The sequence below is a fragment of the Macaca fascicularis genome, chromosome 17, assembly GCF_037993035.2.
Source record: "Macaca fascicularis isolate 582-1 chromosome 17, T2T-MFA8v1.1".
Taxonomy (NCBI): domain Eukaryota; kingdom Metazoa; phylum Chordata; class Mammalia; order Primates; family Cercopithecidae; genus Macaca; species Macaca fascicularis.
In genome coordinates this window covers 74,998,649-75,142,827 of record NC_088391.1, presented here as the reverse complement: position 1 = coordinate 75,142,827, position 144,179 = coordinate 74,998,649, and the positions used below count along the sequence as shown (strand labels likewise).

Here is a 144,179-nt window from a genome sequence, read left to right as displayed (position 1 = left end):
CTTTTCCTCAGTAGTCATGTTAATCCAGGAAATACCGATCTAAATGATTTGATATTTAATGTAAGAGTAATTCTGAATAACTTGAGGAGAAAGTTTATGATAGGAGATTACTCAACATGTACAGAAATAAGAATGAGACAAGAGGATAAAAAGAAAATAATCCACAGGCTTAAAGTTACCAAAGAAGAAATTATTAAAAATCAGATAGTAAATGTTATCATTACATTAAAAGTCATGAGGTCATGAAGAGAGTATTTTAAAAGGGGAGTTAAGCAACACCATTAGAAATACATAGCAAAATGGAATATTTTCAACAGCAGGTAGTTGTATATTAATGCATAACAATGAAATAATTCAATTAATTTGAATATCTACTTAGTGAATATCTATCATATAAATCAATCTGCAGTAATGAAGATGTATAAAACACATTATTCTCTAGGTACTTATAGTCTAAAAGGAAAAATACATGCATGCATGTGAAACAGTGGAAATGAGTAATCTAGACAATATGTAGATAAGGAATCCAGAGGTAAAAGAGAGCAATTAGGTTCAATAATATTCCACAAAAGAGATGGAGGATTAATTATACTTTGGTATAATAAGTAGGAGATTGCTAGAGAAAAAGTAAAAGATAAAGATAATGAGCCCAAGGTATGGATGTGAAAAAAAAACTGTCATCAAGAAAGCTGGGTTGACTGCAAGCAGGATTTACATTAGGGAGTATGAGAAGATAATGTTTCACTGATAAAGCCTGGATTATATTATAGGATTCTTGAAAACAAGTGAGATCCCAGACCGACACATCAAACTAGGTGAGATGGCAGGCACACACTTATTTTAGTTCTTCCATTCTGTGAGATACTGTGAGTTGGCACTCGCCAGGCATAAATGATGATGTTTTTAATCTATAAAATTCTTTGTCCAATTTTAACCGAAGAACTTTTCATTTCTGCAGTTATATTTTCACAGTATCCCAAACAATCCCTGAACACATAGAATGTGGGTGTAACTGATAAAACTGCGTGTACATATACGGCTAAATTGCTGTGTAATCAGGGTCTGATTGGGTCTGATTATGAAAGCACTCCTTAATGAATACAAATGTTTGCTAGACTGTTAAAATTCCTTCTTATATTATTATGTATTCACTACATAATAATTGCAAAGCACTGAAGAACAACTATTCTCTTTTTATAATTTTTATTTTATTTTTGACTGACACACAGTAAGTGTACGTATTTATGGGGCACACTGTGCTGTTTTGATACCTGTACATATTGTGTAATGATCAAATCAGGATGACCGGGATATTCATCACGTTAAATATTTCTTATTTCTTTGTAATGCAGACATTCAAAGTTCTCTGTTTTAGTTATTTTTAAATATACATTTTTGTTAACTCTAGTTTCTCTAATATAAAATAAAACACTAGAACTTTTTCCTTCTAGGTAACTGTAACATCATATCATTAATGAATCTCTCCTCTATCTCCTCTCCTCTACACTTCATAGCCTCGGGCAACTATTCTACTGTCAACAGCTATCATTTCAATTTTTAAAGATTCCACATATAAGTAAGATATTGTTCTATTTGTCTTTCTGTGCTTGGCTTAAAAATAAAAAAAACCTGAAGGCATCACAGTACCTAACTTCCAACTATACTACAAAAATATAGTAACCAAAAAAGCATGGTACTGGCATAAAAACAGACACATAGACTGATGTATCAGAATAAAATGCCCAGAAATATATCCACACACGTACAGCCTACAGGTTGTTGACAGTGGAGCCAGGAACACACATTGAGAAAAGGACAGTCTCTTCAATAAATGATGTTGGGAAAACTGGATATCCACATGTAGAGGAATAAAATAAGACCCTTATCTCTCACCATATGAAAAAATCAGCTCAAGATGGATTGAAGACTTAAATATAATACCTGAAACTACGAAACTACTAGAAGAAAACATAAGGCAAAAGTTTCATGACAGTGGTCTGGGCAAAGATGTTTTGGATAAGACCACAAAAGCAGAAGCAAGAGAAGCAAACTAGACAAACGAGATTACAGCAAATTAAAAATCTTTTGCACAGCAAAGGAAACAATCAATAGAATGAGACAGCCTAAAAGTGGGAGAAAATATTTGCATATTTGCGAACTATACATCTGTTAAGGGTTTAATATCCAAAATATATAAGGAACTCAATCAACTCAATAGAGAAAAAACAACCTGTTTAAAAAGGGGGCAAAAATTCCTAAATAGATATTTCTCAAAGACGACGTACAGATGCTTAACAGGTATATAAAAAAAATGCTCAGCATCACTAATAATTAGGAAAATGCAAATCAAAACCTTCTAACTCTTGTTAGAATGACTAATATTTTTAAAAAAGATAATTTGAGGCAGGAATGTGGAGAAATGGGAGCCCTTCCAAAGATTGCTTGGAATGTAAATTAGCACAGCCACAATGGAAAATATTATAAAGATCCGCAAAACATTAAAATTAGACTTGCCAAACAATTCAACAATCTTCCTATTGGGTATATATTCAAAAGACATGAAATCAGTATGTCGAAGAGACACTGATAGTAGCAGGTGTGTGTAACTGATAAAATTGCTTATGCAGATACTGATAAATTGCTGTGTAATTGAAGAGTATGTTGGAGAGACATCTGTACTCTTATGTGTATTGTATGATTATTCACAATAGCCAAGACATAGCATCCACCTAAGTGCCTATCAGTGGATGAATGTATAGAGAAATTGTGGTATATAAAATGGAATACTACACAGCCATAACAAATATGAAATTTCTGTCATTTACAACATCTTGGATGAACCTGGAGGACATCTATTCTCTTTTGAGTCTCACGTGCTTAAAGTTTTACTTTTATAAAATGTCAAAAATAAATAACATTATTGACTTTTTAATATTATCTTTAAAAATGCTAGTATGCTAGTAAACTAGTAAGCCAGGTCATCCTTACACAAACAATTAGTCATAGCCATGTAGTATCAAGTATCCTCTTAGAAAATGACATGTGGAACTTATTTATACATATATAGGTCAAATAATGTTCAACAAACAAAAAGTGGGAGTATTAACACTGTTAAATTTCTTTTTAATTGAAACAGAAATATGTTTTTTAGTTAGAGTCATCTTTCTAGTTGATAAACTATAGGTTTGTAACACAACATATGAGATAAATCAAATAAAGATACATACACCTATATGGTCATTAGAGTTGTAATCTGGGGGTTTAAATTGATATTGCTCAGCAAAAGAGGCAGCTAAGGAAGCTAGGCTCTTTTTAACAAGTACAGAGAAAGGTCATTAATATAAACCTTTACTATCGCTTACTTCAAATTTACCAGGTTAACATACTGTCTTTTCTGTAAAGCTTATCCATCCCATTCCTCTATTACCAGAAGAATTACCATCTCTTCTGGACTTTTGAGAAGTTTCCTCTCAAATGTTAAACCTGTCCTTGCTAGTAAGTCTCTCCCTAGGGTGCATTCATCTTTGTCTTCAAGTTTACGTATATTCTGGGTCTTGATTCTATCACCTATGGTGTGTCAAATTTGTAAATTATGTTATAATAGTCATCCTCCAAACAACTGCTTTAAACTTTAACTGTTTTCTATAATTAATAAAATAATATGTAGGATATAAATTGTTCACATAGTAAATAGGCTAGCGTATACTTAGAGCACTTAACCTAGTCACTGACAAGTAGGAAGAGATCATGGCACGTTATTTTCCTCCTTTCTCTTACCTTTTTTTCATGTCCATACTTCACAAATAAATGTCTGGAGCTATTCCATTTTTTCATCATCAGATTTAAATTTGCTTCACCATTGCATGCTCTACAAAATTGTTTTTAAAAAAATCACCACTGATCTGCAATTAGTCTCAATCCATCTGTTATAATTCTTCCCTCTCTGAGCTTTCACGTGCATTTCACACTTTTAATTATTGCCTCTTTCCTGAAACCCTCTTCTCCTTTGGTTTCCATGACCCTTATTTTCCTTTCCTTACTCCACATTATCCTCTTCTTACCTCTAGAGAATTTAGTGGCTGGTTAAGCATATTTTTGCAAAGTTGTATGAGGATTCTAAAGCACTGACAGTAATGAGCTATGCAGTTTTGTTGGACTACTTCACTTCTGTAACTTACCTTTATGAATCTATAAAATGGGTTGGTTTAATATTATTAATATCTAAGATTTTATCAAAAGTAGAGATTGTGGAATACAAGATTATTTTTCATTTTAATTTGAAAAGTATAATTCAAGTGACATATAATTTATATAACAAAATAGATCATGCCATAGAAAGTTGATCCAAGAATGTGAGGAGTAAATAAAGTGTTAAACTAGTGATATAGTAGAGTAAGTGATATAAATTTGTTGCCAGAGTTGTATATATTTTCCTATAAGACTCTTCCATGATTCCAAAAGATTCGATGGATCTTTTGAACATCACTAGGATGGCAGTAACTTTTCACAAAATTACAGGTCAACTAAAGAGCCCCCTGTTAACTTTTCCTCGTCTCAAATTTCTCATTTCAATTTTAGTATCATTAGTATAAGTCTCCTAGAGTCAAAAATGAAATATGAATTTATTCATTGTAGACATAACAAACCCCATTTGCTTTTAAATATTTTTATTCAAAATACTCCATAACAAATTTTAATATAGATACAATTTATTGATTGATTCAATCCTACTTAATACTAGTGTGAGCTATTCTAAGTTTTAGAATACATATGTGAAATTTCTGCAGTATTTATTAAGAGTACAGATATATTCATGCTCTTCAGATATGAAGCTCCCAAACATATTTGTGTGCTTGTCCTGGTTTTTATCAAACATCTGAGGGTCACCTTTTACACTATATTAAGTTATGTTTGTGATACAAGCATGAATCAAAGACACTGCCTTGAACATGAACGATACAGAATTAGAGACACATACAAACAACTAACCCAAATAAAAAAAATCAGAGATAAGGGCAAGCACAATGGGAGTACAGGGTTAAAGTGTAGGCTGGAGACTATGGCATCAAATGATAGGAACTTGGAATAAGACTTGGGGAAACTTCAGGAAGAGTTACGAAACAGATATTAGACTTTAGATCAACCTAAAAAGCAGCTCATAGTAAGGGAACCATGATGAATGTATACAGATGGTTCACTGTGGTTGGAGTAACTGTAACACCTTGTAGTTCCTTCTTATTGTTTGTTCCCTTCTTTCAGCAATATCCAATCCTCAATGAAAATGACATTGATAATGGTCCATATTGTGATAGGTTTTATTTGTATATTCTTATTTAACCATTTCCGAAACCTTATTAAATACCTTTGCTATTCCCATTTTGTCAGAGTGGTTGAAAAACCACGATTCAAATTGTGATTTCTGATCACCAAAGATCATGCTAATTGCCTTATTTTCATTATGCAAATAATAAATATACACACGTTTATTTAGTTAGTTAGTTAGCTAATCCCCCTCCACTTTAGTGTTAACCACTTATCATAAAAATATGAGTATTTTTATCTTGATTTTCATAAATCTCTGCTTCTACTGATAGAATTTTAGATCTGGCTAATGCTGGAACAACCCATTTTATAAAGGTAAGTTAGAGAGGTGAATTTATTTAACAAAATTGCATAGTTAGATACTGTCAAGAACCATAGCCAGAAGCAGAAGCTTTTACATCTCTTGCCATGTTACTTTCTATTTTACTATCCAATTTATTTTTTCTCTGTCAAATGCAGCAGCCAAGAATGTTCCTTAAATAGTGCTTTTATCATGTTAGTCTGTGACTAAATGCTATATTAAAGCCCCATTTTTTGTTAAAAGAGGGGGAAAAAACTCTTTAATGCATACTGTGAGCCATCTCTGTCTTCATATCTGGTTCTGTGCAGTATATTCTAAGAAGCACCATTTCAACAACTCATTATTTCATGGCAACAATTGAATGTATCAGATGGAAAGGAACTGTGGTTTGCACACAAACACAAATGTGCTTTTGTCTGCCCCCAACCTTTGTTCTTTCTAAGTCTAATGACCAGGAAAATATCCTCCTAATGTATAATCTGGCTTCCACTTGTGTTCTTAGTCCTACACTCCACCATTTGGTCTATTACAGTCTTTCCTGTAGCCAGTCCCTTCCTTCCTTTCTTCCTTCCTTCCTCCCTCCCTCCCTCTCTTCCTTCCTTCCTCTCTCTCTCTCTATCTCCCCTTCTTGCTTTTGTCAGTGATTTAAACAACTTCAAATCTCACCTAGTTGTGGCAAGAATATTGGAGAAAGTTTACTTCTTTTTTACTAAGATCATTAAAAACTGTAGTGCTTTTTAAAAAAAAAAATCAGAATGTTTATCTTCCATCCTCTTGCCTTATTAGAATAACAATTAATGATTATACTTGTAAAGACTAGTCTATTTATGTGCATATACTCCTTTTTTTTTTTTTTTTGGAGACAGAGTTTTGCTCTTCTTGCCCAGGCTGGACTGCAATGGCGTGATCTCAGCTCACTGCAACCTCTGCCTCCCGGGTTCAAGCAATTCTCCTGTTTCTTCCTCCCAAGTAGCTGGGATTACAGGTGCATGCCACCACGAGCAGCTAATTTTTGTATTTTTTGTAGAGACGGGGTTTCATCATATTGGTCAGGCTGGTCTCAAACTCCTGTCAGGTGTTCTGACCATCTTGGCCTCCCAAAGTGCTGAGATTACAGGTGTGAGCCATCGCACCCAGCCTATATTCCCTACAAACAAAATTGCATGTAAGATATTTATCATGTGTGCTTTAGTAAACCAATAAATACAAGTTGAACTACAGGTTATAGTTAGTTGTTCAAATAATCTGTAGTTTTTATTGTTGTTGTTGTTGTTGTTTTGGTTGCGTTTTGGTTCAAAGAGACTTAGAAACAATTTGGTTCAATTCCTCTACTATTTCACCATGTATTTCTTTTAGAACTTTCTTTATACAAGTGAAAAAACTGAAACCCAGTAAGGAAATGTAACTTGCTGGTCAAGGTCAATGACTAAATCAGTCACAGAAGCAGTAGAGAAAGCTAAGGTACACTGAACTACTGTGTACTAGAGTCTACAAAATGACTGATATGCAGGTATTCTTCAGTTTTTGCAGCAAATCTGTAAAGTAACTAAGTACAGTTATCCTCATTTGACAAATTAGAGACCAACAGTGAGGAGCTGGGGAACTGGAATCAAGCTTATCTAGAAGGTATGTCACAGGAATTGGTACTCGGCTCTGTTTGAACGCAAGTTGTAGTAATGTACACTAAAGCAGAATTCACAGGTGATGCACCTTTAAAAAACTGATTAGGAAACAAAAGAAAAAAAAAGAAAAAAACTTACATGTATATGCTTTACTGTAAACTCATTCATATCTATTACATAAGTAAATTTCCACTACAGAATAGTCAATGAACAGCATATCATTATCTTCCTACTCCTCCTTTTTCTGATGCTACTACTGCTGCTACCATTACTACTACTATTAATGCTGCTACCACTATTACCACCCATATCACTAGTAGAACCATACTGTAATAGTTTCTAAAATATTTTCCAGGCAGTTGTCGAAGTTATTTTTGTTTAAAATGTACAACCACTGTATGAGATACGTATTGTTCTTATCTTCCTTTTGCAGGAAGAGGCAAAACACACACACACACACATAGAGGTTAAATAATTTTCTTGAGGAAATGAGTAAAGGATACTGGATAGATGTTATAGCCACCACGTCAAATGGAGGCAGAATGAGTATAGATCCTGCAATAGAAATGATCACATTCTAGAACCAAAATTGTCCTCAGGCATGTAGGCAGATAAATATAGAATTATATTCTTGATTAAATTGTGTTTATGTTCTTTATTATTTTATACATTTGGCCAAACTGTGTATGAACTCTTGTACAAACTAAAGATAGTACTGACTTTACAGGATTACAGTTAAAATTAAGTTGAATATTAAGCATTTAATTGGCACTATATCCATTGTAGATATTTAAAAGACACTTACTTTTTGTGTGTGTGTTAAACACCGTTGTCTAAATTTATGAGAATATAAAAATTAGTAGTATAATTTATTAGGATGTATGTATTTGTATTCATGCATATTAAAAAACCTGAGTTTGACCGGGCGAGGTGGCTCACACTTGTAATCCCAGCACTTTGGGAGTCCGAGGCAGGCAGATCACGAGGTCAGGAGATGGAGACCATCCTGGCTAAAACAGTGAAACCCCATCTCTACTAAAAACACAAAAAATTAGCCGGGTGTGGTGGCAGGCGCCTGTAGTCCCAGCTACTTAGGAGGCTGAGGCAGGAGAATGGTGTGAACCTGGTAGGTGGAGCTTGCAGTGAGCCGAGATCACACCACTGCACTCCAGCCTGGGCAACAGAGCATGACTCCGTCTCAAAAAAAAACAACAACAACAACAACAACAAAAACAAACCAGAGTTTATATGTGTAAGAAACTGATCCTTCTAGAAAAGCTTTAGTGTGTGTGTATGTGTATTCCTCATGCCACATTTTAAATAAATATACTAAGGTCTGAATCAAGAAATAGAATGACTAGCAAAAGTAAAAGTAACAAATTATTACCATAAAAAATTGTCAGAAAAAAATATGCTAAGGACTACAGGGCATGCCACCCAAACTACTACCTCTAAAATGAGCTATGGAAGTTCAGAATACAGTTCAAAGACCACATGACAAACACAAATGAACAGTTTTCCTATCACAAAGCCAACTTCTTTGGAACTGTAAAATTATTCATGAGAAAATTTTAAATCCTTTTAGACATACTTCCAAAAACGTCATGTCATTTCAAGAAAAGTTAAAAAAAATCAGCCAACTACTACTTCCTACCCTTCTTTGTTTATAAAATATTTTTTACCTGAAGTGCCTTGCAATAGAATAACCAGATTCATAGCAACTTACAAGTCAATTCACTATAATAGGCTGGAAACCAGGATGATTAATGTGTAGCTCTTAATATATTCAAAATGTTGTGTCTACATGCAAAATATTCTTTCTCAGTTCTGCATATAATATATGCCACAACACCTTGCCAAGCACAAAGATTGAATTCTAATAAAGAATAGAATTTATCAGAGTAATATAAGGTAGCATAGCTTTTCATAATAAGGACCCTCAAGGAACATGAACTTCAACTATGAAATATTGTTTCTTTTTTTCATTCAAACATATGTCACAAAAACTTGTGTAACAATGTGATATCTTCTTATTAAATATAATTTTCTAGAACTGAAGTATAATTTTTCCAGCGATTTTATGTATAGTTGCCTTATTTTGTTACATTCTGTACAATTTCAATAACATATTTTTAAAGCCCCTAAATTAGAAAGAGAGAGAAGTAAAGAGAAATTTATGGACTACTACCTAGTATGGAGAATAAGTTTTAATTCATGTTAATGTATTTCTAAATGTCTTCATGAACTACAGTGAAAATGAATAATTACAAAGCGTTTATAAATTAATTGTTTTTGTGGTTCTAATCAATAATATATTAATATATCAATTATGTATAATTTTTAATCAAATCAAAAACATACTCTTTCATTATTGCTACTCAGTATTATTATTTTTCCATAGCATACACAAAAGGCCAATTTGCCACAACCAAGTTTAGGGGGTACACTAAATAATTAATTGAATACCTTTGAAAAAAATAAAATGTTCAGAGTTGGGGACACTTTCACTTCTTTCCTAGGTTCTTCTGAAAATATATCATGATTCTTTACTCTTTGCTTCTCAAATTACAGCCCCATTAGCAAACTGAACTTTATTCTCGATATGAAACTGACATAGATTCTGTTTAAGACTAATGAATTTTCCTTTAATAGAAATCATACCAGTTGTAGTCTCATCCAGTGGGTGGGGAGTACCAACAGAGAGAGAGCAGGAGAGAATGTTTTGGGGCAATGGAACTATTCTGTGTCTAGACTGGAGTAGAGGGTAAACAAGTATATACATTTGTCAAGCCTCATCAGACTGTACACTTTAAATGAATACATTTTATTGTAAGTTATACATTAAAAACTCCAAAAGAATTTGAGTGCCTCTTATGTACCAAAATAAAGTATAATTCATAAATTCTAAATTTAGTTATAATTTTGAAAAATGGCTTTGTGAAACAAATGCCTTTGTGTTGTTTAGCACATTTCAAAACGTGGGTATCTTTTTCAGAGTTGCATAACTTTAGTGAGAAGTTGAGTCTCTCAGGTTGCCTTCAGTTTAGTTCTTCATTGCTCATATGGCCAGAACATTCTACTAAGCTCTGGGGGAGGGTGTAAAACCAATAAAATCTGGGATACCTGTCTTCAAAGAGTTGACAATTGAGTGGGAGATTTAAAATATTTCGCCACCTTTAAAAAGTAACAGATAAAGGAGAGCCAATGAAAACTGCACAGTCACAGTGCAAGTTATGAGGTGTAGTATATGAGAAAGGCGATCAGAGTGAGTCCGAGTTAATCAGGAGAAGTGCAGAAATGATTTGTGTTTTCAGCCAGGCAATGAAGGAGAGGGAAGACAGGTTGGAGGGAAAAAGGAGGGAGGTCAGTTTTAAACAGATATGCACACTGAAAGCAGTTTCTAATGAAGAAAGATTGTCTTTGCAGCATCCAGTTGGGATTACTGAGGGTCTCTACCTCATACCATCACTATTCCTCCATTAGAATGCCATCCACAAAGGTGCAGAATGAAAGGAGACTTGTGACCTCCTGAGGCTTTTCTATCCTCTTGCTACTCGGAAGCAAAGCATTTCTATCTTTTCTTTCATTACAGCTCGGTCAGCTAACATTTTAAATAGATTATTAGCTTTAAAAAAATCTATGAGAAATAAAACAACAAGTTCCAAAGTATATTTATTTTTTCTGAGTATATGACAATTTCCATTCAGTTACTGAATAATTTATTGATATAATAGATTGAATAATACACAAGGTCTTATTTATTTTCTCCATCAATTTGGAAAATCCACAACCTAAATTATTTTTGAGTTTGGCTGGCATTCTGACAAATTCATTAAGATTCATAGTCTTTCCAAATATTAAGAGTCTAATCCTCTCCCTGATTATAATTTCCACAGATATGTCCTAGGTACCCACTACAGCTTTCTTCCCAATATTGTCTTTTTTCTTCACCCTGTATTTTTAGCTACATCTCTTTGAGTGCAAGGAATAGAGAGATACTCAAATTTTCCCAAGCACAGAAGAGAGGTGTTTATCATACTGATGTGTAAAATACAAAATGCATGGCACATATATTTACGTATATGTGTATCCATTTTATACACACACATACACACACAGAGGTTATATTGCATATTACAGCAGTAATCTGTAACCAGAAAAATGTCTGCTTCTCTGTGAAACAATGTGCTACAGGGAACTCAAATAAGGGTGTACTGGATTGTGTTAGATGTCAGAGAATCAGCAGTGAGCAAGACAGACATGATCTTTGAATTCATGAGATGTGAAGTCTAAAGGGCAGACAGGCATTGAGCAAAGCACTATTCAGGCAAGTGTAGACGCTATAAAAGTATATAACCAGAACTCCTAAACACTGTAATACAGGCTTTCTATGGAAAATTAAGGTAAAACTATGGGCTGAAAATTATTGAAGTCAGCTATCTTAAAAGTAGGCGGAGAGAATTTTATGGGTTCCACAAGTTTTTGCATACTTGTGGAGCTCTTAAAATTCTCTGCACCTACTTTTTCATGGCTCTTCTGAAACCAGTAACGTATTTGTTTTCTTTGTGTACTGCTTTCAGAGGAGCCATGAAAATTCTCCAGTCATCCAAAACACAAGTTGATACCAGAAAATCCACCTCCGTTGTTACAAAACTTAATACTTTAAAAAATTATTGTTGAACTTAACATTTAAATTCAAGTTCAAATTCATTGCTTCATTCATTCAATAAATAGTTATTAAGCATATACCATGTACCCACCCTTATTCTAAGTAAAAGGCAAGGAACAGTGAACAACCAAGGTGACCAAACATTCTGGTTTGCCATGGGCCATCCCAGTGACAGCACTGAAAGTGCCACATCCTGAGAACCTCCCTACTCCCCTTCCCCAGTCTCACACCAACCAGAACATTTGGCCACCCTACAAAAGACACAACTCATCCTTAACTCTGTAAGGTTTAAATTCCAGGTGGAGGAACAAAACATAAACATACACTTCTATGTGTATGAGGCATTAATGAATGCAAAGAAGAAAAGTTAAGCCAGGCAGTGGAAAAAGGAATAAGGAGCTAGAGTTTTTGACATGTTATTCAGAAAAGGCTTCTCTAAGGAAGTGATATTTAAGCAGAATCTCAAATAAAATGAAGAAGCCAGCCATGAAAATATCTGGGGAAGTTTCATAAAGAGAATAAAAGGGCAAACTTTCTGAAGAACAGAAGGCTTAGTAGGCTCAAGACAGTTCAATGAGATTAGAGAGGTAATTGGGGACCAGCTCAGGCCAAACGTTGGTTAGATATTGATTTAATTTTCAGTGTGATAGGACACCATTGAAGAATCTAAACAACAACTGATTTGTGAACTAATAACATACTACTTTTGAAAGCTTAGTTGTCTCAAAAAAAGTGCTGGAGAGTTAGTTGTTTTCTTATTTTGGCTCACATTTTTGTTATACTTTTTTTGTGATATTTTAACTGGAAAATCAGGACTTCAAGATTTCTAGTTAAAATATTCAATCCTTTTTTTGGCATAAAATAACTTCTCCTTTTTTGTTACTGTTTTGATAAACATACTATATATACTTAAAAATAATATGTATTCTACAATCTAGTGCACATAAAAAGCCATATGTGTGATCACGTGCACTGAGAAAGATATAAAAATACATATTAAGAAATAAATAAGATTACCTCAAGGCAAGGAAGTAAAAGATTACAATAATAAGAAAATAGTATCTCGATTTTTGTATAATTAAAAATATAGGACAAGCACAGTGGCTCATGCCTGTCATCCCAACACTTTGGGAGGCTGAGGCAGGCAGATGGCTTGAGTCCAAGAGTTCAAGACGAGCCTGGGCAACATGGTGAAACCTCTCTCAACAAGAAATACAAAAAGTTGTCTTGGTATGCTGTGTGTGCTTGTAGTCCCAGATACTTGGGAGGCTGAGGTGAAAGGATGACTTGAGCCCAGGAGGTGGAGGTGGCAGTGAGCCAAGTTCACGCCACTGCATTCCAGCCAGGGTGACAGAGTCAGATCATGTCTCAAAATAAAATAAAGTAAAATAAATATAATTTTATATCCTGCATTTTTAAATTACTAAATACTTATATTTCTGTTTTGATATAGAATCTTTTAAATTAGTTGTCATCATCTTTATCCCTATTCTCCTTTCTCACATCATGGCAGATATTGACAACGGTATCAACAAAAAGAAAAACCAAAAAGTAAACAAACTAAAAAACTATAGCTGTGGAGGTCAAAAATCACCTAATAAAATTAATGTGTTTTGAAATTGCCCACACAAATACTTAATTCTTATATAACTAGAAATTTAATGTGATACTCTACATAGTTACTTAATTTTATATGCATTTTTCAAATTTTATGTATGATTTCAAAAATATGCATTATTTGTGTGGGCAACATTAAATATATTAATTTTATTAAGTGAATTTTGTCTTGAACCTTATTGTTTGAAGATTGTTTTGAAATAATAAAAAAAAACCCTCTAAACAATGGTTATTTTCTCTTAGTAAGGTACAATGTAAATAAATGTCAATTTTAATATAATTTTTATAATTGCTATTTTAATTTGTCTTTATCAGTAGTTTCTCAGACAATACTTCCATTACCTGACTGGAAATGTGTCCCCATAATATTTGCTAAATAATGAATGAAGATAAACAGTTTACCTATCTGCACTGTTTTCTATAAAATATCATTGAATTATTTCTTGAACACTAAATGGATTTTTTTGTATCTCTGACATTCTTACCAAAAGTTTTGTTTCTTTTTTCTGTTTTTGACACAGGGTCTTGTTCTGTCACCCAGACTGGAGTGGAGTGGTGCAATCACAGCTCCTTTTGGCCACCAACTCCCGGACCCAAACAATCCTACCACCTCAGCCTCCTGAGTATTTGGGACTACAGGCATGATTCACTATACCTAACTCTCAACCAAAAGTTCAAGATCATTAAGCAATGCTTTACAAGGTTTGAAATATCCTACTCTTTTGAGGCATTATAGTTCTATGTTGCTATTATTAATAGCAATTAACATAAACAAATATATGAATAACTATGAATATCTTTAAGAAATTTATTATACAATGTCACTAACCTCAGAGATGGAAAAAATAATTTAGTAAATTATGCTTTTTGGAGAAATTTCTCATATACTTTATCTCCATTTAGAAAAGATATGTTTTTAATTTGCAATGCAAAATATGGCTTTGATTGGACTATAGCTTATTTTCAACATTTTCATTACATTCTTTGGTGCTAAACCATGGCAGTTTCTAAAGGATTTGAAAGATGGTGAAATAGGTTTAATAAATAAAGGATTAAGAAAGTACTTCTCCGTATCATTGTTATTTTAAAATCTGAAACTAAAGGCTGAGGTAAAACCTAGAACTAAATGCTGAGAGGTATAATCAGCTAAAGACTGATTATAGCCTTCAAATATACTGAAGAATAGTTTTTACATTGAAGTTTACAGCTTTATTTCCTAGAAAAAGCAGACTACAAAAACTCAGTGGATTTGGGTAACAGAACGATGAATTCAAGTATCCATTATTTTTAAGTTGTGGAATATTTGAGTTGTTGTGTGCTCAACCTTGAACATTTTTTAAGAAGGAAAAATAAATCCAAGGTTTTTTGTTTTCAATAAATTAAGTGCAAATAAGAAAGTAAACAGTAAATTACAAAGTCCTTTTTTATTTCAGTGTTCAATCTTTTCTACTTAAATTTTTTAAATTATGGCTATAAAGATATTTATTTACAGAAGATTTCAAGAAGTTTTTCCTTATTTTTCTAAAATGTCACATGTGCCAAATGAAATGTCTGTGTGTATATGACATCACAGTATTTTAACCAGCATTTATTTATGATTGTGCATTCTTTAATTATATGGAATAGCCAGAAGCTAATGTGGATAACAGTATTTTTCTACACATACATAAACAAACACATACACACACTTTAAGTAGAATGTGATCTCCATTATGTATAAATAGGTTGTATGTTTACTTAAGCAGAAATTACCTCCAAGAGTCTATAACAATAGACTATCATACATATTTTTACACTTTAAGGTAGCCAGGTATTATATAGAAGTTTTATAATGTATAAATTTAAATTATAAATAATGCATCATCCCACAATAATTTTCATATTCTATACATTTCTATAAAATATATTATTTTATTCACTGAATGTTTCAATGTAACCTCTTCAAAAATAAATAAATTTTTCAGTGAATCATTATCATTGCTAAGGTAAGTGGAGGGTTTAGCAATTCTTTTCTCAATTCCATTATAGTGAAAGCTTGAGGATTTTGTATGGTTATTGGGTACACAATGCCATTTTTCCTTATTAAACTGTCACCAAATTTTTCATGTAGCTCATATTATTCTCCACGAAAGAATAATTATGGGATAACAAGGTATACAATTTTACATTTGAGCCAGGCTGCTCTGAAGATTTGGAGTTTTTGTTTTGTTTTGTTCTGTTTAATGTCTTTGTGAATATAAAGATAACAAAAAGTCCATCCTGATAAACATGCACACATACACATACATACTCACAAACACAGAGAGAAAGAGGCAGAGATTTGGGGGGAGAGAATGGATAGTACAAAGTACTGATGCATGGAGACTGTGAAAAGAAGGAATTTAAAAAAATCCATCAGCCAAGAACGCAACAAAAATACAAATTTTAGTAGAAGGTAAGAAATAAGCAAATAAGCAAATTTCCTCTAACTTGAAAGACACCTACAGATGATTTAAAGAAATGAAACAGATATTAATGTGCAAACAAACTTGAACAGATTTAAATTTAGTTAATTTGATTTATTCAGCTCTTTTATATCTCTAAATTCTAATGAATGCATACCTAAAGCTATGAGTGATCATAAGAATATAAGCTAATTTCATTCAGTCTCATTATTCTAAATTACAAAATGGCAGTAACATCTATTCCTTTATGTTGTTAGGTTGAACCTTAATTGACATAATGCATTTAAAACACACTTCATAAAATATAAAGTGACACAGACATGAAAGTGTTCACATTAGGTTGCCCTCCAACATTTTGTGACAATGCAACAGTTTTCTTTAAAAGCAACATACGGGACAGTTTTTCATGGAAAAAATACAGCTACATTAGTACACACTTGGAAATAACATTCTGATCTGGTTATTAAGGAAGCTAATCTTATGTCAGTTTCAAAACCCAGTAAATGATAAACTGGCTGCTGCAGCAGTTAATAGTTGAAAAATTGTAGTTGTGGATATAAGTAAAATACAAAAGCTCTATTCTTTTCTATCTCTTTGGCTATATAAGAAAAGACGTGGGAATAGGGCTTCAGAAGCTTAAAAGTGAATACATCCTTCACTGAGGAAGCCATAAGCTCCTACGAAAAAGCCAGAATAAAATACATTTTACGTACAATGTATAACAAGCATTTGATTTGCAGCAATATGCTATGCATATATGCAAACAACGAAGAGGCATTTGATGAAATTTAAACCTCAGAGTGGTATTTCCATTCAGTAATATCAAGGGAAAGGTCTATTTGTAACAAAGAATTATAAGGCTAAATTTAGTTCATTAAATTCAAATACAAGGCATTTTAAAATCTGACCCTAATTTATCTTTTCAAGCCTGCCTGTCATTTCTGAACCGTATATACATTGTGAATGAAGATTCTGTGTTCTATAGCTATAAATTTATTTTTGCTAATTATTCTATTCAGGGACTTTTTCTATTCAAGTACTTTTTATTGCTATATAATAGTTGTATCTTTACAAGGCACATGAGTTTTTTGGATACATGCATACAATACATAATTATCAAATAAGGATAACTGAGATATCCATATCATTTGTTTGTGTTGAGAACATTTCCAATATCCCCTTCTATTTTGAAATATATAAAAAATTCCTATTAACAATAATTGTCCTAGTATGCTATTGAACACTAGAACTTCTATCTATTTGTATTTTTGAACCTATTGACCAGTCTCTCTTCAATGCCCACCACCCTCTTCCCTTCCCTGACTCTGGTAACCACCATCCTACTATCTGCCTCCATGGGATAATTTTGTTTCAGCTCCTGCATATGAATGAGAACGTATTATATACTTCTTTGCCTCCCTCATTTTAATTAACCTCTAGTTTCATTTATCTTGCTGCAAATGGCAGAATTTTATTCTCTTTATGGATGAATAATATTACATCGTGTATGTGTACCACATTTTCTTTATCCATTCATTTGTTAATGGACACTTAGGTTGATTCCATATCTTGGCTATTGTGAATATCGCTGCAATGAACACGGGAGTGCAGCTATCGCTTCAATATACTGATTTCCTTTAGGAAAAAGTGCTTTTTTAGGAAAACTTGCCTTCACAAAATTAATGTCTTAGAAGAATTTATCTTTTAAGTATAGAAACTTTATTAGGGGAAGTAATATTAAAGTATGACTAGTCAAATTTATTAATAAAAATTAAGTAGCCATTCTATAACCCTAGAGAAGTAAACAACATGGACAAAACAGCATTCTTAGTGCAAAAGCTATTTCAGACGTATCATATTTGTTATTTTTGTTCCCACAGAAACTCTTTGCAAAGTATGCATTTTATTGATGACAAATTATGTACCTACATATAGATTAAATGAGCAAAGATCTCGGACATCTAGTAAACTGCATATATAATCTGGTTAAAATTGATCAATCTGATACAAATCAAGTTCTAATTGAGCTTTATTAACTATAAGATCTAGATTCAGAATCAGAGCCTTTTCCTAAATAGAAATATTCTGAACATCTTTTTCTTTATAGCTTATCTCAGCTAAGAATTCATAATAGGCAAGAGAAGAAGTTGAGAAAACAGAAGCTGAGATAAGAAGTGGAAAACAAGAACTAGCACACAAGCTATATGGCTGTCTACTCAGTGTTAAAGTCAAAGGTCAAAAAAAAAAAAAGGAATTAATTTTCAACTGATGGCAACATTCAGGAATTCTGACCCAGAGGATTAGGAGTACATACAAATGGTTATTCATAAATAGCTTGGGAATATTTTGGAATAACAGAACAGGGGGTCTTTCTATCGTTCATTCCATCAATATACATTACTAAAGCAATTGGGAAGGAGGTATTATATTGCTCAGCTACACAGGACACTAGGATGTGATGAACACATCATTACTCCAGTAATAGCTGGAATTGCTGAATGCTGAATATATAACTGGGGAAAACATCCACTAATGTAAAGTTGAAAAGATAAACTGTTAATGGAACCTCTTTGGCCTAATATATTTACAGGTGTTTGGATCTACCCCCAGGTACAATCACTACAAGGTCTATAACAATGATGGATATCAGAGATCATCTTCTTGTGGGAATCAGTCATGGCTGACTTGGGAACTGAGGACCGCTGAGCCTAGAGCTTCCAGTTATCAGTGCATGATGGATGCATGGATGGACTTTATTTACTTAGAACAATTCCTAGCATTGAGGCACCGCATATTAAATATTTGTGAAATGAAAAAAAAAGTTTGAATAAATGAATGAATGATTGAATGAATGGACTGAACAAAGTAGAATTATTTTTATTTAGTATTTGCTTCTGTTTTGAGACTATGAACAAATATTCCCTAAATATTAGTTGAGAAAAGAGAATGCCATAGGATTAAAAAAAGAAGGCACTGGTAAGTGAAATGATTGCATTTTATATGAATGACATTTCTGAAGAACACAATAGTGTGGTTAAGTGATTTGAAATAGCTGGGAATCATATTGCTAAATAATGCCATTGAAATTTCTGAGAACTTTCAGGAATAACTTATTTTTTAATGTCCAAGACAGCATCCACTCATAATTGTCATTGAAGAAACAAAAAATACTGATAGGGCTTGGCTGTGTCCCCACCCAAATCTCAAATTGAATTGTGGTTCCCATAATCCCCATGTGTCATGGGAGTGACCCAGTGGGAGGTAATTAAATCATGGGGGCAATTTCCCCCATGCTATTCTCATGATAGTAAGTTAGTTCTCACGAGATCTGATGGTTTTATAAGGGGCTTCCCCCTTAGCTCGGTTTTCATTCTCCTCTTTCCACCATGATTGTAAGTTTCCTGAGGCCACCTAGTTGCAGAACTGTGAGTCTATTAAACCTCTTTCTTTTATAAATTACCCAGTCTCAGGTTTGTCCTTATAGCAACATGGGAATGGACTAATACAGATATGTAATATTAAGTACTGTGTCTTAGTAGATCAGTTTGGTTAGATATCTAAGAATTAAATTTAAGTCTTGAACTCTCAGTTTACTATACAAATTAAAAATAAAAATCACTGAGGATTTTAATTATAGCTGACGTAATAGTTTCCGCCATTGTACAGAATTGAATTGCTATGTCACCAACTCTACTTGATTAAAAAAAAAAAAAATTCAATTTATTATCTTGGGTATCTTAAACAGTTGAAACATAAATGTTTTTTGTAGTCAATATATCTGAATAAATGAAAAATGAATATGACTCTTAAAAAGCAATTCTATTGTAAGAAACTAAAAAGTTTCTTACAATAACCATGAAATCCATTAGCTATTTCAGAGAGAGAAAAAAAAAAAAAACACTGGCTTTAGATCACCTAAGAAGCAGCTTAGGAGGGAGGAAATTACTTATGTTTTGTGAACTATTTATCGTGACACTTCCTGGTGAAAACCACAACACAAATCTCAAACCAACTTACACAACACAGATGGGTTTTCTCAGAGTTCCAGGTTCATATATAAAACAAATCCTTTGTTTCATTCATCACTATACTCAAAGATTTGGAAAAAAAAACAGACAAACGTACTAATTGTTTTCAAAGAGGACATATGCTTGAAATGCAGTAGTTTTTAGGATGCTAACTGTCAAGAATATCTTAAAAAAGAAAAGATACTACACTATTTTCATATAGAATTATTTGTTAGTTCAATAACTATAAGGATTGGAAGCTATCTTGGAAATCTATTGTTTGTTTCGAATATCAAGAAATTAATGTCAGGGTTTACATAGCTCAAAAAAACTTGTATAGATAAATAGTAGCTACATTGGGATTAAGACTCAGGTTTTCTGATTCATGGCCTATATGAATATTAACTTGCTATAATATCTGCTTATTCAATTGAGTTTTATGATAGCATATTAGTTATTGCCTTCATAAAATAAATAAAATTGAATTATAAATGTCATTTGGAGTTGGGAAGTGGATACAAAGCAAAGAGAATTGAGTAGGACAAAGATGATACTTGGGATAGAAACCATGCCAATTAGTCCTTTTTTCATTTGGAAAAAGAAGCCTGGGACATCTCAGAAAAAGAGATACCTTCACAAGGAATTACTTAAGATGCTAAGAGTGCAGATTAGAGGTGAAATATGGTTAGATGTGGAATATGCCCTGGGGTGTGTGTGTGTGTGTATATATATATACACATACATATATATATACACACACACACATATATATGTATATATATGTTTCAGTAAAGCCTTTGAAATATCCAAACATACCCAAAACATAGCACTCTTGTCTCATGCTGATGTGGTTTATGACAGTTACAAGATGTGGTATATATATACACACACACATATATATACACACACACACATATATATATATATTTGTGAAATACCATGATTGCTGTTTTCTCACTAGGAAGGGTTTTGCTTATTTAGAGATCTTCCATGTAGATATTTTGACTTTTCTTCTGAATCTGCCTACTTTTCACAGAATGTTAGTGAAATTTTAAGCCTGTGATATTTTTAGGAATATGTTTTCTGTTATGTAGGAAAACATCAAGATATTTCTTTTTCATTACAAACTCATGATCACTTATTAAGGTCATTATCAATATTTTTTCTTTTAAACATCATATACATGTACTAAGTTATATGATGTCAGATAGCTTCTAACTTTTACAGAGGTGGATCCAATAAGGTAACTTTTGAAATCAACATTTTGTCTATAGCTTAAAAATTAATTGGTTCATTGAGTTGATTTCTATGACAACTACTTCGTATTAAGCTTTGTCAGCATTCTGCGAGCTACTGGGTTAATGATAACTAGCTAATATAATGGATTAGTTAATGAGATTCTTAGTCACCCCTATCTGACTTATGGATATATGGCTTTGTTATTTGGAATTACAATTAAACATCTCACATAATTACTCTTTGACATACAAAATAAACAGAGTAAAATATAATGTGTACTTACTATATTATTTCAATGACACTGTTGTCCTTGGTAGGCATATTTTCATTATTCATTTTACGAAATACACTTTACCTGGCACCAAATCATGAAGTATGGAAAGAGAAGGAAGGCATTTTAGCACACATATTATTACAATTATCAACAAAGTACAAGTACGTAAAGCAAGCATATGAGGCTGCAGTTTCCAGGAGGCACCAGGTTTCAGTAAAGCCTTTGAAATATCCAAACATAACCAAAACATAGCACTCTTGTCTCATGCTGATGTGGTTTATGACAGTTACAAGATGTGGTATATATATATATACACACACACACACACACATATATACACACATATATATATACACACACATATATATATATGTGAAATACCATGATTGCTGTTTTCTCACTAGGGTTTTGCTTATTCAGAGATCTTCTATGTAGATATTTTGACTTTTCTTCTGAATCTGCCTACTTTTACATATATATAATATATATTATATATATAATTATATATTATATGTATTTCAGTTTAGTTATATAATTGTTGTATTAGTCCATTCTCACACTGCTATAAAGAAATAACAGACTGGGTAATTTTTAAAGAAAAGAGGTTTAGTCGGCTCACGGTTCTGCTGGCTGTACAGAAAGCACAGCACCAGTATCTTCCTGAAGAGACCTCATGGAGCTTTTACTCATGGTGAGAGGCAAAGAAGGAGCAAGTACATCACATGGCAAAAGCAGGAAAAAGGCAGAGAGAGAAGAGAGGTGCCTACTTATATATATATATATATATATATACACACACACATACACACACACACTTATTTTATATATATATAGAGAGAGAGAGAGAGAGAGAAAGCATCTGTAAAAATTCTGCTATACGTATAGTGTTGGGTATTAGATACTCTGAAAATATATGACCTAATTTAAAGACACAGGACAACTTTCTATAATACTATCATTACACTATTTACATATTTTCACTTAACAAATCTTATTGCATTAAATATGTGTAACTAAAGTTAAGATATAAAATGTCTATCTGAGTGCTATGATGAAAATTCTCACAAAATAATTATACAAAAAAGGAGTTTTGATTCTAAAATTTAGCAAACTACTAATAAGAAGGCTTAGAAGATATCTGTTTTCTCACATTTGAGGTCTCCTTCAATGTTACTGTTAGGAAGAAACACTTAATAGCTCTTTAGAGTCAAAAGGCTCCTGTTTCTGGAATTTACACAGACCACTTTCCTGCACATCTTTTCCAATATCACAACCCTTCCTTTAATCTGCTGTAGTCATTGAGGCTTTCAGATCCTTAATTTTAATCTCATAGCTTCCTCAGTTACCCCTGCTTTAAAAGAAAAGTCTGATATTCCATATTTGAATCTTAATATCCTTCTTGAGGCACTTGTTTCTCTTAAACACTTAATTGTTGGAAACAGGTACTCTCACCTGTTTCCAGGGTGGAAATCCAAGGTCATGAGCCAAGCTCCAAATATCTGCCTCGCTAAATAGATAATTTGATATCAAATACAAAAAAATGATAAATGGAGATATTATTACACTTTGAAAACAAAAAGGGAAAACAAGAAGAGGCAGATAATTGAAAAGCAATAATGAGAACATACTACATTTAATATAGGAAGACAAACTATTAAGCCATAGCTGGACAATTCTTCAAAAATTGCATTTCAGTTTAGTTACATCATTGTTGTATTAGTCCATTCTCACATTGCTATAAAGAAATAACAGACTGGGTAATTTTTAAAGAAAAGAGGTTTAGTTGGCTCACGATTCTGCTGACTGTGCAGAAAGCACAGCACCAGTATCTTCCCGAGGAGACCTCATGAAGCTTTTACTCATGGTGAGAGGCAAAGAAGGAGCAAGTACATCACATGGCAAAAGCAGGAAAAAGAGAGAGAGAGAGAAGAGAGTTGCTACACACTTTTAAATAACCAGATCTCGTGATAACTCACTATTGTGAAGACAGTATCAAGATGTTGCTAAAACACTCATGAGAAGGCCACTCTCCTGATCTGGTCAACTCTCACCTATCCCCACCTCCAATACCGGGGATTACAATTCAACATTAGATCTGAGTGGGGACACATCCATACTGTATCAACTGTTATCAGAGAAAGTCGTCCAGTATTGTCCAGGAGACAATGCGATACTATATGATACGATGCAATACGATATGATACAATACGATACGATACAATACAATCTCACTCCAGTTGAACGATGTCTGGAGGCTATTTGTACATTTACATAAATGTCCTCTATGTGGACCATATCAGTCTGGGCATAAAAATGAGACTGTTTTATTTGAAATGATTTTTTCCTTAGTAATCCCTCAGTTTCTATAAAAGGAATTTCAGAAAATATGTCCAAATTATTTCTGCAAACTGCCAGAGGATGTTTCTCATTTGGTCACATACAAGTTTTCTCAACCACATTACTGTCTATGAATTTTACTAATATTATATTTAACTTCTCCTTTGTGATGCTTCGTTTTGGTAATATCTCTTGACTAGTGCATTAAGCTTACTCACCTGCACAAGGTTTTCAGTCCTGTCATCACCAAGTTTCCTTCTCCGCTCTAAACATCAGCAAGAAATTAGTACTCTCTTATTGAAGTACTGGATAGGCAAAGACTAAACTCTGTTTACAGCAACCTTATTTTTAAAGAAAGGCCTCTGTAATTTAAGAAAAAGTTTTTTTCTTCCATTTTTGTTACCTGTCATTAGATAGGTGCCAAACCATATTTTTTCGCCCACCAGTGTCCTCAGAGTAAAATTTTTAAGCATGCTGTGAGACTTGCACCCAAAAGGATGACAGATATGGCCTTGCATTTGAACTCTGAAGTTCCTCATACATCCATGATTAGTATATAAACTTCATAAACTTACAAGAAGGAAGATCATAGAACTTTTAGTTAGGCTTTGAGTGTGGAGATCCTCTCCAGTGTTCGGTGGATGACAAAGAAAATAGTTGAGCAAAAGTCAAAAAAGCAGCAAAATTTCACTGTATCATTCAAAGATTTACAAAAATCTTTTAAATTAAATAAAAGGAAAATCTGCAATATGAATATACGATAAAAAGGGAAAAATAAAGGTACCGTGTCTAAATTTACAAAGTCAAAAATATCAACAGAATAAGAAATTACAATTTGAATTTACATAGAGGTAAATAGATTGACACATTTAATTACTTTAACCTCTATATAACCTTGAAACAATTTCTCAACTGAGATAAGCTATAAAAGTTGCATACAGAAATAGAGGCAAAGTGCATCTTAGCGCTATTCAACTATCTGAAAACAGCTTTTAAATAATTAAAACAGAAAGTCAATGTAATTATGGTTTCTCCTTGTGCAAAGGATCTCAAAATTTAGCTAACATCAGAATGATCTGAAGGCTTTTTAAACTACACATTTCTAAGCCCCTCCCCTAATTCTGATTCATTATGTCTGCAGTGAAACAAAACAATTTGTGTGTCTAACAAGTTCCTATATTATTAATCCAGGGGTTATGCTTTCTTCATCCAATATAAAATCACAGAAAGTTGCCAAAAAAAAAAAATGCTTGAAGGATTAGTGGAGTGAAAAATCTTTCTTGCATGGCAAGTTCAAGGTTTCTGAGAAATCAGTCAGAAAACATACAGTGGCAAATTTATATCTAATATAACTTAGTGGATGCTTTGCCTTGAAATACTATGTGGAAGTCTATAAAAAGTAATTATTAACTTTATAGAAAAAAATACTTCAGGAATGAACTTGTCAAAGAAAGCTAAGGTCTCATCTGAAAGATACAATGATCAATGTTACTATTATCACAAGGAAGGCAGCACATTTTTCTTTGTTGCTCTGGTAGATTGGAGATAGGGTGATGTTAAAGATTTAAAGTTTGTACTTCACTATTTTATGAGTACAAATATATGTTACTAATGAGGCATCCATACTGATAAATTTACATGAAATAATATAGAGAAAACATATGTAAACAAAATTGTGTGAACAAAATTATGAAGGGCTTTATATTTCTGTTTAAAAGCAATAGCAGCATCATTATAAAGAAATAAAACAAATTATAAAGAAATACTTTTATGGAAATAAATTAAAGGAAGGCCATTTACATGCATAATTTCCACTGCATTATTCTTTTCATATGTCTAGTAAATCTTAAGGGTTGCAGCCTCCTTTATTTATTTCCTGAGGATTTTTTTCTGCAGTAGAAAACTACAATATAATATCAAGACACTATCATACCTCACAACCATAATGGGTGATAGAAGGGAGTTCATGTCACTTTGAAGAACTATAGGACATCTGTTACTATACAAATATAATTACAACCCTGTATGTAAGTGAATGATTTGTTTTAAAATAAAAATAGATTTTAAATATAACATACTGTTCGAAGTTTCAGAGTTGGTTGCTTTTCTTCATTTTCCACATTGCCTGCAAAATAATAGAAGATAACCAAAAATTGTAGAGGACCAACAAAAGCAAAATTTCAAATTAAGGTCTAGTGAAACTAATCATCTTTTTTATGTGACATTGATATAAATGATACAAATGATATTGCATATGTACAAAGTTCTCTGAGAGCAGAAAATTTATCATACCCATTTTTGCTATTCTTTATAATGCCATTCAACAATTTTTCAAAAAATAGTAAAACTATTGCTCACAAGGTTTTCACTTATCTTTCCATTTCTTTCTTCCCTTTATTGCAAAACTGAAATATTTGCCTATACAGTTTTTCGTGTTCTCGTTTGATGCATTCCTTCATTCACAATAATTAGGTTTTCATTTCTACTTCTCCAAAGAAATTGTCCTTACCAAGTTCATAACAACTTCACTAAGCCAAAGCCAGTGGCAAATTCTAAGCCCTCAACTGATTAGACTCTCAGCAGTATTTGACATTACTAATGACTCCTTTCTTCCTATAATACTTACTTCACTTGGTGTAAGGGACAGCATTACACTCTTGCCTCCCAATGTCATCCCCTTTGCTGGCCCCTGTGCTTTCTACCTATAATTTTAGAAACTCCACAGATTGACTCTGATGTTTATTTGTCAGAACTAACCATTTTCTTGAACTTGAAATTCATTTATCAAACTGTCCAGTTTGCCACATGGCTTTGGTAGGTAACAGCATCACAAATGGATTGTGCTTATAACAGAACTCTTGATTTCTCCCTTCAAACTCTAGAAGAAGGTATGCTCTCTTAGGACACAATCTTGTTAGATATCATATGTAAAGGATGGACAGTAGGACCTGAAACACAGTGTTCAAGGAACGAAAACTAAAACAAATCAAAATAAACAAATATGTAAATGGCCATTTAAATGCAGAAACATGGTATTTGAAACAGCATGAGACTTCTACAGGTAGCTTCATATGATGCAGAGCTAGGATTCAGAAAAAGGAAATGATTAATTAAGATAGTCTCAGAGACTTTTCTCAAAGATAGAATGATGTATTTGGCTGAGTTTCAGGAAATCCTTGAGTGGAAATTTATAGAATATTTGAAAAAAAATGATTTAAATAATTTCTATATTTGGTTATAGATGTCTCTATATATGTAAGTTTCTCAAAGTGATTTCAATGATTATTTAATTTTTAAGGTGTTTATAATAGAAAACTTTCAGATATTATTAATAACTACGGACAGCATGGGTTCTACTACACGTATGATTATGCTACCCACTTTAGACAAAGCAGGTAAACAACATCGCTTTCACAAGGCAGACTGCAAAGACTGATTCCAAAGTGTCTTTTGAACAGGTCTGTTACAAGAGTGAGGCCATCTGAAAGGTAACAATCAGTTCTCAGAAGATACGTATCCAAGTGGGCTACTCCAATTTCTATGAGAGGTACCTGCACTTAAGAGTTCCTATTGCCTTACCGAAGTTTCAGCTTCTAGACAAGATCCTAGTAGAGACTAAAGGAAAGCACACATCCACATACCTCCAAACACACAACACGATGAAGCTCTATCTAAAAATAAGTAAGATGCTGGTTAATCTAGATTTGATATTGGATCTCTTCTAACTTCAATGCATCAGAGATTTAATCAGACATGGTTGTTTTACTGTGAATATTGAGAAAAGTGTTTTAATTTTCTGAGTTATTAAATGAGAAGCATGAATGAAGAAGAAAAATTCAAGAAAATAAAAAAGCTAAACGAATCTGCTTCTATTTTTACTCACCTCAATTACCCGTAAAAAATTATCATTCAATTTGAAACATGTTGCTCTTTACCAGCATGTTACACTGCTCCCCCTTGTTAAGCTGAGGAAAAATATATGAGGTCCTGGGCTTGTGGATAAGAAGCAATAAGAAGCAACAGCTATTCTTCAATCAAGGGGAGAAGCAGCTGCATCCCCAATATCCATGCCCTTTAGAATATACATAACACCCTGGAATCCCCAGTGGCAGCTGTGCACCATAGTATCCTGGCTATTGCACTTTCTACACTATTTCATGAAGCTTAAGATGCTAATTTCAGGATGTGGAATGTTTAGCCTTGCAGCTTTGAGGATGTTGGCACTGAAGCTGATAGAAATGTGTTCTCTCAAGTTTGAATATGTCTTTATGCATCAGCATCTCTGGTAAATCATTCCTTACATTTATTTTCAAGCCCCTGTGTGCATTTGATAGAGTGAGACCAAGGGATTATTGCAATGACACACTGCACATCTTTGTTATTTTGGGGAGCAGTTTTCCATTCTGAAATATCAAACATATTTTGGGTTTATTATCCCAAACCATTTCAGTTTTGTAATTTTTGTCATCCTCAGCAAATTAATCCCACACATGCCTTTGTCTGTCGTGTGACCCATGCAGAAACTTTGAATTATGTCACCTCTATAAATGGGAATCTTGGAAGAAGGATTAAATGCTAAGGGTGATCAGTCAGAGAAAGTGGCAACTCGTCTGGTTCAATGATTAAAGTCTGGACATGAAAATAAGAATTACTAGATTCTATTTGTGGCTTTGCTATCAATTTGCTATATGACTTTTAGTATGACTTTTCACCAGGAATTAGTTTTCAGATATGGGCTAAAGGAAAAAAATGTAGACCTTCAAAACCTAAAGGACAAATTTGTTTTATTTCTTAGAAATATTACACAGTTTATTAGGAGGGCGTTTCACAGAGTTTGGTTAAATCTCAGCCAAATACATGTTTTATGTCAGCTAAACTAATAACCAAACCATTAATTGGAGAAAAATTTGTAGGATGTTGAATTATCTCACATAGGCAGTTCAAGTAGGCATCTGGCTATGTTTCTGTTTAGACAGAGTCGTAAACAGTAGGAATTTCTAAGGTATGTAAATAACTTACAAAATCAGGATAGTATTTAGAAACCTTAGGGGAAAAAACCTACTAATCTCCGAATTTAGAGTGATTTTTTTTTCCCACTGATTCTCTATGTTTAGCCTGTTTGGAACATGACACAGCTAAACCCTTCCTTTCCTGGCAATTTACTGTCAGTTATGACTCCACTGTATGTAATTGTGCCTCCAAATTCATATAACATAGGTTTTTCTGATGCTTTGTTGTCCTTATTGTTTACTTTGTTGGTTTTTAAATATTTTTTTAAATATTTTTTTAAATGTTTAAATATTTTAAAGACTTTTCCTTTCAAACTACAAAAGCTTTATATGCTTATTGCATCAAATTAGGTCATACAGATGTGTACAAAATACAATGCCTGAATGTAATTTTTCATTATTCCACTTTATATTCATCTTTCTACATTTTTTTCTATGAATAAGAAACAGATATATGTATAAACACCTAATTTCTTATTACAAAATGTTATTATAAAAATGTTTGCCAATTTACATTTTTTCTTCTTGATTAAAAAGAAACCTAATTAGGGCGTTTTCATCATGGTTTTCCAGAGCAACAGAACCAACAGAGTATATATTTCTGTATATATATCTTACATATATATATATGGACATATGTATATATACGTATGTATATATTTCATGTATTATATATTATATTATTATGTATTATATATAATTATACACACACACACAGAGAAGGTGGAAGAGAGATCAATGTTAAGGAGTAGACTCATATGATTATGGAGGAGGTTCATAAGTCTAAAATCTGCAAAGTAGGCTGGCCAGCTGAAAACCCAGGGAAGAGTCGCTATTTGAGTCTGCTGGCAGAATTACCTCTACCTCCTGAAAAGTCCATTTTTTTTTTTTTATTTCCCTTAAGTCCTTCAACTAATTTAATAAGCCCCATCCATATAATGGAGAGCAATCTGCTATATTCGAAGTCTACTAATTTAAGTGTTAATCTCATGTAAAAATTAACCTCACAGAAACAAATGGAATAATATTTGACCAAATGACTGGGCACCATGGCATCTAGCAAAGATGACTGATAAAATTGAACATCACATAGGCCTATGACTTTCTAATCTGTTCTAAGCACTTTTCATGTATTATCTCATTTAATAATCAAAACCACCCTATGATATAGGTATTATCATTTCAGTTCCTGAATGCAAACAATGCCACGACCTTAAGCACATTGCTGTCTTCCTATGCTTTAATTTCCTCATCTATAGAATAAAAAATAATTGTATCTACAAAATGTTGATATGAGTAACAAATATACAATATATGCAAAGTGTTTAATCCACTATCAGGTACATGGTAAGCACATTAACACTTTTGTTATCATTTCATCAGACTATATTCAAACATTCCTTGTAGATGGTTATTTATGTTGCTTGCCATGACAAATACTTGGATATAAGCCTTTTTAATTTATTTGCTGGTAGCTTTATTTCTGTAGAATATGGTCACAAATAAGGGTAATTGACCCTTTTAATAGGTTCAAATCAATGATTTTTTATACTGTTCACAAGATTTTGCAATCATCACCATTAATTCCAGAGTAGTTCATTATTCCAAAGGAAACCCCATACCTATTAGCAATCACTCCCTGTATCTCCTCCTGACAAAGTCCTGATAACCACTGGCACAGTTTCAATGTGTGTCCCTGCCCTGAATTTCATGCTGAAATCTAACCCCGAATGTTGGAGGTGAGGTCTGGATGGAGGTGGTTGGATCATAGGGGCAAATTTCTTGTGAATGATTCAATGCCATACCCTTGGTGCTATCCTAGGCACAGTGAATAAGTTCTCATGAGATCTGGTCATTTTCAAGTGCTTAGCACCTCCCCATTCTCTCTCTCTCACTCCTGCTCCCTCCATGTGAGACACCTACTCCCCCTTCACACTCTGCCATGCCTGGAAGCTCCCTGAGCCCTCCCTACAAGCAGATGCTGACGTTATGCTTCCTGTAACGCTTGCACAGTGAACCAATTAAATGTTTTTTCTTATAAATTACTCAGTCTGAGGTACAGCAATACAAGAACAGCCTAATACAACCACAAACTAATGTTTTGTCTATTTGTCTATGTTGGACATTTAATAAAAAAAAGAATCATATATAATATATTGCCTTTGTGTCTCACTTCTTTTACATGGTATGTTTTCAAGATTCACCCATGGTATAGCGTATGTCAATACTTCACTCTTTTTCAAGGATAAATAATATTCTCTTATATAGATGTATACCTCTTTTGTATATCCATTTATCACTTGATGAGTATTTGAGTTGTTTACAGATTGAGATATTATGCATAGCACTGCTGTGAATAAGTATGTATTAATACAAGATTTTGTGTGAACACGTTTTTATTTATCTTGGGTATACACGTAGAATGGAATTGCTATATTGTTTTCCTAATTATAAAAATTTACACTCCCATCAGCAATATGTGCCAATAATTGGGTTTTTTGTTTTGTTTTGATTTATGACATAATCACCACAAAAGAGTCATTTAGTATTTTCTCAAATTTTTGTCTTAGAGGAGGATATAATTAACAGGGACAGAGATTAACTAACATTTGTTAAAGCAGGCACAAATGTGGATACTTTACATATATTATCAAATTTTATGTTCACAATATCCTTGGAAGATTTTATCAGATATACTTGCTGTATGGTGAATATTCATTATCACAATTTTAATATGAGGAAGTTAAGGCCTGGGATTAATGTATTCAATCTCACTCAGCTAATGAAAAATAACATCAGTCTTTGAGAATACTATAACTAACCCATGTGTTTCAAGTTGCCTTATGAATTTTAAACATATTTTGGCAACTTGTCCAAAGCAACACAGCAACAAAGCAACTGTAATTTGGTAGAAAAAGGATTCAACATTAGTGCCTTCTGATTCCAAAGTTTCTTTGCCTGAAAAGTGTGTGAATTTCCCAAGAAAATCTCTTTTCTCCGTCTCTGTGTAGAAATGGTAGCCTTACCTCCCACGTTTCTTTTTACAGGATTGCATAGCATAAAAGGTTAAGCCTTTTATCCTCTGGGAAGAACCCTGTGTTCGTTTCTGCTGGGTCCCGCCATTGTAGTATCACACATCAGCACATTTTGTTCACTGTGTTCGTTTCTGCTGGGTCCCGCCATTGTAGTATCACACATCAGCACAGTTTGTTCACTGTGTTCGTTTCTGCTGGGTCCCGCCATTGTAGTATCACACATCAGCACATTTTGTTCACTGTGTTCGTTTCTGCTGGGTCCCGCCATTGTAGTATCACACATCAGCACAGTTTGTTCACTGTGTTCGTTTCTGCTGGGTCCCGCCATTGTAGTATCACACATCAGCACAGTTTGTTATGTTGTTCTTGTTTGCCAGGTCTTGATTGCAAAGCTTCCTTTATCTGATACTGTCAGAGAAAACCTCCGATGCATTTTGATGAACAGACTTGCAGTTGTCTGTCCTCATTTTTAAAAATCATCTCTTAATTTTACCTCTACTATGCTTACCTGAGCTGATGTGTGGTGCTTTTACATGATAACCGAATGGGCTGTGAAATAATACAGTTTAAGTATAGCAATTTAAATTTGACCACAATTAAACTCTGCACTAAATATAAGTACTTGGTTATTACATGCTCTTTAAGCTGAATATGGTCTTTTCTTATTAAGCTATTTAAAACATTGTTGACCATATGTTGTTTTCATTGTTTTATTTAAAAAAAAAAAAAATCCTCAGAAACTATTTACATGCTTCCACATTTCATTTAGTGTCAATTTTTAATTTAAAATAAAATGAAAAAATAACAAATATAGTCTTAAGAGATTCATGCTGTTATTCCTAGTTCTAAAGGGGGTTTCAGCTCTATTTACTTTCTGGTACCCAGTGCTTCCTTTAGGAAGAATTGTAGTTGGCCTATTCTGTGGACCCAGCATCTGTTGCGTAATACGTCATTGAATTTGGGAGCAGAAATATTGCATATGAAAGCAGTAAGCAGTCTCCATTTAGGATCTCTGCTGGTACTGGTCTGTCTGTGCTCAGATATGATGAAGGTACCTTGACCTTTCATTCTGCTTGAGGTGAGAAGTTCAGGCAAGACTGGCCTTTGAGGGCATGTGAAGTTCTCCTTTCCCACTGTTCGTACTTTCCCATTTTCAGTTGAGAATGATGGAAAATTAAGGTAAGCCCCTATTTGTCTCCAATTCAAGTAAGAAAGATTTGTAGGCCTATGTTGGACTGAAGTCCTTGTCTCGTTGTTAATTCATTTTACAGGGAACCCTGCACTTTGAGTAATAATAGGAACACCTGACTCTTATGTTTATCCTCACTCTCAATAACAAGCCTGAAAAGGAACAATGCATAAAACCCTATCTCTCTAATAGAATCCCTGATCAATCCACTTCAACCTCTAATCCATACAAATTTAGGAAAGAAATAACATATCAAGTACAAAAATGGGGATTTTTAATTATGCATATTTCTGCTCTCTTTTACTATGCATATATATAACCACATTTATATAAAGCTACATAAATCAAATCACAAGATAATTATTCGTTCAGCTTTACTTTTATATATGCAATAATAAAAAGTTTAACAATATAACAGTTTATTCTAAAAATTAACTTTATTATTTAAAAATTTATACCTAATAAATTTAGAGGTTTTGGCAAAAAGCTAATAAATATCTGCGTCAACGGCTTTAATTGACATTCTGTATATATCCATTTTTAGAATGACATATGAAGTAACTCTTCACAGAAAAGTTGTAATTTCACAGTTTATTAATGACACTAATAAACTGCATATTGTGAGAGATGCTCAAGCAGGCAATTACTATTACTTTTCCTGTTTCCTATGTTAAGGAACTAATTTAAGAATGAAGGTTTGAGAAACCTTCATTTTTAGCTACTTAGTTTTAGCTGCTTAGTTTAGCTACTTTTAACTACTTAGCTACTTAGTTTTCCAGTCTGCCTCTTACTCAAAAACCTGATTTGCAATCAAAAGTTATGTAAACTTTTATCAGATTAGACTTTCAGAACTAAATTTCAATAACATACATAACAATTATTTCAGTAAAATTGACAAAATGTCAGAGTGTGGGACAAGGTTGAGTAATTAGCAGAATGGTGGGAATCTGCAAACAATTCAAATAGAGAAAGTTTTTATTTTCCTGAAGGTTGTAATTTCCCAGAGGATAAGCAAAGAACAAAATTTTTATGGACAATTTTATTACTCAAGTTAGGATGTAGAGAATCTATATATCATCTAATTTTAAAATTCCTGATAACTTACAATTTGAGTATTATTATATAATAATATTTTTACCTATAATTTATATCACAATAAAATTTTGTGCCATTTCTAGGTAACTTGTTGTGGGTATTATAATATGCAAATAATTATATAAAGGCTCTAATCTTTGCTTTTACTAAACAAATCACCTTTTATAGATTTCAGGATGCTAATTTTATTTCATCCTGACTTATACCCTACTAAGTTGACAACAAAATGCCATTGATGTCAAGATTTTCTCATTGTGCTAAACCTTCAATATACAACATTTACAAACTCAAAAGCAAGACCAGCAGAATCTGAGAGTGGTGCATTCTAAAGTGAAATGTTTACCAATTTTAGTTTTGTAAATAAAGTTGACTTATATGCAAGTAGTTTATGTCTAATTATAAAACACAGAGGTAAAATTGTTAGTACATATGTTATTTAAGCTTAAGTAAACTCTTTTTATTAAGAATTCTTTGCATATTTGAGAGAATATTACCTTGATTAAGCTTATTTGCAACAAAAATGCATAGTTCCTTTTCTTAAATTTGATCCTTTTTTTGCTTCTAGCTTAAGTAAGAGAAAAATGTATATAAAGAAACAAAAATCTGTTTAATCTTGGAACATTGCTACTTCTATTTCCAATATATATCATATGGGGGAATAATTTCTTAATTTTCACTGTTGGAAATTTTAAAACAATTTAGGTTTTTCTTATAATTATTTGTCTTTTCATAGTCTTATCCCGCCTGCCCAGTGACAACATGTCACCAACATTTTCCAAAATATTGTACTACGATTTGCATTACTTTCTTTTATTATTGTCTCAAACCTCAATAGAAAAGATTTAAGAAAGGTCTTTATACTAAAGTAATAGTTTATACCTTATAACTCTAAATGGGCAATGTTAGTTTCAACAAGAGTTCTTTAACACAAAGAAATTAGTCAACAATGTTGGGGTTTTCATCATCTGCAGAAGATTTGTAGAAAAAGAAACAGACCTTTTGGACAGAAAAACGTCCTCTCAAATTGTATCCTATAATTGCACATAAAAATATTAGAAACAGAAACTTTTAAAAGTAGACATTTAGTATAGTACTTATTCTTTAAAAGTGTTTACATATACTATTCCAATTAACCTTTACAACAGCTCTATGAAATTTGTTTTATTATTATAAGTCAATTTACAAATTTACTGATGAGAAGATTGAATAGATAGTTGCATCAGGCCTGCTATAATGATAAAACACCAGATATAAATGGGCTATATTTTCTGAGACTTCCTGGACCAAATAGCTGTAACTCCCCTCCTTTCCCAATAATATTCACCACATTGTTGTGTCATGATCTTCCACTTAAGAAAATTTCTCCTGTGTTATATCTTCCTAAAATATTTTTATTAAAAAAAATACTCCATATGTTCAGATCACGTTTCTACCCACATTTTAACTGATGCCTTATATTCTTGCTTCATATCTCAAACCCTGGGTTTGTTAATGTCTCCCAAAATGTTGAATATCTTTACCACAAAGCAGATTAATACAATAGCATATACATTAGGTAATATACAGCATAGAGTACAGATAAGCTTTCCTCTCAAAACTCTGGTCTTTGCACCTTTAACTACTTTCCTGAATGAGCTATCATGAGACTAGTGATTCCTTCATGTGTTTTACTGTCACAGACTTCTCACAGTCTGGCTTTGCTCTCAAAATAGCAATTTCATTGACCTGTTGTCATGACACCAATAATTATGATCATCTCATTGAAAATTTCTTCTAAAGGTACCTCTGGGCCATTGATAAATTTGAATATTTAACAAATTTAATTTCCATAAACTGTCCTTAAAAGAGAAAGGTGATATAATGTATTTCCGTGGAGTAGTAGTCACTTCTCCTTTGTTATTACATTTAGGCAAAAACACCCATAATTTTCTAAAAGGTCATTAACAATATAGATAATTCATTCATCATGAACTTATTTTGTACTGATGTTATTCAAGGGCACAGCTACAGATTTAAGAATTTTATCATTGATAAATATAGATAAACAAACAACCATCCCAACAAATACACACTCCCAGACTATCCTTAGTGTCAATCTTAACAAACATTGGTAGGACAAGAAGAAGTGCATGAAAAAGCTTTAAAAAATATATCTGATGGAAGGCAGTATCAACCCTCACTAAGCCGCAATTCCTACACTAAGACTTCTATACGTTTTCCATCTTGACCATCTACTAATTAATTAAAATTATTCATTATGTTCCCATGAGGTGTTACTAAACTTTATCTCCAAAAACTACAGCCTCAGTTTAGTTGCATAAATGACAATATAGATTTTGCTAATATCTGTGGAATTTTAAAAATCATGCTGAGATCTTCATTACTATGCACATTTATCAATTTGAAGTTTTTGTTTTCCATTCTATAGTGTGTATACATTAATTCAACAGTCTAGACAAGTTTAAAATAAAGAAAAACTACAATGTTGATTATCTTAGGGAAAACAGAATTTCTGATAGAAGTTCCTTGTTTTGCAGTCGTTTTTCTAGTCATGGCATTTATTTACATATACCTTTGGGCATTGATCTCATGAAAATCACAGCTATATCCTCAGTTCTCCAGAAAATATCCAAAAACTAAGTAATGTTAATTCAGTATTTGATGAATAAATATTATGTTCACCAACTGTACAAATAACCATGAGATTTCTTCTCAAGGGACCTCTAGGCCATTGGTAAGTTTGAATATTTAACAAACTTAATTCCCATAAACTGTTTTAAGACGATTTACATAAACTGTTCTTAAGAGAGAAAGACAATATAATGCATTTTCATGGAGTAGTAGTAATTTCCTTTTTGTTATTACATTCAGGCAAAAACACAAAATTTCCTAAAACAAAAGTCATACACAAGCCTTACAAACATAGACACATTGGGAACACAAAACATATTAATAAATATAAAATAATTGTCAGGATACAATCAAATGTGAAAGTGAGGAAGAAGCTGAGAACAGGGTCAAAAATGTTAAACTCCCTGGTGTATGGAATACAATCCTTCACAATAAAGAAATTTCCCACTAAAAAATGCAGAAAGTGTCTTCATTTAGAAACACTGGTATTAGAAGATTTAGTATTTACTAGTGAATCATTACTGATAGATCAGTGACAGTAGGAAATCAATTTTTGCTGTGTTTTGATATTATAATGGTTTACTCATATTTAATCTGAAATAATATTCAGAACCACTTGGAAGTAAGAACACATGAAAAAGCTATGAATACAGAAGGCCACATGGCCAAATTAGAAAGAAGAACATTGGCTCGAATAGTCTTCCACCTGCTTGAGATGTATCATACATAAAACAAACTGCATCAACTCCAAAAGATTTCTAAACAAGACTTAGTCCAAGGCGTATGACTGGGTCTTATAAAACAGAGATTCAACAACCAAGTAAGTTTCCAACGTTCTGTGTTTCACATAATAAACAATTTATATACACATCTCAACAGCTTTAATATACTAATGTGGTTTATAATTTTCAAAAATAGAAATAATTACATAACACATATTAATATAATCAAATTGCTTTTTCTGCAAATGGTATTTTTAGAAACAAAAATCCTATATACGCTGCTTCTACCAAAATGTATGAAAGACACATCCTTTATCCATTGGTTAGAAAATGAGGCTTAGTATGATTTCTCTTTTTAATGTTTGCTCTATAAGCATTGATGGCAAAAAGTGTGTTTAATTATCCATATGCAATTAAACACTTAAGGGATTAATTAATTAGTTGGCATTTGTAACACTCTTTAAGATGAAAATCACTGTTTAAGAATTATCATTATTAATATGAACAGATGCAACGGATGAAAGCATCATTTATGCATGCATATGGCACACCCATCAACTCTTAGCTTACACTTGATTATGAAGATGGATAAATACGCTCTTTGCTTTATCATAAATGTCAACTTTGTTAGGGCCCTATTCAAAGACGTGATTGCTCTTTGAGCCAACATGAGCACCAATTTCCAAATAGCAAACCAATGTGTCTTCAGAAAAATTATGCCTCAAATCATTCTCAGTAATGCCTGTTTTCACTTATAGAAAAACTACATGTTTTGTGAAAGCATATTTAAACTACTTAAGTAAATTATGTCACCATTATATATATGTACTTGTTGTCCAATGCTATTGGAAATGACACTACAAAATTAACTATCAGACAGAAAGTATTATTTATTTAAAAGAAGTAATAGAATTTGAGCCATTCTCTACTGCAACATCTAACAGTACATCATGTCCAACTGCAGATTTCTCATTTAATTTAAGCCTTGTAAAGTTAAATTTGGATATTTACTATCATTGTTATGATATAATTATCTCCCTTTATAAGATAAAGGATATTCATTTAATGGAAGGGCAAATCTATACGAAAGCTTATTTTTGTATTTTATCTTTGGCATGTTGATTTAATAAAATAAGGCTATTTTGGTGCTACATTGATGTAAAGCCAAAACTCATTGAAAGCAATAAAAATCCATACAAACTGTTGACTAACGCTTTCATTTTAACCTAAGTTATCATATTAAAACTTACAACGTGATAAGTGATGTCCTCACACAATATCATAGCAAGTAATGAAGAAATAATATGGAGTTTACAGAGCCATTTATATCAACTTCTTAAATGGCCAAAACCTGTTATCTTAGCTCTGCAGGCCATAAATTCAAATATATAATAGAAAGATGTTTTCCTTGAGAACATTTTTGATGCTTGGTAAAGCTTTATATTGGCATTTTTATTAAAACAATGTGTAGGTTGCTATAGTTATACGGAAATGGTATTTCAGCTTCCAACCACTGTTTTCATAAAGTGAAAATATAAGCAAAACACTCATCAGAATAAAGCCTTAAGTACTTACTTTCAGTATAACACTTAATTGTGTTTCTAAATTTAATGAATAAATGTTAAATTGACATGAAAGCCAAGGCTTAAGCATGCAGAGAGTAACGCAAAGGAGGCTACAAAATTTGATAATTTAATGGAAACAATTTTTGGAATACATTCAGTGTCTTAGCACAACAGATATTCTTCTTTTAAAATGATTTTATTAAGATTTATATATTTTTAACTCTAGGTCACTTAATGTTTGTAGCTAGAGAAGATGAAGAAAGTCCTTTGTAATGAACTAAAACATTATATCTCTCTTTGTTACAGATTTTCAAACTTGTTGCCAATATATATAATTTGTTCAAGCATAGAATGTTTTATATTCTCATTATTATTTCTTTATCTTAACCTTCAACAGCAATGATGATCCTATCTTTATCTTAACGATAGCATATCTAATTTATATTTTCTTAGAAAATAAGCCGTCAGTAAATAGAAAGAATTATGTGCATTAAAGTAAGTAAAATCTATGTTGAAAATATCCAGAGATGAAATCCACATTTTCATTGTTGTTATAGATTACCCAACTCCTAAGGGTCTTTCCAAAATTACGCCTAAGCAATTCCATTAATATTTCAAAAGATTAGTTACTACATTCTGGGAAATAACTCTTCACATAATTGAAGGAAGGTTTAAAATTAACTTTCAGCTTTCTTTTTTTATATACCAAGTTTAACATGTTAAAATAGAGGATTTAGAAGTGACATGGCTATCAACAATGACAGAGACCAGAGATTTAGGAGTAGATGACTGAAGTGGAGTGGCAGGTTAGACCATTCAAAATGTAGAGCATGGAAATATTTAAACCAATAAAAATAACATGAACATTAGAGGATAAAAGACAGCAACTTGGCTATTAAAATATATAATTACTTGGATTATAAATCATTCTACTACAAAGACACACGCACACATATATTTATTGTAGCAATATTTACAATAGCAAAGACTTAGAACCCAAATGCCCATTAATGACAGACTGGACAAAGAAAATGTGGCACATATATACCATGGAATACTACGCAGTGATAAAAACGAATGAAATCATGTCATGTTCAGGGACATGGATGAAGCTGGAGACCATCATTCTCAGCAAACTAACACAGGAACAGAAAACCAAACACCGCATGTTCTGGCAAATGTATCCCAGAACTTAAAGTAAATTTAAAATTAAAACAAACAAACAAAAAAAGAAATAAAGGAATCAAAAAAAAAAGGTAAATTAAAAAAAGGGAAAAAAACCCATGTCATTAGTGAGGAATAGTAGGAAGCATGTGGTCAAGGAGAAGCATCTAGGGTAGTAACAGGTGCTTCAAAATTCTTTGCTTTTCTAGGGAGGAAGATAAAACAGTGACATAAAAGTGGTAATGAAAGTTTAGTGAAGGACCTAGTTCACCTTCTCTGCAGTACACAGACGAAAAGGGAGAGAACACAGTATCTTCAACTGACATTCAGGCTTTTGCATTAGTTAGGAAAGTTCTGAAAAAAATGATGACTATTTAATGGATTTTGTTGATGACAGATTTTGAGTTCACATGAACATCAAAGGAGAGTTTGTGTTGACAGGAGTTAGGAAGGGGTGCACACTGTATTCATATTGGGGGATACACTGAACATTTCGTAGATGAACCTAAATGCTGACAGATAACCTGGGAGGTTGTGAATTGCTCTAGATACCAGCTAAGAAAATGGGACACGATTGAAATTATCTGGATGGTTTCTTAGAAAGAGCTAATCAAAGACACTTGAGACTCTGCCTGTGCTCTTAGGCAGTCTATATTGCTAGTGTCCAAAATGTTGGCAGATACGAAGTAAGATTTTTTGTTTGTTTTTTGAGACAGAGTCTCCCTTTGTCATGAGGCTGGAGTGCAACGGCATGATCTCAGCTCACTGCAACCTCCGCCTCCCGGGTTCAATCAATTCTCCTGCCTCAGCCTGCCAAGTAGCTGAGATTACAGGCCCCTGCCACCGCTCCTGGCTAATTTTTTGTATTTTTAGTAGAGACGGGGTTTTGCCATGTTGACCAGGCTGGTCTCAAACTCCTGACCTCAAGTGATCCACCACCTCGGCCTCCCAAAGTGCTGGATTACAGGCATGAGCCACCGTACCTGGCCTGAAGTAAGTTTTTTTATTCGATCCTGCAATGGGTGACACAGAGAGCATGGGAGAACATTTTGAGCAGAGTTATCTGGGTAATCCTAGTGTTCTGAAATTTTAAATTGATGTGCTTCATGTGAGAACTCTCATTACATGTCATAAAAAACAGCTATACTATGTGAATTAGAAAATGCTTTTGCTTTTAGTTCTGAAATCACATTGTTTCATTCATCTAATTACTAGTCCAGTTATTCCTTTTTCAGTTTTCTCTTTCTGAACGTTTGGGCATTCAACTTAGATTTAGCCTATAAATTTCTCATGTATTTTTTGTTACTTTTTAATCACTTTGTCTTTTTGTTCTACTCACTAGAGCAATCTTCAATTTTACCTAAAATGAGTATTCTGTCATTCAATTTTTTTTTTATTTCCAAGTGCATTTCTTATTTAAGAAACATGCCTTTTAAAACACGTTCTCATTTTATGGACTTAATAAACTTTGTGGTATTTCTGACAACATCAGCTATATTGACTTAAATTTCTATCTAATCTCGGCATCACCTGTTTCTTTAAATTCCTTTTTTAAGTTTCTTGGTTTTGTTTTCTCTCGTTGATGCAAAAGTCTTTCTTCAAAGTGTGGATCACAATTTGCTATCATATTTAAGAGTCTGTCAATGTACCTGTTGGCTATATAAATATCTATTTGAGAAATGTCTATTCAGCTCTAATTTTACAGTATATACATGTATCAAAACATCACATTGTACCCCATAAATATGTATAATAAAAAAGAGTAAGACATTTTAACAGCACGGGATCTCTGTTTCAAGTGAGAGATTGGATAGCAATCCATCCTTTTTATGGAAATAACCCCCAAACAGCACAGGACATCTTTTGTTTGGGATTATGTAGTTTATTCAGAGAAGAGTATCTCATTCTCCTGATTTAGGGAGGATGAGAGGAGAATGTCCCTGTGTTCTTGGTCTTGGAGCTTATCTACATAGTTTGTCACTATTTTTTTCAGTAATTTAAGTTATTCTTATTGCTCTTGCTTTTAGTGTGAGATCATTTTCTGGTAATCCCATATCTGGACAACCTTTGGTTAATTTTTTCATAGATTAAATTTTCTGTTCACTTTGTAGAGAGATGTAATCAACTGGTTTCCCTGATGCGAACTGCAAATTGAGTTTTAACTTCTTCTTATTCATATTTTTTAATATTCTTACATTTTTAGTCCCATACCTTACTCTCATTTAAAGAAATTCCTCCTTTCTCCAATTCTGGATTTGCCTATTGCACTTGAAACAAATCAGCTTTATGATTCCACGGGCAGATGCCAGTTTTCTCTTTGAGGATACTATCTAAACCGATGTTCATCCACTTTTCACCTTTTAAAGCTTAGTTTAGTTTCTGCTTCTCAGCTTGTATCACCTATACATCCACTTTCCTTGACATTCTTATTCCTTTACGACCAACTTAGTGTTAATGCAGGAAAGAGCAAAAACAAATAACTTCACACAATATGCCGTGTTTTGGTCATAATTATATTTTATTCTTATTACTTTCACTATTTTTGTTATTTTTCTTTTTTGCATTTTTTTTTTTTTTTTTTTGAGACGGAGTCTCGCTCTGTCACCCAGGCTGGAGTGCGGTGGCCAGATCTCTGCTCACTGCAAGCTCCGCCTCCCGGGTTTACGCCATTCTCCTGGCTCAGCCTCCCGAGTAGCTGGGACTACAGGCGCTCGCCACCTCGCCCGGCTAGTTTTTTTTTTTTTTGTACTTTTTAGTAGAGACGGGGTTTCACCGTGTTAGCCAGGATGGTCTCGATCTCCTGACCTCGTGATCCGCCCGTCTCGGCCTCCCAAAGTGCTGGGATTACAGGCTTGAGCCACCGCGCCCGGCCTCTTTTTTGCATTTTTAAGCTAAGAAGTTGATGATATGTTTTAGTCAAAAATTCTTTCGGCCGGGCATGGTGACTCACGCCTGTAATCCCAGCACTTTGGGAGGTCGAGGCAGGTGGATCACGAGGTCAGGAGTTGGAGACCAGCCTGACCAACACGGTGAAACCCGGTCTCTACTAAAAATACAAAAATTATCCAGGCATAGTGGCATGCGCCTGTAATCCCAGCTATTCAGGAGGCTGAAGCAGGAGAATCACTTGAGCCCGGGAGGTGGATGTTGCAGTGAGCCAAGATCGTGTCACTGCACTCCAGCCTGGGTGACAAGAGCAAGACACTGTCTCAAAAAAAAATAAAATAAAATAAAAAGAAAAGAGGAAAAACAATTCTTTCAAGTAAAATTAAAATTGAGATAAATATAACAACACCAACATGTCACATTGTGTTATTTATGAATAATTATTTCAGTGCAAAACTCTACATAATAGGCTAAGTTAAATATAATAGGTAATTATATCACAGTGAACTTAACATAGTTATTGACATTAAGATTTAATACTTACATGGAATATATACAGTGAGTCCTATGTAACAAAAAACAACTTTGTGCAAAACAAATTAGTTTTCCCAAAAATATACAAAAGAATTGCTTGTCATACATAGATTTGAAGGAAACCATGTAAAAACATAAAACAGATTTACTCCAAATTTTTTATGTTTAGATGGAGGATCAATTTTTTACATAAATTTTCAAAGTTTAGAAGCAATTTTGTTTTTCTTTGTGATAAGCTTCATTTGGTGCTTTATTATAGTGGAAAAATACTGTCATGTAAAAGTCTTGTAGCTTTTGATAATATCCCTCAGGTTCATCTTAAACTGCCTGGAATTTACAATCAAGTCGCAAAACTCATTCAAAATTTTTGGCAATACGAGCAGATTGAAGGTTACGATTGTATAATATTTTGGTACAATTACCTGTGACCTTGTAAAAGTAAACTGCAAACATCTGCTGAAAAACTGATCATCCTCATCTCCATACATGTGAGAAGTTCTGAAATATTCTTTTATGCAGTAGCCAGAAAATAAGAAGAAATAAATTAAGAAATAAATTGCTCAGTAAAATATAAACAATGCAAAATCCATTTGTGTCTAAAAATTTTACCATAGAGAATGATCTCACTAAAAAAATTATTTTCTTAAGATGTAACAAGAGAATCAAGCTTTTAAAAAAAATTCAATGTACTTAGAAAGTAATAAAAGGTATATAAAGAATGAACTGTGTGATCAAGTTGTTATTCTAATACATATGAGACAATTTTGCTCCTAGAAGTTATTAAAAATGGGGAAAACTATTATAGCGGTAACTTAACTATTTTTATTTCTTTTAAAATTAGTATCAATTTTTCTCAAGTAGATTTTGTTAACATGCAAAATATAAAAATAAACATTTAATTCATTTTAATTGCAGATACTGTTTGCACCGTCCCCCACCCCCACCAAAACAAAACAAAACAAAACAAAACAAAAAAACAAGGACTGGCTTCTCTAGTGCTTGCCACCTTTGTCAAAGCACCTGACAACACTGTCAAAGCACTCACAGCCAGCAGAGCTACCTCACCTGACAGTTATCACCCTAGGGCCTGAGAAATGGCCTACCTGGTGGCCCCCAAGCTCACTGAACTAGGCCAATGACTCCACAAACACCCACAGTCTAAGCCACTGAGCTACATGCAGACATCATTGAGATTGATTTTTTTTAAATATCACAGATTAAAAAGGCATTCCATTCTAATTAAAACCAAAATCAAGCAGGAGTAGCTATACTTAGATAAAATAGACTTAAGTAAAACACTGTAAAAAGAGTCAAAGAAGGTCATTATAAAATAATAAAGGAATCAATTTAGCAAGAAGATATAGCAATTATATTCTCACACAACACTGGTGCACTTAGATATATAAAGCAATATTAGTAATCCTAAAGGAAAAATAGACACAATAAAAGCTGGGGACTTCAACAACACACTTCTAGCATTAGATCACCTAGACAGAAAATCGACAAACATCAGATATAATGTACACTGTAGAACAAATGAATCTAACATATTTACAGAATATTTCATCCAACAGATACATAAAACACATTTTCCTCATCAGTACATGAAACTCTCTCCAAGATAGACCATATGTTAGAACACAAAAAAGTTCTTAACAAATTTTTAAAAATCAAAACTATATCAAGTATCTTCTCAGGCCACAACAGAATAAATCTAGAAATTTATAACAAGAAGCCGGGCAAGGTAGCTCACGCCTGTAATTCCAGCACTTTGGGAGGCCACGGTGGGCGGATCACGAGGTCAGGAGATCTAGACCATCCTGGCTAACACAGTGAAACCCTGTCTCTACTAAAAATACAACAAACTAGTCAGGCGTAGTGGCAGGCCTGTAGTCCCAGATACTCAGGAAGCTGAGGCAGGAGAATTGCTTGAACCTGGAGGCGGAGGTTGCAGTGAGCCGAGATCATACCACTGCACTCCAGCCTGGGCCACAGAGCAAGACTCAGTCACAAAAAAAAAAAAAAAAAGAAATTGATAACAAGAGGAACTTTGGAAACTATATATACACAATGTGGAAATTAAACAATGTGGTCCTCAATGACCATTGGATCAAGGGAGAAATAAAGAATAAAATTTTAAATATTTCTTGTAATAAATAAAAATTAAAATATAACGTACTAAAATCTAGGAGATACAGTAAAAACACTGCTAAGAGGGAATTTTATAGCAACAAGTGCCTACACCAGAAAAGTAGAAAGATTTTAAATAAATAATCTAGTAATGCATCTTAGAGAACTGGAAAAGCACCAACAAATCAAGCCCAAGATCAGTAGAAGAAATGAATAAAAATCAGAGCAGAACTAAACAAACTAGAGACCAAAAAACAATAGAAAAGACCAACCAAAAAATGATTTCTTGAAAAGATAAGCAATATCAATAAACCACTTGCTAAGCTAAGCAAGAAAAAACAAAAGGAGATCCAATAAACAACACCAAAATGAAAAAGAATATATTAATATTACAATTGACATAGAAATGCGAAAGATTATCAATGATTTTTATGAACAACTCTACGCTAAGGAACTGGAAAACCTATACGAAATAGATAAATTTCTGGACACATGCAACCTACCAAGTTTGAATCAGAACAAATACAAAAACTGAACAGAACAATAGTAAGTAAAAGATCAAAGCAAGAATCAAAGTCTCTGATATGGTTTGGCTCTGTTTCCTCACCCAAATCTCATGTTGAATTGTGTTGGGGAGGGGCCTGGTGGGAAGTGATTGACTCATGGGGGCAGACTTCCCCTTTCTTCTTCTCATGATAGTGAATGAGTTCTCATGAGATCTGGTTATTTAAAAGTGTGTAGCACTCCCCATAGGTTTGCTGCACCTATCAAGCCGTCATCTAGGTTTTAAGTCCTGCATGCATTAGGTATTTGTCCTAATGCTCTCCTTCCCCTTTCCCTCCCAACTCCCGACAGTTCCCAGTGTGTGATGTTCCCCTCCCAGTGTCCATGTGTTCTCATTGTTCAACTCCCACTTACGCCTAAGAAAATGCAGTGTTTGGTTTTCTGTTCCTGTGTTCGTTTGCTGAGAATGATAGCTTCCAGTTTCATCCACGTCCCTCCAAAGGACATGAACTCATTCTTTTTTATGGCTGCATAGTTAGAATAGTTATTACTAAGAAGATTAAAAAAATCACAGATGCTGGCAAGGATACGGCAATGTAACTTCATATAGCCATTATGAGAACCAGTATGGAGGTCCCCACAACAACAACAACAACAACAACAGCAACAACAACAGCAGCAACAACAACAAAGTGTATTTTTGCAAATGAATAGATATCGGTGGATCAAAGGGATACCTGCACTCACATTTTATTGCAACACTATTTGCAATAGCAAATATATGAAATCAACCTAAATGTCCATGAATGAACAAATGAATTTTTGAAAATGTGGTTTGTATATAATGGAATACTATTTGGCCACAAAAGAGAAAGCAAACATGACATTTGCAGCAACATTGTAGGAGCTAGAGGTCATTTGTTAAGTGAAGTAAGACAGGCACAAAAAGACAGATATTGCAGGTTCTCACCCATATTCAGGAGCTAAAATAATTGATCTCATAAAGATAGAATAGAGAGTGAAATGATGGATATCAGAGGACAAGGAGGATGAGATAGCAGGAGAAGAGAGGTAAATGGGTATAAGCATACAATTAGATAGAAGTTATAAGTTTGATTTTTGATAGCAGAGTGGGGTGACTATAGTTAGCAACAATGTGTTGTACATTTCAGAGTTGCTGGAAAAGACAAATTGTTCACAAAACATTTAAATGAGAAATGCTCAATGTGATGGATCTTCCAAATTTCCTAACTTAATCATCATACATTCTATGTAACAAACACTTACTTGTAGTCCATAAATATGTAAAATATCATGCATCAATAAAAAGATTCAAAAATTTCAAAAATTAAAAAGAGAAATTAGAACATCATAATTTACTAAAAAATCATTTCATTCAAAGTTGTTGCAATTTTACCATTTTATTACATGTCCTACCTATGTACCCTGATGGATACTTTCTGGGGAGGTTTCAATTAAGGTTTTAGGAAAAGTTTTTTAAATTTATTTCAAAACTTTACTAAACATCTCTTCTGTCAAGGCACTGAGCTGTGTTCTATGGGTTGTATTGAATGGTTTCAGGATACAGATCACACCCTGAAAATAAAGCTGAGGATGTTATGTGCTGTCATATCACATGGAAGTCAATTGACAAGGAAATTGGAAGAAAATAATGACAAGCTCGATGATATGCATGTTCCTAATTTGAGGTTTGAATATATGGGAGCTGCTTGTAAACAATTCCTATATCTCTGCTTCAGATGCATATTTAATGCCAAAATGCTTGTGCAGAAAACAAGTCAATAGGGAATCCATACAAAAAGCGCCATCCAAGGATTATTATCCATGTTAGGAGTTTATCTGCTACATGATTTATTTATACTAAGCTTTATTAATATAGAAAGTAAGTGGAAGGTATTGCCTTAAAAATACTTACTCTATCATTTGAGAGTCAAGAGATACAGTCATAATTGTATTAATATTATAATGAGGTATGAAAATGAATGGGTATAAAAGTAATAATAGCAACACTTAATGGATGATTCTAAAACTTCTGCCAGTGATTGTTCCAAAACTTTCATACTGCATTAACTCAAGTAATCATGATAATAGCATAATGAAATGAATTCTATTTTTATAAACATTTGCAAATGAAGAAGCTGAGCAAAAGTCTAAGGCCATTTGCCAGAGAGTGGAGAAGCCAGGATATCCACATTCAGTTCCATTCTCAGTTCTTAAGGATATGTTATATCAATTCAGTAATAAGCCTTTTAGAATTTCACTGGAAATGTGTGTGTAGAATTTGTAGTCACTGGGATGCTGAGGGAAGATTTCATGAGAAGATGGTTCCTTAAATGCATGCATAAGTATGAATGGATTTAGTAGTATAGTACATGGGTCAGTAAAGATAAATTCACTAATGCAGTAGAGTGGTGTTTGCACTTTAGTGGGTTAAAATCATCAGAGATTATTGTTAAAAATACAGATTCCTGAACTCTATGCCTGGAGGTGTTGGTTTTCAGAAGGCCTTGAGTACACCAGGGAAATTACTTTTTAATAAGATCTCTAGATGATTTTGAAGCCAGGACTATAGAGGATGCTATGAAGTATACTCCACAAGTATTTTGTATTCAAATTGAATTTCTATTACAATGAAGTTATGTGGATGGGAGCATTTTAAAAAGCATGCAACAATGTATCTCACTAAACAAACACATCTACACAGAAAATAATACCAAATAGAAGAGAAACTAGTTCTTATTTCATAGATTTTTGCACTCATTAAAATGTAAACTCACAATGTAAACTTATACAATAATGGTTATGCCATTGCCACATTCTTAGTATCTAATATTGTCTTACAAATTGCATTTATCTTTATTTCCAACCCATGCTTTGACTATTTATTTCAATTCTCCAAGAAGAATCTTAGTTCTTAGCATAGACATACCAGCATTCCAGGAGAGGATGTATGATTTTAAAAAGGCATAAGCTTTTTTTTTTCCACCTAGCATAATTACTTTGAAATGTGCCCATACTGTTGTCTGTATCAATAGTTTATTCCTTTGATCTCTGAGTGTCATTCCATTGTGTGTAAATGCCATAATTTGCTTATTCATTTGCCTGTTGAGGGTCATTTGGATTGTTTTCTGTGTTGGGCCTTTACCATAAAGCCGTTATGAACGTTTGTATACGTGTTGACCGGACTCAGGAAGGGGAACATCACACATCGGGGCCTATTATAGGGAGGGGGGATGGCATTGGGAGTTATACCTGATGTAAATGACAAGTTGATGGGTGCTGATGAGTTGATGGGTGCAACACACCAACATGGCACAAGTATACACATGTAACAAACCTGTACGTTGTGCACATGTACCCTAGAACTTAAAGTATAATAATAATAAAAGAAAAAAGAAAAGAAAACATGGCACATACACACCATGGAATACTATGCAGTCATAAAAAAGGATGAGTTCATGTCCTTTGTAGGGACATGGATGAAGCTGGACACCATCATTCTCAGCAAACTATTGCAAGGACAAAATACCAAACCCTGCATGTTCTCACTCATAGGTGAGAATCGAACAATGAGAACACTTGGAGACAGGAAGGGGAACGTCACACAAACCGGATTCAGCAACACATCAAAAAGCTTATCCACCATGATCAAGTGGGCTTCATCCCTGGGATGCAAGGCTGGTTCAACATTCGCAAATCAATAAACATAATCCAGCATATAAACAGAACCAAAGACAAACACCACATGATTATCTCAATAGATGCAGAAAAGGCCTTTGACAAAATTCAACAGCCTTTCATGCTAAAAATGCTCAATAAATTCGGTATTGATGGAACGTATCTCAAAATAAGAGCTATTTATGACAAACCCACAGCCAATATCATACTGAATCGGCAAAAACTGGAAGCATTCCCTTTGAAAACTGGCACAAGATAGGGATGCCCTCTCTCACCACTCCTATTCAACATAGTGCTGGAAGTTCTGGCTAGGGCAATCAGGCAAGAGAAAGAAATCAAGGGTATTCAGTTAGGAAAAGAAGAAGTCAAATTGTCCCTGTTTGCAGATGACATGATTGTATATTTAGAAAACCCCATCATCTCAGCCCAAAATCTCCTTAAGCTGATAAGCAACTTCAGCAAAGTCTCAGGATACAAAATCAAAGTGCAAAAATCACAAGCATTCTTATGCACCAGTAACAGACAAACAGAGAGCCAAATCAGGAATGAACTTCCATTCACAATTGCTTCAAAGAGAAAAAAAGCCAGAGTTGACAAATGGGATCTAATTAAACTAAAGAACTTCTGCACAGCAAAAGAAACTACCATCAGAGTGAACAGGCAACCTACAGAATGGGAGAAAATTTTTGCAATCTACTCATCTGACAAAGGGCTAATATCCAGAACCTACAAAGAACTCAATCAAATTTACAAAAAATAAACAACCCCATCAAAAAGTGGGCAAGGGATATGAACAGACAAAAGAAGACATGCATACAGCCAACAGACACATGAAAAAATGCTCATCATCACTTGCCATCAGGGAAATGCAAATCAAAACCACAACGAGATACCATCTCACACCAGTTAGAATGGCAATCATTAAAAAGTCAGGAAACAACAGCTGCTGGAGAGGATGTGGAGAAATAGGAACACTTTTGCACTGTTGGTGGATTGTAAACTAGTTCAACCATTATGGAAAACAGTATGGCGATTCCTCAAGGATCTAGAACTAGAAGTACCATATGACCCAGCCATCCCATTACTGGGTATATACCCAAAGGATTATAAATCATTCTGCTATAAAGACACATGCACACATACGTTCATTACAGCACTATTCACAATAGCAAAGACTTGGAATCAACCCAAATGTCCATCAGCAACAGACTGGATTAAGAAAATGTGGCACATATACACCATGGAATACTATGCAGCCATAAAAAAGGATGAGTTTGTGTCCTTTGTAGGGACATCAGCCGGAAACCATCATTCTCAGCAAACTATTGCAAGAACAGAAAACCAAACACTGCATGTTCTCACTTATAGGTGAGAACTGAACAATGAGATCACTTGGACTCAGGAAGGGGAATATCACACACCGGGGCCTATCATGGGGAGGGGGGAGGAGGGAGGGATTGCATTGGGAGTTATACCTGATGTAAATGACGAGTTGATGGGTGCTGACGAGTTGATGGGTGCAGCATACTAACATGGCACAAGTATACATATGTAACAAACCTGCACGTTATGCACATGTACCCTAGAACTTAAAGTATAATAATAAAAAAATAAATGAATAAATAAATAAAAAGAGCATTTATCAATCCTTAACTTTTTCAAAGATCTCTCTGAGCAGACAGCTTAAATCATTCAATGAGATCATACATCAAAACCAATTCTTTCTACTTCAAAATACAACTTGTCCCAGAGGTTTGGTTTCATGCATATACTTCTCATGAAAGATTATAGTCAGGTCAAAAAAGGCAACAGTGTAATGTGGCTTTCAAACCGTAAGATCATGTTTTGATTAACAATGGTAATAATTGCAAGTTGGAATAAGTTAGACTTTATTGAAGTCATTGTGCCCTGTGCTCAGTGCCCCAGCAGAATTGGTTTCAATCTCATTCTGCCCAGGAACTTGGTAATTGTGTCTGTCCTACCAGTCATCACATTGTGATTTTTACTTAGTGTCTGTCTTGAACCATACTTTACGGAAACACATGGAGCTCATATCAAGGTAATGTTATATTTAAAGAATAATTCACAAAGACAACTTGAATGTAAATAATGATAGAAATTTATTGTTTATAATTTCTTGTGCATTGTTATTCAATGTGATTTGACATCTTGCCAATTTCCTAAGAACGATGCACCAATTTGCAGCATTTCTGAAATATGAGAGCATCATAATAAGAAAAATATAAGTAGTACCTTTTATATGTGTGAGACGTACAAAGGTTAATGACTAACATTATTAGCTTTATAATTTAAAACCATTATATTCTGAAACTACTATATAAGAGTTGATGTAGATTACAACAGTCCTTAAGATAAATGTGTGAGTTGAAAAAAATAAAAAGACTTGTTTTTGGCAATATTAGGTTCACAGTAAAACTGAGCAGAGGATACAGAGAGGTTATTTATACTCCTTGTTTCTTCACGTGCATATACTTCCTCATTATTACATCCCCCAGCAGAGCAGTAGCTTTGTGTACAACTGATGAACCTACTGACACATCATTATCACCCAGAGTCCATAGTTTACATATGGTTCACTATTGGTATATTCTATGGGTTTCAACAAATGTAAAATGATATGTATCCATCACCATACTACCATACAGAGTAGCTTCCCTACCCAAAAAATTCTTTGAGTAGGCAGTTACAACATTTTGAAAAAAAAATTTTTTAAGTATAATCTTCCTTATCAAAGAAATAAATGAAGACACTATCTGAAAAAGAAAATCATGTTATAATGAATTATAATGCCCTTGATTGTCATTTTAAGTGAATTTATTCATAAACTAATATTTTACACCAAAGATAAGGTGGTCACAAATTCAATTTCTAGAAGAAAATATAAATTTATTTAATTTTGAGAGTTAAACCTCATTAAGATTTCTTTGAATTATTTTGCTCACTGATGTGTTTCTTAATGAAGATTGAAAATGATATTTCGTGAGGCAACATTACTCATTTTCTGAGACAGAGGATTATGAACTGTCTTATATTCAATAACATTTTTAAAAAATCGATAGCATTGATATATCATTATATTAAAGACTCATTTATTTATTTAGATATCAACTAAAATTGGGTTAATGGGCCTAACTAGAGAACTCCTTCCATTATATCCATTAGGGTCCTGATTTTAGTTCATTGTAAATAGAGATATTTAATAAATGTAAGTAAGACTTGGGTTTATTTTATGTTTAAATATTAATGAAAATGATGTCAGATAAAATACATTTTAAAATTCCATATGATCATAAGAACACTTTTTTATCAAAGATTATCAGTACTGACTGCATTAAAAAAAGAAGACCCTAGTTTAAACAATAGCAGCCGACAAATGAAAATTGATAACAAATTTTTTTTTTTTTGAGACACAGAGTCTTGCTCTATCACCCAGGCTGAAGTGCAGTGGCTCACTTCAACCTCTGCCTCCAGGGTTCAAGTAGTTCTCCTGCCTCAGCTTCCCAAGTAGCTGGGACTACAGGTGTGTACCACCACGCCCACCCAATTTTTGTATTTTTTTTTAGTAGAGAAGGGGTTTCACCATGTTGGCCAGGCTGGTCTCAAACTCCTGACCTCAGGTGATCCACCTACCTTGGCCTCCCAAAGTGTTGGGATTACAGGAGTGAGCCATCGCTCCAGGCCAATAACAAATATTCTTAATCGTTTGATTTGCCAAGACTTGTATCTAGTTTATAGATACCTTCGTTCTTCTGTACCTTTTATTAGCACAAAAGCACATGTAAATCCTACATATAAGATTTACCTTATTGTACTGGAAAAGTAAAAAAAAATAAGATGGTCATTTTCATTTATATAAGAAGATACTAAGTTTTCTGCACCAATTTATATTTAAAAATTCAGTGGAATTCTTTTTAATACCTGTCAGAAGTACATCACTCCCTCAGAGCAAAATAGAAAATGCCTTTATAATTGAATGGAACAAAGGCTCCTATAATATGATTTTTACTAAAAACAACCTAAAGCTATTCATCAATTTGCATTAAATTAATTCAGTCCAGATGAGAAATCATATAAAAGCTGATGTCTTTACTTCATAGCCCATTACCTCTGAGAGGTAAAGATAGGTCTATATTATTATGTAACGGTGTAAAACATTTGAAACTCGAAAACCTATGCTGTATTTCGATTTTTAATGAGATAAGTTATAGTATTTACATGTGTAAACGACCATAGTCTATTTTTTCTTATTTTCATGTGATAAAGCAGCTCTCCCTCTGCTTCATTTTAAATGCACACTATCTCTTCAATCTTACAACTCAGTGTATCTACCAAGGCAGATAAACATGGTAAAATGTTATTTACAGGTAATACACTAAAAGGGCATGGACTGCCTGTATTGAGCACTCATGATGTGCTGTGTTCTACGCTGGGCACTTGGTATTCAAGTCTCAGAGCAATCTTAGGTCGGAGGTATGATTATTGTAACTTTACAGATGAGAAAATTTAACAGACTCAGTACTGTTGAACAAGTTATTCAGGATAACATGGCCAGTAAGTGCCTGACAGGCTTCTGTTTTTGTAATTCTGTAAGTTCCTAGTATTACAGAAAAGATGTTTTCTGTAATTTCTTTTTAGCATTGATTTAGTAGAAATGTCATTTCTTCTTAGATGATGTTTTATTGCTTGTACCCCATATGACTCACCTCTCCCTTTACCCTTATTAATCTCCTCATTTGGTGGTAGTATGTTCTATGCAGAAAAAGCACCTTGACATTTGAGTGTACAAAATTAAGGGCTTTCCTACATACCCTTGTGCCAATCTCCAACCACATCATAGGAGTAACATTTGGCTCTAGTAAAACTGGAAGCACCTTGAAGGCAGATGCAACACTGCAGACATAGTGGGAACTGAAGGAGTTAGGGTCATGCCACCTCAAAATATGCCACTGTGGCATTTTTACTATTTTAAGTAAAAGTACTTGAAAAACAGCAGGTACAAGATTATCATTCTGACCTTCCTTCTGTTTCTTAAAAGCTGCAGACAAAATTTCCATGTAACAGATTTCCTCTCTGTTCCAAAAGGAAAGCATCATTCTCACCATCAAAGATGGAAATGTAAGGCTGGGGGAATCTGTATAAATAAACTTTGTTTAATTACTCCTTATCTTCCCAGGCACTTCTACACCCAAATAACCACCTTAGCCAAAGCTTTTTATTTTTATTTTTATTTTTTTGCCTTTTCACAATTTACTTCTTGTCTAATTCAGTATATAAGTGTTCAACTCTGGGTCTTTGGCTCTACATTTTTTCATAAGGCTCCCATGCCACACATAACTTTTATTAAATAAATTTGTATTTTTTTCTAGCTGATCTATCCTATGTTTATTTAATTCTCAGACCCAGCCATAAGAAAAAATATCTTGAAAAGATAAAGATAAAATTGTTTCCCCTATAAGTACCTTATGAAGCAAAACTGCATTTTTAAAATGCTTAATAAATACAAATCAATGCAGCATTTAGGCCAAAATTTTTGTATTAATCACTCACCATAGTTTGAACAGGGCTGAGTTAAAACTTTACGCTCAGAAAAAAATATATGTATTTACTTCTTTCCACAGCAAAATGGTTCTTTCAGAATTATTTTTGACCTTTATGAACTTCTTCAATTTTTAAGAAACCATTTTAAGTTGTAAATGTTGGATCCACATTTCTCTGAGGTCGCAACACCATTTTTGACAACGTGTATGAAATTAGAAATTAAGAATGGTATTTTACCAGATACAATTATTTAAATAACATTAGGTGAGAGATATTTTGTTTGTAAGACTATTAATTATTATAAGACAGACCTATACAACAACAAAGTCATACACAGTAAAATTGGAAAGTTATTCAGAATCTTTTTAAATGAAGGATTTAATGGAAAATATAATCAGAAAGTCAGTGACCAGAAATCTATTTTAATTTTATACTTAAAATCACCAAACAATATAAATCTAATCCACAAAATAAATAAAAACATAACCTGGAAAACATAAAATAATAAAGATTTATGAAACAAAATTTTAATTACAGATTGATAATTTTCTTCAAATTTTCACTTACTCTTTCTCCCTTTGTTTAAATTCAGCTTCTAGTATTCTTACACTAGAAGTTATCTTGTCATCAAAAAACCCTCCAGAATTATCTAAAAAATAATCAAGAGAATAATTGTCTTCAAACTTATCAGCGGTCAATGCTCAGTAGTAGCTAGCTTTGTTAATGCCAGACGATGGTTTTTATGCTTGATTCAGTTCTACTAGAATGGTTCTCTGAACAAACACTCCTGTTGAGGTGGTTAATGTACAGTTAGCTAAGGCTTCAATAAGGGTCATCTTTTTTCTTTATTTTTAAATCATTCCCAAATAAAGGTCATATTAGAAATTAAGAAAAGAAAAGAATAGAAAGAAAGTAAATGATACTCTACTTCTGGTCTAACAATTCAGGATCTTTGTATCAATGAAAAAATAATTATCTAGATAACTGCAGTATGGGAAGAATAAATAATTATCTAGAAGCCGGGCGCGGTGGCTCAAGCCTGTAATCCCAGCACTTTGGGAGGCTGAGGCGGGCGGATCACGAGGTCAGGAGATCGAGGCCATCCTGGCTAACACGGTGAAACCCCGTCTCTACTAAAAAAAATACAAAAAACTAGCCGGGCGAGGTGGCGGGCGCCTGTAGTCCCAGCTACTCGGGAGGCTGAGGCAGAAGAATGGCAGGAACCGGGAGGCGGAGCTTGCAGTGAGCTGAGATCCGGCCACTGCACTCCAGCCTGGGCGGCAGAGCGAGACTCCGTCTCAAAAAAAAAATAATAATAATAATTATCTAGATAACTGCAATGGGGAAAAATAAATATATCAACATATATATGTGTGTATGTACACAACTGTGATATAGGAAGAATAAATAATTATCAAGATAACTGCAATAAGGGAAGAATAAATCTATCATATATGAGTATATATGAGATATATATATATACTCACATATATATGCACATATTTATTTATATATATATAGGTTTGTACCCCAACTGAGGCTAGGATTTAAGAGAGGGTTTAAATAATCTTTAGAAGAAAATAACCATTGGGTGCCATCTATTCAAGTTGAACAGTTTGATGAACATTTAAATAATTTTTTAAGGAAATTTCCAGAATTAACAGTAAAGTTATTTGTAACTTTTATCTTCATTGCTAAGTCTTTGAGAATAGTAATATTGATGATAAAAGTGTGTGAAAAGGAAAAACATATTAATAAAGACATAAAAATAGCAAAGTTAACATAGCAAGCTGTGTGTGTGTCGATGGTTTCAATTATTAGAGTGATCATAACAGGAAAATGATTAGATCTTTTGAAATGTAGTAATAAAATATATGGACATGTTTATTAAATCTCAAAACAAACAAATTAACATCCCATAGAGTATCCTTGGCTCTATTTCCTAAGACAGAACATTGAGTTTATGCATTGTAATACAGTTCAATTTGAGTAATTTTTAGGTTTTCATACTTCCAAAAAGGTGTGGCCTCAAAGTTACGTAACTTACTAACAAATGTGGAGAAGCTGTAGTTAGAAATGACTGTTGTATCCAAAATTATTTTGTCAGTGCTTAACATAATAATTTTTCTATTTCAAAAACCATATTGAAATGGCTTTTTGTCATTATATTACTGACAAACACATACACATACACACACAAAAAAATCCTTTTTTTGCGGGGGGGAGGGCAAGTATCCTTTGGTAAAGCATGCAAAAGAAAACTGTAACAGAGTGATTCTATCTCTAATTGCACATATATTAGAATTTTTAACTATAGAGAACATGTAATGATGTTGGAATTAACCTACCTTTGGTGAGAGTTAGAATGAAAAGTAGAGAATTAGCCTAGAAAAGGTTGCAAAAACTAATTTCTGGAATCCCAAGAATGGAGCTAGCTCAGGATATAACAATCAGGTAATAGCTAATTCAGCAGATTTTATTTTTCAAAATCATAGGGAAATAAATGTGATGGGAATGTTCAATATCAAACAATTTTTAAATATTCTAGTAAATGTATCTGCCCTCTGGTTCCAAGTTGTACACCTTAATTCTTATCTAGATAATAAGAGGAAGGCTGTACACAGAGTGTTTAAAGTACAGGGCTTAGAATTAAGCAGACCTGGAATGATTAAATTCTAGCTTCAAGTTGCTCAGTCTTTTGCAGGAACCAGATTATCTTTTCTATAAATGAAGATATTAATACCTACCTCATAGGCTTTCTGGGAATATGAAATGAAATGATTTATGTAAAGCACTCAGCAACACTTGGCACAAGATAGAAGTTTAAAATAAAAATATAGCCTTATATTTTTTTCTCCTCCTTAAAGATGAATGTATTCTAGATTAAATTTTTTCCACAAGGAGATAGCACCTCCCTTAAAGCTTTTCATATATCTGGTGAAATGTAGTTTTCAAGCAGTCTCCAGAATACTGGATTTATAATTTTTCTCTCTGAACTTAATCAAGTTATTTAGCCTCTCTGAGCTGTATTTTCCTTTCTGTACATTCAGCATACTAACGTCACTCTCATATGGTAATTATGGGAATCAAGGGATGCAAAATTTACAGTTATATCTGACAAATATATAGTATATAGAAGCATTATTATTTTATTTTTAAATAGCAAAAAATGAAAGGCCTCTTCTTTTTGTCATCTGAGTTCCTTCTACCTCCCGCTGCCTCCGACAAGGATGTAAGCCCTGCCCGGTATTTGGTTTCTAGTTTGAAGGCCAGTATGAACATACACACATTCTTCCAGTTTATAAATACTAGTTACCTTAATCATATAAGGTCATTTGCCTGCTATTCTAATATTTCCCAACCTTTTTTCCTCATTTTATCTGACAGGCAGTAAAGAATACACAAAACCTGATCATCCTAACTTCCAAACCTGATCATCCTAACTTCCTTTGGTAAGTGATTTATGATTCAAACATTCACTGAAATCAAACCTTACATTTGCAGGCCATATATGATTGACTTTCACATAAACACTCATATTTAGTGACTTCGTTGACTGTGATTCCTACACAAGGCTTCTAATAACTTCAGGGGTGGTGGAGGTACATTTATCGTCTTGGTTAAAACATCTGCAAGTTTGTGTCTCCAAGAATTAACTTACGGTTTGAATTATCAAGTGGTCCTTACGCGGGAAGGTGTGCCTTATCATCAAACTCAGGAACTTTCCCTGAGTACTTGCACACACCACTCACAAAAATTTTATCTTCATTCCTAGCTACGCCAAAGGGATGCAGAGATTGGAAGATGAATTTGAGAGGAAGAGTGGAACTGTTACACAGTTTACTCACTTAGCAGAAAACTTAAAGCCAATACTTTACAAATCTATTTCTCCAAGTCTTTTCTACTACCCTCCAATGCAAAAAATGAGTGTACCAGCAACTTGCTATTTTAATGTTTCTTCTTTCTTCTCCCTCTAGAATGCAGAGACAATTTTAGCTCCAAGCTCATTTTTTGTGTGTGACCTAAACTTATTAAGATGTTCAGTTAAACAAAAATATACATCTACTCCTTTAAAAAGAGCCTGCTTACTTAGAAGACTTTTTTCTTTTAAATGTGAATTTATTTCATTTATTATTTCATTGACTATTCCAGTGCCATTATTCTTGTAAAATAGTGTTTCCTGATTTGGAATCCAACTGTTAAGTACTCTATATTTTAATAATAATGTATAGACTGTGTTGTAGTGATGTGTATTGTGAGAGATAACTGTATTTTAGATGAAAGTGTTTCTCTAAAATTAGAATATATTAATAAATTGGCTTCTTGAACAGTGAACACAAAGTAATTCCTTCACTAAGCTTTCCCTTTAGTCGGTTTCTGAGGGCTTGAAGGATAGGACAGCATGATGAATGGTGATTAAACTGAGCCTGAGCAAAATGATGAAAAAAATACAAAATTTTTCATTCTTGACAACAGGCATTAACATAGAACTTAGGCCATTATGTTCAGCAGAATTGAAGCCAAGATCCTTTTATAAGTTCTTACAGTGGCACACAGGGAGTAAAGGAAGGAAGCCAAAGGACAGGCCATTTTATTTATAAGCTAAAAAAAAAGTCAACAGTGGGAATTTTGAGTCTTTCGTTCTTCCCAAGTAGGAAATATTTACTATAGTACATTTTCTTTGTTATGAGAAATGTTAAGTGCACATTTGGATATAACAATCATTTAATTGCTAAAAGTATGACAACCTATGATTCAAATATTTTATAATTTTAGGTCTTATTATTACCTTCAGTAACAGCAAATAAAAAACAAGCAGTATATACTATAATAATAATTGCTAACACAAAGCATTTATTATATGATAATGTTATATTTTACAAACGTTAAGTATTAACTCCTTTATTACACATTCGCATTTTATGAGTTATGCAAGATTTTTGTTCATTTCAATGAATGGATAAACTAAAGGTAATTTTCTTAGACTTTCTGGCTTCTACATCCATGTTTATCAGCTTTGATATTCTGAACCTCACCACTCAGAAAAGAGGCCATATGGAAGAGAGATGTCGGTCATTTTAATTCAAGTGGTAGCAGTAGAAGTACAAGAGTTTTTTTCTACAGGTAGAGCTAGCACGTTTGCTGGGGAATAGATATGGTGTATGAGAGAATGAGAAAGTCAATAAGGGCTCCAAGGTCTTCTCCGATACAACTGAAATTTTGGAATTCCAATGAATTGACATGGATAAGACTGTAGATGGAGTAACTTTTAGAGGGATCATAGCATTTTTTTTTGGATAATATTTATTTAGCATGTTTCTTAGGCAGTTAGATGGCAAGATCTAGCAGACAGTTGGCTCTAAGTATCTATAGTTCATAATAGATGTAGAAATTCAATTTGGGATGTTTCATCTTATAAATTATAAAGTATAGCATATCTTATAAGTATAATATACTTATAAAGTAAAGTATATCTTATCTTTAAGTATATCTTAAAGTATAATATACTTATAAAGTATATCTTATAAATTATACTTATAAAGTATGTTTCTGATATGAATGAACAAGTTAACTTGATCAACTTCATGGCTAAAGGCAACTAGTATATCTGATTCAGGTGCTTAAAAATTTGCTTGAAGTTACTAAAAAGTTAACATCATAATGAAATGTTGCCAGGCAAATATATCAGGGACAGATAGGAAAGTAAGCTTCGTATTTGAGAACAATTTTTCTTTAGGGCTGTTCACCTATTCTGAAGAAGGGCTGAAGGCACAAAAAAAAAAAGCATCATTTTGTTGATAACCTTTTAGAAGCTAAGGGACAAAGTCCAGGGTCTCCCAAGAGGAAACAGCTGATAATTTCCCCACACTTTGAGTTAAAACCCAAGAGAGCTATAGTCTAGCAGTTAGGGTGCATCTGGAGACCTGCCCTCCTAGAGCTTGAAGCCAAATCTTCAGTAATATTAATGCCAGAAATGAGTTAAATGCCAGATTGGTGGCCTCCTCATTTGACTTCCACAAGTTAAAGTAAAATTTCTCAGAAGACAACTTTACCTTAAACTTCAAATTACATTTATGCTATCAAATGTTACACAACTCCTGACATTCAATAAAAAAAAAAAATCAAGCACATACAGAAGTTAAAACACAGAAAGAAGAAACGAGAAAAATTGATAATAAAAACAAAAGTAATCCTGGACATGAAATTACAATATTTTTAAATAACTTTTAATATTAAATGTACAGAGATATAAGAGAATGTTCAGATTTTTGGAAGAAAAAAATGAAAATAATTTAAAAGACCCAAATGATAATTTTAAAACTGAAGTATAAAATAACCTAAAATAAGAAGTCAACAGGGAAACTTTGAATGTTCTAATTTTGAAAATGTTTGGCAAGATGATTGGCAAGAAAGCTACATGTAGTTATGTGATTAAACTACTGAATATTGAAGGAAGAAAAATAGAAATTTTTAAAAGATCAAGAAATATACATGACAATTTACCTTCAAAGCAATAACATAGACTTATGGATATTTTCTCATCACAAATAATGACAGCAAAAGCAGTGATGAAAATTGTGTATTTAAAATGCTGAAAGAAAATGTTAAAACTAGAGTTTTCTCCCGAGGAAGAATATTATTCAAAAATGAAGGGGTAATCTAGGGTAATCTAGATATCTTTAGACAACCAAATTTGAGAGAACTTATCACCCATCAGGTTATATTAAAAAGTATTTTTAGGGTGGTTTTCAGGCCAAAAGTAAACTATCCCAAAGGAAATTAGGATATGTAGAAAAAAGAGCAGTGAAAATAGTAAATATGAAGGTTGATATAAATGAATAGTGGCTGTATAAAACAATTTTGGCAGTACTGTATCAGATACATATCTAACACTTATTTACATATCCATATTAATATTCATTATATTTATTGGAGAATATGGAAGAGAAAAGGTCCTTCATTGACTTCAGCCCTGGCCTTGTGTGTTTATGGTTGTGTCTGCTGCTACCAGTGAGTCTTGGAAATAAAATAAATATTAATAAGTTTTTACATATGTTTCATATATATTATCTGAGAAGTATTATATAAAATAAAAATTTTTATTACCTGAATAAGTCCTTAACGTTGCCACTCTGGTATATATTTCTGTGAGTACTATTAACCTTGCTAAAAAGTATGAATGTTACATGATTAGATACTACTCAGCAGTGCTCACCGGCATTTTCACTGCATGAATATTCACTATAGACTATGGTTCTTTGTACATACTCTTAAACTTCATGTATATCGAAATTTTATTATATTCATAATTAAGGGTATAAAAATAGCTTAAAGTATTTAAACATTTTAATTTCAGGAATTCCAATTCTTTGTGTGTGAATCCTGAAGATTCATATTTGTCAAGAGTTTAAAAACATTACACAGGATATTAATAACTGAGACATCCCTGTGGGAAAGAAAAGTAAAGAAACCATAGTAATTATTACCAAAACAGACTTACCTATATGTAGTGAAGTGATTTACGTATATTATTTACATGAGGCATATTATTTAGCATGAATATAATAAACATAAGAGGTCAAGTGAGCATGAAAGTATTTCTGAGAAAGTATAGAAAAGGAACAAAGCAGAGTGTAAAAAACATTATCAATTCCATGTAATTTTCATCTGTCAAATGAGCCAAAGGTACAAACACAAACTTTATTGAGCCCTTACTCTTATTTGTACCATAAGGACAGTAAAGGATAGTTAGAGCAATAAATCACTGACGTTAAGGAATGTCAGAATATTTGTATTTAGCCCCCAATAGGAGGAAGTGTTCTGGGGATGATATTCACTTGTAAACAGTAATCATTAGCAGCAGGGTCATATAGATACCTGCTTTCCCTGATGGTAATCCTCAAGAGTCCTTTTGGGTATAATTGATACCTTTGAGATTATAATTTATCTGGTAAATAATCTTAATGAACTGGGTCTTTGGGGAAATTTACACAATACAAGAATTATTATTCCTCTGAAAATCATAGAAAGAAAACACATTTGCACCATGTAGTCCAGATGCCAGAGGTTAACATATTTCCCTTTCCTAGAAAAAAGTTGTACAGAATAGTCACTTTAACTCTCTCTCTTCTGTTTATTTATTTTTCTTAATTCCATGTATTTTATCACTTAATAAGCCTTAATTGTGCATTTGTAATATAGCAAATATTGTACAAATAATTAAAACATAATTCCATCATCTAAGAAGCCCAGGTCATTAAACTGTCAACAAATGATTCAGTCATCATTATTTTATCACCATTTGTTAGCTACCATCTAATGTCTACTATTTCCTAGATACTACATATATGTTAAGTATTTAGCTAAATATTTTGAAAAGATCATCTTAATTAAAACCTCTGCTGCAACTAATGTGACAGTAAGCTTGGATATCAAAATACTGAGCTCAGAGTAATTAGGCAACTTTTTCACAGCTGAAGAGTCAGAGACTGATGAATGAAGGGGTAAGCCCAGGGCTGATTTCAGTGTTTGGAGTCTCAAGCACTACGATAAACTTCCTATGTACCAAAGCAATGCAATAGCTGCTTTGGACACACAGAATTGGGGTGGTACACTCTGCCTGAAATGAGAGGCCCTAGGACGACTGCACAAGGATATGATATTTAACCTACACTTTGAACGTACAGCAGATAAGCATTCACCCATTGTACATATTGGAATAATACATTCAAAACAGATGATCCTATATGAATAAAGAATCAAGTCTCATTATATCTTATCGTAAATTTTCAATATGATGATATGTATTATTGCACTTAAGAAAAAATTTATAGGTCATTGGGCATTAAATACGTATGCTGTAATCATAGAACATTTATTAATCTATATTGGACTTTGCACACTGCATTTCATCTCAATGCTGATTAATAAACATTTGAATGATTTGTCTGATTTTACAATATTTATAATACTGTTTATCTTTTCCATTTAAAATTACCTACTGTTTTCATTTCATTTTTAGATCAACACATTTTGGTTAACAGCCCTAATCATGCAAATAAAGCTATTTTACTGTGGGAGCCAGACACATAAGAGCAAGTGAAATAAATTCTGAGTAGCCTTCAATGTAATCACACTAATGGCAATTCTCATCTTCTTTGATCTATTTTAGTACCAACTCCTTTAACAGTGATGGACAATATCATAGAGTAATGATGACATGATAGTTAATAAATTGCCGACTCTTATTTCACTGTATTTTTTTCTGTTAACTTCCTGTGACTGTAGATGAGAAGATGCACTATTTTAAAACTGTCGTTTCTACTATTGGTTGACCTGTGTATTTGATGCAAATTTAAACTATCACAATGTGACTTTTTTGGATTAGAAGAAATTTATTCTGAGGTTTATTTGGAAGAAGAAAGTTACAAGGATAGGTAACAAAATATGCTTTGCAAAAGAGAAAGAGCAAGGAGGATTATTGATACCTTGTCATATGTACAAATATGCCATCAATCCTTATAATTTAAAGAATATGCTACTGAGTATCCTTAAATGCAGAAAAAATAAATTAAAAATAGAAATATATGGAAATGTAATATATATTCAATTATTTGAACTGAGTTTTGTCTCCCATGTTTTCTTATTTATCAGATGACTGTTATTACAGCACAAACAAGCCAATGAAATATATGGTAACATTGAAATTTCAAATTCGCTGTGGGGGGAAGGTTGATTATCATTAGCTAAAAAGTAGTAGGAAAAATAAACTTAGATTATCACAAAGCACGCACACACACAGACAGAATTTAATTGTGTCATATAACCTACAAGAAAGCGATAAACTATTACAAGAAGAAAATTTAGAAGAGCTTTCTAGATATCTTGTAGTAACAAAATCCATTCAAATATCACATGACACCAACATTTTTAAAAGAAAAGGACTATTTTATGTTAATGGACATTGTTAAGTTTAAAGAAAAAAAAACAAGATAAAAACATAGTGGCAACAGATATTGTAAACACATCACTGAATATCAAAAAATACAGATGTATTGATTATGTATTGCTGTATAAGAAATCACCCCAAAACTAAGGAGCTCGAAACAGGATAAAAGAGACACCGGTCATGAATTCAAGAGCAGCCTTTCCAAGTGGTCTCTGGCTTAGAGTCTTTCATGAGATTGTAGTCAGACTGCAATCTGACTAGGGCCATCCAAAGTCTCCTTCCTTCCTATTCTAGTGCTTAGGCTATATAGTCCAGAGTAGAGGATAGAGCAGCCTAGGACCTTCAGGCACCATTCTCTTTCTCTAGCTAAACAGCCTCTCCAGCTTACTAGCATCACCGTAACACGATTTCTCATGTGGATGCTCAGAGTTCCAAAGGCACGATCCCTGAGACAGCAAGCCAGATGAAACTCTACCAGTTTTATTCTCTGACCTTGAAAATCACAGCATCACTCCTACTGCTGTAGTTGCTCAGAGAAGACAGAAGCCCTTACCCAGATTGAAGAGTAGGAAACATAAGCCCCACCCGTTAATGAGAAGAGTGTGAGTCACATGGCAAGAATAATATGTGGAAAATTCATTTTGCCACAGTATGGTGACTTTACAAATAATGAAGAACATAATGCCTAGGCATAGAAAGACTTAGATTTCCATAGGTGAATGGGAGAGGAATACAAAGGCAGAGGGATTCAGGCAGAGGTTTCTGCACCCCCTGTCCCCACCATCATCCAGTGGAGGTATTAACAGGAATTTCAGGAGCATAAAGTCATGAGGCAGAGGGAAGCCTCATGAGAAGATCCTCTTCATGCTTATGTGGTATGGAAAAAATCCAGAAATTCACTGAATCCCGGAATGTCGAGTGATACATTCAGATAGACACACCTGATAATATGGAACCAAGTAACTATGTGTCCCATAAAAGAAACAAAGGCACTGAAGACCCTCCTCAATTTCTTCTTTTCTATATGTGAAAATGGAGGTCTCCAGACATGAAAACACATCAAAATAGAATTAGTTTATGGAAAATATCCAACACCTGGAACAAGTAGATATGTGAAGGACTTGGAAGCTTCTCTGTGGATACTCCTGAACTCAGATTCTTGACTATGACATAGCAGTTTTCAATATGCAGACTTCTTTAGGGAAACAAGAGAAACCACAGCAGTGGTGACACATCCGAGATTCTCAGCACAAATACTCTACAATTTAGATATTTTTGAATAAATGAAAAAATAATAAAGCCCTTTTAACTTATGCATCACTTATGTATAATTATTCACAAAAGGGCTGGGCAAAAATTTCCAATAATTGCAAAAAATGTTATTAAATAAAATTTACCTACTTAGGAAGACAAATTTTTCACTATGGTGGTATATATTCCTCTGTACTTTGCATTATGTTTATATAATTAAACTAGATGTGAATGTAGTTAAAGGCTAAACCTAAAAGCTACAAAAAGTATTTTTGCAAAGATTCAAAGTGTGATAAATTAACTAACATTCATGATGTATTTAGAAATCAACGTAGATTCAAAAACATCCCGACTCTAAGTAACCTTGCATCCATCTTTTCTCATTCATTGTTTTTCTCAGATTTCTCTTACAAAGGTCATTAATTGTATCTCATTATCAGATCCTACTATTAGTTCTCATCCTACTTCACATTACTTGAATTTATCTTCCTTTGCCTTCTAGGTCACTGCACTCCTGCTTCTCTGATTATTTCCTTTCTGAGTAATTTTCATGATTCTGGTTCTTAAAAATACTGTCAGTTCACAATAAAGTTGGTATTAAATGATTAAATAAATAAAACCTTTGTGCTCACAGGGACGAAACACATGTAACAGGAAATGTTATGCTATCTTAATTGTATTCCTGTTTTCAGTTTATATTCCAATTGGAAAATTACTATTCACTTAAAAAAAAAAAAAAGCAAACATAAGCAATCCATAGCACACCACAAACAAAAACGTGAAGTATAAAACCAGCTCATGTGTAACACAGAAAATGCAGACAAAGTGAACAGAAAGTACAGCAAAATGCTTCAAGGGACAGAAAAAGAAACAGAATCTATTCATATGGATAAACTAACCAGCAGTTGACATTCTGCAGACAATACTGGAGGTAATGAAAATATCTTAGAGATACTATAATTTTAAAAGTACTTATTAATTACTATTTAGCATATACAAACCCCAAATCTGGGAATTTTATATTTTTTCACAACTAAACTAGTTTAGGACAAAGATACTGGAATGTTATCACCAGGAAAAAATTAATGGAGAGCTTAGAATAGAAGAAATTATCTTTATTAAACATTCCTAAAAGTTTTTACTATTATATGTATAAATAAAATGTTGATAATTAATACCAGAATCTCTCTTTAGGTATGATTTGGGATTTGGGTATGCGCTCATGCTGTCTAAATTTAGGTTGACTGTATATGTATGTTTTTCTTCGAGAATGTGGGCCCAGTCATTCTAATGGAAAATCGTTCTTGTCTACATCAAACCTAAGATAAAGAGCCTCTTAAAGTGGATAATATCTGACATTACTGAGTGAACATCTTTAGGTAAATAGGCCACCTTCCTGAATGCCAGCCTAAAGAGTCTTACTTGACTTGCACATTGCCATTCATTATCCCTCTATCCTCAAATACTTCTTTATTTCTCTTTTGAAAAGTCTCTGCAACCCAAGAATTTCTTGTCTGCTATGCAAATGACTTCCTAATGTCTAGCTGAAACCTGCCTAATGAGCTTTAGATTGATACTTCCAATTACTTGATCAGCAGCATCATCACCTGGATTTCCAACTGATACTTTAAACTCAGTAAACACAAACCAGGATACGTCAACTTTCCCAGGAGATCTGTCACTTTGCTTTTCTAAATTTCTCTTGGTTCAAAACGATTCTCACAGTTACCTAAGCACAGTCATCCAAAACTAACACAGAAGGCACATCTCCTATGCAGATTTCTCTGATTCTTACAGTAAAACAACAACAACAAAATGACAACAAAAACTCTTCTTCTGATGAAAGTATAACTGAAAGTTGCCTATGACACATCTCATTTTTTATCATGGATTAGTCTGTCTCATGACATACTTCATGACTCATGAAAGCATGCCTCAGGACTTGCTTTATTACGACGATATGAATCTCAGGCACTTGCGAATTGCAATCTTTTCTGAATATATTTCGAATGAGTAGTAAATGAATGAATTTCATATGTATAAAAGAAAAATATTTCTAATACCTCAAAAAATGTATTACACTACACACACACACATACACACACACATTCAAGCCCTCTTTAGCTTTTATGTAGTTTTAGTTTTTTAAAACCTTATGGGAAACTAAATTTGACCTATGTCAAATTATATGTCTAGGAATTAGAATTAGATAGGCAGATACTTGTTTACCTAATTAATGCCTCTGCAATTGTAGAGATTCCAATTTTATCACATTGCTTTCATCTTCCAGATCAGAGAGCCATTATTAAGATATTTTACACAAACTGATACCATCTCTTCATGTTTAATCATTTAATGCACTCTTCCTTAGATCTTTTCTATCTACTCCATATAAAATAATTTGATGTTCTATATTAAACTTAGCATTATCATTTCACTGTCATTGTGATTTTTTTATATTGTGAATTTTTGTGATTTTTGCTTCCAAAGATTTTCACATGATGGCTATGATTTTCCGATTTATTAGAACATAGTTTCTACTGTAGTTACTATTCTAATTCAGGAATATATCCCTCAGGGAAGCAGGATACAGTAGCTCTAAATTCCTTTCACAGATCAGATACATATATACATACCTATATTGAAATGTATATACATCATGCATAAATGTGTGTAAATGGAGATTATAAAACATGTATGATAGAACTATTGAGAAGTGTAAATAAACAAACATAAGTGAAGTATTTGAAACAATGGCTGGCACACAATCACATAATAAATCTCAGCTTTGATTATTATGAATGAATCTCCCAGGATCTTTTACAGTGATAAAACAGTAACTGTTGAAGTTTTAGATCCATAAAAATCATTCTGCTGAAATCTGAAATAGAAACTCTCAAAAATTTATAACTGCATGGAGATTAACATATTACCTAACTTAACCCTCCTACTTGTGTTAGATATAATGGTAGAATAAGAAATGTGTAGTGACTTGCCCAAGGTCAGACAGTTAGTTTGATTGCAGAACTGGTGGCTAGAATATGAATCCTACGAGTCAGTGTACTTTCTAACTCAGTATGTTTCTTGCAGTTTAGTTTGTTTGTTGCTACTCCTTTTTTATTGAGATCTTGTCAAAGAGATACTGAACATAAGTATGAATGCTAATATTTGGCTTCCTTTCTTATATATTAAAAAATAATTGTAAAACTGTGACTAATTCTTACAGAACCCATATTTCTTACACTCTTACATTCCTAGAATTTGATAATCACATATTTCTTTTTTTTTTTTTTTTTTTGAGACAGAGTCTTGCTCTGTCACCCAGGCTGGAGTGCAGTGACCGAATCTCAGCTCACTGCAAGCTCTGCCTCCTGGGTTTATGCCATTCTCCTGCCTCAGCCTCCCGAGTAGCTAGGACTACAGGCGCCCGCCACCTCACCTGGCTAGTTTTTTGTATTTTTAGTAGAGACGGGGTTTCACCATGTTAGCCAAGATGGTCTCGATCACCTGACCTCGTGATCCGCCCATCTCGGCCTCCCAAAGTGCTGTGATTACAGGCTTGAGTCACCGTGCCCGGCCAATAATCACATATTTCTTATTTAAGCACTTTGTTATACACACCTGTGACAGATAAAAGCATAAGGAACTAAGATTTTGGTGCCTAGGAGTCTACCAAAATCTGTGCTCTACCCTCCATAGTCTGGAGCTCTCATTGGGCTTTCAGTGGTCAACTGGGGGACAATATTTTCTTTGTTTCTTTTTTTTTTTTTTTTTTTTGAGACCGAGTCTCACTCTGTTGCCAGGCTGGAGTGCAGTGGCAGGATCTTGGCTCACTGAAACCTCTGTCTCCCGGGTTCAAGCGATTCTCCTGCCTCAGCCTCCCGAGTAGCTGGGACCACAGGAGTGCCTCATCACACCCGGCTAATTTTTGTATTTTTAGTAAAGACGGGGTTTCACCATGTTGGCCAGGCTGGTCTCAAACTCTTGACCTCACGTGATCTGTTCACATAGGTCTCCCAAAGTGCTGGGATTACAGGTGTGAGCTGCAGGGACAATATTTTCTAATATCACCACTCCATCTTGCCTACAACTCTGGACACATGACTAATTTTCACCAGCAGTATATCAGTAGCAATGATGCTTTTATGAAGTGTGTGAATATCTTCATTCTCTATTTGTCATTTCTCTAGGTACAAGACTGTCAAGCCTAAGGAACAGCAAACTTGAAAGGGTATGTAATCTTAAATCAGTAAATTGCATGAAGCTGCCTGGCAGACAGGACACCATATTGTATTGTCATGTAAGTGAGAAATAAACTCCTATTGTCTTACATCACTAAAATTTTGAGGTTCTTTGTTTCCTCAATACAATCCAAAGTAAAATTTGCCTGTCTCCTTCGTGTTTCTATAAATGATTCAATATTTGAAGTTAATAAAACTAATCTCTTAAAATTTTCCTATATCGTGGACTTTCTACTAATTCAGAGAGGCACCCTGCAAACCTAGTCTGATTCAATATCATTAATATATGTACTTCATTCATATATAGCATTTGTGGCAAATAGAGATTTACAAACTCTCTATGAACCTTTTTGTCACTAGGATTCACTTTTATTTCCACATCATTCACTCCAACCCACTCTGTTCAGCAAAGGTCTAAGTAGTATCAAGTGAATTGAAAAGTTCAGCAGGGGGTTGGGATGCTTGAATGAAAAATAAATACAATAACATACGTCTGTTTTCTCAATACAAACAGTAGAAAAATGAAAATTCAGATAATTTGTGAGTATTATTACTTAGAAGTAATGAAGATTTAATTTTCACCAATAATATAGATCAATTGCTCTTTAATGTCTTTTAAAACTTTCTGAGATGTTGAGTTTTATACTGATCTTGATTTTTTTTTTCCCTTTTGTTTTCACTTCCTGCAGCTGTAGCTTCCCTGTGACACAGTTAAGCCACATCCTGCCCACCTCCTTTATAGTGCCTCTTCTGTGACTTACTGGAAATAGGCTCCCAATCGTTTTTTAATTGCCATGCATGGGAAATGTTTTTCGACAGCACAGCTGGCTCCAGGATATATCTCTGGTATTGGAGCAACTATTTTCTAATTGCTTCTCTACCTTTCCGATTAAACTGAAAAGAGCTCAGCTGGGGGCAAACTCTTCAAATGGATAACCAGCCCTACTATGTCAGCTCCTAGTTGCTCTGATGTGATAATCAGGAAAAAAGAAGTGCTCCTTTTGATAACTGAACTTCAGTAGTATTGAGAACAAAGGAACTTCAGCAGGAAGGAAATGGGACTTTAGTCCAGTATTTCAGCCTCATGGGAAAAACCAGAAACACTGAGATCTTGCCTATTAAACAATACATGACTAAATTCTCCTGTATTTGCTATGTTAATTTTTCTTTCTTGCCCATGTCAAAAACCTTCTTAGTGGAAAAATTCTTCCTACTACTCTATTGTCAACTTTCTCTATATAATACAAGTTCCCATCTGTGGGTTAACTGTATCCTAATCATGAACATTCAACTGATGTTTGGTCTGTATGTTAGTTTGTGGTGTCAGTGAAAATTGTGTACAATTACAACTACATAATCTCAGAAGCAACATTTTCCTCACTAGGTAGGCAGACATATTTTTCTAATTCTAACCAGAAGATAATATATTCATTCAAGTAAGAACACCTTTAGACTGAGGTCCTTAAGCCTTTTTGTTGATGTGAAAGGAAAATAAATCTTGGGGCCCCCAAGTCCCTAAGCTAAAGGGAAAAGTCAAGCTGGGAACTGCTTAGGGCCAACCTGCCTCCCATTCTATTCAAAGTCACCCCTCTGCTCACTGACATAGATGCATACCTGAGTGCCTCCTTTGGAAAGGCTAATCAGAAACTTAAAAGAATGCAACCATTTGTCTCTGACCTACCTGTGACCTGGAAGCCTCTCCCCTCTTAGTTCTTCCCACTTTTGCTTCAAGTTGTCCTGCCTTTCCAGAGCAAACCAATGTACTTCTTACATATATTGATTGATGTGTCATGTCTCCCTAAAATGTATAAAACTAAGCTGTTTTATACAGTTTTTTTTAATAAATGTTCATGTTTTATACATTTCATCACCTTGGGCACATGTCTTCAGGACTTCCTGAGGCTGCGTCTTGGCAAAATAAACTTGCCAAATTAACGGAGACCTGACTCAAATTTTGGGAGTTCACAGTGGAAAAAAACATGAAAGAAAAATATCTGTAAGTTTCTGTTACTTTCATTTTAGTCTGGTGAAACAGACAATAAATAAAGCTCAAATTTTTAAAATGATAAATTATTCACAGCACCTCAAATTTAAATGATGAAAACTTTTCAAAATGAATTTGATAAAGGGACATTATATTTTTCATTAAAATGATTTTAAAGACTATTTTGTTATCATACAATAGATGGTACCTTGTAAACAGACCTACACAGTGTAAGGACATGGTTCTGTTACAGTGGGTAGTTAGGTCACCCAACCACGACAGTCAGGTGACCAGCATGTGATGATGGTCAGGCAGCTGTTACATGGTCTCTCTAAAATAATAATTGGTCGCAACCAACACCAAGGAAAGGCAGTATCCCAATAGATTGAAAAAATCTGGAACTGGTGATCGGCAGCTCCCCGATAAGATCTTAGGAGCTGGGTGAGTGGGCTCAAGCATGCAAACTAACAGGCAAAATGGCAGAGTTTAACTGGTATGTGACCTTCTAGGAAAGCCTCAAGTGAGCATGCCTACAACTTCAGTAAACGCACTAAACATGTGGCCCCTCCCAAGTGTTAGCAGGCCACTGCACATACGGACAGCCTGCCCCAAAGGAAGAATCGGGGAAGAAGGCAACAAGACCCCAGAGGCATGCCAATGTATAAACCCCAAGTCAAAGGTCAAGCTGTGCACTTGAATCTCTCAAGTTACTCTCTTGGCACTCTTCCAATTGTACTTTACTTCCTTTCGTTCCTGTTCTAAAACATTTTAATAATTTTTTGCTCCTGTTCCTACACTTGCCTCGGTCTCCCACTCTGTCTTATGCCCCTCAGTGGAATTCTTTCTTCTGAGGATGCAAGAACTGAGGTTGCTACAGACCTATATTTATTCACTGCTGCTAACAGTTCCATCTTTGCAACTACATAAAGGCAGATTTTGGGGAATTTGATGAATTATTCACTTGGTAAAATAAAGACATTGAGCTCTGTGATTAGTATTTTGTAATTAGTTCAGTTTCAGTAACAGACATGTATTTTTTACTTTCTTCACCTTTGTATATTCTAAATATTATTTCAGTTAAGGACAAAGAGCTCTTTTATGTATTATCTTCAGCAGTCAGATATTTGCTTCAAAGCTTCCTCAAATCTGTAAGTTCTATTAATATCCTTTAACCAAAAAAATCAAAACCAATTAAAATAACACACTCACAATTATTTAAATGTAGAATGAAAGACTAGATCAAAGTCTCAGCAGAGATTAGCTTAAATTGACATTCTCACACTTATGACTGCTAGAGAGATTAAAAAGTATGCCTCATGACTCAGATTCAGTTCTTCAATGCCTTGATAGAAATATTCTGATTGATTCATATGTTTAAAGCTTTCTAGAGCCATCAAGCACAGGTGATATTCAATTTTTAGGATAATAATCATGAGTATATATCTGCTAATGAGAAAATACACAGTATATTGACGGTAAAATTTGAAACTATATTATCCACATTTAATAAATGCTGGTTGTAGAACTGAAAGCACAATTGTCAACAACAACAAAAAACTATGTCTTTTAAAAAATAAGAAAAAATTTATCAAACTGACCTGCAAATTTATAGCCCAAGTCACATTAGAATAGTATTAATTTCACAGAAATGTACAAACACACACACACACTCACAAATGTATATGTTATAGCACTTAAGTTATATTTTAACATATTGCTCTCTTTTAAATTGTCTTACGTTGTAAATACGCACGGCAAAACACTTGTCTAATTATGTCCTTAGATAAAGGTATATTGGCCTATTTATGTTATTTTTTCTACTTAAATATAGCCTTAAACACAAATATTGTTGAATTCAGAGTTGAATTTTTGTAATAGAATAGAAGCAAAATTTTAAAACTCTAAACACAAATGTTTTCCAGAAACATTATTGTGCTTACAAATTATTTTAAAATATTATCTCCCAAAGACTATACTTTCTGAAAACTATTTTCAATTGTGTTCTTATGCATAGGCTTTTAGTATATAGTTTAACTTCTTCCAACATAAGCTACTGCCTGAAGGCATATTTTACAACTGTCTTCACAACATGCCATAAATTGCTATGGCATGCAGTTACAAAACTATATACCAAAAGAAATCAGAAGTGTATGAATAAGGAACATTAAATTTAATTTAATTATAGATGAATTTGACAAGTTTATCATTACACACAGAATTAAAATATTAACAATAATAATATGTCACCTTTTTAGACTACTTATCATGCCATAACCTGACATCTATTACTGATGGATATAATATCTTAGTGGACCACAAATGCTTTTAGATAAATAATTCACATCATGACAAAGCATTTCAATCAACAGAAACAACTTTCTTTACTTGATTGTTTAATTAATCATTATACCTCAAAGAAGATGAAAAAAGAAATATACAGTATCAGACCGTCAATGAAATTTTACCTGGTTAAGAGAAAACAAAAGATAATCAAATTGAGCAAAAGCACAAAATATAAGATTGTGGCCAGTAAGTGTGAAGTTTAACATTAAGAGGTTTATTATAATTAGCTGAGATGAACTTGGTATCTCTAGTTCTTGCAATGGCCTCATCTCATAGCCTGTGATACATATTTGAATCACCTTAACATCTGCTAATATGAGTTTCTTTTTCCAGTTCTTTCTGATGTAATGTTTGTAACAGTTTTCCTTCAGAGACAGAACATGAGTGCTCACTTTAAAATATACTTTGGAACAGGAGTTTCTAAGGATACTGTTGTCTGCTGGCCACTTTGTGTGATAGCCAGTGGTGGCATGGTTTGTGCTAAAGACTTTGAGATGCATGGTAGTTGACCAGGGAGTGGGAAAAATGAGAAATTTATGTTAAGTGTATGTAGAAATTAGAGGCAGATCAGAACTGCCCTGGAGATTCTACAGGGTAATATGAATCCTTTTGCTGTAGTGTTTTGTCACGGATTATATGACTTAAACCTATTTATATTTTGTAGGAAAATGTATACTTTTATAATAAACATATTTTATTAGCAATAGGTTAAAAATACAAAAATACAAATACACAAGTTTTCTCATTTACATGTGGGAGTTTAAAAAATTGAACACATAGCAGGGCACAGTGGCTCACGCCTGTAATCCCAGAATTTTGGGAGGCCGAAGCTGGTGGATCACCTGAGGTCAGGAGTTCAAGACCAGCCCAGCCAACATGGTGAAATCTCGTCTCTACAAAAATACAAAAAATTATCTGAGCATGATGGTGGGTGCCTATAATCCCAGTTACCTAGGAAGTTAAGGTGGGAGAATTACTTGAACCTGAGAGGCAGAGGTTGCAGTGAGCTGAGATCATGCCATTGCACTCCAGTCTGGGCGATGGAGTGAGACTCAGTCTCAAACAAAAAAAATGAACACATAGAGGAGGTAAAGAGTGAAAAAATAGATAACAGAGACTGGGAAGGATGAATGGACAGGCGGGAGAAGGATGATGAGAACTGCGTTAAAAGGTACAAACACACAATAAGATGGAAGGAATAAAGTCAATGTTTGATAGCAGAGTAGGATGCCTATATTTAACAAAAATTTGTTGAACTCAGGTGATGGACACTCCTGAATACCATCACTTGATTACTACACGGTATATACATGTAACAAAATTTCTCATGTACCCCATGAATTTGCACGCACTAAAAAAAATGTAAAAAAAAAGAAAAAGAAAAAATAACATTAAGCAATGTTGAGTTAAAAACAAACAATGCAAAACTTACTAAATAAGTTGGCCTATAAATTTGTTTGGATTTGTCTTCTTTACTTTACTTGCTTTGTTAAAATTAGAATCAGGTGTCAATCACCTTGAATTAAAAGCACTAGTCTTTATTAATACTAAGTGATAGTAATTTCTTCATGATGCAAGGTAAAGTTAATAATTACCCAAAGGCACACAGATTTTCAGTGAGAGAAAGACAAATCGCCCACTAAGGTCTATCTTAATTTTGGGTTCAATCCTCTTAGCCAGATTCCATGACATCTCTAGAAAAGATGATGGGGGAGATATTCCTGTCTCTAGCGAGAATTTTAAAAAGAGAAATAAAGGCTGAAAAAAATAAGTACCGCTGAACAAAATCTATGTGACTTAAAGTAAGTTACTCTGGGACTCTTCCCAGCAGAACAGTCAATATACATTGGCTATGTTAAACTTGCCACAACTCCCTGGATATACCAGGATATGGTATGATATTGTGATTTTGCCTCTGCTTTGGGCATTTAGTATACTTCATCTTCAGAATGTTCCCTTGAAATCACATGAGTCCCTCAAGATCCAGTTCTAAAACCAACTCTTCAATAACACTTTCCCCAGCACTGTTCATTATACCCAATCCTTAGCACAACAAGTTGATTTACTCTTTAATCTAAGACTATATGGAGGCAACAGCAAATGTTACTTGGGAATGATTAAATCCACAATTAAAAAAAAAAAAGAATCTCAAATAATAGGAAAAGAAATTAGAGAGACTCCCCAGTGGAATTTAAAACAAACAAACAACACAAAACAAAAAACTAAAGATGAGAACATAGTGTAATGGTGAGAACCACAGTCTCTAATTCTAGAACTAAATTGACTCAGTCAGATTCTGTATTTTGGCAATACTTGTAGGTGACTCGCATGCACAGTGAATTTGAGACCTTCTTGATTATGTGTTTTGCTTTGCTTGACTTTGAAGATCACGTGTTTTTTATACATTGAAAGTTTGTGGCAATCTTGCATTAAGGACATTTATTATATCAGCGCCATATTTCCAACAGCCTGTGCTCACTTGCTGTCTGTGTCACATTTTGGTAATTCTCACAATATGTTCAACTTTTTCATGACCATTATATTTGTTATGATGATCTGTGATCAGTGATTGTTGCTGTTACCATTGTAATCATTTAGGGGTGCCATGAACCACACGGCAAACTTAATCAATGTGTGTGTTCTGACTGGTCCACGGGCCAGCCATTCCCCTGTATCTCTCCCTCTTCTTGGGCCTCCTTGTTTTGTGGGACACAAAGATATTGAAATTAAGCCAATTAATAACCCTACAATAGTCTTTAAGTGTTCAAGTGAAAAGAAGAGTCACATGTCTCTCACTTTAAGTCAAAAGTTAGAGATGATTAAGTTTAGTGAAGAAGGCATGTTGAAAGCTGAAAGGCCAAAAGCTGGGCCTCTTGGGTCAAACAGTTATCCAAGTTGTAAATGCAAAGAAAAAATGCTTGGCTGGGCGCGGTGGCTCAAGCCTGTAATCCCAGCACTTTGGGAGGCCGAGACGGGCAGATCACGAGGTCAGGAGATCGAGACCACCCTGGCTAACACCGCGAAACCCCGTCTCTACTAAAAAAAATACAAAAAACTAGCTGGACGAGGTGGCGGGCACCTGTAGTCCCAGCTACTTGGGAGGCTGAGGCAGGAGAATGCCGTAAACCCGGGAAGTGGAGCTTGCAGTGAGTTGAGATCCAGCCACTGCACTCCAGCCTGGATGACAGAGCGAGACTCCATCTCAACCGAAAAAAAAAAAAAAAAAAAAATGCTTGAAGAAAATTAAAAGTGCTACTACAGTGCACACGCAAAAGAAAAAAAAGCAAACAGCCTTATTGCAGATACGAAGAAAGTTTTAGTGATCTGGATAGAAAAGCAAACCAGCCATAACAGTCTTTTAAATAAAAGAGCCATACAGCCTCTTTTATTCTATGAGAGAGGTGAGGAAGCTGCAGAAGAAAATTTGAAACTAGCAGAAGTTGATCCATGAGGTTTAGGAAAGAAGCCATCTCCATAACATTAAAGTGCAAGGTGAAGCAAGTACTGATTAGAAGCTGAAGCAAGTTATCTAGAAGATATAACTAAGATCATCAATGAAGGCAGTTATACTGAACACTAGATTTACAATCGGATGAAAACAGTCTTATATTGGAAGATGATGTCATCTAGAATATTCATGACTAGAGAGAAGAAGTCAATGTCTGGCTTCTAAGCTTCAAAAGACAGTCTGACTCTTAGTAGGGGCTAATACACCTGATGACTGTAACTTGAAGCCAATGCTCATTTGCCATTCCAAAAATTTTAGGACCCTTAAGAATTATGCTAAATCTACTCTGCGTGTGCTTGTAAATAAAACAAATAAGCTAAGCCTGAATGATAGCAGGTGTGTTTACAGCATAGTTTGCTGAATATTTTAAGCCCACTTTTGAGAACTGCACCTCAGGAAAAAAAAAAAAAAAAGAAAAAGCTTACTTTCAAAAAAACTACTGCTCATTGACAATGAACCTGGTCACTCAAGAGCTCTGATAAAGATATCCAAAAATTTAATGATGTTTTCATGTCTGCTTACACAACATCCATTCTGCAGCCCCTGGGTTAAGGCATAATTTCCATTTTCAAGCCTTATTATTAAAAAAATACATTTCAAATAAGGCTGTAGCAGCCATAGATAGTGATTCCTCTGATAGATATGGGCAAAGTAAATTGAAAGTCTTTTGAAAAGGATTCATCATTGTAGATGCCATTAAGAACATTTGAGATTCATAAGAGGAGGTCAAAATACTAAAATTAACTGTTGTTTAGAAGAAGTTCATTGCAATCCTCATAGATTAATCTGAAGGATTCAAGACTACAGTGAAGGAAATTATTGCAGATGTGGTGGAAATAGCAAGATAAGTAGAGTTGGCAGTAGAGCCTGCAAATATGACAGAATTGCTGCAATTTCATGACAAAAATTTAATGAATAAGGACTTGCTTCTTTTGAATAAGCAAAGATTCTTGAGATGGAATATTCTGGCAAAGATGCTATCCCATTATTGAAATAACAACAAAGGATTTGGTATATTACATAAAATTAGTTTATAAAGCAGCAACAGGGTTCGAGAGGATTGACTCCAATTTTGAAAGATGTTCTACTGCATGTAAAATGCTATCAAACATCATTGTATGCTACAGCGATATCTTTTGAAAAAGGAAGTGTGAATTGATGTGGCAACTTCATAGTTGTCTCATTTTAAGAAATTGCAGGCCGGGCGCTGTGGCTTATGCCTGTAATCCCAGCACTTTGGGAGGCTGAGGCAGGAGGATCACGAGGTCAAGAAATCAAGACCATCCTGGCCAACATGGTGAAACCCCATCTCTACCAAAAATGCAAAAATCAGCCAGGCGTGGTGGTGCGCGCCTGTAGTCCCAGCTACTCGGGAGGCTGAGGCAGCAGAATCACTTGAACCTGGGAGGTGGAGGTTGCAGTGAGTAGAGATCGCGCCACTGCACTCCAGCCTGGTGACAGATTGAGACTCTGTCTCGAAAACAAACAAAAAAAAAAACAGAAAAAAAAAAGAAATTGTAATAGCTGCTTCAACCTTCAGTAACCACCATACTCTTCAGTTAGCAGCCACAACACGGAGGCAAGACCTTCCACCAGCAAAAACATTATGGCTAGCTGAAGGCTCAGTTACTCATTAGCATTTTTAAAATATAGTATTTTAAAATTAATATCTGCATACTTTTAGACATAATACTGTTACTCATTTAATAGATATAACATAAACAAAGCTTTCTATATGCACTGGGAAACCAAAAAATTTGTGTGACTCGCTATGTTAAGTTATTCACTTTATTGCAGTGGTCTGGAACTAAATCTGCAATATCTCTGACACATTTCTGTAAATAAAGGCTGTCTGAGCTCATTTGGTTATACAATTACGGCTAACAGTAGCAACTCTGAGCTTTGAGGAAGGAGATTAAAAAACATAACATGGCCCAGCACTGCTACTGTGTGGTCATGGGCAATTACATAACTTCAATGTGCTTCAACACAGTTCTCTACAATAATAGTAATAAATAATGAAATAATAATGAAACCAACCTCAAAAATTTATTGTGAGGAATAAATAAGTTAATATAGTTTAAGAGCTTAAGTCAGATCCTGGACCATAATGAGTGCTATACAATTATGATGAAGGTGATAAATTGAAGTAAATAGCTGCAAAGATTGTGAAAACAGTCTTGAAGAAAATAAAAATGTTCTTAGCAATACAATCAATATCTGCTGCTTATGTAAAATGAATGCTGATTAGAACAAAAACAGAAGCCAGTACATAATCACTCCAGTTTAGAATGTCTGAGACACAGACTCACTGAGAGACACAAAAATAGACCAGCAGAATGAAAAAAGAAAGAAAAAAATATGGATAAGACTGGAACAGAGTCCAAATGTTTTCTTCATCTACTTAGAAGAAAATATGTATATCTGAAACTTCATACTATATGGTATACATATATAGTTATTTTGTTTTGGCTATTGATGAAGGGGGAATACTTTATTCCTCAGTCATTTCTGGACTCGTGGCTGAGGCATCTATAATGAAAGATTATCAAGAGAAAAAATGGCTAGGTAAGATGGCTTACTCCTATAATCTCAGCTACTCAGGATGCTGAGGTGGAAGGATCACCTGAGCCTCAGAGTTCAAGGCAACGATGAGGTATGATCATGCACTGCACCATAGTCTGGATAACAGACAGACCCTCTCTCTAAAAAACTGACAATAATAATAAAAATCAAAGGAAAATCACACAAATTCATGTAATTCAACTTCTACGTGACACAGTAGCCTTCAGAAATGAAGACACTACAAAAAAGGGAAACCGGTATATTTTTATGGTTAGGTTGATAAAAATGGATAGTTGTAGAGAGGTATGACTGGGCAAAAAGGGTAAAATCAAATAGTAATAAACTAGAGGGAGTTTAGCAAGGCTTGTTTGTTCAGATTCTCCTGTGTTCTTGTGTCTTCAGATATAAAGACATTCCCTTTTTCTGGATATAAGGAGGGTTCCTCTCAAATGAGGGACTCATGACCTTCTTCAGAAGGTCAGAGCATTTTTTCTGGCCTGCTTCATGGGAGAAGGGTATAGATAAAACAAGTTTTCCCATTATGTGACAATTGAAAAAGCCTTGTGACAGCAACATGAGAAGTCAAAATATTACTATCTATCTTTACTTTTAATTTTGTTTGAATTTGTCCATAATCTAAAGCTTTAAAAAATGTGGTCAGAGACAGTTACAGAAAAAATGATTGGAATTTGATCTTATCATCAGGGGATTAAAAACTTCTACTAGGTCTTAGACATGTCACACTTTTTGATCTCCTTTCTGGTAGCAGCAGCAGCAGCTCCAAGTTGTTACTCTTAATCATGACATTTGTGTTAGCAAATAAGCAAAAACAGCATTTATATATTGCTATCTGATATAGCTTGGCTCTGTGTCCCCTCCCAAATCTCATCTCTAATTGTAATCCCCACATCTCCAGGGAGTGACCTGGAATCCCCACGTGCTGAGGGAGGGAGTTGATTGGATCATGGGGGCAGTTTCCGCCATGCTGTTCTTGTGATACTGAGTGAGTTATCATGAGATCCAATGGTTTTTTAAGTGTTTGGAAGTTCCTCCTTCGCACTTTGCCTTCTCTCCTGCCACCTTGTGAAGGTTCCTGCTTCCACTTCTGCCATGAGTATAAGTTTCCTGAGGCTTCCCCAGCCATGTGGAACTGTGAGTCAATTAAATATCTTTTCTTTATAAATTACCCAGTCTCGGGGAAGTTCTTTATAGCAGTGTGAAAACAAACTAATACAATATCCATCCATGGATTTACTAAATTGAGTAAGCATCAGAATCACCTATGAGGCTTACAAAAAACAAATTGTTGGTATCTTTCTCTTTAAGAGTTTCCAATTCAGTAATTCTGGGGAGAGGGCCCAGAATGTGGATTTCTAATAAGGCCCTAGTTGATGCTACCGCTGCTGCTAAAGGAACTACATTCTGAGAACCTTTTCTCCAGCCTTTGATATGGTTTGGCTGTGTCCCCACCCAAAATCTCTTCTTGAATTGTAATCCAAATTGTAAGCCCCATGTGTTGGGAGCAGAACTTTGTGGGCGGTGATTAGATCATAAGGGCCGTTTCCCCACGCAGTTCTCAAAATAGTGAGTGAGTCAGTTCTCACAAGATCTGATGGTTTAAGGGGCTTTTCCTCCCTTCACTCATTCTCCTTGATGCCATCATGTGAAGAAGGTTGTGTTTGCTTCCCCTTCTGCCATGATTTTCAGTTTCCTGAGGCTTCCTCAGCCATGCTGAACTGTGAGTCAAATAAACCTCTCCCCTACAAATTACCTTGTCTCAGTATGTCTTTATTAGCAGTGTGAGAATGAACTAAAACACCTGTATAATTACAACACTTCTCAACATTATTAATCACTGAGCATTATGATGTGAGAATTTTATTTTATTTATCAGAGCATTGTGCAGTAGCTGGCATATTGGGTAAGATTAATAATTACACATATGAATATACTTAATATACTTGGACTGCTCTTATTTTTTTTTGCTCTTGGCTTAAATTACCTCAGGGAGTCTCTCTATTAGATTGAAATGAGAATGCCAAAACAATGAATAGCATTTTAGATTTTGCTCAATATTATTTTAATTTGGGTAGTAACATCTAATCATCCATCTGAAAATAATAAAGGGACAAATATATCTTCTATGTCAGAAACTATCTTGGGCACAGGGGCACGACCCTAAGGAATACTTCAAGGCCTCAACCTTCATTGATTAGAAAGATTTATATTGTTAAAGCATACAGAAACGATCAGAGGGAGCCAAGGCAAGAAGGTCATTTTTACAGCTATTGCAGAATCACAAATGTAACATCATACATATTAAACTGTAGGTGGTAAATGCAAAAATAGGAAAGAAGTAGTAGATGTAAGCTATATTATAAAAGAAGATAACAAGAACTCAGTGACTGTTTTAATGTCAAGGACTGAGTAGACTGTTGCTCTTGTTTCTGTAATAAAAGTATATTTCTTGAAAAGGATAACTAGCTTTCATAAAAGAGATAAATTAAATATAAATAAAACCATTAAGTTAGGTAAGAATATACCATTTGTCCATTTTGAAAATTTAAAAAGGCATATTTACAACCACAGAGTTTGAGACTTAAAATAACAAGATGATTTTACAGGTAAATTTTATGCTATCTCAATATTCATGCATCAAAGAATAAACTAAGTCTTAAATATGCCGTTTGTGTTCATGCTATGTTTTTATGATTCAACTTTTTGTTTTGCTTTGTTCTATTTCCTCAAGGGCTAACCATTGCTTTTCCCAGCAGGGGAAAGAAAGCCCACCCACCAAGTCCCTTCCAACTTTCACTGATGAGATCTTGGGGCTGTTTACATTAACCATGCAAATTTGAAACACCCTGTCTCCTGGTGCTTAATCTCACAACCCAATTTGTTTCTGAAGCTGGTGTGCTTAGCAGCTGTGCAGCAGTGCTTTGTCCCAAAGACAAAAGACTATTTTTTTTTACTTAAAGAATAGACAGAATACTCCAGTTATCTTAGATCACAGCATTGACAGAGTTAATTAATGACCCAGAACAGTCACAAACAGCCTATTTTCAGTTATCATTGAGAACAAAAATGTATGTGTCAGATATTTCCTGGAACTGGACCATATATATAACAGTTACTCCCAAACACACTTTGAAAAGTTAGGAATGACAAAATATCTGTGAGTAAGCAAATTCCCCCTCCCCACCAGCAATAGCTTTTCCTTACAATTTATTTAAAAACATCTGTTTCTAGCAGACTTAAAAATATATAAAATTGGGTTAAAAATCCTGCTGCTGTTAACACAAAAAGAGAAAGAGGTATATATTTATGTATCCGGCCTCAAAATGGCCCTCAGTTGAGCTGTTTCTGAAGAAAGTGCTTTTAACACAGGTCTCTGAAATTGTGGGCTGTAAATAAAAATCTCAGAAAATAAATCTCCGAAAATGAGTTAGATCTATTTCTGCTATTACTAGGAAATAAATGACCTCCAACTTTAGATTCCAGGGTTCCATTTTGCATTTAACAAAGTGAGTTTTTTGTTTGTTTGTTTTGTGGGTTTTGGGTTTTTGGGTTTTTTTCCATCTAGAAAAGTATACTAGCTTAACTCCAAACTTCTAAACATTGTCTATAAGGTCCTTCACAATTTGACCTTGATCCCTTGATCAACTTCCTTTCCCAATGAACCTTTTTTATTTTTTTAAATAGACTTTTTTTTTTTTTTTTTTTTTTTGAGAAGAGTCTCACTCTGTTGCCCAGGCTGGAGTGCAATAGCACCATCTCAGCTCACTGCAACCTCTGCCTCCCAGGTTCGAGAGATTCTCCTGTCTCAGCCTCCCAAGTAGCTGGGATTACAGGTCCTGCCACCACGCCTGGCTAATTTTTGTATTTTTAGTAGAGATGGGATTTCACCATGTTGGTCAGGCTGGTCTCCAACTCCTGACCTCAGATGATCCACCTGCCTCGGCCTCCCAATGTACTGGGATTACACGAGTGAGCCATGGCGCCAGCCTAAACAGACTTTATTTTCAAGAGAGGTTTAAGTTCACAGCAAAACTGAGAGAAATTAGCAGTGATTTCCCATGTATCCTCTGTGCCACATGTGTAGCTTCCTCCATTATCAACATTCTCCACTAAAGTGGTTACAACTGATGAACCTGAACTGTCATGTCATTATTATCCCAAGTTCACAGTTTAGTTAGAGTTCACTCTTGCCACTATACATTTTATGAGTTCAGAAACATGTATAATGACATTTATCCACCACTATAGTTTCACACAGAGTTATACCGTCCTAAAAGTCTTTTGTGCTCCCCCTATCCATCCATGTTTCCTTTCTAACCCCAGGCAACAACTGGGCTTTTTACTGTCTCTATATTTGGCCTTTTGAAGAATGTCATATAGTTCAAATTATGTAACACACAGGGCTTTTTTAGGTTGGATTCTTTTACTTGGCAATATGCATTTAAATATCCTCCATGTTTTCTCATGGTTGACAGCACATTTCTTTCTAATGAAGAATAGATTGCTTTTTCTTAAGTGTACCACAGTTTGTTTATCCATTCACCTACTGAAGGACATCTTAGTTGATTCCAAGAGAATTTCTACATGCAAACAACAACAAAATAAATCTAGACATAGATCTTGCATACTTTCACAAGAAATTCACTCAAAATAGATCACAGACCTAAATTTAAAATGCAAAACTATAAAAATTATTAGTGATAACATAGGAGATAATCTAGAGGTCCCTGAGTTTGGTTGATAACTTTTTACATGTAATACCAAAGGTATGATTCATTAAAGAAATAATTGAAATATGGACTTTATTTTTTTTAATGTGCTCTGTGAAAAAACTTTCAAGAACATTTAAAGACAAGCCAGAGACCAGGAGAAAATATTTGAAAATCACATTGCAAATAAAAGATTGTTATTAAAAGTATACAAAGGGCCGGGCGCGGTGGCTCAAGCCTGTAATCCCAGCACTTTGGGAGGCCGAGACGGGCGGATCACGAGGTCAGGAGATCGAGACCATCCTGGCTAACCCGTTGAAACCCTGTCTCTACTAAAAAAATACAAAAAACCAGCCGGGCGAGGTGGCGGGCACCTGTAGTCCCAGCTACTCGGGAGGCTGAGGCAGGAGAATGGTGTAAACCCGGGAGGCGGAGCTTGCAGTGAGCTGAGATCCGGCCACTGCACTCTAGCCTGGGTGACAGAGCGAGACTACGTCTCGAAAAAAAAAAAAAAAAGTATACAAAGAATACTAAAAATTTCACAATAAGAAAATAAACAACCTGACTGAAAAATAGGACAAAGACCTTAAAGGACACCTCACCAAAAAAGATCTTCAGATGGCAAATGAGCACACGAAAACATACACCATCATATGTCATCAGGGTAATATAAATTAAAACAACCATGAGATACTACTTCACACTCATTAGAATGGCCAATGTCCAGAACACAGACACCATCAAACGCTGGGGAGAATGTGGAGTTAGAGAAGTTATCATTTATTGCTGGCGGGAATGTAAAATGATAAAACTGTTTTGAAAGACAGTTTGGTGGTTTCTTACAAGACTAAACATATTCTTACCATGCACTGTAACAATTTTACTTCTTGGTATTTACCAAAATGAGTGGAAAACTCATGTCCACACAAAAACTGCTATACACAGATGTTTATAGCAGCTTTATTTATAATTGATGAAAAAAGCAACAGATTTCTCAGTGTTACTAAAAATATCTGCCTCTTAGTGTTGCTGTGCCATTATTCATGATGATGCCGTTGTTGCCTTGCCTGCCCTCCTCATTCCTCACCTTTTAAATCTTATTTATAATCTAAGATTCTTTCCACTTTATTAAGCTCCTCAAGTCTTATTTCCCCTAATAGGCAATAGTAATACCCATCTCTTTGCTGTTTTAGGAATACCATGGAAAATTGTCCTTATGATGGATGCTATGTTATGGTAACTTAATAATTTCCCTTCTGAATGAGACATTCCATAATAATACATCCCTGTGTAATAAACACTCATTTATCCTCAAGTACTTATCAGTTACAGTGAGTAATCTAAAGGTTTTATTTTACTTAGTAGTCTATTTGATCATTTCTTTTACCATCAAGAATTAGTCAGCATTGTCACTTGTCGATTTCAAATTTATAGCACTGAATGTCTAGTTCTTTTAAGTAATTTTTAAAATCAAATTTTTTGAGGTATGAATCAGATACAAATTGTTTCTGAGGCTCACAATATGAGTAAATTGCTTTAAAACATGAATAATACTCCTCTCCTATTTGTTCTCTGTAACTTTTCTATTTTAACAAATAGTCTACGTTTTCATGATTTCTGTATTAGTGCTTGGCGTACGCTTCTTTTAGGAGATAAAGTATACATTCAATGGCCTAATTAATTATGTACTTTGCAGCATGGCTCTGCTTATAATTGTCTCTTACATCATGGCACTTAACTCCTAACTGAAAATTTAATCAAGCAGGGGCAATGTAGTTTAAGTAATGTAACATTTTAGATAAGAGTAAGTAGAACTTACAAAGAAGATAAACACACAATTCTAATTGAATAAAGTGTCTCCATATAGTTAGAAGCAAATGAAAATAAAAGCACAGTTGTGAGTTAATGCTGCGCATGTACACTTTAAAATGGAAAAAAAAAAGACATAAGAAGGCTGAAGAAAAGCCTTTGACATGAGAGTCTCTTCTATACGTTAAGCATTATACATTATGTAATGCTATGAGGACACACTTCTAAAGTACAAATCAACCTTATGCATGTCATTGCTTTCCCAAGATAGGATTTATATGAAGACACAGGAAAAAAGCTACAAAATAACCCACAACTTTCTTTCCTTTCTTGAGGAAGTATTTGTTTCTTGAATCTCATCTTTCACTCCCAATTGGTAAATACTCCAGTAAGTGTAGTTTTATATTAAAATAATTTCTTCTTCTTAGCCAAAAAAGGGGGATTATTAACTCATAAATCTTTGCATATTGTAAATATTAGTATACGAATTCAACCTGTGGGCCATATAAAGTGAAAGCATGCACGTCAAGATGTGTACACCTCTGATTCCTTCCCTCAGAAGAGAATGAGCCCTTGGCCGGGCGCGGTGGCTCAAGCCTGTAATCCCAGCACTTTGGGAGGCCGAGACGGGCGGATCACGAGGTCAGGAGATCGAGACCATCCTGGTTAACACGGTGAAACCCCGTCTCTACTAAAAAAAAAATACAAAAAACTAGCCGGCCGAGGTGGCGGACGCCTGTAGTCCCAGCTACTCGGGAGGCGGAGGCAGGAGAATGGCGTGAACCCGGGAGGCGGAGCTTGCAGTGAGCTGAGATCCGGCCACTGCACTCCAGCCTGGGTGACAGCGCGAGACTCCGTCTCAAAAAAAAAAAAAAAAAAAAAAAAAGAAGAGAATGAGCCCACAAAGTAAATCATATCTAAGCTATTCCAACAAAAACCATAAAAATGTATTTCTCCTATTATTCAAATTTTCAATATTTACATGTATTATGATTGATACGTGTTTAATTTCTGTTTATATATGTTTAGATTATTTCTATGGCCAATCAATATAGTCTTTCCAAAATGAGAATAACATAATTTAGCTAGCATTTGCTTTAAAATTTTAGAAATAAAAGTCCCCTTGCTTTTTATGGAATTAACTCACAAAACTGAATCACTATCTCCAAAAAAACTAGAAAATATATAGTTAATTCATCTTTAAAAGTTCCCATGATATTCTGCATACAGTGCTCCTGGAGAAAGTGTCAAGGATAATTCCTAAGCTGTTCTGGAAAAGTAATCTCCAACTCTGAAAACAATGTATTTGATGAAAATCATCTAGGTTCCCTTTAAGCAGCTGGAGAAATTGTGAGCTAGCTTTTCTCTCCCTTGAGAAAATTCTGTTTCATACCATGAGTGACAATAATTCATGGCATTCATTTATTTGGAAAGTGAAGGAAAAACAGACATCTGAAGCAAGAACACAGAGATTCAACCACATTCCTCCACTTACTAGCTTTGGGAGTTAGAGCAATTTTCTTAATCTCTTTGTGCCACTGTTGATACTGAAATTAATTACTCTTCTCTAAATTAATTCCTTAAAAGAATAGTTGCTAATCATCCTAAAATATGTGGATGTGTAATTCTTGGCTTAGCGCCCTTTACCAAGATGGCACTAGAAAACACTTTTAGCTCTATTCTGGAGGCCTGAATTCTCTAGTTTATCAACTTAGTTCCATCATTCAGGAGAAACTGGGTAACTGGAAAGCTCCTTGGCAGTCCAAGCCAATAATAAGTTTCTATTGGCTTGAAAATGATGCTCTTGAGACATAATTCTCAAAGGATATTCTATTTAGAAAATGAATATTCTATCTTCATGGGTCTTCTGCTTACAGTGTTACAATATTCTCAGATCCCAAAAGTAAGCACTACTCTCAGAATTTTGAGTTCTTTAATGCCGAGGACATAGTCTTTGCCAGACAAAAAGGCTCTGTGTCCAGCACTTTACTGTTTTCAATAGTCACAGGCTTGATTTCTTACTCACGTGCATCTGAATATTGATTTACTACAATGGGTGACAGAGACTCTAGATAGACTGATCAGACTCTCCCACAATCAAATCTTGTTTTTGCCCCTGTGTATGGAACTTAAATTATTATTCCTAACAACATATTAAAGCTTATTTCAACTATAATGTAGGTTATTTGGACATGAAGGTGGCATCACACATTATACTACTGAGCTCATTACTAAGATATTCTGTTATTCTTATTTCTGTCTGTTTTATAGATCTTTACAATCACCGGCATTGGGGGAGTTCACACAATGAACGCAAGGATAAAAGACCTTTATAAATAGTTAAAGCAAGAAGCCATTGTGATTTGAGAGTATCACAACCAATGGTGCCATTACTGCTAATATTTAGATGATAAATTCTTATTTTAAATTCAACCTTAAGTGGCTTGAAGAGCTAGTTTGTAAAAAAAATTAATTGTCAAAAAGGAATAGACCATATTAAAGGGACTTTCATTAATTTTAATTAGGGTAACTTGGCAATTAAACATATCATCCCCAACTAGGGGGACTGGGCTCATAAAGAAAAGATTTTCATCATCTTTTTATTTATGAAATCCTGGTGTCCCAACTCTTCACTACCCTTTCTTCTCTCAAAGAGGTAAGGTTTTTTTTTTTAACATGCAGAGCAATCAAATCATTTGGTCCTACTATTTTTTTTCCACAGCCTGCTAGGTTAAATGTCTTGCAATTGCCAAAAATAATCACTGTAAAATCTAAATTATAATTCACATAAACAGAGTATTCCTTAAAGAAAATGTAACAGAAAATCCTGTTTCTCTTGCCACATTGTCTCTAATACATTAATAATAATATGTCCTCAAATGAGAATTCAAATCTAGAAGAGAGAAAAGCTGCAATTCCAGTTTCTGAGAACTTATCTTGCATAGTCTTCCCAAAATATATAAAACACTTCAATCCTGAGGGCTCCATATGCAAGTTTCCGTGTAAATACTCCTACCATGTCAGACATGCACTCAGGCTCCCACCAGGCCACCAACCTCATCTCTTGTCAGCTTTGTCTAGGTGTTACCTCACCTTCCTTTTAGGAAAAGGTCAACCCTTTCAACAGGTGGAGCTTTCATTCTCTGTCTATGAACTGTGTCTTATAACCACTAATAGTGCCTGGTCTATTGTGATAAATATGGATGCCAATCACTACCTTGAGATTTAGAATCAAGAGAGTCTCCTCTCATCCCCTGGATGAGAATTGAAGATGGTTGTCTCTTTCCAACAGATTTCCATTAATGAGATTTTTGGTTCAATTATGCATATTTTAAAAATATATATTTATTCTTAAAACAAGATTGATAGAATATCGAAAAAACATATTGAAAAACTACTCAAAATGGCAACAGTCCAAGTGTCCAACACAAGAATAGAAAAACTACTTATGATATATATTACATCCAGTGGAAGGCTCTTTGGCAATAAAAAAGAACACATTTCCAAAATAGGCAAAATGTGGATGACTCTCAAAAACATTTTATTGGACAACAGAAACCAGACACAAAAAGATATACATTGAGGCGGGGCACGGTGGCTCACACCTGTAATCCCAGTACTTTGGGAGGCTGAGGCGGGGGGATCACAAGGTCAAGAGATCTAGACCATCCTGACCAACATGGTGAAATCCCGTCTCTAATAAAAACACAAAAATTAGCTGGGCATGGTGGCGTGTGCCTGTAGTCCCAGTACTTGGGATGCTGAGGCAGGAGAAATGCTTGAACCTGGGAGGTGGAGGCTGCAGTGAGCCGAGATCACGCCACTGCACTCCAGCCTGGGCGACAGAATGAGACTCCGTCTCAAAAATAAATAAATAAATAAATACACATTGAGTAGTATTACTATTCATGTAAAGTTCTAGAATAAGCAAAGCTATAATTCTTAGAAATCAGTATAGTGGATGCCTAGAGTAGAAGACTGTGATTGACTAAAAGGAACAGAGAGAGCGATGTAGGGAAACAGTAATATCCAGTACCTCATCTGGATAGTATCTACAGGAATGTATTCATATGTTAATATTCCTAAAGCTAGACCCTTAACATTAATGCATTTTACTGGATGTAAGTTATACTTTAATGAACATACTGATTATTTGATTATCATAAATAATAAGGTAGAATTCAAAATTGAATAAGCATAATTGAAATTTGTAGGGCTCTGGCTCTGCTTTTTTAGAAAATTTGATCCTATTTTTGCCATGAGATGCACTGTATACTTTACTACTCTTTCTGAAGTACATATGAACTTGAGAGGATTCTAACAAATGGGATTGTGGTTTGCCAGGGCACCTCCTTTTACTTTTTTTCAGCTATTCCTGTCAGACATCTTTTCCACTAACTTCACAATAAACAAAATTGTAACTAGCTTCTGACCACTAGCAGAAATATTTTAAAACTTATGGGAGTATGATTGGCAGCACCCTGCCTATTTCTTATTTGTTTACTTGTATGCATCAGTGTTCTATGAAATAAATGCTGGATGTGCTCTTGGAAGACAATCTTTCTCCATATATGCATATTAATACTTATTTTTAAATGACTGCATATAATAATATGCTAGGAAAGCAGGAAGTATTTCTGACTTCGTGTCATGAGAATGGTTTTATATGTTACTCTTTGTGGCAATTGAAAAAATATTCAGATATATTGAGCTGGAGTATATATGGACTTTCATATTTAAACATCTTATCAAAATTGTGTTCACCATTTTTTCACATAGGCATAGCAATATATTTTCTGCCTTACCAATAAAATGTTAATGTGAGTGATAGTTTTTTATGTAAACACAGTAAATCCTAAAATGTTACATGCAAGGGCTGTGAATAAACATTTTTAAATTGACATGTAATTTAATTGTTATCTCTAGTTTTCCTTCTTTTGCAATTCTTTTATTGTCTTTGTTACTCTTAATCAAATCTAGCCAAAATATTATAGAGAAAAATCTTGCTGATATTTTGATTATCTTAGCATGCTGATGTAATTTGGAGTTGATTGATGAATTCAAAGATGAGACTCAAAAACTGGAAAAGAGTTCGTTCTCATTTTTTTTAAATTTCAAATGATTTGGGTTGTCTATCTAGTTGTATAGATATATTTTGATGTACTGAATTAGAAACACCAACTAGTAATGCAAAAAAAAAAAAAAAAAAAAAAAAACACTCAAAGAATTTTAATGTGGCCCCCAGTAATAGGGCAGATGGCTAATTTCTGAAACAATATGAATGCATTCCAAATTTTGAAAAGAAATTTGTTTCTATACCTTGCGGTAGTTACACTACCATCTTTTAGTCAGCCTGTGAATAAACTATCAGTTTGAATAATATATTATACTTATTCATACAGTTAACAAGGCTTATTGAGATTCAGCACTGTGGGATGCTTAGATGTACTCAACAGAGATTACACTTTTTTTCTTATTCAAATAGACTCATCATAGTTTTAAAATTAACATCGTTTGTAATAATAATAAATCTTAAATTGTATGTGTGTGTGTTTCTGTGCATGTATGTGTGTGTATGTGTGTGTGATACAGAGAGAAACCTCCATGAGGGATGTATAAAATGTTTCCAACTGAAGATTCAAATTAGAATTCAAAGCAATGATGGTTTATCATGTGCTTTGAAGGGAAATTAAATGCAATGTTCATGAAAAACAAGTTTCAAAAAGGTGAAAAGCAGTAGCTAAAGGAGCATCAATAAAGATAGTTGAAATTACCAAAATAGACAAAGAATTACGTAAATTGGTGTATGAATATTGTTATAGAGCAGTGAGGAGTTCACATGTGTCAATATGAATTAAAATAGCTGTAGGGTATAGACACTTATGGCTCACAGAAAGTGATAATTATTTGACTCTTCTAGTTAAAAGACTTTCTCTTTGCCTCATAGTGTTGCCTCCAATGATCCTTTCAGATTCCTATTTTCCTTCAAAAGTATGCTTTCCTCCTGCCACACTGCCTATTTACAGTTCTCCAAAAAATCCAGACTATTTTTCTAATGAGTCAAGATTTATCTCTCGCTTCCCGGAACATGTATTTTTCCTGCACTCCTTCTTTTGCATTATCATTACGTCTACTACCACACTTAAAACATAATTCTAACTATTTCTATATCTTTCATCCATAAAAATGCAAACTGTCAATTGCAGAAAACATATTCCATTATATCTCTAGCTCTACATCTACTATAAAGTCTGGATGGCATAAATGTTTAATAAATATGTTAATAAATTTTAAAACAGCCATATAGAAGTTTTTTTCAAGGTATAGTCAAATGGAATGTAAGACTTTACTGGAATTGAATAATATTTAGAGATATACACAAATGCCTTGTTTTTATTAAGAGTTTTAAACTACTCCATTTGTACCTAGAATCTCAATTTTAAAAAAAAATCTGAACATCATTTAAAAAATCATATGAAACAAGCTCTCATAAGGAAAAACTTTAGATGCTTTTCTCATCTAACTTCAAAATAAAACTCTCCAATATTATTTATTTATTTACTATTTTGTCTTCACATTTTAAAATAACATATTTTACTGGTTTTCCTCAATCAATTTTAGGCACCAATATCCAGTGATAATCATGTATATTTCATTGTCATACTTTCTTCTTTCTAATAGCGTATTCCTATTTCTGGTTAAATCACCATTCTATGATTATTTTATTAGGACTGTAAATACCATTTACTGTTGAGCCATGAAGCTTTCTATGCATTTTAATAAACATTTTATTCTTCCTTGACTTAACATTTTCTTTATTTTAAATTGCATAATGTCATGCAATAAATGTATAAGTGAATAATAAGTAACATTATGATGCTTCATCCAGAAAGCAATCCCTACCTTCCTTCAATTTAGTATCAAAAATTTTGAAATGATTACATTTCAATGTATCTCTGCCACATGTTTCAAGTTTTGTTAATGATAGCTTATTCTGCACCACCATGTGGCTTGAAATTAATATTTATTGCTTGTATCAGATAGGACTTTTATTGAAATAAACAGAAAGCTATCCAAAACTAATTTAAACAATACTAAGACTTCAAAGCTAGGTCATGGTTAGAGTTGGCTGCTGTGGTGGTAGAGTGGTCCACCACGTTAACAAAAGTGGCCGACATTCACTGATACTTTTGTCAAGTTTTACTAATACTTCCCAAACTCCTAGAGGATTAAGACATGAGTTTACAAAGGATTAGATTGTGATACATATCCAAGTGATCAATAATATGCTGTGCTCAAAATTGTCTCTTCCTTGCAGGTAAAAATGTCCTAGTTTTGACAAATAATTATTAAATAATTTATTAAATAATTATTTGTAATTACAAAATACATTTTGTATTTTTGCATTTTGTATTTTTATTACAATAAGAACTCAAAATTTTTATTGGAAAACTAAAAAACTTTGTTGAAAGAGTCTTCTGATTCATCCCTAAGACTCAACAGAAATACCTAAACTTATCTGTATCCAGGGATATTCAAATAGTAATAACAATAATAACCTATCAGAAAACAACTATATATACCCTAAGTTGTGAATATCTTTGCAAGGCACTACTGTTTCTTTTCTCATAAATAAAAAACATTATTAATTTAATTAATATTTATTAAAAATAGGATAAAACAAAACTAGCCATTGAACCACCTAGCTAATAATTTCACACATTTGACACTTCCAGTTTATACTTCACATACCTGCCAGAATATGGTACACACATTGATTATACAAAATCACAACATCATTGCAAAAAAAAAAATCTTTATTAAATCACTGGCATAATAAATCAAGTAATGCCATCTCAGGATCCAATCCATCTCTCAAGACCAGTCTAAATAACTTTTAAAGAACATTTCTACTTTTTCAGAGATCATTTACACTTTCTCAGAAAATCTAGAGAACTGCTTATGTGCCATTTATATTATAATGATATATTGCTTTTCGTGATATTTACTTGGTTTATTTTTTCTTTCATACTTAGTTGTAAATTTCTTTAGGTAGGACACCACATTTAAAAATCTTTGCAATATTTATAGAATTGAGCACAGTACCTTGTATTTATCAAATACTTTATATTTGTTGAATAAATGTATTTTTAGTATGGAAGAAGGCAGGCAGTACGTAATAAGCATATACACTTTGGGAAAACTATTGACTTTTTAAAAAATTTTAAAGGTCATGTTCTTCTCTATTGGCTATTTTTTATGATTTATCAATGCTTACTGACAACATAGAGCTAATGTAGTTTTTGAGAAAGTGGACTATAGTGAACTTCACATAGGAATTAATTCAAATGTTCCAGGCATCAAGCTATGTTAAATAAAAGGTCATTTTCTGAGCTTACTTTAAGTTAGTGTGTGATCACTGTACTTTGGGCAACAGGTCTGGAAACTAGTGGTATTATTAATAAGCAACCATTTGTTTTCCTCTGTGTGTTGTCTTCGGGGCAACCACATCCCGAGCAATGTCCCCTATGTGTTCCAAACTTTCAGAATTATGTAATACAACGACAAAGGCAGACAGAAACATTTTAAGTTTACTCTGAGGCTATGTACGTTTTATTTTTATATATTTCATTGTTTACTTTTGTACGAATTTGTGCTTTGATCTATATGACTTTATGTTTTTCTTAATTTAATATCAGAAATGATTCACATATTTAAGTTTAAAAGTACACTCTTTCCCTTTTACCTCTGCCATTCCCCTCTCCCTTCTCCTTTCCTAACCCACTCTTTTCCTTTCTCTGTCTCCCTTCCCATTTTCAATATTTCAAAAATATATCACTTCACTAAAATTTATGTAAAATCTATCCAAATAAAGTAAAAGTGATTCACCAAAAATATTGACAACCACAACAGCGATTCTGGGCATTATAATAAATAACTCAGAGTTAGTGGAGAGAGACGCTGTTCAGCATGGGAAGACTTTTGAATGTGACAGGTTACTCATGAACATACATGCATAACTATTTTTCTACATATATATTCTCCCCCAAAAACAATGTGTGTGTGTGTGCACCCATGCACGTGTGTGTGTAGAACACCTAGATGAGAATTTAAAATGCCATCAATATAACATTGAAAATATGCAATTTGTTCACATGATAATTCTAGTCCCTGATCCAATTTAAAAATGTATATTACCTTCTTTTATTTATTTATTTTTTTTTTGGTGAGACATTGTCTCACTCTGTCACCAGGCTGGAGTGCAGTGGCGCGATCTCGGCTCACTGCAAGCTCCGCCTCCCGGGTTCACGCCATTCTCCTGCCTCAGCCTCCTGAGTAGCTGCGACTACAGGCGCCCGCCACCTCGTCCACCTTATTTTTTGTATTTTTAGTAGAGACGGGGTTTCACCGTGTTAGCCAGGATGGTCTCGAGCCTTTTAACTTTTCAAAAACGCAAACAAACTGAGTAGGAGATTCGTTAAGAAAAAAATGTTTACCTTGACAATATGATATGTTCTTTAAGAACTCAGTAATTATTTTCTTTTATATTTACCTAAATAACACACTGTACATCCAAGGTTATAAAACTTTCCATCCCTGGAATTCTGTCTTGCCTTGACTTCTGGGAATTCTGTAAAAAATGAAAAGACCTCTTCTGGCATTGGCCTTTGAACAGGGGTGCTAATCCTTTTGCTCTGGCTTCAGAGCACTATGCCATTTAAGATAATGAGGTTATTCTTTCACATTGGCAATATTGTGAAAGACCTGAATATTTCAATAGTAGAAATTATGTATATATATATACAGATGGATTAAATGTAGAACTGATTGTACCAAAAATTCTATGTTTTCTGAACATAGAGTTTGTATTTGTAATAATCAGTGACTATATTTACATTGCTATTACCTTATATTTTGAAATAAAATTGGCAACACTTTGTGATAAATAGCTTATCAGTTCGTTTTCACGTTGCCTGATAAAGACAAACCTGAGACTGGGGAGAAAAAGAGGTTTAAGAAAGTCACAAATATTCTACAATTTCAGACTAATTTGGTAACAAAAATTTTTTAAATAACTTCTTCCACTTAAGGGTTAACAATCTGAGGTTAAGTTTATTACATATTCATACATATGTGCAATAATTAGATTGCTTAATTCTTATGATAAATTTGGATTCTTATGGAATGAGAGAGCGAGTTTTTGGAGGGGGGAGGGCAAGAAGTGTTAATTGCACAGCTTGGTTCAAGTGGGATACCACTGTGAGAAATTTTAATCAAGTGAATGTAATATTCATATACTCCCCTCTATCACCCCTTCTACAAATGTTTAAATATTCATATGGCAACACTCTATATCATGAATTTCCTTCAGTTTAAAGAATCACTAATTATTTTGGTTTGATGACAGGTATATTTCTTTTTATCGGTAAAAATATTAAAAGGAATCCTACTTTAAATACTATAGTAAACTATGTAACTTCAAAAATATTGACAATGTTTTCAATTCTTTATTATAAAATTGCAAAGATTAAATATCGTCTAGTCTAAAACCTTCATTTTTCATACAAGGCACATATGAGAATAGATTATTCAATCCATTATGAACATGACTAATGAAATTCTATTTGTGCTTGGTTAGCACTTTTCAGCTTGGAAAAAGGTTTGATAATTTTTAGAACTACAGTCCTAGCTCTCTTCCATTTACAAATTTCTTCCAAAACAGTATACGTAATGAGTCATTAATTCATTAGAATATAACTTTTGCCTAATTTTTGTACCATTGAAGTTATTAAGTACACTAGTCACATCTCTGTTGCAACATCAAATAGGCACATTTATCTTCATTGTTCTTAACGTCTCAACAGTATTTGTCCCCAATTGTTTACTCACTTACATAAAATGCTGCCCCTTGTCTTCCTTAATATCTCCTTTCCTCTTTGTCACTGGTGCCACCTTCTTTTATTCTGTTTTTGAAGTAGTATAAAAGCTTATTTTTACTCTACGCTCTTTCCTTCTAAGAACTTATATTGCTTTAAGTTTAATTACTCTTAATACATAACAAATTTCCAAACGTTTTTCTCCAAATCATACTTGTCCTGGGAGTTCCAGAGGTCTGTATCCAACCACGTAGTTCCTATCTCAATATTCAAATATACATACACAGGCCGAGCACGGTGGCTCACACCTGTAATCCCAGCACTTTGGGAGGCTGAGGTGGGCACTTCAGGAGGCTGAGGTGAGCAGATCACCTGAGGCCAGGAGTTCAAGACCAGCCTGGCCAATGTGGTGAAACCCTGTCTCTACTAAAAATACAACAATTAATCAGGCATGGTGGTATGCGCCTGTAATCCCAGCTACTAGGGAGGCTGAGGCAAGAGAATTGCTTAAACTTGGGAGGCAGAGGTTGCAGTGAGTGGAGATGATACCACTGCACTCCAGCCTGGGGAACAGAGCAAGACTCAGTCTAAATTTTATATATATATATATAAAAATTATAATATATATATAAATTGTATATATATATAAATTATAATATATGTAAATTATATATATATTATAAATTATATATGTATGTAAAATACAGCCCCCCCACACACACACGTGTACATATTCAATCATGAGTCACTTAAGGATGGGGATATGTTTTGAGGCATGTGTCAGTAGACAGTTTCATCCATGTGCAAACATAGAGTGTACTTCCACAAACCTAGGTGATATGTCTTTCTACACACCTAGCCTATGTGGTATAACCTATGGCTCCAGGACAAGAAACCTATGCAGCCTGTTACTGTACTGAATACTGCAGGCAATTGTAACACAGTGATTGGTATTTTGTATCTAAACTTATCTAAACAAGAAAATGTACAGTAAAAGTACAGAAGTACAGTATTATAAATTTATGGAATGACTATCATATATGCAGTTTGTTGTTGACCAAAATTTTGTTATGTGGTGTCTGAAATATGTGTGTGTGTGTGTGTGTGTGTATGTGTGTGTGTATATACATATGCAGAGAGGGAGAGACAGAGACAGAGATAAAAAGGGAGTCAAAGAGCAAGATAGAGACACAGAGACTGAGAGCTTTTGCTGAGCTGCACCCCATAAATATTTGTATGTTATGTTTATATTCATTTCAAATTATTTACTATTTTTTCTTGTAATTTTCTGACTCATAGCTTATTTTGGAGTTTATTATATAATTTCTGCATATTTGTGAATTTCCTTAATTTTTTTTTTCTGTTACTTATTTCTAATTGCATTCATTGTAACCAGAGAATGTACTGAGCATGATTTGGGTCTTTCTAAATTTATTGAGACTTGTGTTAAAGGCAAAGATATGATCTATCCTGTTTAATATTCCCTGGGAAACAAGAATAATACATATTCTGCTATTGCGTAGTGTTTTATAGATGTCTCTTATGTCTTGTTCATTTATAGTGCTTTGCATTCTATTTTCTTTTTCATTTTTTAGTTTTTCTATCTATTATTGGATTTGAGGCAATAAGTCTCCAACAATTATTGCTGAATTGCTTAACTCTCCTTTTTGTTAGTTATTCATATATTTGGGGGCTGTGTTGTTAATAATATATGTATTACATTTCTGATTGATATTATAAAATATTATTTTTGTCTCTAGTAACAATTTTTGTCTTAAAGTTTATTTTGTCTCATGTTAGAATAGGCAGCTCAGCTCATCTTTTGTTGGTGTTTTCATGGTAACTTTTTTCATCATTTTAATTAAAAAAAAATGGTTATCTTTGAACCTGAAGTGTTTCTTGTCTTTTTTAGAAAGCATACAGTTTGATCATTTTGTTAAATCTATTGCTCCAATCTCTGCCTTTTGATTGCAGTGTTTATTCTTTGTATATTCAATTGTTTAATGTAATTACAAGTAAGATAGGGTTTCAGTCTGACATTTTTCTATTTGTTTTCCTTATGTCTCACATGGTTTTGTTTGATAAATAGTTGTCTTCTAATATACTATTGTAATTTTCTTAATTTTTTTACTATAGTTTATGAGCTTTTTTAAAATGGTTAACCTGGATATTACAATCAGCTTCTTAATTTATAACAATATAATTTGGTTTATACCACCTTAATTTCAATCATTCACAAAATCTATGTGTCTATATAGTTCCATCCATCCTACTTATTTTTGGTTTTATTGTCATACAAACATTACAGTGTACATTTTATGCCCATTAATACAGACTTATAATTACTTCATTAGATATTTGTCTTTTAAATCAAGTAGGTAAAAAAAAGTATTAAAATCTACATTTATACTTTTTATATTTAACTATATAGTTACCTTTCCTGCTGCTTCTTATGGGTGTACGCTGATTTGAGTTACCGTGTATTGTCCTTTCTTTTCACCTTAAAAGACTTCCTGTATGTTGATTTTAGACCACGGTCACTAGCTATTATTTCTATTTTTTGGTTATTCAGGATGTCTGAAATTTGTCTTCATTTTTTTGGAGGATAATTTTACTACATATAGAATTTTTTGTTGACAATATTTTTCTTTCAGCCCCACTCTTTTATTTCTGACAAGAAAGCAGCTGTTAATCCTAAACATGTAGTGGATTCCTTCTACATGTTGTGTTACTTTTTTCTGATGTTTTTAATATTCTTTGTCTTCTGTTTTCGACTGTTTATTATTGAGTGAGGTTAATACTGCTTTATTAAGAAAATAATTCCTATCTTTTAGGTCTAGTTTAGGTCTTCCAAATATATTTTGGAAGAATTGAGAACGAGAACCTAATCTGGATTGTAAATACAAATCTAATTACAAATAATATTTTTAAATTAATTGTGAGATTAGGAAGCTAATATCTGTATCCTCCATGCCTATGAGATAGATGAAGATACTGCCTTTTTAATATATTATCAATGCATGTACAATGTCAGTCACCTAACAGGACTATAGTAAATATTTTTAATGGATAAGTTAATGTGTAAGTGAAAGAATTTAAATGTCATTTAAAAGTTATTAATACGCTGTTTGAATGACTGTGAGAAACCAGAAGATAAAATAACTTAAAATCAACTTAACAAAATGTACAGAATTAAAATTTCAAGGCAATAGTTATAACAAGCTAGATCTTGTAGCAGTAACTAACATCTGGAGATCTGTAGTGGAAATACAAGAATTAAGTCTTTTCACACTCATGCTAAATATTCAGCAATGTTCAGCTCTTATTCTGATCCATATTACCTTCACTTAAGAACTTAGCCTGATAGCGATGCTTTTGTCTTCAAAATTGCTACATGTATGAAGGCAAGGAAGAAACACTGGTAACCACAACTGGCTCTTAAAGTTACTCTCAGAAATGCCATTATATCACTTTCACTCACATTTAATTGGCAAATATAAGTTGCATGGGCAATCCTAACTCAAGTGGACAGACATGTATAACCCTCTAATAAGACAGGGTAGACAAGTCATAGGGCCAAGCTGGTCCCTCATAGAGAAGGAAAAACAATCTTCTGGAAAGCAGGGTAGTTATTAAAAAATAAATAAATAAATAAATGTAATTTACCACAATGATATTGATCCCCAGTCTAATGTTGATTCTACTAAATTGGTTTATATAGTTAGGCACAGTGGTTCATGCCCTTAATCCTAGCACTTTGGTAGGCCTAGGTGGGAGGATGACTTGAGCCCAGGAGTTCGAGACCAGCCTGAGCAACATGATGAAACTCCCTCTCTATAAGAAATACAAAAATAAGCCAGGCATGGTGGTATGTGCCTGTAATCCCAGCTACTTGGGAGGCTGAGGTAGAAAGATCACTTGAGCCCTGGAGGTTGAGGCTGCAGTAAGCTGTGTTCATGCTATTGCACTCCAACTTGGGATGGAGAGTGAGACCCTCTCTCAAATAAAATAAAATCAATAAAAAATTGGTCTACATAATGCATATTCCATTACTAGTAATATCTGATAACTAAGCTTTGATGTGCATATATATATACAGTAGCTCTAGCATACACAAAAACAATTTACTGCAGAGATTTGTTCACAGTTCATTAAACAGCTATACAAAACTGGTTTTATACTTTCCAAAGCATGTTTATGATTTGTAGAAATGACACCTTAGATATAAAAGTAAAATAAAACATTACTTTGACTTCTGACATATCTGGAACGGCAATGCATCAATCACCCACGGCCTAAAGAACAAGATGATGTTTAGTGCTGAGAAAGTCTGTCTAAAAATATTGCCTGAGAGGCATATCATGGTCTTCTTTTTTTTCCTCAAAAATTAGTTGTCCAGAGAGACCTTCATCAACAATACAACATATGTACTACATTATTTAGAATGTATGTTTTTCAAAATCAGAGAGAAAAAAAAGAAAAACAGAACATACACTCTGGACAATAACTTAGGATGTTTCATCTACAAATGACTTTTTTGTACAAGCATTTTCTAAAGCTCCTTTTTTTTTCATATTCTTGAAGGAACAGACAGATCAGTCAAAAATTTACTTTGGGTCTTGTACTGTGCTAAGTAATCTGAAGGATACAATTAAAATATATAAAATGGATACTACCCTGAGGCAGCCAGCCAGTAAGATGGTGATTTAAGGGAAAATTAAACAATTAAGAATTAATCAATTCTCAGCTCGCTGCAAGCTCCGCCTCCCAGGTTCACACCATTCTCCTGCCTCAGCCTCCTGAGTAGCTGGGACTACAGGCGCCCACCACCACACCCGGCTAATTTTTTGTATTTTTTCGTAGAGACAGGGTTTCACTGTGTTAACCAGAATGGTCTCGATCTCCTGACCTCATGATCTGCCAGCCCCGGCCTCCCAAAGTACTGGGATTACAGGCATGAGCCACCGTGCACAGCCAAGAATTAATAAATTCTTAATCCCAGTACTTTGAGAAGCTTAATCCCAGTACTTTGGGAGGCCAAGGCATGTGGATAATTTGAAGTCAGGAGTTCAAGACCAGTCTGACCAACCTGGTGAAACCTCATCTCTACTAAATTACAAAAATAAAAAATAAAATAAAATAATAAAATACAAAAATTAACCCCATCTCTACCAAAAATACAAAAAAAAAAAAAATAGTTAGCAGTCACCTGTCATCCCAGCTACTAGGGAGGCTGAGGCAGGAGAATCACTTGAACCTGGGAGGCAGAAGTTGCAGTGAGCTGAGATTACACCACTGCACTCCAGCTTGGGCAACAGAGCAAGACTCCATCTCAGGAAAAAAAAAAAAAAAAGGAATTAATAAATTCTAAAATGAATAGTGCAAAATTTTGGACAGAGATATTCAAGCCAGCCAGATATCTAATTGTGGTGCTGAGGCAGGAGGACTGCTTGAGCCCAGGAGGTCAGGGCTTCAGTGAGCTATGATCACGCTACTGCATACCAGCCTGGGTGAAAAAGTAAGACCCTGTCTCAAAAAAAAAAAAGATATCCAAGCCTAATTATATAAAACAATGAGATACACTACACACATGCACACACACTCACATATATGATATATATATGATACCAACATCAAAGGCACACAGTAATGGAAAATCTGTAATACCATAGTTTTTGACACTATCAAAAGTATGTTTTATTCTCAGAACGATTTAAATTTGAATTCTTGAGAAATACCAAAATAGTGAATATAAAGTGATCTCCCCACAAAATTATGATGAGTTACACATTATATTACAATGCATACAATTTCATCTGTAAACTTTAATAAACTAATTAATTTAAAATTATTCTAGAGATTAACAGAGTAAGTATTAACTTCCAACCTGAGACAAGACACCAATGGAAGAGAATAACAGAATGAATATAACACTAGAAAACAAATTTTATGGTAGATGTACCAAAAGCAGTGTTTAGCAGAAACTTTCATTGTATCAGAAGCAAACTGAAAAGTAATGAGCTAAAGAGTAAGTTCAAGAAGTTATAAACAAGCAACAGAATAAGCTATGAAAAGAAGAAAGTGAAAAATAAGGATCAGAGAAAAGCATAATGAAATAAAAAGGTGAAGTCTGAAAATAACAAATATTTTTAAATATATTTCTAAACTATATTTAGAAGATAGAGACAAACTGGCTAACTTTAGGCAGACTGATAAGAAAATGAAAATACAGATGAAAAATATTAGTCTCTTTTATTCAGTCTCTTTATCATTGCTATATATTTTAGTAATGTAAAACTTAGTGAGAGGATACTGTTCGTAATATAGAATGAAAATAGCAAAAATAATCCAAGGAGAGAAAACCTTAGGCCAACATCATTATGAACATCAATGCAAAGAAACACACATTATATTAACCAATAGAATTCAGAGGTACATTAAATGTATAATATGCCATAATCAAATGTTTCATTACAAATTAAGGATGTGTTTTCTGTAGGACACATATGTTGATTAAAAATATAAAACCAGCAGAGGCGCACCCAAGATGGCCGAATAGGAAGAGCTCCAGCCTCCAGCTCCCAGCGTGAGTGACACAGAAGACAGGTGATTTCTGCATTTTCAACTGAGGTACTAGGTTCTTCTCACTGGGAAGTGCTGAACAATTGGTGCTGGTCAGCTGGTGCAGGCTGACCACCCAGAGCTGAAGCAGGGAGAGGCATCACCTCACCTGGGAAGCGGAAGGGGGAAGGGAATTCCTTTTCCTAGCCAAGGGAAACTCAGACAGACAACACCTGGAAAATCAGGTAACTCCCACCCGAATACTGAGCTTTATCAAACGGTCTTAGCAAATGGCACACCAGGAGATTATATCCCACACCTGGCCCAGAGGGTCCCATGCCCACAGAGCCTCCCTCATTGCTAGTAGAGCAGTCTGAGATCTAACTGCAAGGCAGCAGCAAGGGTGGGGAAGGGGCGCCCGCCATTGCTGAGGCTTAAGCGGGTAAACAAAGCAACCAGGAAGCTCGAATTGGGTGGAGCCCACCACAGCTCAAGGAGGCCGGCCTGCCACTGTAGACTCCTCCTCTGGGGACAGGGCACAGCTAAACAAAAAGCAGCAAAAACCTCTGCAGAGGTAAATGCCCCTGTCTGATAGCTTTGAACAGAGCAATGGATCTCCCAGCATGGAGGCTGAGATCTGAGAACAGACAGACTGCCTGCTCAAGTGGGTCCCTGACCTCTGAGTAGCCTAACTGGGAGACATCCCCCACTAGGTGAAGACCGACAACTCACACCTCACAAGGTGGGGTACACCCCTGAGATGAAGCTTCCAGAGTGAGAATCAGACAGGTACACTTGCTGTTCAGCAATATTCTATCTTCTGCAGCCTCCGCTGCTGATACCTAGGCAAACGGGGTCTGGAGTGGACCTCAAGCAAACTCCAAAAGACCTACAGCTGAGGGTCCTGAATGTTAGAAGAAAAACTAACAAACAGAGAGGACACCCACACCAAAACCCCATCAGAACGTCACCATCATCAAAGACCAAAGGCAGATTGGTCTTTGGTCCAACCAAAGACCCCAAAGATGGGGTCCAACCCCACAAAGATGGGGAAAAAGCAGTGCAGAAAAGCTGGAAATTCAAAAAATCACAGCGCATCTCCCCCACCAGAGGAACGCAGCTCATCGCCAGCAAAGGATCAAAGCTGGAAGGAGAATGACTTTGATGAGTTGAGAGAAGAAGTCTTCAGTCCATCAAACTTCTCAGAGCTAAAGGAGGAATTATATACCCAGCACAAAGAAACTAAAAATCTTGAAAAACGAATAGAAGATTGGATAACTAGAATAATCAATGCAGAGAAGACCTTAAAAGAACTGATAGAGATGAAAACCATAACACGAGAAATATGTGACAAATGCACAAGCTTCAGTAACCGACTCGATTAACTGGAAGAAAGAGTATCAGCGATTGAAGATCAAATGAATGAAATGAAGCAAGAAGAGAAATGTGGAGAAAAAAAGAGTAAAAAGAAATGAACGAAGCTTCCAAGAAGTATGGGATTATGTGAAAAGACCAAATCTATGTCTGATTGGGGTGCCTGAAAGTGACGGGGAAAATGGAACCAAACTGGAAAACACTCTGCAGGATATCATCCAGGAGAATTTCCCCCACCTAGTAAGGCAGGCCAACATTCAAATTCAGGAAATACAGAGAACGCCACAAAGATCCTCCTCAAGAAGAGCAACTCCAAGATACATAATTGTCAGATTCACCAAAGTTGAAATGAAAGAAAAAATGTTAATGGCAGCCAGAGAGAAAGGTCGGGTTACACACAAAGGGAAGCGCATCAGACTAACAGCAGATCTCTCGGCAGAAACTCTCCAAGCCAGAAGAGAGTGGGGATCAATATTCAACATTCTTAAAGAAAACAATATTCAACCCAGAATTTCACATCCAGCCAAACTAAGTTTCATAAGTGAAGGAGAAATAAAATCCATTACAGACAAGCAAATGCTTAGAGATTTTGTCACCACCAGGCCTGCCCTACAAGAGATCCTGAAGGAAGCACTAAACATGGAAAGGAATAACAGGTACCAGTCATTGCAAAAACATGTCGAAATGTAAAGTCCATCAATGCTAGGAAGAAACTGCATCAACTAGCAAGCAAAATGACCAGCTAATATCATAATGACAGGATCAAGTTCACACATAACAATATTAACTTTAAGTGTAAATGGACTAAATGCTCCAATTAAAAGATACAGACTGGCAAATTGAATAGAGTCAAGACCCATCAGTTTGCTGTATTCAGGAGACCCATCTCACATGCAGAGACACACATAGGCTCAAAATAAAGGGATGGAGGAAGACCTATCAAGCAAATGGAAAACAAAAAAAAGCAGGGGGTGCAATCCTAGTCTGAGATAAAACAGACTTTAAACCATCAAAGATCAAAAGAGACAAAGAAGGCCATTACATAACGGTAAAGGGATCAATTCAACAGGAATAGTTAACTATCCTAAATATATATGCACCCAATAGAGGAGCACCCAGATTCATAAAACAAGTCCTTAGAGACTTACGAAGAGACTTAGACTCCCATACGATAATAAGGGGAGACTTCAACACCCCACTATCAACATTAGACAGGTCAACGAGACAGAAAGTTAACAAGGATATCCAGGAATTGAACTCAACTCTGCACCAAGTGAACCTAATAGACATCTACAGAACTCTCCACCCCAAATAAATAGAATATACATCCTTCTCAGCACCACATCGCACTTATTCCAAAATTGACCACATAGTTGGAAGTAAAGCACTCCTCAGCGAATGTACAAGAACAGAAATTATAACAAATTGTCTCTCAAACCACAGTGGAATTAAACTATAACTCAGGACTAAGAAACTCAATCAAAACCAATCAACTACATGGAAACTGAACAACCTGCTCCTGAATGACTACTGGGTACATAACGAAATGAAGGCAGAAATAAAGATGTTCTTTGAAACCAATGAGAACAAAGATACACCATACCAGAATCTCTGGGACACATTTAAAGCAGTGTGTAGAGGGAAATTTATAGCACTAAATGTCCACAAGAGAAAGCAGTAAAGATCTAAAATTGACACCCTAACATCACAATTAAAACAATGAGAGAAGCAAGAGCAAACACATTCAAAAGCTAGCAGAAGGCAAGAAATAACAAAGATCACAGCAGAACTGAAGGAGAGAGAGACACAAAAAACCCTCCAAAAAATCAGTGAATCCAGAAGCTGGCTTTTTGGAAAGATCAACAAAATTGACAGACCACTAGCAAGATTAATAAAGAAGAAAAGAGAGAAGAATCAAATAGACACAATAAAAAACGATAAAGGGGATATCACCACTGACCCAACAGAAATACAAACTACCATCAGAGAGTACTATAAACACCTCTAGGCAAACAAACTAGAAAACCTAGAATAAATGGATAATTTCCTGGACACTTACACTCTCTCAAGACTAAACCAGGAAGAAGTTGAAGCCCTGAATAGACCAATAGCAGACTCTGAAATTGAGGCAATAATTAATAGCCTATCAACCAAAAAAAGTCCAGGACCAGACAGATGCACAGCCAAATTCTACCAGAGGTACAAGGAGGACTTGGTACCATTCCTTCTGAAACTTTTCCAATCAATAGAAAAAGAGGGAATCCTCCCTAACTCATTTTACAAGGCCAACGTCATCCTGATACCAAAGCCTGACAGAGATACAACCAAAAAAGAAAATTTTAGACCAATATCCCTGATGAACATCGATGCAAAAATCCTCAACAAAATACTGGCAAACCGAATCTAGCAGCACATCAAAAAGCTTATCCACCATGATCAGGTGGGCTTCATCCCTGGGATGCAAGGCTGGTTCAACATATGCAAATCAATAAACGTATATGAACAGAACCAAAGACAAACACCACATGATTATCCCAATAGATGCAGAAAAGGCCTTTGACAAAATTCAACAGCCCTTCATGTTAAAAACTCTCAATAAATTCGGTGCTGATGGAATGTATCTCAAAATAATAAGAGCTATTTATGACAAACCCACAGCCAATATCATACTGAATGGGCAAAAACTGGAAGCATTCCCTTTGAAAACTGGCACAAGATAGGGATGCCCTCTCTCACCACTCCTATTCAACATAGTTTGGAAGTTCTGGCTAGGGCAATCAGGCAAGAGAAAGAAATCAAGGGTATTCAGTTAGGAAAAGAAGAAGTCAAATTGTCCCTGTTTGCAGATGACATGATTGTATATTTAGCAAAACCCATCGTCTCAACCCAAAATCTCCTTAAGCTGATAAGCAACTTCAGCAAATTCTCAGGATACAAAATCAATGTGCAAAAATCACAAGCATTCTTATACACCAGTAACAGACAAACAGAGAGCCAAATCAGGAATGAACTTCCATTCACAATTGCTTCAAAGAGAATGAAATACCTAGGAATCCAACTTACAAGGGCTGTAAAGGACCTCTTCAAGGAGAACTACAAACCACTACTCAGTGAAATAAAAGAGGACACAAACAAATGGAAGAACATACCATGTTCATGGATAGGAAGAATCAATATTGTGAAAATGGCCATACTGTCCATGGTAATTTATAGATGCAATGCCATCCCCATCAAGCTACCAATGAGTTTCTTCACAGAATTGGAAAAAACTGCTTTAAAGTTCATATGGAACCAAAAAAGACCCGGCATTGCCAAGACAATCCTAAGCCAAAAGAACAAAGCTGGAGGCATCACGCTACCTGACTTCAAACTATACTACAAGGCTACAGTAACCAAAACAGCATGGTACTGGTACCAAAACAGAGACATAGACCAGTGGAACAGAACAGAGCCCTCAGAAATAATACCACACATCTACAGCCATCTGATCTTTGACAAACATGACAAAAACAAGAAATGGGGAAAAGATTCCCTATTTAATAAATGGTGCTGGGAAAATTGGCTAGCCATAAGTAGAAAGCTGAAACTGGATCCTTTCCTTACTCCTTATACGAAAATTAATTCGAGATGGATTAGAGACTTAAATGTTAGACCTAATACCATAAAAACCCTAGAAGAAAACCCAGGGAATACCATTCAGGACATAGGCATGGGTAAGGACTTCATGTCTAAAACACCAAAAGCAACAGCAACAAAAGCCAAAATTGACAAATGGGATCTAATTAAACTAAAGAGCTTCTGCACAGCAAAAAAAAAAAAAAACTACCATCAGAGTGAACAGGTAACCTACAGAATGGGAGAAAATTTTTGCAATCTACCCATCTGACAAAGGGCTAATATCCAGAACCTATAAAGAACTCAATCAAATTTACAAGAAAAAAACAAACAACCCCATCAAAAAGTGGGCAAAGGATATGAATAGACGCTTCTCAAAAGAAGATATTCATACAGACAACAGACACATGAAAAAATGCTCATCGTCACTCGCCATCAGAGAAATGCAAATCAAAACCACAATGAGATACCATCTCACACCAGTTAGAATGGCGATCATTAAAAAATCAGGAAACAACAGGTGCTGGAGAGGATGTGGAGAAATAGGAACACTTTTACACTGTTGGTGGGACTGTAAACTAGTTCAACCATTGTGGAAAACAGTGTGGCAATTCCTCAAGGATCTAGAACTAGAAATACCATTTCACCCAGCCATTCCATTACTGGGTATATACCCAAAGGATTATAAATCATGCTTCTATAAAGACACATGCACATGTATGTTTATTGCGGCACTATTCACTATAGCAAAGACTTGGAATCAACCCAAATATCCATCAGTGACAGACTGGATTAAGAAAATGTGGCACATATACACCATGGAATACTATGCAGCCATAAAAAAGGATGAGTTCATGTCCTTTGTAGGGACATGGATGCAGCTGGAAACCATCATTCTCAGCAAACTATTGCAAGAACAGAAAACCAAATACCACATGTTCTCACTTATAGATGGGAATTGAACAATGAGATCACTTGGACACAGGGAGGGGAGCATCACACACTGGGTCCTATTGTGGCGGGGGGAGGGGGGAGGGATAGCATCAGGAGATATACCTAATGTAAATGATGAGTTAATGGGTACAGCACACCAACATGGCACATGTATATATATGTAACAAACCTGCATGTTGTGCACATGTACCCTAGAACTTTTAAGTATAATAAAAAAAAATTAAAAAAAAAATAAAACCAAATGATCAAGTTGACGACGAGAGAAATTGACTAATTCAACATTTATATTTAATTTTTAAAATGTTAAATAGATAATATAGATACATATTTAACATGACATATGTGTGTGGATGTATATCCATTAATTTGACTATAAGTAATTAATGACCATATTCTATGTAAGTATACTTATGCTTGAAAGAAATACACAAGATTCTTTCCTATTGAATTCATGAACTAGACAAGTCAATCTTGCCCAGTATAACAAGTATTATTCTATTTATTTTAGCAGTGCTAACCATATTGATTTAGACATAGTTAAAATACTACTTTTAAATATAGTCTACAAAGAAGAAACATGGAAGATTATTTAATTGCATATCAGAAAAATACATGAGAATCATCTAAAAAACTCATTAAAAATTAAAGAATTTACTATAATAAAAAGTTACAAAACTAATCTAAAGGAGTCATCTTCTTTTTCAGGAATAAAAAGATGCTTAAAATATATGACAGAAAACAAACCTCTTTAGAGTATATCTGCATCTATGTCAATATTTGCATCTATGTCAATATTTACATCTATATCTGCATCTATGTCAATATTTACAGGGAAATGGGAGAGAGGAAGAAACAAAAGAGCATAGAAAAGTAACAATACCTACTGAGAAACAAATAAATGATTAAAATAAATGGAAAGTGTAATATAGTTCTAGATTTTAAAAAGCTCAAATTGTAAAGATATAAAATTTTCTTAAGTCAATCTATAAATTCAACTGAAATCCAATTAAAATAACAGCAGGACAGGGTTACTGAGAAAATAAATATAGTAGACTAATCAGGAAAATCATTAAAAAAAAAGAGTAATGAGGCAAAATATAGTCTTAACACACTAAAAGATTGGAAGCTAGAATAATTAACATAATTTGTTACTATCATCAAGATACATAAATCAAAGGAACAGACAGAGTTCAGGAAAAAACACCAAAAATACATATACTATATAGTATGTCATAATGATGGCATTTTAAGTTGGTAAGGACATGAGAGTGAACCACACTTGCAACAGGTTTTGTGTCTGTGTGTATAAGATGTGTGTAATGCTTATTACAAAAATAATTTTTCATAGATTAATTTTTAGGGTTGAAAATGAGAAAATAAATGTTATGAGAGTTGACTGTGTTTGCTGGCCCACTTTTTATTAGGAAACACTTTTTCAAGGGAAGGAGAGATTTCCTCCTATTCAGTTCTTAATTAATACTTGGCAAAATTTTAGACTAAGACAATTCTTAAAACACACAAAGACAGAAATCAGTCATAGGATATTTCAACAGAGCTTTTATTTTTATTCACAAAAATGTTCTATGCATTGGACATTACTCAATTGGTTTCCTAATCCTGTGAAAGTGAGTCACTTTTCTTCTTTGTATAAAGTACAAATTCTCCTCGACTTTATATAATGAGATTACATCCAAATAAATCCATCATAAATTGAAAATGCACTTTAATACTCTATCCCAAGGCCAGGTGCAGTGGCTCACTCCTGTAATCCCAGCAATTTGAGAGGCCAAGGCGGGGTGGATCACTGGAAGTCAGGAGTTCAAGACCAGGCTGGTCAACATGGTGAATCCCGTCCCTACTAAAAAATACAAAAATTAGCTGGGCATGCTGGTGTACACCTATAATCCCAGCTGCTTGGAAGGCTGAGGCAGGAGAATCGCATGAACCCAGGAGGTGGAGGTTGCAGTGAGCCATGATAACGCCACTGAACTCCAGCCTAGGTGACAAATCAAAACTCCGTCTCAAAAAAAAAAAAAAAAATCTACCCTACCCAACATCATACCTTAGACTAGCCTACCTTAAACATACTCAGAACACTTACATTAGCCTACAGTTGGGAAAAGTCATCTAATACAAAGCCTATTTTATAATAAATTGTTAAATATCTCTAATAATTTAATGAATACTGAGCTGAAAGTGAAAAGAGAATGTTTGTACGGGTACTTAAAATTCAGTTTCTACTGAATGCATGTTACTGTCACAAAATTGTAAAGTTGAAAAATTGTAAATCAAACTATGGTAAGTCAGGAACTATTTGTACCTGAATAATTTTTCACTCCCATTTCCCCAGTTTGAGAAACCTCTTTTTATTGATCTGATTAGGAATCAATAATGTCATCCAATTTCATTATTTGTCTTTTAAGTATAGGTCCTAGAGGCAGCTTTTCCTTTAATAGATTAAGCTTGAATAATATCCCTGAATAAATAAAAACAATTTTGTTAAGTATTACATGCATTTTGTTGCATCATATATATACATCTCAGGATTTAAAGTTCAGAGTTTAGAGTATCAAGGAGTAAAAATAAGTTACAGTTATTAACTTCACTTCTTTTTTTGTTTGTTTGTTTTCCCTAAATAATGAAGAATTATAATCTGGAAAGTTAATCCAAGTCTCAGAAAAGAACTCTGCAATATTCTCTTGGCTTATTTTGTTTGAGGAATTTTTCTAAGCAATACATGTAACACACTCCAAAAGTAAAAAAAAAAAAAATAGGTATATCTGACTATATAAAAATGTAGAATACTATCAAAAATAATCAATCAAGGTATTTAAAAATTGCGAAAAATACTACAGTGAGATTCTTACTTATTAGTCGAATACAGAGCTCATAAAAATAAGAAATCCATCACAAACAAACTTATTTGGAAAATGAGAAAGGATGTAAATAGCTAAATGATAAAGATAAAAGTTAAGAATAGCAAAAGAGTTGGATATTTAATTTTAATAATGGAAATAAATAACAATTTTTTACCTGTGTTATTAAAAACTATTAATTTGACAAACCAATAGCCATTAAGTATATCTGTCTTTTAAACTGTTAATAGGTCTGTAAATTGTGAACATTTCTGGAGGTAAATTTGCAATGTTTAGAAAAACTTAAATGCTGGTACCTTTTTAACCATCACAGCTAGAAATGAAGGTATACCCTGTGACTATCTGCTATATGTACTGTGATTACTGATATACTCATAAAATTCTCTGTACGTACACATACACCCTCCATCCCCCAAAACACACACTCAAGTTAATTATGATGTATTATCATTTATAATGGCCAAAAACTGAAATCAACCAATGTGACTATCAACAAAAAACTGATAAAGTAAATCCTGGTACATTCATATGATGAAAAGTTATTATAAAGAATGACTTTGTTCTGGAGAGAATGCCAAGATATTTTTTAAAACATAATTAAAACTCAAGATACAACTACAATGTATACATTATCATCCATTATGTGTAAATCAAATTGATGGACAGTTAAGATAGATATTAGATTGTATAGATATTAGATTGTATAGATATTAGATTGATGGTACTATAAGTAAATAAACAGATGAAAATAAATTAAAAGTGTCTTCTTTGTGGAAAGCACTACAATCATTTCAAAAACTAAATCACATTTGGAGTGTATTGCTAGGATAGAACAGGGATATAAAGCAGGGAAATAAGGATTTCATGTGTCATTTTGTGTTTTTTTGACATAAAAAATGTGCAAAAAAAAAAATGTGCAGAATTAGTCATATGAACTGCTTATTGAACATTTTATTAAATATAACATAAAGTGTATAAATTACAAAGGTATAGCATAACAAAACCACACACCATGAGTATACATATTTGACCAGCATACAGATTAAATAATAGACTTCAACATTGTTGCAGGACTTTTTCTTGGGTCAGCTAAAGATGGGATCCTTGTCCCACGGCCATGAAAGTTTAGGCTTGCAGATGGTTCGAAGGGCGAGTAAAGCAGGGTTTTATTTGGTGAGAAGGAAAAAAAGGGAAAATATGGACTCTCTACAAGGCCAGAATCCCCTGCTAGAGTGCTTCCTGTCTCGCCCTTTGAATCCCAGGTTCCACACAGGAAGAGGAGGGGATAGGCTTCACCCTGCTGCAAATGGCGCAAACTTCCCAAGGCTCCACCTGAGTGTGCAGCCTGGCTGGATTCTGCCCAGGACTCCCTCCCACCTGGCTGTCTAATTCCTCACTCTAAAGAAGTACATCTAATTGCCATTAGAATAAGGATAAGGACAAAGACCAATTTTAACTGCTTCATGCTGACAGGGGGCGCTGTTTTAGGAGGCACTGTTTTGGGAAAATGGCAGTCACAGCTCCCTCAGAGGCCTATCTAAGGGTCCCCAACAGAAGGGGCCATTGTCAGAGGCTCCAGTTGCATGACGATTTGGAGTCTCATGAGCGGAAGGCAGGAACAGACAAACCAGGTTATTAGAAAACATGTATCAAAACAAAACAACGGGAGAGGCAAGGACAGCTCAAAAATGTTGAGGCCTTTTACCAGTTTACACAGGGAGACTGAGGCCAAAAGCCTGACTGGTAAAAAATACTTACCCTTGGCTGGGCGTAGTGGCTCATGCCTGTAATCCCAGCACTTTGGTAAGCCAAAATGGGTGGATCACCTGAGGTCAGGAGTTCAAGACCAATCTGGCCAACATGGCAAAACCCTGTCTCTACTAAAAATACAAAAAATTAACCAGGCCTGGTGTCTCAGGCCTGTAATCTTAGCTACTCAGGAGGCTAAGGCAGGAAAATAGCTTAAACCTGGGAGGTGGAGATTGCAGTGAGCCAAGATCACGTCACTGCACCCCACCCGGGCAAAACTTCATCTCAAAAACCAAAAACAAAAACAAAAAACCTCTACCCTTTTGCCGGCATGTTGGGCTTCTGGTTGCCTTCCCCTGAGCCCAATCGTAAGCCGACCAGTTTAAGGTTTGGGAAATTAACTCTTCCCAGTTTGGAGAATGCATTTGAGGAGAGTGTCCTGTAGTAGAGACACAATTACCTATCTGTGAAGAGAGAAAGGAGAAGAAAGGAGAAAAAGGTGTTTTTTCAAAGGAGTCCCAGGGGTTCAGGATGCATTTGAGAGGGTTACAGACTAAAGATGAATGGCTACCCATCTAGACAGAGGAGAGGGGAAAGGGCATCACTGGTTCCCTTCTCTTCTTAGCAGATACCTGGGGTACATGAGGGAGAGAGGGAAGAGCATCCTCTTTCCTTCTTCCGTCTTTGTATCCCTGGGTCTCAGCAACCTTAGTAGGTGCTGACATGAGTGCCAAAGCAGCTTGCACCCATGAAGCAAAGGGATCCAGGGGGTTGGAATCACCCACTCTTACCCATGTATGCCCTATCTCCCCTGCTGTCAGTAGCCTGGGATTCCCTAGACCTCATTTATGCCATGGATACTAATGTGACCTTTATCCATGAAACAGGACACTTGGAGTTGGCTTGATAGGCAGGATCATCCATGTTCACCTGCACCATGCTTTTTAACTTCTTTTATACTTTGCCTCTGGATCCCTGAGATCCAGTTTTCTTCCTAGGGCTTTGACCTGAAATTTGCAATTGAGTTTGGGAAAAAAATGTGTCTCAGGGGGTGCTGCATGGACTCCTTATCATAAGCTGAATGCTAAGGTGAAACTGGAACTGAGTCCTCCTCCAACAAAGGAGAGAAAAAGTCATCTTGTGACACACCCAGAAAATTGACGGCTATAGTTATGCTTGTTGAAATACGGGTGTATGGTATTGGCTTTGGTTAGTTCCCTTGGTCTTACTTTCCCAAAAGGAAACCTTCAAGTGGTGGGCATCCTATTTATTGCCATCAACTGGCACGATTTGCAGAATAATTGCTCAGGACTAGAATACTGATCCAGGTTTCTACATTATCCATCCCTTTTGTTCTTTCTGCGCTGCAGCCAGAGATTACTGGTTGGTTCACCGGAACAAGCAGGGTTAGCATAAATGTAGGCAAAAACTTAAAAACAACTGATGAGTTTAGAATTTAGTGACAAATGTATGATAAGTTTTAAAACATAATTTCTCATACCATATGACCCAGCCATCCCATTACTGGGTATATACCCAAAGAATTATAAATCATGCTTCTATAAAGACACATGCACACGTTTGTTTATTGCAGCACTATTCACAACAGCAAAGACTTGGAATCAACCCAAGTGTCCATCAATGACAGACTGGATTAAGAAAATGTAGCACATATACACCATGGAATACTATGCAGCCATAAAAAACAATGAGTTTGTGTCCTTTGTAGGGACATGGATGCAGCTGGAAACCATCATTCTCAGCAAACTATTGCAAGAACAGAAAACCAAACACCGCATGTTCTCACTCACAGGTGGGAATTGACCAATGAGATCACTTGGACATGGGAAGGGGAACATCACACACCGGGGCCTATTGTGGGGAGGGGGGAGGGGGCAGGGATGGCATTAGGAGTTATACCTGATGTAAATGACGAGTTGATGGGTGCTGACGAGTTGATGGGTGCAGCACACCAACATGGGACATGTATACATATGTAACAAACCTGCACGTTATGCACATGTACCCTAGAACTTAAAAGTATAATAAAAAATAATAATAATAATAAAAATTTTTTAAAACATAATTTCTCTCCTTCCAGTCCTCATTTAAAACAAATTATGTTAGGACTGAGTTATTTGCAACACAGAATTTAGTTTTATACTTGCCTGATTATTTGCATAAAGTGCAGCAAGAATAACTGTTTCTACATAGGCCTTTTGGATTGGCTTTGATGAAAGTCTGTACCACAAGAAATCTCAGATAAGGCCTTTAAAGCTGAACTTTAAAGGATCTGTCTCCTCAAGTACCTGTGAGTTGGGTGATCCTTTCCTCTTAAGGTCCTAAGACAAACTTGGAGCTGCAGGACATGTTAGAAATTTGGAGCTCCTGGATCTGTTAGAAAGTGACTTTCTTTACTGACCACAGGTCAAAAACCCTATACAGGGACTATGTAGACGACAGTATAAGGCCAGTCTCCCATGGGGCTTTTATCAGCTCTACAAGTCAAGATTGAGTCCTTAAAGGGAAGCATACCCTTCCACCCTTGGTAAAATGACCACTTTCTCCAATTGTGTCCCATTGCAAAAGAAAAATGGATTCTTATTGCACTGATGCAAACAACTATATTGCCATAAGTTAAGAATACTCACAGACAGTTTCCAAATTCTAGAGGATTCAGGCAGAGAGAAGCAAACGTGCTCCAAATTTTGTTCATAGGAGTATACCTTGCTCAATTATTAAAGGCTGTAAATAGTTCAAAATAAGTTTCCTTGACTCTGAAAAAGAAAACATGGATCAGGATTATTCCAAGCAAAAATCAAAAAGGTTGCTTCAGCTTTCTGAGTTTAGTCCATTTAGTTAACATTTGTTTTGCTTAATATTTGTGAACATTCGGCTCTTTATGAGTCCTGTATGTTTTGCTTTATTCCAATATTATAATCTCCAAAGTTACTGGAAGCCTGTATATGAGAACACCTGTTACAGTTCTATAAATTATAAACCATCTTTTGAAAAGGATTAAAACAAGAAAAACAATTGTCTATGAATAGCAAAACATCTAGGGTAGTTAGAGTTAGAAACATGATTGATGAAGTTTGGTTAGCTCCATGATTTACAATAACTTAACATAACCTCAATTACTATTGATAGCATATACTTAGACATTAGAGTTTTAGAAATTCCATACAATTTTGGAATATGTATTAACATTATTCCTAAAAATATAACCTAAAGATTGAACATCATTTATTTCCAGTAGTTTCAATTACATGTCGTAATAATAACTTCTAACAATTTCTAACTTTAAGGTGAAACCTGGTAAGTTGCTTTAATTGTGTGCTAAGTGCAGCCAAGGTTTGACGTTTTTCAGCATAATTAAGGGTGTGGATAGTTCCATATATCCCCAGGCCTTGACAACTGTGAAGCCGGCAAGTCAAGTAGTTCTCAAGACTCAGAAAGCAGTCTATAACCTGAAAACATTTAGCAAGCCTTGCATCTGCCCATATAATTTAGTCACCTATTTACATTGTAATGATACCTGCATTTTACCAATAGTCTTTAAGGCTCTTTTTATTTCTCAAAGATTAAAGTCACATTAACTGAAAGGTACCACAGCTTTTATCTTCCCTTCAGAAAATATTCAATCCAAGCGCTTGTCTTTCTTTAAGCCAAATTAATTAGAGCTATTTTTACAGACAATACACAGACACAGACAGGCAGGAAAAAACCCAGTTCCCAGGTGGGGTTCTATAAGATACAGGGCTAGGAAAACATGCAGGTATCAAACCAGAAAGGAACTTATTCCCTAAGGCAGGATTGCTAAACAAAGCCATGCCACCACAGTTACAAGCCATGCCCTCCAGGATGGAAAGCAAGATGGAGGCTTGCTTTCACAACCAAAGCTTGCAGAGAATATAAACAGAGACAGTTGAGGGGCCTGGCTTAGAAAAATGTCTTCTGAAAAACAAAACAAGAAAAAAAAAAAAAAAACTTTAAAAAGTTAACTGCTGATGGGGTAGAGAAGGGGAAGAAAAAACAGTTTAAAAATGCCTGGGGAAGAACCTTTTATTCTCATGCAACTGGTTCCTCCACCAGGGAGAAAAGTTTACCCTTAATTACTGTCCAATAGAGTTAAACACCTTGGCCAGGGAAGGGGAAGGCTGCGGAAGTATGTGGCTGGGAACCAGCCAGCCTCCTGTGTGTGGGACCCTTGGGCCATGCGTCCAGGTCCTGGCACAGAGGTGAGGGTGGTGGGCGGCGCGGAGCTGCTGCTTGCTGGTTTGTCCTTAAAGAAGAAAGAAAAAGGCCATGAAAAGGCCTGATTCCCAGAAGCGACAAGGGGTGGGGGTGCGGTTTCCCATAACCTCAGAAGTTTGAGGATGAAAAAGCTTAAAATCCAGAGGGGGAAAAAAAGATCTCTCCGTTTGCATTTCACTCACCGCTTCTAGAGCCCCCACGTTGCACGCCAAAAATGTTGCAGGATTTTTCCTTAGTTCAGATAAAGATGGGGTCCTGTTGCACGCCAAAAATGTTGCAGGATTTTTCCTTAGTTCAGATAAAGATGGGGTCCTTGTTCCATGGCCTATAAAGTTTGGGCTCACAGATGGTCTGAAGGGTGAGTAAAGCAAGTTTTTATTGAGTGAAAAAGAAAAATGGAAAACAGGGACTTTCCGCAAGCCCACAGGATCCTGCTAGATTGCTTCCCCCCTTCCCAGTTCAAATCCCAGGTTCCACACAGGAAGAGGAGGGGCCTAGCCCACCGGAAACCACGAAAACTTTCCAAGGCTCCACCCCAGTGCTCAGGCCAGCTGAGTTTTGCCGGGAACCCTCTCCCACCTGGCAGTCTCATCATTAGCCAGAAGTTCCCTTCATGTTCTCCATAAGCCTATTTTTCATTTTAACATGAAGACACACAACTGATATTATTAAATGCTTAGCTACAATTCTAAAACCATTGTTACTGGGTGTGAAAGGAGTGCAGATTTGGTTTTAAGTAATTTAACATTGAACATTTTTTATGAACTATCTTAAAAGTGATTAAAATTTTAATATTTTAAAACAGAAAGTTTTACCAACATTGCTCCCAAAACAAAACAAAAAAATAGAGTTGTTAACATTTTTTCTCAACAATATAATTTACTTTTCTTACAAGACAGTTGTAGGAATTTAGCATTTCTGTAGTATTCTTCAGCTTTATTTATAGTCGCCAAGCTTTAATTTAATCGAATTTGATTAACACAGCTAGATTATTTAGAGTTGATAGTATTTATACTTAGAAATGCGAGATATTGATTCTTCAACTTTACAACCCACATTCATCCTATACCTTAAGATTTTTAAAATATATTTTAAAAAATAGTTAAATTTTTTGGAACGGTTTATGGTTCATCCCAAAATTGAATGGAAAGTAGAGAGCTTTTCCATACCTCTTCCCCATCAAATGTCATCAGGGAAATGCAAATTAAAACGAAAGTTAGATACCACTATGTACTTACTGGAATAATCAGTATCCAGAACACAGACAACTTAAAATTCTGGGAAGGATGTGGATCTAGAGAAACTGCCATTCATTTGTTGATGAGAAGGCTAAATGTCATAGCCACTTTCAAAGACAATTTGGTAGTGTCTTATAAAACTTAACCTAAAGTTAACAAGCATAGCTTTCATCATTGTCAATATCCCCCACCAGTACAATTGATTAATCTACATTGCTACAACATGATCATCCAAATTCCATAGCTTACATTAGGTTCACTTTTGATGTTCTGCATCTTGTGGGTTTGGAAAATGTATACCAATACGTACTTATCATTTCAGTATCATAATGAATAAAGTTACTGCCTTGAAAATTCCTCCAGCTGTTCAGCCCTCCCTGCACCCTAACCCCTGACAATGATTGGTGTTTTTACTGTCTCCAGAGTGTTGCTTTTTCCCAGAATGTCATACAGTTTGAATTATATAGTATGTAGCATTATTATACTGGCTTCCTTTACTTAACAGTATGCATTTAAGTTTCTGCCATGTCTTTTCAGGGCATTTTGGTTGCTTCGAAGTTTGGCAATTATAAATAAAGCTACTAAAAGCATTCATCTGAAGGTTTTTGTGTGAACAGAAAATTGCTACTAATTTATGTTACTACCAAGGGGCTAGATTGTATAGTAAATTTATGCTAAGTTTTATAAGACATAGCAAACTGTCTTTGAAAGTGGCTATAACGTTTAGCCTTCTCATCAACAATGAATAGCCGTTTCTCTAGATCCACATCCTTTCCAGCATTTGAAGTTGTCTATGTTCCGGATACTCATTATTCCAATAGGTGCATAGTAGTATCTAACTTCTGTTTTCATGTGCATTTCCCTGATGACATATGATGTGGAACATCTTTTCACATGCTTATTTGCTATCTGTATTTCTATTTTGGTGAAGTGTCTGTTAAGGTTTTGTCCCATTTTTCAATCAGGTTGTTCATTTCTATATTGTGAAGTTTTAATTCATTATAATAGATAACAGTCCTATGCAAGGTATGTCTTTCTAAAATGTTTCCTCCCAGGCCCTGGCTTGTCTTTTTGTTCTTTTGACAGTGTCTTTCATGGAGCAAAATTTTAAAATAAAGTCTAGTTTATGAGTTCTTTCTTTTACATATTGTGCATTTGGTGTTATATGTAAAAAGTCATCACCAAACTCAAGGTTATTTAGAATTTTTTCTTTTCTTCTGGAGTTTCATAGTTTTGTGTTTTACCTTTGTTCTAAGATCTATCTTGAGTTAATTTTTGTGAAAGGCATGTGGTCTTAGTCTGGAATTTTTTGCAGGTGAATGTCCAGTTGTTCCACTACTATTCTTTGGAAACTATCTTTTCTTCATTGCATTGTCTTTGCTTCTTTGTCAAAAATCAGTTGACTGTAGATCTATTTCTGGCTCCTGCATTCTGTTCCGTTTATATATTTGCCTATTCATTTGCCAATAACATACTTGCATTAATTGCTATAGCTTTAAAATAAGTCTTGAAGTGGAACAACGTCAGTCCTCCAACTTTGTTCTTCTTCAGTATTGTGTTTGCTATTGTGGGTCTTTTGCCTCTCCATATTTGAGAATCAGTTTGTCAATATCCACAACATAACTTGCTGGAATTTTTATTCCGATTTAGTTGAATCTATGGGCTAAATTGGAAAGAACTGATATCTTGGCGATATTCAGACTCCTAATGCAGGAGTATTAATTATCTCTCCATGTACTTGTCCTTCATTTCCTCAGATTTTTGTCGATTTCCTCACATATAACATGTACATTGATTAGATTTATATCTAAATATTTCCTTTTGGGGTGATAATATAAATGTTATTATGCTATTAATTTCAAAATTCACTTGTTCATTACTAGGTTATAAGAAAGTAATTGAATTTTGTATATTAAATGTGTTTCCTAGAACCTTGGTATAGTTACTTACTAGTTTCAGGTTTGTTTGGTTGGTTGCTTGCTTGTTTGTTTTTGGTCTATTTTGTTTTATTTTGTACACAATCATTTCTTCTTTCCCTATTACTGTACCTTTTCCCTCTTTCCTTATCTTACTACATTAAGTCTTCAAGTACAATCTTAATAAGGAATACAAGAAGAGACATCTTTGCTTTGTTCCTGATCCTAGTAGGAAAGCTTCTAGTTTCTCACCATTAAGTACAAAGTTACCTGCAAGGTTTTTTGTAGATATTCATTTTTAAATTGAGAAATTTCCTCTGTATTCTGTTTTTATCTAGAATTTTTTTTATCATGAATGGGTGTTGAATTTTGTAAATGCCTTCTCAGCATTTATTACCATAATCAAGTAAATTTTATTTTCTTTAGCCTGTTGATCCATTAGGATTACATTAATTGATTTTTAATTATTGAATCAGCTTTGCATGACAGGCATAAATCTCTCTTGGTCGTGGTGTATAATACATATACATGCATATACACACATATGTATTATATATAATTATATGATATATATAATTCTTTATATGTAATTTTTATATAATTTTTATATATAATTCTTTTCTTATATGTCCATTAAATGTTATAAAGTTTCTAAGTACTGCATTTCACAAATCTCTATATTTTTTTTCTTTTCTTTCTTTTTTGAGACAGTCTTGCTCTGTTGCCTAGGCTGGAGTGCAATGGCACAGTCTTGGCTCACTGCAAGTTCACTTTCCGGGTTCAAGTGATTCTCTTGCCTCAGCCTCCCGAGTAGCTGGGATTACAGGCACCTGCCACCATGATCGGCTAATTTTTGTATTTTAGTAGGGACAAGGTTTCACCGTGTTGGCCAGACTGATCTCGAACTCCTGACCTCAGGTGATCTGCCCACCTCAGCCTCCCAAAGTACTGGGATTACAGGTGCAAGCCACCGCACCCAGCTATATATTCTTTATATAGAAAGAGTAGGATTTGATTTTCTACTTTTTCTGAAGATTTTTGCATATATGTTCATGTGAGTTTTTTTGTAGTTTTATTATATTTTATTGTTTGGGGATTAGGGTGGTGCTGGCCTCATAGAACTCAGATAGAAAGTATTTTATCTGCTTCTGTATTCTGAAAGAGATTGTAGATAGTTGATGTAATTTATTCTTTAAATATTTGGTAGAATTCATAAGTGGACTCATTCAGATTTAGTACTTTCTATTTTGAAATGTTATTAATTACTGATTAAATTTTTTATTAGACATGGTCCTATTCAGATTGTCTGTTTTTTCTTGTGTGAGTATTGGTAGACAGCGTCTTTCAAGGAATTTGTTCATTTTACATAGGTCATCATATTTGTGGGCACAGCATTGCTCATAGTATTCAATTAATATCCTTTTATTTTCCATGGGATAAGTAGTAATTTCTCCTTTTTAATTTCTGATATTAGTAATTTGGGTCCTCTCTTTTTTTTCTTAGCCTGAAGGAAGGCTTATTGATTTTAATGGTGTTTTCAAAGAGCCAGCTTTTAGTTTCATTGGTTTCTCCATTCAATTCTGTTCCAGTTTTATTGATTACTGCTTAGCTTTATATTATTTCTTCAGTTTCTTTACATTTAATTTGCTCTAGTTTTTCTAGTTTTCTAAGTTTGAGGCTTAGATGACTGACTTTAGTTTCTTTTACTTTTCTGATATATTCATTCAGTGTTGTAAATCTTTCTCTAAGCCCTGCATTTCACAAATCTTGATATACTGTACTTTCATTTTCCTTTAATTCAAAATATTTTAAATAACCTTTAGATTTCTTTTTTTACCCATGTGTTATTTGGAAGTGTGTTGTTTAATCTTCAAATATTTTGAGATTTTCCAACTGTCTTTCTGTTATTAATTTCTAATTTAATTCCATTGTGTTCTCAGAGCAGAACACAAAATAATGATTTTTATTTTTTAAAAAAATTTTAATATGTTTTATGGCCCAAAATGAGGTAGCTCTTGGTGAATACCCCATGTAAGCTTCAGAAGAATGTGTATTCTGCTATTTGTGGATGAAGTAATTGATAGATGTCAATTACATCCAGTTGATTGATGGTGTTGGTGAGTACATCTATGTCCTTACTGATTTTCTGCCTGCTGGATTTGTCCATTTCTGAGAGACAGTCATTTAAGTCTCTAACAATAGTAGTGGATTAATCTAATTTTTGTAGCAATTCACCCATTTTTAACTTATGTATTTAGATACTCTTTTATTAGGTATGTAAGCTTTGAGGATTGTTAAGTCTTGGAGAACTGATCATTTTAGCATTGTATAATTCCTCATAACTTTTCTTGCTCTCAAGTCTGCTTTATCTGAAATTAATATGGCTATTCCTACTTTCTCTTGATTCATGTTAGCATGGTATATGTTTCAAATTTCTTTTAATGTATATGTCTCTTTATAGTTGGTTTCTTGTAGACAAAATATAGTTGCATTTTTTATCCACTCTGATGATCTCTGTTTTTTTTTTTTTTTTTTTTTTTTTTTTTATTGCTGCTTTTAGGCCATAGGTATTTAACGTGATAACTGACACTGCTGGATTAATATCAATCATATTTGTTTCTTTTTTCTATTTGTAGCCTTTGTTCTTGTTCTTATTCTGTCTCTCACTCATTCTGCCTTTTGTGTTTATAGTTGAACATTTTATATGATCCAATTTTCTCTCCTTTGTTAGCATATCAGTTACTTCTTTTTTTTAACCTGTTTTTTAGTGGTTGCCCTAGAGTTTGCAATGTACATTTACAATTAATCCAAGTTCACTTTCAAATAAAATTATACTGCTTTAGAGAAAATGTGAGCGCTTTATACCAACCAAATAATCCTAATTCCTCCCTCCTATATCCGTTGTGTCATTGCTGTCATTGATTTTACTTATACATAAGCTTAAGTAAATAAAATACATTGTGCATTTACAGTGTGTATAATAAGATACATTGTTGACATTATTTTTTAACAAACTTTTTTATCCCTGAGTTCAAGTAATAATAAAAAATAAAAGTTTTATTTTATCTTTACTTATTTCTCCTCTCATGCCTCATTCTTGATGTGCATCTGAGTTTCTGGCCTGTATCTTCTTCCTTCTCTGTTAATGACTTTAAAACAATTATTGAAATGCTGGTCTACTGACATTTTTGTTTGTCTGAGAAAGTCTTTATTTCTCTTTCACTTTAGAAGAATAATATTGCAAAACACAGAATTCTAAGTGGGTGTTTTTTTCTCTTAGTCCTTTAAATATTGTACTTAACTTTCTTCTTGCTTGAATGGTTTCTGAAGAGAAGGTGACTTTATCTTTGCTCCTCTAGAGATACAGTACTTTTTAAAAATCTGATCTCTTTAGAGATTTTTTTTTAATCTTTGATTTTCTGCTTCAAATATTTCTTGTATTCCTTTCTCTCTTTCTTCTTCCATTACACATGTTGTGTCTTTTTTGTAGTTGTTCCATAGTTCTTCGGGAGTTTGTGCAGTGTTTTTAGTCTTTTTTCTTTTTGCTTTTCAGTTTTGGAGGTTTCTCTTGATATCCTCAGTTTCAGATATTCTTTCTTCATGGTGTCTGGTCTGCTAGTAAGATCATCAAAGGTATTCTTCATTTCTGTAACAATGTTTTTGATCTGTAGCATTTTCTTTTTATTCTTTATAGGAAATTCCACCTCTGATTGCATTGCCCATTTGTTGTTGCAAAACTGTTTGTTTTATTTATTGGCACCCTTAGGATATGAATCATAGTTATTTTAAGTTCCCAGGTTTTTAATCACTTATTTTTGCCATATATATGTGTGGTTCTAATTTTCGCTTTGTCTCTTCAAATTGTGTTTGTTGCCTTTCAGTGTGCCTTGTAATTCTTGCATGATTGCCATACAGGATGTATAAGGTAAAAGACACATCTATAAATAGGCTTTTAGTACTATGGTGGTAAGGTGTAGGGGGAGAGGAAGCAGCCTATAACTCTTAACTGTCTATTTAGCACATGCTTCTCCATCTCCCCCACCCCAAATGAAACAGGATGGATCGAGTGAAACAGAGTTGGGTATTTCCCTTTAATCAAGTCATTTAGACTCTGATAAAACTCTAGTAGGTTATGCTCTGGTTAAACAGTTTCTCCTTACACAAACTTTTTAATGAAACAGAATATTCTGGTGCTTTTCAAAATGGCTACATTTCCTCTCCACCTGACAAAAGCACGAGAAGATTTTTCTGTGATATTCACTGTGAGAACCTGGCCACGTTCCTGGAGGTGAACTTCTTAAACGTGTGGGAAACCCTACCATCATAACTGATTTCCCTTGGAGTATGTGACTCCCACATTTGTGCACACTGAGCATCCAGCAATTCATTTCAGTTCTGGTTCTCCAGCCCCATCGTTGGTTCATGTGACGGTTTCTGCTCATGGGTTTCTTCTCCAGTAAGTTGAGATTCTCTGTATTTGCTTCTTTGTCTCCCAGTCTGGGGGACAACATTTTGCCCTATGACCTTACTTCTTTTACAGATCTTAGAGGAGTTAATTTTTCAGTTTGTTCAGCTTTTTACTTTTGTTAACTTGGAGTAGTGACTCCTAAAATCCTTATATGCCAGACCAGAAATCATTAAGTTCTTGGTGATGCCATTTAAAAATGTGAATATATCAATGAATTATTTAAAGATAAGGATTCTCAATTAGAAAGTGATAGAATTTTTATCCAGCTCAAGCTGAGCCCTTTTCTCAACAATTAATATGGGAGAAGGTATCAAACCTAAAACATTCTAGATTTGCAGATTTTTTAAAATTCCAATTTATATGTATCTATTAATGCATAACCAATTTTAAATTCAGGAACATAAAATACCATTTTAATGTGTATGATTCTTTGGATTATGAGTTTGAGTAGGGCACAGAGGGGTGAGACCACCTCCATTCTATGAGGTTTGAGACCTCAGCTAGAGTGTCTTGGATAGCTGGAGATGTCTGGACTAGCTCAGCTTGGACATGCAACCAGAACCTTGGTTCTTTTTCACATGATGTATACTGGGGCTAGAATGTTCAAGATGGCATCTTCACTCACAGTCTGGTATCAGGGTTCGTATGACCAAGACAGCTAAAGAATCACCCACAGTTCTTCCCCTGTGGCTTCTCCAAGTAGCTAGATTAGCTTTCACATGCTTGGTGGTCTCAGTAAGGTTGGACATAATAGAACGTGTCTGGCTTCCTGCAGAGTGAGCATTTGAAAAACCTTAGGAAAAATACATAAAGCTTCTTATAACTTAGCACTGGAAGCCCCAGAATGTCACAATTCTGCTACATTGTATTGGTCAACCAATTTATTAAACCAGCCCAGATTTAATGGGAGGAAAATTAATCTCCATCTCTCCATGGGAAGATTAGCACAGAACGTGAAGCCATCTTTAATCTAGCATACCAATTGTTTAAAAAAAAATACAAAACATCTTACTTTTGCAAATATGACATTAACAGATGACCAGAGAAACACATTGCCTTGTACACTCAAAATGCTTCATACAAGTGAGGGACCGCAATTAAATTTCACAGTTTAAGAGTACATCTGATTCTGCTAGAAGCTGGGCACATTAACAATATACAATAGAATAAAGCTCTGGACACAAATTTAATATTTTGGGTAGCAAAATAAGTATTTTTTAAAATACTGTAATATAGCTCACCTACATTTTGCCTCTCTTTTATATAAAACTACTGGATGTGAATGTTTTTAATAGTTTTAACTAGATACTTCACTTTTCTTAATATATTCTATTTTCTTAATATCCATATATTAAGGCTGATATATTCGTACCTTCCAGTTATTATGTCCTTTATTTATTTGATGAAGTTATAGGTTAATATATCTGTAAATCTATTATGTTTCTATTTGTGTGTACATGATTTGCTTCTAATCAATTTACGGTATCTTTCAGCCCTGGGGTGAAAAGAGAACATTGGTAAGGGGAAGCGATTACTCTAGCATTCTTGAAGAGAGAAATGATTAAAATTCTTCATATTCAAAAATGACATCTTAATGATACAGCAATACAACAGGCTTAAAAATGAGACTTTTTGACATAAAATGTTTTTTCTAAATTTTTACCACATTGTAAAATATATAAAGCAAATTTTTTCAGAAAAGGCAAGGAGTATATTTGGAGAGGAGGTATAAATCCCTTAGTCTACCATTTCTGGTTTAGAGACTGGTGCAAGGAAGAAATGGGAGTGGTCAGGGAGGCAGGAATGGATACTTGCAGACAGAGTTCACTCTCTCTACTCTTGGTTTCTTCTGCCTAATCCCAAACTTGGTGGACTGTCACATAAATTTAGCTCAAGTTATTCTTTTTTCCTGTGTGTATTTCATGGAAGATATTTGTAAGTTATATGAGGCCTGGAAGGTGATACAGAAAATATCTAAATTGAAAGTATGTTAAGAGTTTAGTAAACTGAAGCCATGGTCCAAATAGACAACAAGGCAAAACCAACATAAAAGTCTCAGAGCCATAGTGAGTTTTGATAAGGCCCATCAGGCAGAGAGCACCATAGTCCCCAACAAAAGTGATAGTGAACACAAAACAGTTGAACACATGTAATGTTATTCACAGATTTCAGTAGAAGATGCAAGCAATATACTCAAGGATTGGAATAGCTGCACATTGGAAGTGTTTCTAACCAAAGAGCCCACATCAGACACAAACAAACAAACATCCCTCAGTACATCACATAGATCCAGTAAACGATGAGGAACTCCTTTGTCCTCTTAAATTGTTTAAATACCTTTTCTCTAGACAGAGAGCTATTATTTAGAAAAAAAAAAAAATTATTGAAGGGAGACATAAAAGTTAAATTTAAGTGATCTAGAAATTTTGCCTAAAGAAACTGAGAATTAACCTGCAAAGACTGAATTATTACACCATATAAGATTACAATTTAGCAACCTGCTCGTACTTGATATTGATCCCTGAAAACAATGGTTTTCAGTGTGTGGACTCTAGTAGCAGTTATGATCATCTAGGAACCTGTTGAAAATGCAGATTATCATACCAATCTCCATTTCAATGAATTGAAAAACTCTTGAGTTAGAACCCAATATCTGTGTTTAATGTGTCTTTCAGATGATTCCTATACACTGTAAAGTTAGAGAACCTCTACCTTAGATAAACGGAAACTTTCATTTCTATATATTATCTTCTCATTTTCCACAATTGTGGTCTCTTCCAGTCACTATCACGTGTACCTGTTTTGCTAAGGCATGAAAGTTAACTTCTAACATTCATACTTTGCAGTTTAAAACATGTAACTATCCTTTGCCTGATTTAATTAACAGCCTCCTGTGCCTAACTAATTTGGGAGAAATGCCAGGTGACTAATCTCTGTTTTCTCAGATGCCTATCAATTGCTCTTTTTCTCCTTGGGATACACCCTGTTAAGTCAAGTTATCTTTGCATTTTCCTTTACATTGAGGCCTCTTAATAGATGATCATCTATATGTATTATCTTTGCATTTTACTCTTATTTCCTCCCCAACACCTTAAAATCCTGAATCTGACTCTACCACTCCATTATTACAGTTTTCCAATTGTCTTACTGATATGATAAATCAACATATTTTGTCCACATTTAATTGGCTTCTATGTAGCATTTGATATTTCCCTATATTCTTGAAAGGAGTACTTTTTCTGGACTTTCCCTTATATTTGGATTGTTTTTTTCTCAGTGTCTTAAATAGTTTCTTTTCTCTTTCCATTTTTTGAAATGGTAGAATTCCTTAAGCCTATCTTCTTGGTCTTTTCTTCTTATTTTATTCTGACCCCACTGAGGTGCCTCATACAATCTATAGCTTTTCATACAATTTATAGCTTTATAAATCAACAGTGATTACAAAGTCTTATTTCCAAAACTGACCTCACCTGTGAGAGTCAGGTCCAAACATCCAAAACCCTACTGAATGGTTTCCTATAAATTATCTACAAATTTCCTCAGTCAGTAAATCTGAACATACACATGTACTATTTACGGTAGTAAAAGTTCTACATACTCATTAGAGACATGAATATTTCTAAATGAGCTAAAACTGAAAACATTAGTTATTGAAAATACTATCACTCAGAAATAATCAGTGTGTAAGCACACACACACACACACAAATTGTATTCTTTGATTTGTAATCATAATGTTGTACATTTCTTAGCACAAATGTGATTGTTAAGAACTCAAGTGTAATTTTTATTACCCATGCACACAATGTTGTAACTGTTTATGCATAACCTTGATACCAAGTAAATCAGACCATTTTTGCACAAGAATCTGTTTCTTTGACTGTTTATATGCACTCGGTTGCATTTAAATTACAAAGGGTTATGTGCAGCAGGATGGAGATTTTTCAGGTTCAAAGCTGGCATACAACATTACCCTTGAGTTATAGTATATAGCTTTCCATAAATATATTTTCCTTCAGGGAACAAATATACTTTCTCTAGAAAAACAGTGGAGAGCTACAGTATGACATTTAGTAAAAATTCAGTTTTGAAATGGACATGTGGCTTCAAACTATTATCTCACTACCATGCATCTTAAATCAAGACAAATGAAAAGCTGTTTATTCTTCAGTTCAAATGGAAACCTGCAGTGTTCTAGGATCAATGTTATTTTGAGGGGTCTGTATGTGTGTGTGCTTATATTTTAAAAAAATAAACAGAACTGGAAAAATATTTTTCACTAAGAAACAGGCATTTTGATTATTTCTAAATTTTTGACTTAGAAAATTTAGCTCCAAGTCGAAATCATCTCAACGTAATAGATGATGTCTAATGGCAGAATGTCAGAAGGTGACTGAATAACTTAGAATATGAAGGTAAATGCCAAAAGAATCAGCTACATGACATGTGAGTCAATGAAAAAGAGCGCATCTTGGAGAGTACTCTTCATCTTACAAATCTCTGTAAAAGTATGTTTTTCCTTAAGGTGTCCTACAGTTGTCCTTCTGTACAAGACTGAGGGGGTTTGGTTCCAAGACTTCCGCAGATACAGAAATCCCCACTTACTCAAGTCCCACAGTGTGCCCTTCAGAACCCACGTTCAGAAAAGTCAGTCCTCAGTATGTGTGCGTTTCACAGCCCCCGAATACTGCAGTTTCAATCTTATTTGGTTAAAAATTATCTGTGTATCAGTGGATCTGTTCTATTCAAACCCATGTTGTTCAAGGGTCAACTGCACATGAATAACTTTGATTTTAAAATTAATGTCACTCTTTTAAATAGAGAAAAGTTGTATCAATAGGGAGCATTTGTGTCATGTAATCTCTATGTCTCCTACCTAATTAAGAAGAAAAATTATTTTTTTCATGCTTCTACTAGGGCAAGCAAAATGCAAAGCAGAAACATAAATAAGTCTGATTACTGTTCTAAAGGAGTTATAAATTCTGGAGAAGATGAGACAATGTGTGACCCAAGCACAGTGAGAGATAGAATGAAATAAGTGGCAGGACAGCAAAAGCATCTTTCTCTGCCATAGAGCTCTATACTGCCAACTCTGAAGTTTCAGTGTATACCTCTCCTGGATATACAGGAAATCATTACAGAGTTTTTAAAAAAAAAAAAAAAAAAAAAAACAGAGCAAATCATTACTGCCCATAGAACCAGAGCTGACCACCCAGCTTTCAGTTCCGACTAAGACCAATCCCATGATGTGGCATGTTTCTGTTTCCCTCAGGCCTCAAGGCATGCATTATGACCTGAACTCTCATGTCCCAACTTTTCTCTGTCTCCCCAATCTGAACCAGTTGTTAATCTATACATTGTAACCTGTTATTCTTTGTTTTTCTGGAGAGCTGCAAATCAACAATAAGCAAACTCTGTGGCATTCTGAAACTCTTCTCAGAATGTTTATTTTACCTCTTTGCCTTGAAAGAGACTTGACTGTGCCCTGAATTCATCTCTGTAGCCACCTCAATCTGATGGTCTTTATTTTATTTTCTGTCCTACCAGAATTCCATAGTATATGAGCAGCTGTTGTCTTTTACCTTAATATAACTTTCAAATGATTAAATCCTTCTATCTTCCAAAGATTACAAAAAAAAAAGTCTGTTTCTTTAAGGATCAAACCATTCAAGGTGAACCACTCACTCATCTTCCTTTTTTCCATCATAAACCAATCTCTGGCTGACTTCCATGGATTCAGTGAAAACTCAGGTCTTGACTCAAAGTTGTCTTTTACCAGAGTTGCTGTTATAATTCTGGGCAACTTCAATATCCACACAGATATGTATTTCAGATGACACTCAGTCTTTCCGTTTCTTCATTCTCTTATCTCTAATAACATTTTCCTTAAAACTTCTTCACGTACCCTCTTTCATAACCACCTTCAGAACAATTATCATCATCAAAAACATTCTCCTCTTAAGCAGTTAAAATGCAAGAACCTCAGCTTTCAAAACTATTTTTTTCCCTTTAGTTTTCCTTAAGTACTCACGGTACAACTTTTTTGCCACTTCTGAAACATGACATCCACTTGTCTGCTAGTCTCACTGTTTGTTCATAATTCATCTATTATCCATTTCTTTGCTTCACTTTCTTTTAAGAATCCTAAGGTCTACAGTCTATCAATGTAGTCACTCCTCCATAAGCATTCTTGAGTTCATTCCACACCCAATTACTTATCACCCCCATCTCCATAATATTTGTATTTCAAAATTCCAACTGTGAGTGAACTAAAAAATAGGGTTTCTAGGCCGGGCATGGTGGCTCATGCCTGTAATCCCAGCACTTTGGGAGGCTGAGGGGTGGATCTCCTGAGGTCAGGAATTTGAGACCAGCCTGGCCAACGTGGTGAAACCCCATCTCTATTAAAAATTTAAAAAATTAGCTGGTGTGGTGGTGGACGCCTTTAATTCCAGCTACTCGGGAGGCTGGGGTAGGAGAATAGCTTGAACCCGGAGGTTCAAGCAGTGAGTCGAGATACTGCCACATGTACTGCAGCCTAGGAGATGGAGTGAGACTCAGTCTCCAAAATAATAATAATAATAATAATAATGAATGCTTTCTCTATGCCTGTAACCAAGCAGCTGAATTACATATTCACACTAACCCCTTAGTCTTACCTAATGTTCACTATCTCAGGAGGTAAACAGGCTTACCACATTGCCTGATCACCCTCACCCTTCTATTCTAGCGGTAGACTCAATTCCTTACTTCTGAGAATATATTACATCTTCTTCTTTCTTCAAATATCTGTCACTCCACCCCTATTCCACCATCTTAGCAGATGAGTTTGCCTCACATATGACTGTAAAAAGAGAAATCATTAGATGGTAAATCTTTTATTTCTTACCTATCATAATCAATCTTGGCAAGGTCATCAGTGACTTTGAAGTTGCCAAATCCAGTGTTTTCCATTCTGCCTACACATGACACAGTACAGAAGGGCACTATTCGATGCTATTGACTTCTCAATACTGGAAACGTATCTTGTCTCTTCAATCCCATACCAACAGAGTCTCCTTGTTCTTCTCTGAGTCTTTTCTCTCTTTTTATACAAACTCTAAATGTTAAAATTATCTTGGGTTCTAGCCCATATTACCGCATCATTTTACATTTTCTTCACAGCCTGAGGTCTGTAAACATCTTTGTGTGATTTTTATTGAGTTAACATTGGTCCTACAATGTCAGACACCAATGTTACCTGTATTTCACTTAAGGGAGTTCTCTTTATACATTCTGGTCACTTTGTCTCTACTTCCATTATATCACACAGGGCATTACACACAGAAGATGTATCAGTTTGTTGAATGAATGAGTAAATGGAACTTTGGTAGTCTTATAACAACAGTAATATTTGTACTTACATGCACAAAAGTACAAAATAGAGGTCAATTATTTCTATCTTTTTTGTGTTTTCATTTTTGAAACAGTAGGCTTTCAACTGCTCCTTTCTCCACTGATTATAATCATATCTTGTTATTACACTCTTGTTCCTTCTTGAAAGCTATAACTGGAAGCTTCTTTTCTCTTCTTGACATATTGTGCTTTTGCTGATGCTAAAGAGGCCTTTACTTGCTTATAGTTAAAAGTGGGAGGCTCTGCTGCAAGGAAAAACTTCCTTTCACTTTAGTGCCTACAGGGCATCTGACATCATCATTCATTACAAATAGGCTACTTTCTACCTTATTAGTGATGCTACATGCTTCATGGTGCAGGTTAATTTCCTCTTACAGATCTGCATAAATTGTCAACATTATCCTATATCTCAGCTACATATTTCTTCAGGGAATTTATCAGCATACCTTCTCCTACTTGAATACTATATTTAAATTCCCTGCATATCTGTATTGGAATATGTCTGAAAAAATATAATAATCTAGAGTACGTTTGGTTATAGATATTAGCTACAACATAGTTAAATTGTATCATTTTATGTATCAATGGTTGACATACTGGCCTAGTTCATCTACTATTGTTTTAAGAAAATGTTGACAGCTTCTTGTTGGTTTAAGTAGAATCTCCCTTTTCTGTATCTTTGCTGTTACTATTAATATGCCATGTCAAGTCAGATGTAGACAAAAAGGAATTAGTTTAATTTCTAAGTTTATATTCTGGAGGTTTAAGGTTCTTAGGTGTCATATACTGTGTTAATATGAAAATAGAGGTACTTTCTGTTTGGTGAAGTATGCGTCTGTTGTAACCACTTTCTAAGAAATAAACACAAAAATAAACCGACTAAAGTAGATTATTGACTGTTGCAAACCAGCTCCCGGATTCATGGCTTAGACCAAAATTGCCTACAGAGAAAACCACTTTAAATGTATATTGTGTGTCTCTGTTGTTTAATCTTATTTGATTAAATAAGATTTTTTTAATTTCTGTGGGCTAACAGTTTAGTCAAGATTTTGTTTCCTAAGTTTGAATTTATAGAAATGTCCTAGGCTAAGTTCAGTCTAGGAGACACAGACAACTGTACAATATTTTAATAAGAGAGATGACAGTTGGAAAGGCTGCAGGAAATTATAAAATAATAGGCTTTTCAAGAATGACACACAGAACATGTCCAACTTTCCAGGGTCATAAAGCTACGACCACTGTCCAATTAGAAAATAGGTTATTAGGAAATTGCCAATGGATTTATTGCATTTAGAAGCATATCTTTTAAAGCTATGACCACTGTCCAATTAGAAAATAGGTTATCAGGAAATTGCCAATGGATTTATTGCATTTAGAAGCTTATCTTCTATTTACTCTTTGGGAAGCTATGATCAGGAGGCCACTGTTATGATAGCCACAAGTGTGTCTTGACACACACCAGCCAGTGATGGACACGAAACATAAATTCTGGTCTACTGACTGACACTGTCACCTTGTAACCCCACAGCATAGAGATGGGGCATTGGAAAACCATTTCAGACCAAACCATCTTCACATCCTTGCTTTCCAGAAGAAAAAGCTAAAGTAACGAGAGGATTGCCTCTGTCTCATTTCTGTCTTCCAAGGCTTAAGTGCAAATTTTGTTTTACACTTTGTGGCAACAGAGTACTCGAAGCCATACTAGGAAGAACTGTGAGTAGAGTCTGGATGATATTGACCAAATCCACCATAAACATTTTTGTGGAAAAAAAAAAAAAAACCAACAACAACAATACTAAAAGGGAACTGGTATAGTGATCCATTAAACAAGTATATCACAAATGTTCTACTTCACTGACATAATGATTGTGAAACACTTAAAATATGCAAAGGATAGAACTGGTTCTTTATTTTTCTTAAGTTCTGCTGTACTGAGATATTTGAATTTCCTAAATTCCCTAGATTTGTTCTTGCCTCTTAGCTCACACATTATGCTCCTAAAACAAAACTAGGACATTTTCTCCCCACATCTTATCTATTGGCCACTCTATTTGCTTCAGAAAGCCTTATTTTATCATAAATATCATTTGCATTTGTTCCTTCCTGTATGGTCCTAAAGCTCTCAATGTAAATGTCTATCATAAAATCATCATCTATTAAGCTACTTTATATACCATGAAATTCCAATAGATCATGAAGCTTTTCAGGACAACCTTCTTCAATATGTAGTGTTCATAACAGATGCTCAGTAAAGATTATTTGAATCTATGTTCAAATGCCAGTTTAAGGCTTCTTGGTAGCATTTAGATATGAGTTATATTTAGCAAACTTTCATTTTATTCAAAGTGCTATATTACTGATTGCATGGCATAATGAATAGATAGATATGTGTCTTCAGTTTTAAGTTTAAGAATCTTAACCTGTTAGTTATTAGATAAATTCAGTTGTTTTTTCTTCATAGACTTAAGACATTCAAAAGGTAAAAAAAGATGTTTTTCCTCTCAAAGCCAGAAATGTTAAATAAACAGAGAATATATATATACATATCTATATAAAGTTAATAACTCTGGACAAAAAAGAAGCTGTCCCTTATGCAGAAGACTACCATTACCACCATCCCTGTCCAGTAACAACTAATTTTGAGCAGCAAATAACCTGGATGGGAGAATCTCTGAGTGGACTGGAAGGGCAGTGGGCACAGCTGACAGCAGAAAAAAATATGTTTTATTAGAATTAAGGACACCATATTTCCCTGAATTCTTTGGACTCCCTAACTCCTATTCTTTGAGTAAACATCAACAACATTCATTTTAACTTGTCCATAGAAAAAGGCCAATAATGTAAAATTTTTTTGCATGTTTTTGGCTTTCTGAAAAAAAATAAGGTGTAGATAATAGGTTTCATAGACTAAGTTTTCAAAAGCCAAGTTATTATTTATAGTCAACTGTCTATATTTAGGAATTGCTTATCTTTATTTTTTTCTTTATGTCAACAATGCAAATTCAAAAGTGTCAGAAGAAAATTTGGAAAAATAAGTTATATAGCACTGGTGTCTTGAGAAACAGAGACCAACATAATAATTATGATATTATCATTCCAGTGTTATTCATCCCAATTTCAAGAACAAGTGTTGGCACAGGGAACCTAAAACTGAGATGAGATGGCAAACATCTTTAGAGTAGAATATAGAAAAAATAAATACAACCATTCTATGAGTACTTACCTTTAAACACATCTATTGTTCAAGAATTGAAGGACATTTGGAAAGAGAATAAACTATGAATTATTACTCTTTACACTAGTAATAGTTTAATAATTGAATTGCAGAAAACTTTTGCCCAAGTACTGAAAATGAGAAGCTGAGGGAGGGGGGAAGGGAAGGGGGAAGAGCAAAAGAAATAACAACAAAACACAACAGAAGAACATAATTCAACTGGGATGAAGGTAGGGTTTTTAAAATTTAATTCCTTTAATTCGATTTCAGTTAGATAAAATAGATAAATTTCAACAGATTAGATAAATGCAAACAAAAACTTCTTTATAAATAATGTCATTAAGTACCATAAATTAAAAATTGCAAAAATTCCACAAGTACATTTTTTATGGTAAACTGGAAAGACCAGCATCTAGGAATTTGTCCTGTGAATATATCCACAAAAGTTCACCTAGATCCTCTTTGAAAAATATAAATGTAATTTTTTAAAAACAGAAATGCAGAGGATCCTATGATAATTATAATATATATGATGCCACCCATGCAGGCAATTATTTAAGTCACAAATTCTTTGATTTAAATGAAAACAAAATGTGATTTCACGCGCTCAAGTGTTGCACAGCAAATTAATGCTTCTTACATCCAAATAAAGTGGTAGTCTGTGAATTTTCTCTTTTTTTCCTCTTCATCCTCCCTTGTTCTTTATATTATTGATCTGTGAAAGTAAGCTGAAGTTTTGAAGAGATAAATACTATTGCTTTAAATTTCTGATGATATACTTAATCTATATGCTAATTCTGTATATTTTAGGAAGTTGGTATATTTTCAATCCCCTTGATTCCAATAATGTTATGAAAGTACTATGCAGTCTCTGACTCTTAAGTGGTTTTCATTAAAACTTGTTGATTGCATAAATAAGTGAGAGTTCATCAAAAAACTCTGGCCCTTTTTACATGTATAAATAAGTGAGAATGCACATTTTAAAACTATGACTCCTTTCCTTGTGAAATGTACCTATTTTATTAGATTTTATCACTGCCTTAGCAACTTCCTACACACTATGAGTGGCTTAGAACAACACAGATTTATGATTTTGCAGTTCTGGAGGTTAGAAGTTCAACAGATGTCTCATGGGCTAAAACCATTGTTAGCAAGGCTGTAGTTACTACTAGAGGCTTTGGAGGAGAGTCCACTCCCAAGCTTACTCAGTTGTTGGAAGAATTTAGTTCCTAGCAGTTGCAGAATCTATCTCTGTTTCCCACCTGGCTCTCTGCTTTAGGCTGCTTTCAGCTCTGAGAGGTCTTTCTTCTCTTCTTGCATGTGAACCCTTCATCTGAACACCAGCAAAAGAGCTTGGAATCTTTTCCTTCTGCTCTTTCTTCTGCTGGTAACCACAGGTTATTTGCTTATGCTTATTTTGGACTCACCAGGATAGTCTAAGCTAATTTCCCTGTTTTAAGATTTGTTACATGAATTTTATCTACAATGTCCCTTTGCAGATGTAATATAATACATTCGTATGCCGGGTAGATTAGGTCATGGAGATGGGGTTGTCATTCTTCTGCTAACCATAACCATGTTTTTTTTACTATGCATTTGATTATTTAAGAGACTAATGTCAAAACAAGGATCAGCTACAAATTTTTGTGATGTGAAATATTTGCAATGAAGCCAAAACGATCCACGGAATTTTTTAAGGAATTCCTTTGCTCTTCAAACATTTTATTTGCTGATAGGAATTGCTAAATATTTATTCAGCATGAAGTAGTAAAAACAAGTGCTTCACAGTCACCTCCTGAGGTCACATAAATGTGGCTTTTCTTTGACTAGCATTTTCTCATTTTAATTTGCTACAAATATTATACGTGACTATGGGAGTATCTATGCATGGATATAAAATCTGTCCAAAAATAAGATTTAACATTGATAAAACAAGTCATGAAATTCCCTGTGGCTAAGTTTTAATAAACTCTAATCAACTTGAAAGTAACTAGCAAGATAATCTAGAGTAATCTTGAGAAGAATTGATATGTTATTGTTGTAGTCCAGGGCCTAGTTTGCATACAGTTGATAAGCATAGCATTTGCAAGCATAAGAGATTGGTATAAAGATTGTAATTTCAGAAATTTATGTTTAGTAAATTTAATTTTAAAACTATGTTTTCTAGTTATACAGCGCTTTAGTTCAGAAACTGTTTTTTATATTAACTAATATAATTCTTACAACCCACTAAAATTGTTATTAAAAAATATGTAATCTCTATTCAATGACAGATTTAGCATGCAGCTGTGATCATAAACTGGATCTTTCAGTTACTTGTTTCAGATTTTTATTTTATACGTGTTGGTGTATATGTATTTTAGTAAAAATGTTAATGAAATAGAATATTTATATATACGTACACATTCTAGATAAGAAAATATATGTGATAAGGTTACGCAAAATCCTCCTAAAGGCAAAAGGATGATGCAAATGAATTCTAGGAGATCTCTCCTTCTAGTTTTATTTTTCTAACTTGTATCAAGATGGAAATGGAAAGTGGGGGTAGGGTGCTTGCAGGTTTTAGATGAGATGTTGGTTACTTCAAACATCAGTTACTTCACCATGTTAACACATTCTTACATTTTAAAAAAAATTTCTTTGTTTATTTTGAGATAATGTTAATTTATTTGATGACTTTACGTTATATAACTCTACAAAAACACTTAAAATAATTAAAGTCAATAATACACTCAAGGGTAAACATTTGTCAGTCACTGTATGTCACACACCTGTATGAGAGTTATTGCTTATTTACTCACAGCAGCCAGAGGTAGAACCTCCTTGAATTATAGCCACCCAAACTCTAAAATTTCTAGTTAAATATGTGTTGTTATGTAATCAACCGAAGCAGTGAAAAGGCAAGCAGATAAAAAAATAAAAGTACCAAGAGCTTTCCAGCACAATCTCCTAACATAGAAGTGTACCATCTATTTCAAATTTAAAATCCTTAAATAATTTTGTGTCAAATGTATATCCTATTGTGTCCTACACAAATTAATCTCTTGCGCCAATTAAATCTTTACCTAATTCATATTGCACATGTGAACTTAAACATTCCACTAAATATTTAAAATTTGATGTGATAATTATCTCCTCCTGTATATTTGTTTAGTAATTCACCACCTTTGAGATTATGATTGATATTTAACATATATCTCATTGTAATTAACTAGATCTTTTCAACAGCAATGAATCGTGGCAGCCCTTAAAATACTCCACGCAGTCTTGTTTATTTCAAGGACACTTTTCTGATACAAAACAAAAACGAATCCCTGTAAAGATGAGCCATTTTTAGAAAATACTATTTAGTTTTGTGAACTTCAGTCCGTGAGTGGTGCAAGTGAAATAACTGTCTAGGGTATAAGAAAAACAATGCATTAGGAAAGGTGTCTTGTTTCGAGGATTTTCTACCAAATGGTTTCTTTAATTGTTAAATACTGACCTAGTCTAGGAGGAAAGTTAATGAAATCTAGCTGGAAATCTATTGCACTTGACCAAGACAGCCCTAACATTTCCCTCAACTTCACAAAACTTTAGACAGGTTGCTTCCTGATTCTTGGCTCCTGATCCCCGTTTTCTTAAAGCATTTACTTTAGAAAACTTGTAATTGTCAATCCTTTGTATCATTCTAGATTTTTAAATTCTTTAGAAAACCTCTTGCCAGTTTTACAAACCAGGACTGTATTTCTCAAGGACCTGGAAGCCATCTCTCTGAAATGTAGAAAAATAAAGATGGCACCCCTATTTCCCACTTTATGTAGGAAGAGAGTAGCCTAACTTCCCAGGAAACCTTAATCTAGGTTGTAAAATTTTCTCCTATCATGAAGATAGGAGAAAGTTTTTTAAAAAAGATGTTTAATTATTATAGATACATACTAGTCATACCTATATATCAGGTACATATATATGTGATAATGTGACACAAGAATATAATCGGTAATAGTTAAATCAGGGTAATTGGAATATGTGTCATATCAAGCACTTGTCATTTCTCTGTGTAACAGGCAAAGGAGATGTTAGTCTACTGCAATAGGAGAGAGTCCAGAACTGAGTCTGAACTCAACCTCACTGAAACAAAAGTTCAGTGCAAATGCTGCTTTGTCATTTTCTAAGAGAAAACTTATTCATGAACATCAGAAAAGGAGGGGGAAATTCTCTTTAAGTTATGATACAAGGATAGCATTAAAATCAGGTATAATAAAGCATTTTTGGCTGTGATGAAGATTATGCACATTTTGAGGATATATATTTCTTATGTACTGAATCTTGCACTAAAATGAAATTTAAAAGTGCAGACGGAAAGAAATTTCTAATAATGTTGAGAAGATAGTGACTGGATGGGAAGAGTGATGCTGATGCACCACTCATTAGAAAATTTATTAAATTTCATGAAGACCATAGACAGAAGAAGAATGTGAACAACTTCAAATCTGAGACTCCTAGAATATAATGTTTCTCCACGGGCTATAAGCTGGTTAATGTGTCAGAGCAAGGAACATAGATGCAACATTGTGCTAGGATGGGTAATGACCCTACAGGATTGAGGTGAGAAGCAGGGCTGAAGAGCGAGAGCCAAAAAAACTACAAACCTAGGCAACGGAATCATTCTGTACTCCCATCCTTCTCCCATTCCAGGCAGAACACATACTATAAGCAAAGATAGGGCAAAACAGGTATCTTTTCTCTAAACTGATAAACAAACAAACAAACAAAATCCACTTACCCAATATACAAACAACAACAACAACAAAATACAAAAAGCTTAGATACATATTAAAGTATGAAAAAGACTCTTTTCTTTTAGGTATTGGAGTGTCCACAGATCTCAAAGGAAACCTATGTTTAAACAAGACCTATCCTGCCTGGCTTCACACAACTCCTGCACAAAGTTCCTACTCCCAGAAGAGATTTAGATGGAAAGGAGATCTTTCCATACAATAGCAAAGGGGAAATGGAAAAATACACTAATCATTTTTTTAGGGTATAAAAATGACAATTAAGGATCACCAATATGCCTAAAGAACTAACAATATACAAATTAAAACAACAAACAAATATTTTTCTTTTTAAAATCTATACAACTCAGGGTCCAACTATGAAACAAAACAATTGATGTAATGTAAGAAAAGGTAATCCGTTACCTATATTTTCTTGTTTAGTTATTTTGTTTCCTTTGATAACCCTTTTGGACATTTTGTCTACTTGTCAGGATTAAAATAATAACAATAATGATTCATCTTCTAGGTGAGTTATTTTATTTTTAGTTTTTGCAGTCCCGCACACACAGGCTGTTCTAAAATTCCATGCACCTAGAGCAAATTCACACTTGACTCTGCCAAGGCCTTTAGTGTGTGGACATGAACAAAGGCCAGCCTAATGAGATCAAGCAAAGGCTATTTACTCAGAGCTTGCTATAGGAAGAAAGTACTTTTCAGTACATTTAGAAGAGCCTCAAAGGTGGAGAGGGGAGTGGAAAGTTTTATACTGAACAAAAGGCTTGGATATGCTCTGAATGGACTTTGTTGATGTGGAGAAGCTGGACTCCAGCTAACTAGATGCTGGGCATCCTATATGATGGGTTTGAAAAAGATATTTGACTTTTTCTGGTTAGTCCTGAGTTGGAAAGAGATGAGCAATAATCAGAAAAGCTGGCAGTTATTGGGCAAATCCTACTCTTTTAGGGTGAATTGCTGCAGAGGTTATGGTTTGGCTT

The 144,179-nt window shown here is 34.4% G+C and overlaps 1 long non-coding RNA gene across 2 annotated transcripts; it reads right to left on the bottom strand.

Annotated features, from left to right (window-relative positions):
• Positions 1-25,479: 25,479 nt before the first annotated feature.
• Positions 25,480-120,667, bottom strand: LOC123569819 (uncharacterized). 2 transcript variants are annotated; one of them, XR_010582456.2, is made up of 3 exons: positions 120,377-120,667; positions 118,589-118,714; positions 25,480-25,957 (listed from the first exon to the last, which is right to left on the bottom strand). It is a non-coding gene; the product is annotated as an uncharacterized lncRNA (long non-coding RNA). The 2 variants fall into 2 exon arrangements; XR_006693626.3 differs by lacking the exon at positions 25,480-25,957 and adding an exon at positions 112,975-113,170.
• Between the last annotated feature and the right edge of the window lie 23,512 nt (positions 120,668-144,179).